The 142,298-nt window shown below is 47.1% G+C and overlaps 1 pseudogene; it reads right to left on the bottom strand.

Moving 5' to 3' along the window:
* Positions 1-79,086: 79,086 nt before the first annotated feature.
* Positions 79,087-82,802, bottom strand: LOC148141493 (uncharacterized; annotated as a pseudogene).
* Positions 82,803-142,298: the final 59,496 nt, after the last annotated feature.

The following is a 142,298-nucleotide window of genomic DNA, read 5'->3' as shown; positions in this document are numbered from 1 at the left end:
GAGTGCTACACTGTCAGAGGGTCAGAACTGAGGGAGTGCGGCACTGTCAGTGGGACAGTACTGTGGAAGAGCTGCATTGTCGGAGGGTCTGTACAGAAGGAGTGCTGCACTGTCAGCGGGTCTGTACGGAGGGAGAGCTGCACTGTCGTTGGGTTGTACTGAGGGAGTGCTGCACTGTCAGAGGGTCTGTACTGTGGGAGAGCTGCATTGTTGTACGGTCAGGACTGAGGGAGCACCATGGTGTCAGAGGGTCAGTACTGAGTGAGAGCTGCACTGTCAGAGGGTCAGTACTGAGGGAGAGCTGCACTGTCAGAGGTTCAATACTGAGGGCGTGCTGCACTGTCAGACGGTCAGTACAGAGAGAGTGCTACACTATCAGAGGGTCAGTACTGTGGAGAGCTGCATTGTCAGAAGGTCTGTTCAGAAGGGGTGCTACACTGACAGAGGGTCTGTACTGAGGGAGTGCTGCACTGTCAGTGGGTCAGTACTGAAGTAGTGCTGCACTGTCAGAGGTCAGTACTGAGGGAGTGCAGCAGTATCAGAGGGTCAGTACTGAGGGAGTGCGACACTGTCAGAGGGTCAGTACTGAGGGAGTGCAGCACTGTCAGTGGGACAAATCTGTGGAAGAGCTGCATTGTCGGAGGGTCTGTACAGAAGGAGTGCTGCACTGTCAGCGGGTCTGTACAGAGGGAGAGCTGCACTTTCTAAGGTCAGTACTGAGGGAGTGCTGCACTGTCAGAGGGTCTGTACTGTGGGAGAGCTGCATTGTTGTCGGGTCAGTACTGAGGGAGCACCATGGTGTCAGAGGGTCAGTACTGAGTGAGAGCTGCACTGTCAGAGGGTCAGTACTGAGTGAGAGCTGAACTGTCAGAGGGTCAGAACTGAGGGAGAGCTGCACTGTCAGAGGGTTAGTACTGAGGGAGAGCTGCACTGTCAGAGGGTCAATACTGAGGGCGTGCTGCACTGTCAGACGGTCAGTACAGAGAGAGTGCTACACTATCAGAGGGTCAGTACTGTGGGAGAGCTGCATTGTCAGAAGGTCTGTACAGAAGGATTGCTACACTGACACAGGGTCTGTACTGAGGGAGTGCTGCACTGTCAGATGGTCAGTACTGAGGGAGTGCTGCACTGTCGGAGGGGCAGTACTGAGGGAGCGCCGCACTGTGAGAGGGTCTGTACTGTGGGAGACCTGCATTGTTGGAGGGTCAGTACTGAGGGAGCGCCGCATTGTGAGAAGGTCAGTAATGAGTGAGAGCTTCACTGTCAGATTGTCAGTACTGAGGGAGTGCCGCACTGTCCGAGGTTCACTACTCAGGGATAGCTGTACTGTGAGAGGGTCAGTACTGAGGGAGTGCTGCACTGTCAGAGGGTCAGGACTGACGGAGTGCTGCACTGTCAGAGGGTCAGAACGGTGGGAGAGCTGCACTGTCAGAGGGTCAATTCTGAGGGAGTGCTGCACTGTCATGGGTTCAGTACTGAGGGAGCGCCGCACTGTGAGAGTGTCAGTAGTCAGGGATTGCTACCCTGTGAGAGGGTCAGTACTGAGGGAGTGCTGTAGTGTCAGAGGATCAGTACTGAGGGAGTCCTGCACTGTCTGAGTGTCAGTACTGTGGGAGAGCTGCATGACGGTGCGTCTGTACAGAAGAAATGCTGCACTGTCAGAGGGTCTGTATGGAGGGAATGCTGCACTGTTAGAGGGTCAGTACTGTGGGAGAGCTGCACTATCAGAGGGTCAGTACTGAGGGAGTGCTGCACTGTCAGAGGGTCAGTACTGTGGGAGAGCTGCACTGTCAGGGTCAGTACTGAGGGAGTGTCGCACTGTCAGAGGGTCCGTTCTGAGGGCGTGCTGGACTGTCAGAGGGTCAGTACTGAGGGAATGCTGGACTGTCAGAGGGACAGTTTGAGGGAGGTCTGCACTGTCAGAGAGTCAGCACTGCGGGTGTGTCGCACTGTCGGAGGGTCAGTACTGTGGAAATGCTGCACTGTCAGAGGGTCATTACTGAGGGAGTGCTGCACTGTGAGAAGGTCAGGACTGAGGGATTGCTGCACTGTCAGAGGGTCGGTACTGAGGGAATGCTGCACTGTGAGAGGGTCAGTACTGAGGGAGTGCTGCACTGTTAGAGGGTCATTACTGAGGGAGTGCTGCACTGTGAGAAGGTCAGTACTGAGGGAGTGCTGTCCTGTCAGAGGGTCAGTACTCAGGGATTGCTACACTGTGACAGGGTCAGTACTGTGGGAGTGCTGCACTGTCACAGGGTCAGTACTGAGGGAGATGTGCATTGTCGGAGGGTCTGTACAGAAGGAATGCTGCACTGTCAGAGGGTCTGTACGGATGGAGTGCTGCACTGTCAGAGGGTCGGTACTGAGGGAGTGCTGCACTGTCAGAGGGTCTGTACGGAGGGAATGCTGCACTGTCAGAGGGTCAGTACTGAGGGAGTGCTGCACTATCAGAGGGTCTGAACTGTGGGAGAGCTGCATGGTTGGAGGGTCAGTACTGAGGGAGCACCACGCTGTCAGAGAGTCAGTACTGTGGGAGAGCTGCGGTGTCAGAGAGTCAGTACTGAAGGAGAGCTGCATTGTCAGAGGGTCAGTACTGAGGGAGTGCTGCACTGAGAGGGTCAGTACTGAGGGAGTGTCGCACTGTCAGAGAGTCCGTTCTGAGGGCTTGCTGGACTGTCAGAGGGTTAGTTTGAGGGAGAGCTGCACTGTCAGAGAGTCAGCACTGCGGGTGTGCTGTACCTTCGGAGGGTCAGTACTGTGGTAATGCTGCATTGTCAGAGGGTCATTACTGTGGGATTGCTACACTGTGAGAGGGTCAGTACTGAGGGAGTGATGCACTGTCAGAGGATCATTACTGAGGGAGTGCTGCGCTGTCAGGAGGTCAGTCATGGGGGATTGCCGCAATGTCAGAGGGTCAATCTGGGTGCACTGCTGCACTGTGAGAAGGTCAGTACTGAGGGAGCGTTGCACTGTCAGAGGGTCAGAACTGAGGGAGTGCTGCACTGTCAGCGCATCAGTCTGGGGGATACCTGCATTGTAAAAGAGTCAGTACTGAGTGAGTGCCACACTATCAGATGGTCTGAATGGCCGACTTTCTGCTCCCAAGTCTTGTGGTCTACGAGGAATATCTAGAATTGTTCAGTACATTTCTGCCTCTGCTTCCTACATACCCTGCTCAGTAATGATTCCCACGTCCAGATTCCAGAGACTGTGTTCAAACAGTCTTCATTTGGTTACCACCCTCTTTTCCCAGGGATCGAGTTTTCGTTTCGCGTGACTGACCTGCCAGCTCAAAGGGATATTTTCATTCTGCAGGGCTGAGGTTTATTCCTCAGCTTCCGTGTTCTCATCCCAAGTGAATCCCACTGCCCACACTCAGCACAGTCGTGTGTTCCTTATTTCTGAGCTGCCCAATGCTAAGCCACATCCAGAATGATATCCTACTCTCCTCCAAATCGTATCGCAAGCTAATTGCCTGGGAGCGAGGAGTGCTAAGAGAGGAAATAAAAATCTGAAAGGACTTTACAGTGACATTAAGGGTGAATTGATAATGAGAGAAAGAGTAGGTTGTGGAACACGGTGAGAATTTGTGCATGGACCCAGAGGCTACAGTGAATGGATGCATTTTGTCAGCACTCATTGGGACAGGATTGATATGAAATCGTGAAGATGCTCTGTGATACAATTAAATGAATTAGCATATATAGAGAGAGATGGTTCTGAGTGGTCTGGCCTTCTTACAACCCAATAAATCTCCAAAGACGGTGGAAATGTATCTCGTTTACCGATTGAGGTGATGGAGGAAGTAGCAGGGACACTTGCAAACATTTTCAAATCCCCTCTGGCCACAGGAGAGATGTCTTCGGACTGACCATGTGGTACTGTTATTCAAGAAGGAGCATGGGATATACCAGGCAGGTACAGGCCAGTCAGGCTAATACCGTGGGTGGGACGTCTGTTGGAAGCAATTTTGGGAGATAGAACTAATCAGCATTTAAAGAGACTGGAGTTCATGAAGAACAGTCAGAATGGTTGTGTTAAGGGGAGCTCAGGTCTGACCAATGGGATTGCACTTTTTAAGGAGGTGACCGGGTGTGTAAATAAGGGCAATACTTTCCTGTCGCCTGCTTGGAGGTCAGTAAGGCTTTTATCAGGACCCATACTGGAAACTGCTAGTGAACATAAAAACTCAAGATCCAAGGAATTTGGCGCAGAATGCTGAGTGGCAGGAAGCAGACAGTGATGGCCCAGTTAGAAATCTCTGTTCACGTCTCACTGTTGGGGTCTTGCTGATGTGGTTGATAGAAAAGATTTCGATTTGAATGGTGGAGGGTTAATCATTGGGTTCATGAATGATATGAAGATTGGTGGGGTGATAAATACTGAGGATGATAGCCTTAGGTTACAGAAGGATGCAGATGGCCTTGTCATATGGACCGATCAGTGGCAACGGGCGAGGTGCCTGAAGACTGGAGGGTGATTAATGATGTGCCATTATTGAAGTAAGGCTGCAAGGAACAGCCATTGAGCGATGGAGCTGTGAGCCTGATGGCAGTGGTGGCTAAGCTGTTGGAGGGCATTCTGAGAGACAATTTACATGCATTTGGAAAAGCAAGAATTGATCAGGGATGGTCAGCTTGGCTTTGTTTGTGGAAATGATGTGTCCAGCTTGATAGAGCTTTTGAAGGGATGACCAAGGAGACAGATGAGAAGGTTTCACATTTGAGATTGCTTAGTAAAAGGTTAGATGAGATGGCATCCAAGGAGAGAGGACAGCACGGTGCCTCAGTGGTTTGATTCTAACTCCCGGTGACTGTCTGTGTGGAGTTTACACATTCTCTCTGTATCTGTGCGGGTTTCCTCCGGGTGCTCCAGTTTCCTCCCACCGCCAAATGATGCCATGGGAAATGCAGCATTACAGGGATAGAGTAGAGGATGTGAGTCTGGGTGGGATGCTGTTCAGACAGTCAGTGTGGAGCCAATGGACGGAATGGCTTGCTTCTACACGGTAGGAATTCTAAAATTAATCCAGAGAGACCAGGAATGTTCTGGGGAACTGGGCTCCAATCTAGGACAGGGGTGGATGTGGGTCCTTACAGTCTGAAGGGGTTTGAACGCAATCTGAGGGGGGAGCTGGGCTGCATTCTGAAATGTTGAGGATGTGAATGATTTGTGGAGCTAGTGCCTAAGGGGCTTTGGGTGTTAAACACAACAAAGTGATGCTTTCTTCGGTATTGAGGGAACACTTTCTGAGGTATTCAGGGAGAACTATCTGAGGTATTGAGGAAGCACTTTCTGAGGTATTGAGGGAGCACTTTCTGAGGTACCGAGGGAGCACTTTCCGAGGTATTGAGGGAGCACTATCTGAGGAATTCATGGAGCACTATCTGAGGCATTGAGGAAGCACTTTCTGAGGTGTAGAGGGAGCACTGTCTGAGGTACTGAGGGATCAGTTACTGAGGCACTGAGGGAGCACATTCTGAGGTATTGAGGGAGTATTTTCTGAGGTACTGAGGGATCACTTTCTGAGGTATTGAGGGATCACTTTCTGAGGTACTGAGGAAGCACTATCTGAAGTACTGAGGAAGCACTATCAGAGGTATTCAGGGAGCACTGTCTGAGGTTCAGAGGGATCACTTTCTGAGATTTCGAGGGAGCACTTTCTTCGATATGGAGGAAACACTTTCTCAACTTTTGAGGGAGCACTTTCTGAGGTACTGAGGGATCACTTTCTGACATACTGAGGAAGCACTATCTGAGGTACTGAGGGAGACATATCTGAGATATTGGGGCACTGTCTGAGGTACTGAGGGATCACTTTCTGAGATTTTGAGGTAGCACTATCTGAGGTACTGAAGGAGCACGTTCTGAGATATTGAGGGAGCACTTTCAGAGGTATTGAGGGAGCACTTTCAGAGGTAGTGAGGGAGAACTATCTGAAAAATTGTGGGAGCATTTCTGAGGAATTGGGGGAGCACTATCTGAGGTACTGAGGGAGCACTTTCTGAGATATTGAGGAAGCACTTTCAGAGGTATTGAGGGAGCACTATCTGAGGTAGTGAGGGAGAACTATCTGAAAAATTGTGGGAGCACTTTCTGAGGTATTGGAGGAGCACTATCTGAGGTACTGAGGTAGAACTATATGAGGTACTGAGGGAGCACTATCTGAAGTATTGAGGGAGAACTATCTGAAATATTGAGGGAGCACTTTCTGAGGTATTGTGGGGGCACCTTCAGAGGCATTGAGGGAGCACTTTCTGAGGTACTGAGGGAGCACTTTCTGAGGTACTGATGTAGCACATTCTGTGGTATTGTGGGAGCAATTTCTGAGGTATTGAGGGAGTACTATCTGAGGTATTGAGGGAGAATTATCTGAAATATTGAGGGAGCACTTTCTGAGGTATTGAGGGAGCCCTTTCTGAGGTATTGAGGGAGCACTTTCTGAGGTATTGAGGGAGCATTTTCTGAGGTACTGAGGGAGCACTTTCTGAGGTATTGAGGGAGCACTTTCTGAGGTACTGAGGGAGCACTATCTGAGATAGTGAGGGAGAACTATCTGAAAAATTGTGGGAGCACTTTCTGAGGTATTGGGGAGCACTGTCTGAGGTATTGAGGGAGAACTATATGAGGTACTGAGGGAGCACTATCTGAAGTATTGAGGGATCACGATCTGAAGTATTGAGTGAGCACTATCCGAGGTATTGAGGGAGAACTATCTGAGGTATTGGGGGAGCACTATCTGAGGTACTGAGGCAGAACTATATGAGGTAATGAGGGAGCACTATCTGAAGTATTGAGGGAGCACTATCTGAAGTATTGAGTGAGCACTATCTGAGGTATTGAGGGAGAACTATCTGAAGTATTGAGTGAGCAATATCTGAGGTGCTGAGGGAACACTTTCTGAGGTACTGAGGGAGCACTTTCTGAGCTATTGAGAGAGCACTTTCATATATTGAATGAGCACTGTCCGCGGTACTGAGGGACCAGTTTCTAAGGTACTGTGGGAGCACTTTCTGACGTCCTGAGGAAGCACTCTCAGAGGAACTGAGGAGGAAGTATCCGAGGTACTGTGTGAGCATTTTCTGAGGCATTGAGGGAGCACTGTCTTAGATATTGAGGCAGCACTTTCTGAGTTATTGAGGCAGCACTGTCTGAGGTACTGAGGGATCACTTTCAGACATACTGAGGAAACACTATTTGAGGTATTGAGGGAGCATTATCTGAGGTATTGAGGGAGCACCTTCTGAGAAATTGAGAGAGCACTATCTGAGGTATTGACGGAGCACTTTCTGATGTACTGAGGAAGAACTATCTGAGGTATTGAGGGAGCACTTTCTGAGGTACTGAGGGAGCACTTTCTGAGGTATTGAGGGAGCACTATCTGAGGAATTTAGGGAGCATTATCTGAGGTACTGTGAGAGAACTATCTGAGCTATTGAGGGAGCATTTCTGAGGTATTGAGGAAGCACATTCTGTGGTATTGAGGGAGCAATTCCTGAGGTATTGAGGGAGCACATTCTGTGGTATTGAGGGAGCACTTTTTGAGGTATTGAGGGAGCACATTCTGTGGTATTGAGAGAGCACTTTCTGAGGTATTGAGGGAGAACTATCTGAGGTATTGAGGAAGAAGTACCTGAAAAATTGTGGGAGCACTTTCTGAGGTATTGGGGGAGCACAATCTGAGGTACTGAGGGAGAACTATCTGAGGTAATGAGGGAGCACTTTCTGAGGTACTGAGCGAGCATTTTCTGATGTATTGAGGGAGCATTTCTGAGGTACTGAGAGAGCACTTTCTGAGGTATTGAGGGAGCACTATCTGAGGAAATAAGGGCGCATTATCTGAGGTACTGTGAGAGAACTCGGAGCTATTGTGGGAACACTTTCTGAGGTATTGAGGGAGCACTGTCTGAGGTATTGAGGGAGAGCTATATGAAATATTGAGGGAGCACTTTCTGAGGTATTGAGGGAGCACTATCTGAGGTACTGAGGGAGAACTATATGAGATATTGAGGGAGAACTATCTGAGGTATTGAGGGAGAACTATATGAGATATTGACAGAGAACTACCTGAGGTATTGAGGGAGGACTTTCTGATGTATTGAGGTAGAAATATCTGAGGTATTGCGGGAGCACTTTCAGAGGCATTGAGGGAGCACTTTCTGAGGTACTGAGGCCGCACTTTCTGAGGTATTGAGGGAGCATGTTATGAGGTTCTGTGGGAGCACTTACTGAGGTTTTGAGGAAGCACGGTCTGAGGTATTGACGGAGCACTTTCTGAGGTACTGAGGGGGCACTTTCTTACGTACTGAGGGAGCACTTTCTGAGGCATTGAGGGAGCACTTTCTGAGGGATTGAGGGAGCACTTTCTGAGGTATTGAGGGAGCACTGTCTGAGGTAGTGAGGGAGCACTTTCGGAGGTACTGAGGGAGCACATTCTGAGGTATTGTCTGAGAAATATCTGAGGCATTGAGGGAGCACTTTCTAAGGTACTGAGGGAGCACTTTCTGAGGCATTGAGGGAGCATTTTCGGAGGTATTGAGGGAGCCCTTTCTGAGGTACTGAGGGAGCACTATCTGAGGTACTAAGGGAGCAGTTTCTGAAATATTGAGGGAGCACTTTCTGAGGTACTGAGGAAGAACTCTCTGAGGTATTGAGGGAGCACTATCTGAGGAATTAAGGGAGCATTATCTGAGGTAATGTGAGAGAACTATCTGAGCTATTGAGGGAGCACTTTCTGAGGTATTGAGGAAGCACTTTCTGTGTTATTGAGGAAGCACATTCTGTGGGATTGAGGAGAACTATCTGAGGTACTGAGGAAGCACATTCTGTGGTATTGTGGGAGCACTTTCTGAGGTATTGATGGAGCGCTATCTGAGATATTGAGGGAGAACTATCTGAAATATTGAGGGAGCACTTTCTGAGGTATTGAGGGAGCACTATCTGAGGTACATGAGAGAACACATTCTGAGGTACTGAGGGAACACTTTCTGAGGCAATGAGGGAGCACTGTCTGAGGTACTGAGGGATCACTTTCTGACATACTGAGGGAGCACTATCTGAAGTATTGAGGGAGCATTATCGGAGGTATTGATGGAGCACTTTCTGAGATATTGAGGGAGCCCTTTCTCAGGTACTGAGGGAGCACAATCTGAGGTACTGACAGAGCATTTTCTGAAATATTGAGTGAGCACTTTCTGAGGTACTGAGGAAGAACTATCTGAGGTATTGAGGGAGCACCTTCTGAGGTATTGAGGGAGCCCTGCCTGAGGTACTGAGGGAGCACTATCTGAGATATTGAGGGAGCACTTTCTGAGGTATTGAGGTAGCATTTCTGAGATATTGAGGGAGTACATTCTGAAGTACTGAGGGAGAACTATCTGAGGTATTGAGGGAGCACCTTCTGAGGTATTGAGGGAGCACTTTCTGATGTATTGAGGGAGCACTTTCTGAGGTACTGAGGGAGCACTTCCTGAGGTATTGAGGGAGCACTATCTGAGGAATTAAGGGAGCATTATCTGAGGTACTGTGAGAGAACTATCGGAGCTATTGAGGGAGCACTTTCTGAGGTATTGAGGTAGCACTGTCTGAGGTATTGAGGGAGAACTATCTGAAATATTGAGGGAGCACTTTCTGATGTATTGAGGGCGCACTGTCTGAGGTATTGAGGGAGAACTATCTGAAATATTGAGGGAGAACTTTCTGAGGTATTGAGGGAGCACTCTCTGAGGGACTGAGGGAGTACTATTTGAGATATTGAGGGAGAACTATCTGAGGTATGAAGGGAGAACTATATGAGATATTGACGGAGAACTATCTGAGGTATTGAGGGAGGACTTTCTGATGTATTGAGGGAGGAATATCTGAGGTATTGCGGGAGCACTTTCAGAGGCATTGAGGGAGCACTCTCTGAGGTACTGAGGCAGCACTTTCTGAGGTATTGAGGGAGCATGTTCTGACGTACTGAGGGAGCACATTCTGAGGTATTGTGTCAGAAATATCTGAGGCATTGAGGGAGCACTTTCTGAGGTACTGAGGGAGCACTTTCTGAGGCATTGAGGGAGCATTTTCTGAGGTATTGAGGGAGAACGTTCTGAGGTACATGAGAGAACACATTCTGAGGTACTGAAGGAACACTTTCTGAGGCATTGAGGGAGCACTGTCTGAGGTACTGAGGGATCACTTTCTGACATACTGAGGGAGCACAATCTGAGGTATTGAGGAAGCATTATCGGAGGAATTGAGGGAGCACTTTCTGAGATATTGAGGGAGCCCTTTCTGAGGTACTGAGGGAGCACTATCTGAGGTACTGAAGGAGCATTTTCTGAAATATTGAGGGAGCACTTTCTGAGGTACTGAGGAAGAACTATCTGAGATGTTGAGGGAGCACTATCTGAGGAATTAAGGGAGAACTATCTGAGGTATTGAGGAAGCACATTCTGTGGTATTGAGGGTCACTTTCTGAGGTATTGAGGAAGCACATTCTGTGGTATTGTGGGAGCACTTTCTGAGGTATTGAAGGAGCGCTATCTGAGGTATTGAGGGAGAACTATCTGAAATATTGAGGGAGCACTTTCTGAGGTATTGAGGGAGAACTATCTGAGGTATTGAGGAAGCACATTCTGTGGTATTGTGGGAGCACTTTCTGAGGTATTGAAGGAGCGCTCTCTGAGGTATTGAGGGAGAACTATCTGAAATATTGAGGGAGCACTTTCTGAGGTATTGAGGGAGCACTTTCTGAGGTACTGAGGGAGAACTATATGAGATATTGAGGGAGAACTATCTGAGGTACTGAGGGATCACTTTCTGAGATATTGAGGGAGCACTTTCAGAGGTATTGAGGAGCACTATCTGAGGTAGTGAGGGAGAAGTATCTGAAAAATTGTGGGATCACTTTCTGAGGTATTGGGGAGCACTATCTGAGGTACTGAGGCAGAACTATATGAGGTACTGAGGGAGCACTATCTGAAGTATTGAGGGAGCACAATCTGAAGTATTGAGTGAGCACTATCTGATGTATTGAGGGAGAACTACCTGAGGTTTTGAGGGAGCACATTCTGAGGTATTGTGTGAGAAATATCTGACGCCTTGAGGGAGCACTTTCTGAGGTCCTGAGGGAGCAGTTTCTGAGGTATTGAGGGAGCACTTTCTGAGGAACTGAGAGAACACTTTCTGAGGTACTGAGGGAACACTTTCTGAGGTATTGAGGGAGCACTGTCTGAGGTACTGAGGGATCACCTTCTGACATACTGAGGAAGCACTATCTGAGGTATTGAGGGAGCATTATCGGAGGTATTGAGGGAGCACTTTCTGAGATATTGAGGGAGCCCTTTCTCAGGTACTGAGGGAGCCCTATCTGAGGTACTGAGGAAGCACTTTCTGAACTATTGAGTGAGCACTTTCGGAGGTACTGGGGAAGAATTATCTGAGGTATTGAGGGAGCACCTTCTGAGGTATTGAGGGAGCACTGCCTGAGGTACTGAGGGAGCACTATCTGAGATATTGAGGTAGCACTTTCTGTGGTATTGAGGGAGCACTTTCTGAGATATTGAGGGAGCACTTTCTGATGTACTGAGGGAGAACTATCTGCGGTATTGAGGGAGCACTTTCTGAGGTAATGAGGGAGCACTTTCTGATGTACTGAGGGAGCACGTTCTGAGGTACTGAGGGAGCACTTTCTGAGGTATTGAGGGAGCACTATCTGAGGAATTAAGGGAGCATTATCTGAGGTACTGTGAGAGAACTATCGGAGCTATTGAGGGAGCACTTTCTGCGGTATTGTGGGAGCACTTTCTAAGGTATTGAGGGAGCACTGTCTGAGGTATTGATGGAGAACTATCTGAAATATTGAGGGAGCACTTTCTGAGGTATTGTGGGAGCACTATCTGAGGTACTGAGGGAGAACTATATGAGATATTGAGGGAGAACTATCTGAGGTATTGAGGGAGAACTATATGTGATATTGACGGAGAACTATCTGAGGTATTGGGGGAGGAATTTCTGTTGTATTGAGGGAGAAATATCTGAGGTATTGCGCGAGCACTTTCTGAGGCATTGAGGGAGCACTTTCTGAGGTACTGAGGCAGCACTTTCTGAGGTATTGAGGGAGTATGTTCTGAGGTACTGAGGGAGCACTTACTGAGGTTTTGAGGGAGCACTGTCTGAGGCATTGAGGGAGCACTTTCTGAGGTACTGAGGGGGCACTTTCTGACGTATGAGGGAGCACTTTCTGAGGCATTGAGGGAGCATTTTCTGAGGTATTGAGGGAGCACTTTCTGAGGTACTGAGGGAGCACTTTCTGAGGTATTGAGGAGCACTTTCTGACGTACTGAGGGAGCACATTCTGAGGTATTGTGTGAGAAATATCTGAGGCATTGAGGGAGCACTTTCTAAGGTACTGACGGAGCACTTCCTGAGGCATTCAGGGAGCATTTTCTGAGGTATTGATGGAGCACTTTCTGAGGTACTGAGAGAACACATTCTGAAGTACTGAGTGAACGCTTTCTGAGGCATTGAGGGAGCACTGTCTGAGGTACTGAGGGATCACTTTCTGACATAGTGAGGGAGCACTATCTGAGGTATTGAGGAAGCATTATCGGAGGTATTGGGGGAGCACTTTCTGAGATATTGAGGGAGCCCTTTCTGAGGTACTGAGGGAGCACTATCTGAGGTACTAAGGGAGCAGTTTCTGAAATATTGAGGGAGCACTTTCTGAGGTACTGAGGAAGAACTATCTGAGGTATTGAGGGAGCACTGTCTGACGAATTAAGGGAGCATTATCTGAGGTACTGTGAGAGAACTATCTGAGCTATTGAGGGAGCACTTTCTGAGGCATTGAGGAAGCACATTCTGTGGTATTGAGGGAGCACTTTCTGTGGTATTGAGGAAGCACATTCTGTGGTATTGAGGGAGAACTATCTGAGGTACTGTGGAAGCACATTCTGTGGTATTGTGGGAGCACTTTCTGAGGTATTGAGGGAGCACTTTCTGAGGTATTGAGAGAGCACTTTCTGAGGTACATGAGAGAACACATTCTGAGGTACTGAGGGAACACTTTCTGAGGTATTGAGGGAGCACTGTCTGAGGTACTGAGGGATCACGTTCTGACATACTGAGAAATCACTATCTGAGGTATTGAGGGAGCATTATCGGAGGTATTGAGGGAGCACTTTCTGAGATATTGAGGGAGTCCTTTCTGAGGTACTGAGGGAGCACAATCAGAGGTACTGAGGGAGCACTTTCTGAAATATTGAGTGAGCACTTTCTGAGGTACTGAGGAAGAACTATCTGATGTATTGTGGGAGCACTTTCTGAGGTATTTTGGGAGCACTGCCTGAGGTACTGAGGGAGCACAATATGAGATATTGAGGGAGCACTTTCTGAGATATTGAGGGAGCACTTTCTGAGATATTGAGGGAGCACTTTCTGAAGTACTGAGGGAGAACTATCTGAGGTATTGAGGGAGCACTTTCTGAGGGACTGCGGGAGCACTTTCTGATGTATTGAGGGAGCACTTTCTGAGGTACTGAGGGAGCACTTCCGGAGTTATTGTGGGAGCACTATCTGAGGAATTAAGGGAGCATTATCTGAGGTACTGTGTGAGAACTATCGGAGCTATTGAGGGAGCACTTTCTGAGGTATTGAGGTTGCACATTCTGTGGTATTGTGGGAACACTTTCTGAGGTATTGAGGGAGAACTGTCTGAGGTATTGAGGGAGAACGATCTGAAATATTGAGGGAGCTCTTTCTGAGGTATTGAGGGAGCACTATTTGAGGTACTGAGGGAGTACTATATGAGATATTGAGGGAGAACTATCTGAGGTATTGAGGGAGAACTATATGAGATATTGACGGAGAACAATCTGAGGTATTGAGGGAGGACTTTCTGATGTATTGAGGGAGAGATATCTGAGGTATTGCGGGAGCACCTTCAGAGGCATTGAGGCAGCACTTTCGGAGGTACATAGGCAGCACTTTCTGAGGTATTGAGGGAGCATGTTCTGAGGTACTGAGGGAGCACTTACTGAGGTTTTGAGGGAGCACTTTCTGAGGTACTGAGGGGGCACTTTCTGACATACTGAGGGGGCACTTTCTGAGGCATTGAGGGAGCATTTTCTGAAGTATTGAGGGAGCACTTTCTGAGGTACTGAGGGGGCACTTTCTGACGTACTGAGGGAGCACTTTCTGAGGCATTGAGGGAGCATTTTCTGAGGTATTGCGGGAGCACTTTCTGAGGTACTGAGGGAGCACTTTCTGACGTACTGAGGGAGCTCATTCTGAGGTATTGTGTGAGAAATATCTGAGGCATTGAGGGAGCACTTTATGAGGTACAGAGGGAGCACTTTCTGAGGCATTGAGGGAGCATTTTCTGAGGTATTGAGGGAGAACTTTCTGAGGTACATGAGAGAACACATTCTGAGGTACTGAGGGAACACTTTCTGAGGCATTGAGGGAGCACTGTCTGAGGTACTGAGGGATCACTTTCTGACATACTGAGGGAGCACTATCTGGGGTATTGAGGAAGCATTATCGGAGGAATTGAGGGAGCACTTTCTGAGATATTGAGGGAGTCCTTTCTGAGGTACTGAAGGAGCACTATCTGAGGTACTGAGGGAGCAGTTTCTGAAATATTGAGCGAGCACTTTCTGAGGTACTGAGGAAGAACTATCTGAAATGTTGAGGGAGCACTATCTGAGGAATTAAGGGAGCATTATCTGAGGTACTGTGAGAGATCTATCTGAGCTATTGAGGGAGCACTTTCTGAGGTATTAAGGAAGCACATTATGTGGTATTGAGGGTCACTTTCTGAGGTATTGAGGAAGCACATTCTGTGATATTGAGGGTCACTTTCTGAGGTATTGAGGGAGAGCTATCTGAGGTATTGAGGAAGCCATTCTGTGGTATTGTGGGAGCGCTTTCTGAGGAATTGAAGGAGCGCTATCTGAGGTATTGAGGGAGAACTATCTGAAATATTGAGGGAGCACTTTCTGAGGTATTGAGGGAGCACTTTCTGAGGTACTGAGGGAGAACTTTATGAGATATTGAGGGAGAACTATCTGAGGTACTGAGGGATCACTTTCTGAGATATTGAGGGAGCACTTTCAGAGGTATTGAGGAGCACTATCTGAGGTAGTGAGGGAGAAGTATCTGAAAAATTGTGGGAGCACTTTCTGAGGTATTGGGGGAGCACTATCTGAGGTACTGAGGGAGAACTATATGAGGTACTGAGGGAGCACTATCTGAAGTATTGAGGGAGCACTATCTGAAGTATTGAGTGAGCATTATCTGAGGTATTGAGGGAGAACTACCTGAGGTTTTGAGGGAGCACATTCTGAGTTATTGTGTGAGAAATATCTGACGCCTTGAGTGAACACTTTCTGAGGTCCTGAGGGAGCTGTTTCTGAGGCATTGGGGGAGCATTTTCTGAGGTATTGAGGGAGCACTTTCTGAGGAACTGAGAGAACACTTTCTGATGTACTGAGGGAACACTTTCTGAGGTATTGAGGGAGCAGTGTCTGAGGTATTGAAGGAGCGCTATCTGAGGTATTGAGGGAGAACTATCTGAAATATTGAGGGAGCACTTTCTGAGGTATTGAGGGAGAACTATCTGAGGTATTGAGGAAGCACATTCTGTGGTATTGCGGGAGCACTTTCTGAGGTATTGAAGGAGCGCTATCTGAGGTATTGAGGGAGAACTATCTGAAATATTGAGGGAGCACTTTCTGAGATATTGAGGGAGAACTATCTGAGGTATTGAGGAAGCACATTCTGTGGAATTGTGGGAGCACTTTCTGAGGTATTGAAGGAGCGCTATCTGAGGTATTGAGGGAGAACTATCTGAAATATTGAGGGAGCACTGTCTGAGGTATTGACGGAGCACCTTCTGAGGTACTGAGGGAGAACTATATCAGATATTGACGGAGAACTATCTGAGGTACTGAGGGATCACTTTCTGAGATATTGAGGGAGCACTTTCAGAGGTATTGAGGAGCACTATCTGAGGTAGTGAGGGAGAAGTATCTGAAAAATTTTGGGAGCACTTTCTGAGGTATTGGGGAGCACTATCTGAGGTACTGAGGCAGAACTATATGAGGTATTGAGGGAGAACTATCTGAAATATTGAGGGAGCACTTTCTGAGATATTGAGGGAGAACTATCTGAGGTATTGAGGAAGCACATTCTGTGGAATTGTGGGAGCACTTTCTGAGGTATTGAAGGAGCGCTATCTGAGGTATTGAGGGAGAACTATCTGAAATATTGAGGGAGCACTGTCTGAGGTATTGACGGAGCACTTTCTGAGGTACTGAGGGAGAACTATATCAGATATTGACGGAGAACTATCTGAGGTACTGAGGGATCACTTTCTGAGATATTGAGGGAGCACTTTCAGAGGTATTGAGGAGCACTATCTGAGGTAGTGAGGGAGAAATATCTGAAAAATTGTGGGAGCACTTTCTGAGGTATTGGGGAGCACTATCTGAGGTACTGAGGCAGAACTATATGAGGTACTGAGGGAGCACTATCTGAAGTATTGAGGGAGCACAATCTGAAGTATTGAGTGAGCACTATCTGAGGTATTGAGGGAGAACTACCTGAGGTTTTGAGGGAGCACATTCTGAGGTATTGTGTGAGAAATATCTGACGCCTTGAGGGAGCACTTTCTGAGGTCCTGAGGGAGCAGTTTCTGAGACATTGGGGGTGCATTTTCTGAGGTATTGAGGGAGCACTTTCTGAGGAACTGAGAGCACACTTTCTGAGGTACTGAGGGAACACTTTCTGAGGTATTGAGGGAGCACTGTCTGAGGTACTGAGGGATCACCTTCTGACATACAGAGGAAGCACTATCTGAGGTATTGAGGGAGCATTATCGGAGGTATTGAGGGAGCACTTTCTGAGATATTGAGGGAGCCCTTTCTCAGGTACTGAGGGAGCACTATCTGAGGTACTGAGGAAGCACTTTCTGAACTATTGAGTGAGCACTTTCGGAGGTACTGGGGAAGAATTATCTGAGGTCTTGAGGGAGCACCTTCTGAGGTATTGAGGGAGCACTGCCTGAGGTACTGAGGGAGCACTATCTGAGATATTGAGGTAGCACTTTCTGATGTACTGAGGGAGAACTATCTGCGGTATTGAGGGAGCACTTTCTGAAGTAATGAGGGAGCACTTTCTGATGTACTGAGGGAGCACTTTCTGAGGTACTGAGGGAGCACTTTCTGAGGTAATGAGGGAGCACTTTCTGATGTACTGAGGGAGCACTTTCTGAAGTACTGAGGGAGCACTTTCTGAGGTATTGAGGGAGCACTATCTGAGGAATTAAGGGAGCATTATCTGAGGTACTGTGAGAGAACTATCGGAGCTATTGAGGGAGCACTTTCTGCGGTATTGTGGGAGCACTTTCTAAGGTATTGAGGGAGCACTGTCTGAGGTATTGATGGAGAACTATCTGAAATATTGAGGGAGCACTTTCTGAGGTATTGTGGGAGCACTATCTGAGGTACTGAGGGAGAACTATATGAGATATTGAGGGAGAACTATCTGAGGTATTGAGGGAGAACTATATGAGATATTGACGGAGAACTATCTGAGGTATTGGGGGAGGACTTTCTGTTGTATTGAGGGAGAAATATCTGAGGTATTGCGCGAGCACTTTCAGAGGCATTGAGGGAGCACTTACTGAGGTACTGAGGCAGCACTTTCTGAGGTATTGAGGGAGCATGTTCTGAGGTACTGAGGGAGCACTTACTGAGGTTTTGAGGGAGCACTGTCTGAGGTATTGACGGAGCACTTTCTGAGGTACTGAGGGGGCACTTTCTGACGTATGAGGGAGCAATTTCTGAGGCATTGAGGGAGCATTTTCTGAGGTACTGAGGGATCACTTTCTGAGATATTGAGGTAGCACTTTCAGAGGTATTGAGGAGCACTATCTGAGGTAGTGAGGGAGAAGTATCTGAAAAATTGTGGGAGCACTTTCTGAGGTATTGGGGGAGCACTATCTGAGGTACTGAGGGAGAACTATATGAGGTACTGAGGGAGCACTATCTGAAGTATTGAGGGAGCACTATCTGAAGTATTGAGTGAGCATTATCTGAGGTATTGAGGGAGAACTACCTGAGGTTTTGAGGGAGCACATTCTGAGTTATTGTGTGAGAAATATCTGACGCCTTGAGGGAACACTTTCTGAGGTCCTGAGGGAGCGGTTTGTGAGGCATTGGGGGAGCATTTTCTGAGGTATTGAGGGAGCACTTTCTGAGGAACTGAGAAAACACTTTCTGAGGTACTGAGGGAACACTTTCTGAGGTATTGAGGGAGCACTGTCTGAGGTACTGAGGGATCACCTTCTGACATACTGAGGAAGCACTATCTGAGGTATTGAGGGAGCACTATCTGAGGAATTAAGGGAGCACTTTCTGAGATATTGAGGGAGCCCTTTCTCAGGTACTGAGGGAGCCCTATCTGAGGTACTGAGGGAGCACTTTCTGAAATATTGAGTGAGCACTTTCTGAGGTACTGGGGAAGAATTATCTGAGGTATTGAGGGAGCATCTTCTGAGGTATTGAGGGAGCACTGCCTGAGGTACTGAGGGAGGATTATCTGAGATATTGAGGAAGCACTTTCTGAGATATTGAGGGAGCACTTTCTGAGATATTGAGGGAGCACATTCTGAGGTACTGAGGGAGAACTATTTGAGGTACTGAGGGAGCACTTTCTGAGGTATTGAGGGTGCACTTTCTGATGTATTGAGGGAGCACTTTGTAAGGTATTGAGGGAGCACTGTCTGAGGTATTGAGGGAGAACTTTCTAAGGTATTGAGGGAGCACTGTCTGAGGTATTGAGGGAGAACTATCTGAAATATTGAGGGAGCACTTTCTGAGGTATTGTGGGAGCACTTTCTAAGGTATTGAGGGAGCACTGTCTGAGGTATTGAGGGAGAACTATCTGAAATATTGAGGAAGCGCTTTCTGAGGTATTGATGGAGCACTATCTGAGGTACTGAGTGAGAACTGTATGAGATATTGAGGGAGAACTATCTGAGGTATTGAGGGAGAACTATATGAGATATTGACGGAGAACTATCTGAGGTATTGGGGGAGGACTTTCTGATGTATTGAGGGAGAAATATCTGAGGTATTGCGGGAGCACTTTCAGAGGCGTTGAGGGAGCACTTTCTGAGGTACTGAGGCTGCACTTTCTGAGGTGTTGAGGCAGCATGTTCTGAGGTACTGAGGGAGCACTTACTGAGGTATTGTGTGAGAAATATCTGAGGCATTGAGGGAGCACTTTCTGAGGTACTGAGGGAGAACTATCTGAAATATTGAGGGAGCACTTTCTGAGGTATTGAGGGAGCACTTTCTGAGGTACATGAGAGAACACATTCTGAGGTCCTGAGGGAACACTTTCTGAGGCATTGTGGGAGCACTGTCTGAGGTACTGAGGGATCACTTTCTGACATACTGAGGGAGCACTATCTGAGGTATTGAGGAAGCATTATCGGAGGAATTGAAGGAGCACTTTCTGAGATATTGAGGGAGCCCATTCTGAGGGATTGAGGGAGCACTGTCTGAGGTCCTGAGGGAGCAGTTTCTGAAATATTGAGGGAGCACTTTCTGAGGTACTGAGAAAGAACTATCTGGGATGTTGAGTGAGCGCTATCTGAGGAATTAAGGGAGCATTATCTGAGGTACTGTGAGAGAACTATCTGAGCTATTGCGGGAGCACTTTCTGAGGTATTGAGGAAGCACATTCTGTGATATTGAGGGTCACTTTCTGAGGTATTGAGGGAGCACTTTCTGAGGTACTGAGGGAGAACTTTATGAGGTATTGAGGGAGAACTATCTGAGGTACTGAGGGATCACTTTCTGAGATATTGAGGGAGCACTTTCAGAGGTATTGAGGGAGAACTATCTGAAAAATTGTGGGAGCACTTTCTGAGGTATTGGGGGAGCACTATCTGAGGTACTGAGGGAGAACTATATGAGGTACTGAGGGAGCACTATCTGAAGTATTGAGGGAGCACTATCTGAAGTATTGAGTGAGCATTATCTGAGGTATTGAGGGAGAGCTACCTGAGGTTTTGAGGGAGCACATTCTGAGTTATTGTGTGAGAAATATCTGACGCCTTGAGGGAACACTTTCTGAGGTCCTGAGGGAGCAGTTTCTGAGGCATTGGGGGAGCATTTTCTGAGGTATTGAGGGAGCACTATCTGAGGAACTGAGAGAACACTTTCTGAGGTACTGAGGGAACACTTTCTGAGGTATTGAGGGAGCACTGTCTGAGGTATTGAAGGAGCGCTATCTGAGGTATTGAGGGAGAACTATCTGAAATATTGAGGGAGCACTTTCTGAGGTATTGAGGGAGAACTATCTGAGGTATTGAGGAAGCACATTCTGTGGTATAGTGGGAGCACTTTCTGAGGTATTGAAGGAGCGCTATCTGAGGTATTGAGGGAGAACTATCTGAAATATTGAGGGAGCACTTTCTGAGGTATTGAGGGAGCACTATCTGAGGTACTGAGGGAGAACTATACGAGATATTGAGGGAGAACTATCTGAGGTACTGAGGGATCACTTTCTGAGATATTGAGGGAGCACTTTCAGAGGTATTGAGGAGCACTATCTGAGGTAGTGAGGGAGAAGTATCTGAAAAATTGTGGGAGCACTTTCTGAGGTATTGGGGGAGCACTATCTGAGGTACTGAGGGAGAACTATATGAGGTACTGAGGGAGCACTATCTGAAGTATTGAGGGAGCACAATCTGAAGTATTGAGTGAGCACTATCTGAGGTATTGAGGGAGAACTGCCTGAGGTTTTGAGGGCGCACATTCTGAGGTATCGTGTGAGAAATATCTGACGCCTTGAGGGAGCACTTTCTGAGGTCCTGAGGGAGCAGTTTCTGAGGCATTGGGGGAGCATTTTCTGAAGTATTCAGGGAGCACTTCTGAGGATCTGAGAGAACACTTTCTGAGGTACTGAGGGAACACTTTCTGTGGTATTGAAGGAGCACTGTCTGAGGTACAGAGGGAGCACTATCTGAGATATTGAGGTAGCACTTTCTGTGGTATTGAGGGAGCACTTTCTGATATATTGAGGGAGCACTTTCTGAGGGACTGAGTGAGAACTATCTGAGGTATTGAGGGAGCACTTTCTGAGGTACTGAGGGAGCACTTTCTGATGTATTGAGGGAGCACTTTCTGAGGTACTGAGGGAGCACTTTCTGAGGTATTGAGGGAGCACTATCTGAGGAATTCAGGGAGCATTATCTGAGGTACTGTGAGAGAACTATCGTCGCTATTGAGGGAGCACTTTCTGAGATATTGAGGGAGCACGTTCTGAGGTACTGAGGGAGAACTATCTGAGGTATTGAGGGAGCACTTTCTGAGGTATTGAGGGAGCACTTTCTGATGTATTGAGGGAGCACTTTCTGAGGTACTGAGGGAGCACTTTCTGAGGTATTGAGGGAGCACTATCTGAGGAATTAAGGGAGCATTATCTGAGGTACTGTGAGAGAACTATCTGAGCTATTGAGGGAGCACTTTCGGAGGTATTTTGGGAGCACTTTCTAAGGTATTGAGGGAGCACTGTCTGAGGTATTGAGGGAGAACTATCTGAAATATTGAGGGAGAACTATCTGAAATATTGAGGGAGCACTTTCTGAGGTATTGAGAGGGCACTATCTGAGGTATTGAGGGAGAACTATATGAGATATTGAAGGAGAACTATCTGAGGTATTTAGGGAGCACTTTCTGATGTATTGAGGGTCAAATATCTGAGGTATTGCGGGAGCACTTTCAGAGGCATTGAGGGGGCACTTTCTGAGGTACTGAGGCAGCACTTTCTGAGGTATTGAGGGAGCACGTTCTGAGGTACTGAGGGACATCTGACTGAGGTTTTGAGGGAGCACTTTCTGATGTGTTGAGGGACAAATATCTGAGGTATTGTGGGTGCACTTTCAGAGGCATTGAGGGGGCACTTTCTGAGGTACTGAGGCAGCACTTTCTGAGGTATTGAGGGAGCACTTACTGAGGTTTTGAGGGAGCATTTTCTGAGGTATTGAGGGAGCACTGTCTGATGTACTGAGGGATCACATTCTAACATACTGAGGGAGCACTATCTGAGGTATTGAGGGAGCATTATCGGAAGTATTGAGGGAGCACTTTCTGAGATATTGAGAGAGCCGTTTCTGAGGTACTCAGGGAGCACTAACTGAGGGACTGAGCGAGCAGTTTCTGAAATATTGTGGGAGCACTTTCTGAGGTACTGAGGAAGAACTATCTGAGGTATTGAGGGAGCACATTCGGAGGTATTTTTGGAGCACTGCCTGAGGTACTGAGGGACCACTATCTGAGATATTGAGGGAGCACTTTCTGAGGTATTGAGGGAGCACTTTCTGAGATATTGAGTGAGCACTTTCTGAGGTATTGAGGGATCACTTTCTGAGGTACTGAGGGAGCACTTTCTGAGGTATTGTGAGAGCACTTTCTGAGGTACTGTGGGAGCACTTTCTGAGGTATTGAGGGAGCTCTATCTGAGGAAATAAGGGAGCATTATCTGAGGTACTGTGGGAGAACTACCTGAGCTATTGAGGTAGCACTTTCTGAAGTATTGAGGTCGCACATTCTGTGGTATTGTGGGAGCACTTTCTGTGGTATTGAGGGAGCACTTTCTGATGTATTGAGGGAGCACTTTCTGAGGTACTGAGGGAGCACTTTCTGAGGTATTGAGGGAGCACTATCTGAGGAATTAAGGGAGCATTATCTGAGGTAATGTGAGAGAACTATCTGAGCTATTGAGGGAGCACTTTCGGAGGTATTGTGGGAGCACTTTCTAAGGTATTGAGGGAGCACTGTCTGAGGTATTAAGGGAGAACTATCTGAAATATTGAGGGAGAACTATCTGAAATATTGAGGGAGCACTTTCTGAGGTATTGAGAGGGCACTATCTGAGGTACTGAGGGAGAACTATATCAATTATTGAGACAGAACTATCTGAGGTATTGAGTGAGAACTATATGAGATATTGAAGGAGAACTATCTGAGGTATTGAGGGAGCACTTTCTGATGTATTGAGGGTCAAATATCTGAGGTATTGCGGGAGCACTTTCAGAGGCATTGAGGGGGCACTTTCTGAGGTACTGAGGCAGCACTTTCTGAGGTATTGAGGGAGCACGTTCTGAGGTACTGAGGGACATCTTACTGAGGTTTTGAGGGAGCACTTTCTGATGTATTGAGGGACAAATATCTGAGATATTGTGGGAGCACTTTCAGAGGCATTGAGGGGGCACTTTCTGAGGTACTGAGGCAGCACTTTCTGAGGTAATGAGGGAGCACTTACTGAGGTTTTGAGGGAGCATTTTCTGAGGTATTGAGGGAGCACTGTCTGAGGTACTGAGGGATCACTTTCTAACATACTGAGGGAGCACTATCTGAGGTACTGAGGGAGCATTATCGGAAGTATTGAGAGAGCACATTCTGAGATATTGAGAGAGCCGTTTCTGAGGTACTGAGGGAGCACTATCTGAGGTACTGAGCGAGCAGTTTCTGAAATATTGAGGGAGCACCTTCTGAGGTACTGAGGAAGAACTATCTGAGGTATTGACGGAGCACGTTCGGAGGTATTTTGGGAGCACTGCCTGAGGTACTGAGGGACCACTATCTGAGATATTGAGGGAGCACTTTCTGAGGTATTGAGGGAGCACATTCTGAGATATTGAGTGATCACTTTCTGAAATACTGAGGGAGAACTATCTGAGGTATTGAAGGAGCACTTTCTGAGGTATTGAGGGAGCACTTTCTGAGGAACTGAGGGAGCACTTTCTGAGGTATTGTGAGAGCACTTTCTGAGGTACTGTGCGAGCACTTTCTGAAGTATTGAGGGAGCACTATCTGTGGAAATAAGGGAGCATTATGTGAGGTACTGTGGGAGAACTATCTGAGCTATTGAGGTAGCACTTTCTGAAGGATTGAGGTAGCACATTCTGTGGTATTGTGGGAGCACTTTCTGTGGTATTGAGGGAGCACTATCTGAGGTATTGAGGGAGGACTATCTGAAATATTGAGGGAGCACTTTCTGAGGTATTGAGGGAGCACTAACTGAGGTACTGAGGGAAAAATATATGAGATATTGAGGGAGAACTATCTGAGGTATTGAGGGAGACCTTTCTGATGTATTGAGGGAGAAATATCTGAGGTATTGAGAGATCACTTTCTGAGGTATTGAGGGAGCACTTTCAGAGGCAGTGAGGGAGCACTTTCTGAGGTAATGAGGAAGCACTTTCGGAGGTACTGAGGCAACACTTTCTGAGGTATTGGAGGAGCACTGTCTGAGGTACTGAGGGAGCACTTACTGAGGTTTTGAGGGAGCACTGTCTGAGGTACTGAGGGAGCACTTTCTGAGTTACTGAGGGAGCACTTTCTGTGGTACTGAGGAAGCAATATCTGAGGTACTGAGGGAGAACTATCTGAGGTATTGAGGGAGCACTTTCTGAGGTACTGAGGGAGCACTGTCTGAGGTACTGAGGGAGCACTTTCGGAGGTACTGAGGGAGAACTATCTGAGGAATTGAGGGAGCACTTTCTGAGGTATTGAGGGAGCACTTTCTGAGGTACAGAGGGAGCACTTTGTGAGACATTGAGGGAGCACTTTCAGAGGTACTGAGGGAGCACTATCTGATGTAGTGAGGGAGAAGTATCTGAAAAATTGTGGGAGCACTTTCTGAGGTTCTGGGGGAGCACTATCTGAGGTACTGAGGCTGAACTATATGAGGTACTGAGGTAGCACTAACTGAAGTATTGAGGGAGCACTATCTGAAGTATTGAGTGAGCACTATCTGAGGTATTGAGGGAGAACTTTCTGATGTATTGAGGGAGAAATATCTGAGGTATTAAGGGAGCCCTTTCTGAGGTATTGAGGGAGCACCTTCTGAGGTACTGAGGGAGCACTTTGTGTGATATTGAGGGAGTACTTCCAGAGGTATTGAGGGAGCACTATCTGAGGTAGTGAGTGAGAAGTATCTGAAAAATTGTGGGAGCACTTTCTGAGGTATTGGGGGAGCACTATCTGAGGTACTGAGGGAGCACTATCTGCAGTATTGAGGGAGCACTATCTGAAGTATTGAGTGAGCACTATCTGAGGTATTGAGGGAGAACTGCCTGAGGTTTTGAGGGAGCACATTCTGAGGTATTGTGTGAGAAATATCTGACGCTTTGAGGGAGCACTTTCTGAGGTCCTGAGGGAGCAGTTTCTGAGGCATTGGGGAGCATTTTCTGAGGTATTGAGGGAGCACTTTCTGAGGAACTGAGAGAACACTTTCTGAGGTACTGAGGGAACACTTTCTGAGGTATTGAGGGAGCACTGTCTGAGGTACTGAGGGATCACCTTCTGACATACTGAGGAAGCACTATCTGAGGTATTGAGGGAGCATTATCGGAGCTATTGAGGGAGCACTTTCTGAAGTATTGAGGTAGCACATTCTGTGGTATTGTGGGAGCACTATCTGAGGTATTGAGGGAGATCTATCTGAAATATTGAGGGAGCACTTTCTGAGGTATTGAGGGAGCACTATCTGAGGTACTGAGGGAAAAATATATGAGATATTGAGGGAGAACTATCTCAGGTATTGAGGGAGAACTATATGAGATATTGAAGGAAAAGTATCTGAGGTATTGAGGGAGTCCTTTCTGATGTATTGAGGGAGAACTATCTGAGGTATTGAGGGAGCACTTTCTGAGGTATTGAGGGAGCACTTTCTGAGGTACTGAGGGAGCACTTTCGGAGGTACTGAGGGAGAACTATCTGAGGGATTGAGGGAGCACTTTCTGAGGTATTGAGTGAGCACTTTCTGAGGTACAGAGCGAGCACTTTGTGAAACATTGAGGGAGCACTTCCAGAGGTACTGAGGGAGCACTGTCTGATGTAGAGAGGGAGAACTATCTGAAAAATTGTGGGAGCACTTTCTGAGGTTCTTGGGGAGCACTATCTGAGGTACTGAGGCTGAACTATATGAGGGACTGAGGTAGCACTATCTGAAGTATTGAGGGAGCACTATCTGAAGTATTGAGTGAGCACTATCTGAGGTATTGAGGAGAACTTTCTGATGTATTGAGGGAGAAATATCTGAGGTATTGAGGGAGCCCTTTCTGAGGTATTGAGGGCGCATTTTCTGAGGTACTGAGGGAGCACTTTGTGAGATATTGAGGGAGTACTTCCAGAGGTATTGAGGGAGCACTATCTGAGGTAGTGAGGGAGAAGTATCTGAAAAATTGTGAGAGCACTTTCTGAGGTATTGGGGGAGCACTATCTGAGGTACTGAGGGAGAATTATATGAGGTACTGAAGGAGCACTATCTGAAGTATTGAGTGAGCACTATCTGAGGAATTGAGGGAGAACTGTCTGAGGTATTGAGGGAGCACTTTCTGAGATATTGAGTGAGAAATATCTGAGGTACTGAGGGATCACTTTCTGACATACTGAGGAAGCAATATCTGAGGTATTGTTTGCGCATTATCAGAGGTATTGAGGGAGCACTTTCTTAGATATTGAGGGAGCACTTTCTGAGGTATTGAGGGAGCACTATCTGAGGTACTGAGGGGGCACTTTCTGAGATATTGAGGGAGCATGTTCTGAGGTCTGAGGGTGCACCATGTGAGATATTGAGGGAGCACTTACAGAGGTATTGAGGAAGCACTATCTGAGGTACTGAGGGAGAACTATCCGAGGTACTGTTAGAGCATTTTCTGAGATATTGAGGGAACACTTTCTTAGATATTGAGGGAGCACTTTCTGAGGTATTGAGGGAGCACTGTCTGAGGTACTGAGGGATCACTTTCTGACAAACTGAGGAAGCACTATCTGAGGTACTGAGGGAGCACTTTCTGAGATATTGAGGGAGCACGTTCTGAGGTACTAAGGGAGCACCATGTGAGATATTGAGGGAGCACTTACAGAGGTATTGGGGGAGCACTGTCTGAGGTACTGAGGGAGAACTATATGAGGTCCTGTGAGAGCACTATCTGAAGTATTGAGTGAGCACAATCTGAGGTACTGAGAGAGCATTATCGGAGGTATTGAGGGAGCACTTTCTGAGGTACTGAGGGAGCAGTTTCTGAGATATTGAGGGAGCACTTCCAGAGGTATAGAGGGAGCACTATCTGAGGTAGTGAGGGAGAACTATCTGAAAAATTGTGGGAGCACTTTCTGAGGTATTGGGGGATCACTATCTGAGGTACTGAGGGAGAACTGTATGATGTACTGAGGTAGCACTATCTGAAGCATTGAGGGAGCACTATCTGAAGTATTGACTGAGCACTATCTGAGGTATTGAGGGAGAAATGTCTGAGGTATTGAGGGAGCACTTTCTGAGGTATTGAGTGAGAAATATCTGAGGTTTTGAGGGAGCACTTTCTGAGGTATTGTGGGGGCACCTTCAGAGGCATTGAGGGAGCACTGTCTGAGGTACTGAGGGAGCACTTTCTGAGGTACTGAGGGAGCACATTCTGAGGCATTGAGGAAGCACTGTCTAAGGTACTGAGGGAACACTTTCTGAGGTATTGAGGGAGCATTCTCTGAGGTATTGAGGGAGCACTTACTGCGGTATTGAGGGAGCACTTTCTGAGGTATTGAGGGAGCACTGTCCGAGGCACTGAGGGACCAGTTTCTAATGTACTGAGGGAGCACTTTCTGACGTACTGAGGAAGCACTATCAGAGGTACTGAGGGAGAACTATCCGAGGAACTGTGTGAGCATTTCCTGAGATATTGAGGAAGCACTTTCTTAGATATCGAGGGAGCACTGTCTGAGGTATTGAGGGAGCACTGTTTAAGCTACTGAGGGATCACTTTCTGACAGACTGAGGAAGCACTATCTGAGGTATTGAGGAAGAAATATCTGAGGTATTGAGGGAGCACTTTCTTAGATATAGAGGGAGCCCTTTCTAAGGTACTGAGGGAGCACTATCTGCGGTACTGAGGGAGCACTTTCTGAGATATTGAGGGAGCACGTTCTGAGGTACTGTGGGAGCACCATGTGAGATATTGAGGGAGCACTTACAGAGGAATTGTGGGAGCACTATCTGAGGTAGTGAGGGAGAACTATCTGAAAAACTGTGGGAGCACTTTCTGAGGTATTGGGGGAGCACTATCTGAGGTACTGAGGGAGAACTATATGAGGTCCTGTGGGAGCACTATCTGAAGTATTGAGTGTGGAATATCTGAGGTACTGAGGGAGCATTATCGGAGGTATTGATGGAGCACTGTCTGAGATATTGAGGGAGCCCTTTCTGAGGTACTGAGGGAGCACTTTCTGAGATATTGAGGGAGCACTTGCTGAGGTACTGAGGAAGAACTATCTGAGGTATTGAGGGAGCACTTTCTGAGGTACTGAGGGAGAACTATCTGAGGTATTGAGGGAGTACTTTCTGAGGTATTGAGGGAGCACTTTGTGAGATATTGAGGGAGCACTTTCAGAGGTATTGAGGGAGCACTATCTGAGGTAGTGAGGGAGAACGATCTGAGAAATTGTGGGAGCACTTTCTGAGGTATTGGGGGAGCACTATCTGAGGTACTGAGGTAGAACTATATGAGGTACTGAGGGAGCACTATCTGAAGTATTGAGGGAGCACTATCTGAGATATTGAGGGAGCCCTTTCTGAGGTACTGAGGGAGCACTATCTGAGGTACTGAGGGAGCAGTTTCTGAAATATTGAGGGAGCACTTTCTGAGGTATTGAGGAAGAAATATCTGAGGTATTGAGGGAGCACTTTCTTAGATATTGAGGGAGCCCTTTCTAAGGTACTGAGGGAGCACTATCTGCGGTACTGAGGGAGCACTTTCTGAGATATTGAGGGAGCACGTTCTGAGGTACTGTGGGAGCACCATGTGAGATATTGAGGGAGCACTTACAGAGGAATTGTGGGAGCACTATCTGAGGTAGTGAGGGAGAACTATCTGAAAAACTGTGGGAGCACTTTCTGAGGTATTGGGGGAGCACTATCTGAGGTACTGAGGGAGAACTATATGAGGTCCTGTGGGAGCACTATCTGAAGTATTGAGTGTGGAATATCTGAGGTACTGAGGGAGCATTATCGGAGGTATTGAGGGAGCACTGTCTGAGATATTGAGGGAGCCCTTTCTGAGGTACTGAGGGAGCACTTTCTGAGATATTGAGGGAGCACTTGCTGAGGTACTGAGGAAGAACTATCTGAGGTATTGAGGGAGCACTTTCTGAGGTACTGAGGGAGAACTATCTGAGGTATTGAGGGAGCACTTTCTGAGGTATTGAGGGAGCACATTGTGAGATATTGAGGGAGCACTTACAGAGGTATTGAGGGAGCACTATCTGAGGTAGTGAGGGAGAACGATCTGAGAAATTGTGGGAGCACTTTCAGAGGTATTGGGGGAGCACTACCTGAGGTACTGAGGGAGAACTATATGAGGTACTGAGGGAGCACTATCTGAAGTATTGAGGGAGCACTATCTGAGATATTGAGGGAGACCTTTCTGAGGTACTGAGGGAGCACTATCTGAGGTACTCAGGGAGCAGTTTCTGAAATATTGAGGGAGCACTTTCTGAGGTACTGAGGAAGAACTATCTGAGGTATTGAGGGAGCACTTTCTGAGGTATTGAGGGAGCACTGCCTGAGGTACTGAGGGAGCACCAGCTGAGATATTGAGGGAGCACTTTCTGAGGTATTGAGGGAGCACTTTCTGATATATTCAGGGAGCACTTTCAGAGGCATTGAGGGAGCACTTTCTGAGGTACTGAGGAAGCACTTTCTGAGGTACTGAGGGAGCACTTTCTGAGGTATTGAGGGAGCACTATCTGAGGAATTAAGGGAGCATTATCTGAGGTACTGTGAGAGAACTATCTGAGCTATTGGGAGAGAACTTTCTGAAGTATTGAAGGAGAACTATCTGAGGCATTGAGGGAGAACTTTCTGATGTATTGAGTGAGATATGTCTGAGGTACTGAGGGAACACTTTCTGAGGTACTGAGAGAGCACTTTCGAGGTATTGGAGGAGCACTGTCTGAGGTACTGAGGGAGCACTTTCTGAGGTATTGAGGGAGCACTTTCTGAGGTACTGAGTCAGCACTTTCTGAGGTATTGTGGGAGCACTTTCTGAGGTACTGAGGGAGCACTTTCTGAGGTATTGAGGGAGCACTATCTGAGGAATTAAGGTAGCATTATCTGAGGTACTGTGAGAGAACTATCTGAGCTATTGGGAGAGAACTTTCTGAAGTATTGAGGTAGCACATTTTGTGGTATTGTGGGAGCACATTCTGAGGTATTGAGGGAGCACTATCTGAGGTATTGAGGGAGAACTATCTGAAATATTGAGGGAGCACTTTCTGAGGTATTGAGGGAGCACTATCTGAGGTACTGAGGGAGAACTATATGAGATATTGAGTGAGAACTATCTGAGGTATTGAGGAAGAACTATATGAGATATTGAAGGAGAACTATCTGAGGTATTGAGGGAAAACTTTCTTATGTATTGAGGGAGAAATATCTGAGGTATTGAGGGAGCACTTTCTGAGGTATTGAGGGAGCACTTTCAGAGGCATTGAGGGAGCACTTTCTGAGGTACTGAGGAAGCACTTTCTGTGGTACTGAGGGAACACTTTTTGAGGTACTGAGAGAGCACCTTCTGAAGTATTGGAGGAGCACTGTCTGAGGTACTGAGGGAGGAGTTACTGAGGTTTTGAAGGAGCACAGTCTGAGGTACTGAGGGAGCACTTTCTGTGTTACTGAGGGAGCACTTTCTGTGTTACTGAGGGAGCACTTTCTGAGGTACTGAGGAAGCACTATCTGAGGTACTGACAGAGAACTATCTGAGGTATTGAGGTAGCTCTTTCTGAGGTATTGAGGGAGCACTTTCTGAGGTCTTGAGGGAGCACTGTCTAGGAACTGAGGGAGCATTTTCTGAGGTACTGAGGGAGAACTATCTGTGGAATTGAGGGAGCACTTTCTGAGGTATTGAGGGAGCACGTTTTGAGGTACTGAGGGAGCACTTTGTGAGATATTGAGGGAGCACTTCCAGAGGTATTGAGGGAGCTGTATCTGAGGTAGTGAGGGAGAACTATCTGAAAAATTGTGGGAGCACTTTCTGAGGTATTGGGGGAGCACTATCTGAGGTACTGAGGGAGATCTATATGAGGTACTGAGGGAGCAATATCTGAAGTATTGCGGGAGCACTATCTGAAGTATTGAGTGAGCACTATCTGAGGTATTGAGGAAGAACTATCTAAGGTATTGAGGGAGCACTTTCTGAGGTATTGTGGGGGCACCTTCAGAGGCATTGAGGGAGCACTTTCTGAGGCATTGAGGGAGCACTGTCTGAGGTACTGAGGGAATTCTTTCAGTGGTACAGAGGGAACACTTTCGGAGGTATTGGTGAGCACTGCCTGAGGTACTGAGGGCGCACATTCTGAGGTACTGAGGGACCACTACCTGAGGTATTGGGGGAGCACTGTCTGAGGTACTGAGGGAGCACTATCTGAGATATTGAGGGAGGACTTTCTGGTGTATTGAGGGAGCACTTTCTGAGGTATTGAGGGAGAACTATCTGAGGCATTGAGGGAGCACTTTCTGAGGTATTGATGGAGCACTTTCTGAGGTACTGAGGGAGCACTTTGTGAGATATTGAGAGAGCTCTTTCAGAGGTATTGAGGGAGCACTATCTGAGGTAGTGAGGGAGAACTATGTGAAAAATTGTGGGAGCACTTTCTGATGTGTTGGGGTAGCACTGTCTGAGGTACCGAGGTAGAACTATATGAGGTACTGAGGGAGCACTGTCTGAAGTATTGAGGGAGCACTATCTGAAGTATTGAGTGAGCACTATCTGAGGTATTGAGGGAGAACTATCTGAGGTAATGAGGGAGCACTTGCTGAGGTATTGAGTGAGAAATATCTGAGGTATTGCGGCAGCACTTTCTGAGGTATTGTGTGGGCACCTTCAGAGGCATTGAGGGAGCACTTTCTGAGGCATTGAGGGAACACATTCTGAGGTACTGAGGGAGCACTGTCTGAGGTTCTGGGGGAGCACTTTCTGAGGTGTTGAGGGAGCACTGTCTGCGGTACTGAGGGACCAGTTTCTAAGGTACTGAGGGAGCACTTTCTGACGTACTGAGGAAGCACAATCAGAGGTACTGAGGGAGAACTATCCGAGGTACTTTGTGAGCACTTTCTGAGGTATGGAGGGAGCACTGTCTGAGGTACTGAGGGATCACGTTCTGACATACTGACGAATCACTATCTGAGGTATTGAGGGAGCATTATCGGAGGTATTGAGGGAGCACTTTCTTAGATATTGATGGAGCCCTTTCTGAGGTGCTGAGGGAGAACTATCTGAGGTACTGAGGGAGCACATTCTGAGATATTGAGGGAGCACTTTCTGAGGTACTGAGGGAGCACTTTGTGAGATATTGAGGGAGCAATTTCTGAGGTCCTGATGGAGCACTTACTGAGGTTTTGAGGGAGCACTGTCTGAGGTACTGAGGGAGAACTATCTGAGTTACTGAGGGAGCAGATTCTGAGATATTGAGGGAGCACTTTCTGAGGTACTGAGGGAGCACTTTGTGAGATATTGAAGGAGAACAATCTGAGGTATTGAGGGAGAACTTTCTGATGTATTGAGGGAGAAATATCTGAGGTATTGAGAGAGCACTTTCAGAAGCATTGATGGAGCACTTTCTGAGGTACTGAGGAAGCACTTTCTGAGGTACTGAGGGAACACTTTCTGAGGTACTGAGAGAGCACTTTCTGAGGTATTGGAGGAGCACTGTCTGAGGTACTGAGGGAGCACTTACTGAGGTTTTGAGAGAGCATTGTCTGAGGTACTGAGGGAGAACTATCTGAGGTACTGAGGGAGCAGAGTCTGAGATATTGAGGGAGCACTTTCTGAGGTACTGAGGGAGCACTTTGTGAGATATTGAAGGAGAACAATCTGAGGTATTGAGGGAGAACTTTCTGATGTATTGAGGGAGAAATATCTGAGGTATTGAGAGAGCACTTTCAGAAGCATTGATGGAGCACTTTCTGAGGTACTGAGGAAGCACTTTCTGAGGTACTGAGGGAACACTTTCTGAGGTACTGAGAGAGCACTTTCTGAGGTATTGGAGGAGCACTGTCTGAGGTACTGAGGGAGCACTTACTGAGGTTTTGAGAGAGCATTGTCTGAGGTACTGAGGGAGAACTATCTGAGGTACTGAGGGTGCAGATTCTGAGATATTGAGGGAGCACTTTCTGAGGTACTGAGGGAGCACGTTGTGAGATATTGAGGGAGCAATTTCTGAGGTCCTGAGGGAGCACTTTCTGAGCACTCTGGGGGCACACCTTCTGAGGCATTGAGGGACCATTTTCTGAGGTATTGACGGAGCACTTTCTGAGGTACTGAGAGAACACTTTCTGAGATACTGAGGGAACACTTTCTGAGACATTGAGGTTGCACTGTCTGAGGTTCTGAGGGAATTCTTTCGGAGGTATTGAGGGAGCACTTTCTGAGGTATTGAGGGAGCACTGTCTGAGGTACTGAGTGATCACGTTCTGACATACTGAGAAATCACTATCTGAGGTATTGAGGGAGCATTGTCGGAGGTATTGAGGGAGCACTTTCTTAGATATTGATGGAGCCCTTTCTGAGGTACTGAGGGAGAACTATCTGAGGTACTGAGGGAGCACTTTCTGAGATATTGAGGGAGCACTTTCTGAGGTACTGAGGGAGCACTTTGTGAGATATTGAGGCAACAATTTCTGAGGTCCTGATGGAGCACTTTCTGAAGACTCTGGGGGCGCACTTTCTGAGGCATTGAGGGAGTATTTTCTGAGGTATTGAGGGAGCACTTTCTGAGGTACTGAGATAACACTTTCTGAGGTCCTGAGGGAGCACTTTCTGAGGACTCTGGGGGCGCACTTTCTGAGGCATTGAGGGAGAATTTTCTGAGGTATTGAGGGAGCACTTTCTGAGGTACTGAGATAACACTTTCTGAGGTACTGAGGGAACACTTTCTGAGACATTGAGGGTGCACTGTCTGAGGATCTGAGGGAACACTTTCGGAGGTATTAAGGGAGCAATTTCTGAGGTATTGAGGGAGCACTGTCCGCGGTACTGAGGGACCAGTTTCGAAGGAACTGAAGGAGCACTTTCTGACGTACTGAGGAAGCACTATCTGAGGTACTGAGGGAGAACTATCCGAGGTACTGTGTGAGCATATTCTGAGATATTGAGGGAGCACTTTCTGAGATATTGAGGGAGCACTTTCTGACGTATTGAGGGAGCACTGTCTGAGGTACTGAGGGAACACTTTCTGACATACTGAGGAAGCACTATCTGAGGTATTGAGGGAGCACTTTCTGAGGTATTGAGCGAGCACTATCTGAGGTACTGAGTGAGCACTTTCTAGGATATTGAGGGAGCACATTCTGAGGTATTGAGGGAGCACTATCTGTGTAATTAAGGGAGCATTATCTGAGGTACTGCGAGAGAAATATCTGAGCTATTGTGGGAGCACTTTCTGAGGTATTGAAGTAGCACATTCTGTGGTATTGTGGGAGCACTTTCTGAGGTATTGAGGGAGCACTATCTGAGGTATTGAGGGAGCACTTTCTGAGGTATTGAGCGAGCACTATCTGAGGTACTGAGTGAGCACTTTCTAAGATATTGAGGGAGCACATTCTGTGGTATTGAGGGAGCACTATCTGTGTAATTAAGGGAGCATTATCTGAGGTACTGCGAGAGAAATATCTGAGCTATTGTGGGAACACTTTCTGAGGTATTGAAGTAGCACATTCTGTGGTATTGTGGGAGCACTTTCTGAGGTATTGAGGGAGCACTATCTGAGGTATTGAGGGAGAACTACCTGAAATAGTGAGGGAGCACTTTCTGAGGTATTGAGGGAGCACTATCTAATCTACTGAGGGAGAACAATATGAGATATTGAGTGAGAACTATCTGAGGTATTCAGGGAGAACTATATGAGATATTGAAGGAGAACTATCTGAGGAATTGAGGGAGCACTTTCTGCTGTATTGAGGGAGAAATATCTGAGGTATAGAGAGAGCACTTTCAGAGGCATTGAGGGAGCACTTTCTGAGCTACTGAGGGAGCACTTTCTGAGGTACTGTGGGAGCACTTTCTGAGGTACTGAGGGAGCACTTTCTGAGGTATTGAGGGAGCACTTTCTGAGGTACTGAGTGAACACTACCTGAGGTTTTGAGGGAGCACAGTCTGAGGTATTGAGGGAGAACTTTCTGAGGTACTGAGGGAGCCTTTTCTGAGGTATTGTGGGAGCACTTTCTGAGGTACTGAGGGAGCACTTTCTGAGGTATTGAGGGAGCACTTACTGAGGTACTGAGGGAGCACTTTCTGAGGTATTGTGGGAGCACTTTCTGAAGTACTGAGGGAGCACTTACTGAGGTATTGAGGGAGCACTATCTGAGAAATTAAGGGAGCATTATCTGAGGTACTGTGAGAGAACTATCTGAGCTATTGAGGGAGCACTTTCTGAAGTATTGAGGGAGCACATTCTGTGGTATTGTGGGAGTACTTTCTGAGGTATTGAGGGAGCACTATTTGAGGTATTGAGGGAGGACTATCTGAAATATTGAGGGAGAACTATATGAGATAATGAGGGAGAACTATCTAAAGTATTGAGGGAGAACTATAGGAGATATTGAAGGAGAACTATCTGAGGTATTGAGGGAGAAAGTTCTGATGTATTGAGGGAGAAATATCTGAGGTATTGAGAGAGCACTTTCAGAGGCATTGAGGGAGCACTTTCTGAGGTACTGACGAAGCACTTTCTGAGGTACTGAGGAAGCACAATCAGAGGTACTGTGGGAGAACTATCCGAGGTACTGTGTGAGCACTTTCTGAGGTATGGAGGGAGCACTGTCTGAGGTACTGAGGGATCACATTCTGACATACTGAGAAATCACTATCTGAGGTATTGAGGGAGCATTATCGGAGGTATTGAGGGAGCACTTTCTTAGATATTGATGGAGCCCTTTCTGAGTTGCTGAGGGAGAACTATCTGAGGTACTGAGGGAGCAGATTCTGAGATATTGAGGGAGCACTTTCTGAGGTACTGAGGGAGTACTTTGTGAGATATTGAGGGAGCAATTTCTGAGGTCCTGAGGGAGCACTTTCTGAGGACTCTGGGGGCACACCTTCTGAGGCATTGAGGGACCATTTTCTGAGGTATTGACGGAGCACTTTCTGAGGTACTGAGAGAACACTTTCTGAGATACTGGGGGAACACTTTCTGAGACATTGAGGTTGCACTGTCTGAGGTTCTGAGGGAATTCTTTCGGAGGTATTGAGGGAGCACTTTCTGTGGTATTGAGGGAGCACTGTCTGAGGTACTGAGTGATCACGTTCTGACATACTGAGAAATCACTATCTGAGGTATTGAGGGAGCATTATCGGAGGTATTGAGGGAGCACTTTCTTAGATATTAATGGAGCCCTTTCTGAGGTACTGAGGGAGAACTATCTGAGGTACTGAGGGAGCACTTTCTGAGATATTGAGGGTGCACTTTCTGAGGTACTGAGGGAGCACTTTGTGAGATATTGAGGCAACAATTTCTGAGGTCCTGAGGGAGCACTTTCTGAGTATTCTGGGGGCGCACTTTCTGAGGCATTGATGGAGAATTTTCTGAGGTATTGAGGGAGCACTTTCTGAGGTACTGAGATAACACTTTCTGAGGTCCTGAGGGAGCACTTTCTGAGCACTCTGGGGGCACACCTTCTGAGGCATTGAGGGACCATTTTCTGAGGTATTGACGGAGCACTTTCTGAGGTCCTGAGAGAACACTTTCTGAGATACTGAGGGAACACTTTCTGAGACATTGAGGTTGCACTGTCTGAGGTTCTGAGGGAATTCTTTCGGAGGTATTGAGGGAGCACTTTCTGAGGTATTGAGGGAGCACTGTCTGAGGTACTGAGTGATCACGTTCTGACATACTGAGAAATCACTATCTGAGGTATTGAGGGAGCATTGTCGGAGGTATTGAGGGAGCACTTTCTTAGATATTGATGGAGCCCTTTCTGAGGTACTGAGGGAGAACTATCTGAGGTACTGAGGGAGCACTTTCTGAGATATTGAGGGAGCACTTTCTGAGGTACTGAGGGAGCACTTTGTGAGATATTGAGGCAACAATTTCTGAGGTCCTGATGGAGCACTTTCTGAAGACTCTGGGGGCGCACTTTCTGAGGCATTGAGGGAGTATTTTCTGAGGTATTGAGGGAGCACTTTCTGAGGTACTGAGATAACACTTTCTGAGGTCCTGAGGGAGCACTTTCTGAGGACTCTGGGGGCGCACTTTCTGAGGCATTGAGGGAGAATTTTCTGAGGTATTGTGGGAGCACTTTCTGAGGTACTGAGATAACACTTTCTGAGGTACTGAGGGAACACTTTCTGAGACATTGAGGGTGCACTGTCTGAGGATCTGAGGGAACACTTTCGGAGGTATTAAGGGAGCAATTTCTGAGGTATTGAGGGAGCACTGTCCGCGGTACTGAGGGACCAGTTTCGAAGGAACTGAAGGAGCACTTTCTGACGTACTGAGGAAGCACTATCTGAGGTACTGAGGGAGAACTATCCGAGGTACTGTGTGAGCATATTCTGAGATATTGAGGGAGCACTTTCTGAGATATTGAGGGAGCACTTTCTGACGTATTGAGGGAGCACTGTCTGAGGTACTGAGGGAACACTTTCTGACATACTGAGGAAGCACTATCTGAGGTATTGAGGGAGCACTTTCTGAGGTATTGAGCGAGCACTATCTGAGGTACTGAGTGAGCACTTTCTAGGATATTGAGGGAGCACATTCTGAGGTATTGAGGGAGCACTATCTGTGTAATTAAGGGAGCATTATCTGAGGTACTGCGAGAGAAATATCTGAGCTATTGTGGGAGCACTTTCTGAGGTATTGAAGTAGCACATTCTGTGGTATTGTGGGAGCACTTTCTGAGGTATTGAGGGAGCACTATCTGAGGTATTGAGGGAGCACTTTCTGAGGTATTGAGCGAGCACTATCTGAGGTACTGAGTGAGCACTTTCTAAGATATTGAGGGAGCACATTCTGTGGTATTGAGGGAGCACTATCTGTGTAATTAAGGGAGCATTATCTGAGGTACTGCGAGAGAAATATCTGAGCTATTGTGGGAACACTTTCTGAGGTATTGAAGTAGCACATTCTGTGGTATTGTGGGAGCACTTTCTGAGGTATTGAGGGAGCACTATCTGAGGTATTGAGGGAGAACTACCTGAAATAGTGAGGGAGCACTTTCTGAGGTATTGAGGGAGCACTATCTAATCTACTGAGGGAGAACAATATGAGATATTGAGTGAGAACTATCTGAGGTATTCAGGGAGAACTATATGAGATATTGAAGGAGAACTATCTGAGGAATTGAGGGAGCACTTTCTGCTGTATTGAGGGAGAAATATCTGAGGTATAGAGAGAGCACTTTCAGAGGCATTGAGGGAGCACTTTCTGAGCTACTGAGGGAGCACTTTCTGAGGTACTGTGGGAGCACTTTCTGAGGTACTGAGGGAGCACTTTCTGAGGTATTGAGGGAGCACTTTCTGAGGTACTGAGTGAACACTACCTGAGGTTTTGAGGGAGCACAGTCTGAGGTATTGAGGGAGAACTTTCTGAGGTACTGAGGGAGCCTTTTCTGAGGTATTGTGGGAGCACTTTCTGAGGTACTGAGGGAGCACTTTCTGAGGTATTGAGGGAGCACTTACTGAGGTACTGAGGGAGCACTTTCTGAGGTATTGTGGGAGCACTTTCTGAAGTACTGAGGGAGCACTTACTGAGGTATTGAGGGAGCACAATCTGAGAAATTAAGGGAGCATTATCTGAGGTACTGTGAGAGAACTATCTGAGCTATTGAGGGAGCACTTTCTGAAGTATTGAGGGAGCACATTCTGTGGTATTGTGGGAGTACTTTCTGAGGTATTGAGGGAGCACTATTTGAGGTATTGAGGGAGGACTATCTGAAATATTGAGGGAGAACTATATGAGATAATGAGGGAGAACTATCTAAAGTATTGAGGGAGAACTATAGGAGATATTGAAGGAGAACTATCTGAGGTATTGAGGGAGAAAGTTCTGATGTATTGAGGGAGAAATATCTGAGGTATTGAGAGAGCACTTTCAGAGGCATTGAGGGAGCACTTTCTGAGGTACTGACGAAGCACTTTCTGAGGTACTGAGGAAGCACAATCAGAGGTACTGTGGGAGAACTATCCGAGGTACTGTGTGAGCACTTTCTGAGGTATGGAGGGAGCACTGTCTGAGGTACTGAGGGATCACATTCTGACATACTGAGAAATCACTATCTGAGGTATTGAGGGAGCATTATCGGAGGTATTGAGGGAGCACTTACTTAGATATTGATGGAGCCCTTTCTGAGTTGCTGAGGGAGAACTATCTGAGGTACTGAGGGAGCAGATTCTGAGATATTGAGGGAGCACTTTCTGAGGTACTGAGGGAGCACTTTGTGAGATATTGAGGGAGCAATTTCTGAGGTCCTGAGGGAGCACCTTCTGAGGACTCTGGGGGCACACCTTCTGAGGCATTGAGGGACCATTTTCTGAGGTATTGACGGAGCACTTTCTGAGGTACTGAGAGAACACTTTCTGAGATACTGGGGGAACACTTTCTGAGACATTGAGGTTGCACTGTCTGAGGTTCTGAGGGAATTCTTTCGGAGGTATTGAGGGAGCACTTTCTGTGGTATTGAGGGAGCACTGTCTGAGGTACTGAGTGATCACGTTCTGACATACTGAGAAATCACTATCTGAGGTATTGAGGGAGCATTATCGGAGGTATTGAGGGAGCACTTTCTTAGATATTGATGGAGCCCTTTCTGAGGTACTGAGGGAGAACTATCTGAGGTACTGAGGGAGCACTTTCTGAGATATTGAGGGTGCACTTTCTGAGGTACTGAGGGAGCACTTTGTGAGATATTGAGGCAACAATTTCTGAGGTCCTGAGGGAGCACTTTCTGAGTATTCTGGGGGCGCACTTTCTGAGGCATTGATGGAGAATTTTCTGAGGTATTGAGGGAGCACTTTCTGAGGTACTGAGATAACACTTTCTGAGGTCCTGAGGGAGCACTTTCTGAGGACTCTGGGGGCGCACTTTCTGAGGCATTGAGGGAGAATTTTCTGAGGTATTGAGGGAGCACTTTCTGAGGTACTGAGATAACACTTTCTGAGGTACTGAGGGAACACTTTCTGAGACATTGAGGGTACACTGTCTGAGGATCTGAGGGAACACTTTCGGAGGTATTAAGGGAGCAATTTCTGAGGTATTGAGGGAGCACTGTCCGCGGTACTGAGGGATCAGTTTCTCAGGTACTGAAGGAGCACTTTCAGACGTACTGAGGAAGCACTATCTGAGGTACTGAGGGAGAACTATCCGAGGTACTATGTGAGCATTTTCTGAGATATTGAGGGAGCACTTTCTGAGATATTGAGGGAGCACTTTCTGACGTATTGAGGGAGCACTGTCTGAGGTACTGAGGGATCACTTTCTGACATACTGAGGAAGCACTATCTGAGGTATTGAGGGAGCACTTTCTGAGGTATTGAGCGAGCACTATCTGAGGTACTGAGAGAGCACTTTCTGAGATATTGAGGGAGCACTTTCTGAGGTATTGAGGGAGCACTATCTGTGTAATTAAGGGAGCATTATCTGAGGTACTGCGAGAGAAATATCTGAGCTCTTGTGGGAGCACTTTCTGAGGTATTGAGGTAGCACATTCTGTGGTATTGTGGGAGCACTTTCTGAGGTATTGAGGGAGCACTATCTGAGGTATTGAGGGAGAACTATCTGAAATAGTGAGGGAGCACTTTCTGAGGTATTGAGGGAGCACTATCTGATGTACTGAGGGAGAACAATATGAGATATTGAGTGAGAACTATCTGAGTTATTGAGGGAGAACTATATGAGATATTGAAGGAGAACTGTCTGAGGAATTGATGGAGCACTTTCTGCTGTATTGAGGGAGAAATATCTGAGGTTTTGAGAGAGCACTTTCAGAGGCATTGAGGGAGCACTTTCTGAGGTACTGAGGGAGCACTTTCTGAGGTATTGAGGGAGCACTTTCTGAGATACTGAGGGAGCACTTTCGTGGTATTGTGGGAGCAATTTCTGAGGTACTGTGGGAGCACTTTCTGAGGTACTGAGGGAGCACTTTCTGAGGTATTGAGGGAGCACTTTCTGAGGTACTGAGGGAACACTAACTGAGGTTTTGAGGGAGCACAGTCTGAGGTATTGAGGGAGAACTTTCTGAGGTACTGAGGGAGCCCTTTCTGAGGTATTGTGGGAGCACTTTCTGAGTTACTGAGGGAGCACAGTCTGAGGTATTGAGGGAGCACTTACTGAGGTACTGAGGGAGCACTTTCTGAGGTATTGTGGGAGAACCTTCTGAAGTACTAAGGGAGCACTTTCTGAGGTATTGAGGGAGCACTATCTGAGAAATTAAGGGAGCATTATCTGAGGTACTGTGAGAGAACTATCTGAGCTACTGAGGGAGCACTTTCTGAAGTATTGAGGCAGCACATTCTGTGGTATTGTGGGAGCACTTTCTGAGGTATTGAGGGAGCACTATTTGAGGTATTGAGGGAGGACTATCTGAAATATTGAGGGAGAACTATATGAGATAATGAGGGAGAACTATCTAAAGTATTGAGGGAGAACTATAGGAGATATTGAAGGAGAACTATCTGAGGTATTGAGGGAGAACTCTCTGATGTATTGAGGGAGAAATATCTGAGGTATTGAGAGAGCACTTTCAGAGGCATTGAGGGAGCACTTTCTGAGGTACTGAGGAAGCACTTTCTGAGGTACTGAGGGAACACTTTCTGAGGTACTGAGAGAGCACTTTCTGAGGTATTGGAGGAGCACTGTCTGAGGTACTGAGGGAGCACTTACTGAGGTTTTGAGGGAGCACTGTCTGAGGTACTGAGGGAGCACTTTCTGAGTTACTGAGGGAGCACTTTCTGAGGTACTGAGGAAGCACTTTCTGAGGTACTGAGGAAGCACAATCAGAGGTACTGTGGGAGAACTATCCGAGGTACTGTGTGAGCACTTTCTGAGGTATGGAGGGAGCACTGTCTGAGGTACTGAGGGATCACATTCTGACATACTGAGAAATCACTATCTGAGGTATTGAGGGAGCATTATCGGAGGTATTGAGGGAGCACTTTCTTAGATATTGATGGAGCCCTTTCTGAGTTGCTGAGGGAGAACTATCTGAGGTACTGAGGGAGCAGATTCTGAGATATTGAGGGAGCACTTTCTGAGGTACTGAGGGAGCACTTTGTGAGATATTGAGGGAGCAATTTCTGAGCTCCTGAGGGAGCACTTTCTGAGGACTCTGGGGGCACACCTTCTGAGGCATTGAGGGACCATTTTCTGAGGTATTGACGGAGCACTTTCTGAGGTACTGAGAGAACACTTTCTGAGATACTGAGGGAACACTTTCTGAGACATTGAGGTTGCACTGTCTGAGGTTCTGAGGGAATTCTTTCGGAGGTATTGAGGGAGCACTTTCTGTGGTATTGAGGGAGCACTGTCTGAGGTACTGAGTGATCACGTTCTGACATACTGAGAAATCACTATCTGAGGTATTGAGGGAGCATTATCGGAGGTATTGAGGGAGCACTTTCTTAGATATTGATGGAGCCCTTTCTGAGGTACTGAGGGAGAACTATCTGAGGTACTGAGGGAGCACTTTCTGAGATATTGAGGGTGCACTTTCTGAGGTACTGAGGGAGCACTTTGTGAGATATTGAGGCAACAATTTCTGAGGTCCTGAGGGAGCACTTTCTGAGTATTCTGGGGGCGCACTTTCTGAGGCATTGATGGAGAATTTTCTGAGGTATTGAGGGAGCACTTTCTGAGGTACTGAGATAACACTTTCTGAGGTCCTGAGGGAGCACTTTCTGAGGACTCTGGTTGCGCACTTTCTGAGGCATTGAGGGAGAATTTTCTGAGGTATTGAGGGAGCACTTTCTGAGGTACTGAGATAACACTTTCTGAGGTACTGAGGGAACACTTTCTGAGACATTGAGGGTACACTGTCTGAGGATCTGAGGGAACACTTTCGGAGGTATTAAGGGAGCAATTTCTGAGGTATTGAGGGAGCACTGTCCGCGGTACTGAGGGATCAGTTTCTCAGGTACTGAAGGAGCACTTTCAGACGTACTGAGGAAGCACTATCTGAGGTACTGAGGGAGAACTATCCGAGGTACTATGTGAGCATTTTCTGAGATATTGAGGGAGCACTTTCTGAGATATTGAGGGAGCACTTTCTGACGTATTGAGGGAGAACTATCTGAGGAATTGAGGGAGCACTTTCTGAGGTATTGAGGGAGCACTTTTTGAGGTACTGAGGGAGCACTTTGTGTGATATTGAGGGAGCACTTCCAGAGGTATTGAGGGAGCAGTATCTGAGGTAGTGAGGGAGAACTACCCTAAAAATTGTGGGAGCACTTTCTGAGCTTTTGGGGGAGCACTATCTGAGGTACTGCGGGAGCAATATCTGAAGTATTGAGGTAGCACTATCTGAAGTATTGAGGGAGCACTATCTGAGGTATTGAGGGAGAACTATCTAAGGCTTTGAGGCAGCACTTTCTGAGGTACTGAGGGAGCACTTTCTGAGGCATTGAGGGAGCACTGTCTGAGGTACTGAGGGAACTCTTCCAGAGGTACTGAGGGAACACTTTCGGAAGTATTGGGGAGCACTGCCTGAGGTACTGAGGGCGCACTTTCTGAGATACTGAGGGAGCACTATCTGAGGTATTGGGGGAGCACTGTCTGAGGTACTGAGGGCGCACTTTCTGAGGTATTGAGGGAGCACTTTCTGAGGTATTGAGGGAGCACTTTCTGAGGTATTGAGGGAGACATTTCTGAGGTACTGAGGGAGCCCTTTCTGAGGTATTGTGGGAGCACTTTCTGAGGTATTGAGGGAGCACTTTCTGAGGTACTGAGGGGACACTTACTGATGTTTTGAGGGAGCACAGTCTGAGGTATTGAGGGAGCAGTTTCTGAGGTACTGAGGGAGCACTTTCTGAGGTATTGTGGGAGCACTTTCTGAAGTACTGAGGGAGCACTTTCTGAGGTATTGAGGGAGCACTATCTGGGAAATTAAGGGAGCATTATCTGAGGTACTGTGAGAGAACTATCTGAGCTATTGAGGGAGCACTTTCTGAAGTACTGAGGTAGCTCATTCTGTGGTATTGTGGGAGGACTTTCTGAGGTATTGTGGGAGCACTATCTGAGGTATTGAGGGAGAACTATCTGAAATATTGAGGGAGAACTATATGAGATGAGGGAGAACTATCTGAAGTATTGAGGGAGAACTTTCTGATGTATTGAGGGAGCACTTTCAGAGGCATTGAGGGAGCACTTTCTGAGGTACTGAGGAAGCACTTTCTGAGGTACTGAGGGAACACTTTCTGAGGTACTAAGAGAGCACGTTCGGAGGGATTGAAGGAGCACTGTCTGAGGTACTGAGGGAGCACTTACTGAGGTTTTGAGGGAGCAGTGTCTGAGGTACTGAGGGAGCACGTTCTGAGGTACTGAGGAAGCACTATCTGACGTACTGAGGGAGAACTATCTGAGGTATGGAGGTAGCTCTTTCTGAGGTATTGAGGGAGCACATTCTAAGGTATTGAGGGAGCACTGTCTGAGGTACTGAGGGAGCACTTTCTGACGTACTGAGGGAGAACTATCTTAGGAATTTAGGGAGCACTTTATGAGGTATTGAGGGAGCACTGTCTGCGGTACTGAGAGACTAGTTTCTAAGGTACTGAGGGAGCACTTTCTGTGGTTTGGAGGGAGCACTGTCTGAGATATGAGGGATCACGTTCTGACATACTGAGAAATCACTATCTGAGGTATTGAGGGAGCATTATCGTAGGTATTGAGGGAGCACTTTGTGAGATATTGAGGGAGCACTTTCTGAGGTCCTGAGGGAGCACTTTCTGAGGACTCTGGGGGCGCACTTTCTGAGGCATTGAGGGACCATTTTCTGAGGTATTGAGGGAGCACTTTCTGAGGTACTGAGAGAACACTTTCTGAGATACTGAGGGAACACTTTCTGAGACATTGAGGTTGCACTGGCTGAGGTTCTGAGGGAATTCTTTCGGAGGTATTGAGGGAGCACTTTCTGAGGTATTGAGGGAGCATTATCGGAGGTATTGAGGGAGCACTTTCTTAGATATTGATGGAGCCCTTTCTGAGGTACTGAGGGAGAACTATCTGAGGTACTGAGGGAGCACTTTCTGAGATATTGAAGGAGCACTTTCTGACGTACTGAGGGAACACTTTGTGAGATATTGAGGCAACAATTTCTGAGGTCCTGAGGGAGCACTTTCTGAGGACTCTGGGGGCACACTTTCTGAGGCATTGAAGGAGCATTTTCTGAGGTATTCAGGGAGCACTTTCTGAGGTACTGAGATAACACTTTCTGAGGTACTGAGGTAACACTTTCTGAGACATTGAGGGTGCACAGTCTGAGGATCTGAGGGAACACTTTTGGAGGTATTGTGGGAGGACTTTCTGAGGTATTGAGAGAGCACTGTCCGCGGTACTGAGGGACCAGTTTCTAAGGTACTCAAGGAGCACTTTCTGACGTACTGAGGAAGCACTATCAGAGGTACTGAGGGAGAACTATCCGAGGTACTGTGTGAGCATTTTTTGTGATATTGAGGGAGCACCTTCTTGGATATTGAGGGAGCACTTTCTGACGTATTGAGGGAGCACTGTCTGAGGTACTGAGGGATCACTTTCTGACATACTGAGGAAGCACTTTCTGAGGTATTGAGGGAGCACTTTCTGAGGTATTGAGCGAGCACTGACTGAGGTACTGAGTGAGCACTTTCTGAGATATTGAGGGAGCACATTCTGAGGTATTGAGGGAGCACTATCTGTGTAATTCAGGGAGCATTATCTGAGGTACTCTGAGCGAACTATCTGAGCTATTGTGGGAGCACTTTCTGAGGTATTGAGGTCGCACATTCTGTGGTATTGTGGGAGCACTTTCTGAGGTATTGAGGGAGCACTATCTGAGGTATTGAGGGAGAACTGTCTGAAATATTGAGGGAGCACTTTCTGAGGTATTGAGGGAGCACTATCTGAGGTATTGAAGGAGAACTATCTGAGGAATTGAGGGAGCACTTTCTGCTGTATTGAGGGAGAAGTATCTGAGGTATTGAGAGAGCACTTTCTGAGGCATTGAGGTCGCACTTTCTGAGCTACTGAGGGAGCACTTTCTGAGGTATTGAGGGAGCTCTTTCTGAGGTACTGAGGGAGCACTTTCTTAGGTATTGTGGGAGCAATTTCTGAGGTACTGTGGGAGCAATTTCTGAGGTACTGAGGGAGCACTTTCTGAGGTATTGAGGGAGCACTTTCTGAGGTACTGAGGGAACACTAACTGAGGTTTTGAGGGAGTACATTCTGAGGTATTGAGGGAGAACATTCTGAGGTACAGAGGGAGCCCTTTCTGAGGTATTGTGGGAGCACTTTCTGAGGTACTGAGGGAGCACTTTCTGAGGTATTGAGGGAGCACCTTCTGAGGTACTGAGGGAACACTTACTGAGGTTTTGAGGGAGCACAGTCTGAGGTATTGAGGGAGCACTTACTGAGGTACTGAGGGAGCACTTTCTGAGGTATTGTGGGAGCACTTTCTGAAGTACTGAGGGAGCACTTTCTGAGGTGTTGAGGGAGCACTATCTGAGAAATTAAGGGAGCATTATCTGAGGTACTGTGAGAGAACTATCTGAGCTATTGAGGGAGCACTTTCTGTAGTATTGAGGTAGCACATTCTGTGGTATTCTGGGAGCACTTTCTGAGGTATTGAGGGAGAACTATCTGAAATATTGAGGCAGAACTATATGAGATATTGAAGGAGAACTATCTGAGGTATTGAGGGAGACCTATATGAGATATTGAAGGAGAACTATCTGAGGTATTGAGGGAGAACTTTCTGATGTATTGAGGGAGAAATATCTGAGGTATTGAGGGAGCACTTTCTGAGGTATTGAGGGAGCACTTTCATAGGCATTGAGGGAGCACTTTCTGAGGTACTGAGGAAGCACTTTCTGTGGTACTGAGGGAACTCTTTCTGAGGTACTGAGAGAGCACTTTCTGAGGTTTTGGAGGAGCACTGTCTGAGGTGCTGAGGGAGCACTTACTGAGGTTTTGAGGGAGCACTGTCTGAAGTACTGAGGGAGCACTTTCTGAGTTACTGAGGGAGCACTTTCTGAGGTACTGAGGAAGCACTATCTGAGGTACTGAGGGACAACTATCTGAGGTATTTAGGTTGCTCTTTCTGAGGTATTGAGGGAGCACATTCTGAGGTATTGAGGGAGCACTGTCTGAGGTACTGAGGGCGCACTTTCTGAGGCATTGAGGGAGCAATTTCTGAGGTATTGAGGGAGCACTTTCTGAGGTATTGAGGGAGCACTGTCTGCGGTACTGAGGGATCTCTTTCAGAGGTACTGAGGGAACACGTTCGGAGGTATTGGGGAGCACTGTCTGAGGTACTGAGGGCGCACGTTCTGAGGTTCTGAGGGAGCACTATCTGAGGTATTGGGGGAGCACTTTCTGAGGTATTTAGGGAGCACTTTCTGAGGTATTGAGGGAGCACTGTCCGAGGGATTGAGGAACCAGTTTCTAAGGTACTAAGGGATCACTTTCTGACGTACTGAGGAAGCACTATCAGAGGTACTGAGGGAGAAATATCCGAGGTACTGTGTGAGCATTTTCTGAGATGTTGAGGGAGCACTTTCTGAGATATTGAGGGAGCACTTTCTGAGGTACTGAGGGATCACTTTCTGACATACTGAGGAAGCACTATCTGAGGTATTGAGGGAGCATTATCGGAGGTATTAAGGGAGCACTTTCTTAGATATAATGAGGGAGCCCTTTCTGAGGTACTGAGGGAGCACTTTGTGAGATATTGAGGGAGCACATTCTGAGGTATTGAAGGAGCACTATCTGAGGTAGTGAGGGAGAACTATATGAAAAATTGTGGGAGCACTTTCTGAGGTATTGGGGAGCAGTATCTGAGGTACTTAGGGAGAACTATATGCGGTATTGAGGGAGCACTATCTGAAGTATTGAGGGAGCACTATCTGAAGTATTGAGTGAGCACTATCTGAGGTATTGAGGGAAAGCTATCTGAGGTTTTGAGGGAGCACATTCTGAGGTATTGAGTGAGAAATATCTGAGGCATTGAGGGAGCACTTTCTGAGGTACTTAGGGAGCACTTTCTGAGGCATTGAGGGAGCATTTTCTGAGGTATTGAGGGAGCACTTTCTGAGGTACTGAGAGAACACTTTCTGAGATACTGAGGGATCACTTTCTGAGGTATTGAGGGAGCACTGTCTGAGGTTCTGAGGGACCACTTTCGGAATGACTGAGGGAGCACTTTCCTCGGTATTGAGGGAGCACTGTCCGCGGTACTGAGGGACCAGTTTCTAAGGTACTGAGCGAGCACTTTCTGACATACTGAGGAAGCACTGTCTGAGGTATTGAGGGAGCACTATTTGAGGTATTGAGTGGGCGGCACGGTGGCACAGTGGTTAGCACTGCTGCCTTACTGCGTCAGAGATCCGGGTTCAATTCCCGACTCAGGTGACTGCGTGGGTTTCCTCCGGCTGCTCCGGTTTCCTCCCACTGTCCAAAGATGTGCAAGTCAGGTGAATTGGCCGCGCTAAATTGTCCATGGTGTTAGGTTAATGGGTAAATGTAGGGGTATGGGTGGGTTGCGCTTCGGCAGGTCGGTGTGGACTTGTTGGGCCGAAGGACCTGTTTCCACACTGTAAATAATCTAATCTAATCTAATCTAATCACTTTCTGAGGTACTGAGAAATCACTTTCTGAGATATTGAGGGAGCACTTTGTGAGATATTCAGAGAGCTCTTTCAGAGGTATTGAGGGAGCACTATCTGAGGTAGTGAGGGAGAACTATCTGAAAAATTGTGGGAGCACTTTCTGCTGTATTGGTGTAGCACTATCTGAGGTACTCAGGGAGAACTACATGAGGTACTGAGGGAGCACTATCTGAAATATTGAGGGAGCACTATCTGAAGTATTGAGTGAGCACTATCTGAGGTATTGAGGGAGAACTATCTGAGGTATTGAGGGAGCACTTGCTGAGGTATTGAGTGAGAAATATCTGAGGTATTGCGGCAGCACTTTCTGAGGTATTGTGTGGGCAACTTCAGAGGCATTGAGGGAGCACTTTCTGAGTCATTGAGGGAACAATTTCTGAGGTACTGAGGGAGCACATTCGGAGGTACTGACGGAGCACTCTCTGAGGTATTGAGGGAGCACTTTGTGAGATATTGTGGGAGCACTTTCTGAGGTATTGAGGGAGCACTGTCCGAGGTACTGAGGGACCAGTTTCTAAGGTGCTGAGGGAGCACTTTCTGACGTACTGAGGAAGCACGATCAGAGGTACTGAGGATAGAACTATCCGAAGTACTGTGTGAGCATTTTCTGAGATATTGAGGGAGCACTTTCTTAGATATTGAGGGAGCACTTTCCGAGGTATTGAGGGAGCACTGTCTGAGGTACTGAGGGATCACTTCCTGACATACTGAGGAATCACTATCTGAGGTATTGAGGGAGAACTATCTGATGTACTGAGGGAGCACTTTCTGAGATATTGAGGGAGCACTTTCTGAGGTACTGAGGTAACACTTTGTGAGATATTGAGGGAGCAATTTCTGAGGTCCTGAGGGAGCACTTTCTGAGGTACTGAGGGAGCACTTTCTGAGACATTGAGAGAGCATTTTCTGAGGTATTGAGGGAGCACTTTCTGAGGTACTGAGAGAACACTTTCTGAGATACTGAGGGAACACTTTCTGAGACATTGAGGGTGCACTGTCTGAGTTTCTGAGGGAACACGTTCGGAGGTATTGAGGGAGCACTTTCTGAGGTATTGAGGGAGCACTGTCCGCGGTACTGAGGGACCAGTTTCTAAGGTACTGAGGGAGCACTTTCTGACGTACTGAGGAAGCATTATCAGAGGTACTGAGGGAGAAATATCGGAGGTACTGTGTTCGCATTTTCTGAGATATTGAGGGAGCACTTTCTTAGATATTGAGGGAGCACTTTCTGACGTATTGAGGGAGCACATTCTGAGGTACTAAGGTTCCCTTTCTGTGATATTGTGGGAGCACTTTCTGAGTTACTGTGGGAGCACTTTCTGAGGTACTGACGGGGCACTTTCTGAGTTACTGAGGGAGCACTTTCTGAGTTACTGAGGGAGCACTTTCTGAGGTACTGAGAGAGCACTTTCTGAGGTACTGAAGGCGCACTTTCTGAGGTATTGAGGGAGCACTTTCAGAGGTACTGAGGGAGCACTTTCTGAGGTATTGAGGGAGCACTGTCTGAGGAATTAAGGGAGCATTATCTGAGGTACTGTGAGAGATCTATCTGAGCTATTGTGGGAGCACTTTCTGAGGTATTTAGGGAGCACATTCTGTGGTATTGTGGGAGCACTTTCTGAGGTATTGAGGGAGCATTATCTGAGGTATTGAGGGAGAACTATCTGAAATATTGAGGGAGCACTTTCTGAGGTATTGCGGGAGCACTATCTGAGGTACTGAGGGAGAACTATATGAGATATTGAGTGAGAACTAGCTGAGGTATTGAGGGAGATCTATATGAGATATTGAAGGAGAACTATCTGAGGAATTGAGGGAGCACTTTCTGATGTATGGAGGGAGAAATATCTGAGCTATTGAGAGAGCACTTTCAGAGGCATTGAGGGAGCACTTTCAGAGGTACTGAGGGAGCACTTTCTGAGGTATTGAGGGAGCACTTTCTGAGGTACTGAGGGAACACTTACTGAGGTTTTGAGGGAGCACAGTCTGAGGTATTGAGGGAGCACTGTCTGAGGTACTGAGGTAGCACTTTCTGAGGTACTGACGGAGCACTTTCTGACGTAGTGAGGAAGCACAATCTGAGGTATTGAGGGAGAACTATCTGAGGTATTGAGGGTGCACTTTCTGAGGTATTGAGGGAGCACTTTCTGAGGTAGTGAGGCAACACTTTGTGAGATATTGAGGGAGCACTTTCAGAGGTATTGAGGGAGCACTATCTGAGGTAGTGAGGGAGAACTATCTTAAAAATTGTGGGAGCACTTTCTGAGGTATTGGGGGAGAACTATCTGAGGTACTGAGGGAGAACTATACGAGGTACTGAGGCAGCACTATCTGAGGAATTGAGGGAGCACTGTCTGAAGTATAGAGTGAGCACTATCTGAGGTATTGAGGCAGAACTATCTGAGGTATTGAGGGAGCACTGTCTGAGGTTCTGAGGGAGCACTTTCTGAGGTATTGATGGAGCACTTTCCGAGGTATTGAGGGACCAGTTTCTAAGGTACTGAGGGAGCACTTTCTGACGTACTGAGGAAGCACTATCAGAGGTACTGAGGGAGAATTATCCGAGGTCCTGTGTGAGCACTTTCTGAGATATTGAGGGAGCACTTTCGTAGATATTGAGGGAGCACTTTCTGAGGTATTGAGGGAGCACTGTCTGAGGTACTGAGGGAGCATTATCGGAGCTATTGAGGGAGCACTTTCTGTGATATTGAGCGAGCCCTTTCTGAGGTACTGAGGAAGAACTATCTGAGGTATCGAGGGAGCCCTTTCTGAGGTACTGAGGAAGAACTATCTGAGGTACTGAGGGAGCACTTTCTGAGATTTTGAGGGAGTACTTTCTGAGGTCCTGAGGGAGCACTTTCTGAGGTACTGAGGGAGCACTTTCAGCGGTATTGAGGGAACACTACCTGAGGTACTGAGGGATCACTTTCTGATGTATTGAGCGAGCACTATCTGAGGTACTCAAGGAAGATCTATCTGACGTATTGAGTGACAACAATCTGGTGTATTCAGGGAGAACTATCTGAGGTACTGAGGGAGCACTATCTGGTTGTACAGAGTGCATAGGATGGAAAGGAACAGAAGCAATTTCCTGATCATTTCGTCAGGGTCCCCGAGGCGCTCTGGTGTCGTAATTTGAAATGGAAGCCACTCTCCATTTCAAAAGATTCAGATCATTTTAAACAATCAGTGAACAATAACAGCAGAATGCATCTGAAACATGGTTTGGGGGAAAACCTTCATCAATCTATTGTTACTTGTTGCTTGGAGACATTTTAGAAAAGCAGGCACCTAAAAAGACTAATGATGTCGATGCAAGAGTTGGTGCACAGGAAGATCCAACAAGTCATCTGTAGCTGCTGTCTGTCCCCCTGGAGCAGTCATCATGCGAGATCAGGGTTCAGTCCTCGGAGATATCATTTCTCCAGCAATACCTCAACCAGGTCTTTACAGCTGTGTGTGTGTGTGAGAGAGAGGGAGAGATAGAGAGAGAGAGAGAGAGAGAGAGAGAGAGAGAGAGAGAGAGAGAGAGAGAGACTGCCCGTGTTTGTGTGTGTGAAAGAGTGGATGCATGTGTATCTCTGTGTGTCTGTATATGTGTGCATGAGAGAGAAAGTGCATGTTCATGTGAGAGTGTGTGGCTGTGTGTGTGTTTGAGGGTGTGTGTGACTCTGTGTGCATGTGTGTGAGTAAGGGTGTCTGTGAGAGAGTGTGTATGTGAGTGAGAGAGAGTGTGTCTGTATGTATGTGTGTGAGAGTGTGTCTGTGTGTGAGAGAATGTGTCGGTGTGTCTATGTGTGTGTGTCTGTGTGTCTATGTGTGTATGTGTCTGTGTGTGTATGACAGTGTGTCTTATGTGAGAAATAGTGTGTATGTGTGTGAGAGAGAGTGTGTGTCTGTGTGCGTGTGTGTGAGAGAGTGAGTGTGTCTGTGTGTGAGAGAGAGTGTGTGTGTCAGTGTCTGTGAGAGAGAGTGTGGGTGTCCGTGTGTGTGTGTGTGAGAGAGTGTGTCTCTGCATATTTGAGGGAGCGTGTGTATGTCTGTGTGAGAGAGAGTGTAACTGTGTGTTTTTGTGTGTGTGAGAGAGAGCGTCTGTGTGTGAGAGAGTGTGTGTCAGTGTGTGTGTGTGAGAGAGAGTGTGTGTCCATGTGTGTGTGTGAGAGAGAGTGTGTGTCCATGTGTGTGTGTGAGAGAGAGTGTGTCTATGTGTGTTGAGGGAGCGTGTGTCTGCGTGTGAATGTGTGTGTGAGAGAGAGTAACTGTGCGTTTATGTGTGTGTGTGAGAGTGTATCTGTGTGTGTTTGAGGGAGCGTGTGTCTGCGTGTCTGTCTGTGTGTATGTGTGTGAGAGAGAATGTCTGTGTGTGTGAGAGACAGAGAGTGTGTGTGTGTGTGTGAGAGAGTGTCTGTGAGTGTATGAGAGACAGAGAGTGTGTGTGTGTGAGAGAGTGAGTGTCTGTGTGCGTGAGAGTGAGTGGGTGTGTGAGAGAATGAGAGTGTGTGTGTGAGAGTGTGTGTGTAAATGAAAGAGTGTGTGTATGTGAGAGAGAGTGTGTCTTTGAGAGAGACTGTGTGTCTGTGTGTGCGTGAGAGAGAGTGTCTGTGTGTGTGAGAGAGAGAGTGTGTCTGTGTGAGAGAGAGTGTGTCTGCGAGTATGTGTGAGAGAGTGTGCCCGTATGTGTATTTGAGGGAGCGTATGTCTCTGCGTGTATGTGTGTGAGAGATATAGTGTGTGCTTGTTTGTGAGAGTGTGTCTGTATTTGTGTTTGATGGAGCTTGTGTGTGAGAGAGCCTGTGTGTGGCGGGGTCCTTTGTGTATGTGTGTGTGAGAGTGTGTATTTGATGGAGTGTGTGAGTGTGTGCATGTAAACTAGCCAATCTTATCAGGTGCCCATGAATATAAAATCCAGCTGCTGTTTCAGGTGAATTGGTCCTTGTGTCTCCAAAGACACAAAGGCAGCAAGAGTGAATTAACTGGGGGAAAGAGTGTGCTGTTCATTCCAGTGGGGATTCATCCAGTAAACCTTCCCCACACACTAACATCCTTCTGGCAAAGCAGTGACTAGTCCTGCACACAATGCCCCAGGTACAAACCAATGTAATGTCACCGTAGTCTTACCAGAGCATGGGGCAGCTCCTCATTACAGAGCGGTGTCTGGTGGGGATTTAAACAGAGGGTCAGCATGGCCCAAGCTGAGGGGAGAGGTTGGGAAGGAGAGTCCTTCAGGGTCACCCCAGCTGGTGTGGGAAATGAACACACGCTATTGGTTTTAGTCTGTATAATAAACCACTGACCAGTCAACTGATCTAACCGACCTCACTCCAGGGGCATGCCCTGTATAACCCAATCATAGCCAGCCTGCAACTTATTAGGAGCTAGGAGCAAGGCCATTCGGCCCCACCCTAACCCAGAAGCGAGAGCACGGGAAGCTGATCAAGGAAACAAGCCCCTCCCATGTGGCCTTCTGAAATGGAGCTGGAGGACATGGCAGACCTGGCCTGCTGTTTGCTTCCCCGAGACTGGCCTGCTCCACCTTACAGTGAGAGACTGAGGGGAACCTCAAGGAGATTTCACTTCTCACTGAGAGGCTGCAACTCCAATCCAAATCAGGCTGGTTCCCTCCGAGACTCACGGAAAAGGGCAGCACTCTACAGATCAGTCCCTTGTGTAGTAAAAACCTCCAGTGTTGGGGCCAAGAGCTGGAGGTCGTGTTAAGAACATAAGACCATCCGAAATAGGAATAGGAGGAGACCATTCAGCCCCGCGAGCCTGCTCTACTATTTAATAGGATCGTGAATGATTTAGCATTTGATTTGGGAGCTGAAACCCAGACAGTACAGAGACAGAGAATCAAATTATTCTGCTGCACGGAATCATCAGACAGGAGCTGGAACCAGAGAGAGCGAACACACACAGACACACACATTGTGGGATTCAGGCTGTCTGTGGGAATTTTACCACAAGATGCGAGCTCTACACTGAGGAGAGACAAAGGCGCAAAATGCCAGAGAGGGCAGCTGCACAGTCTGATCCTACCGATCTCACTGCTTCCCACTCCCATGAGAGCTCTTATGTATATTTCTGTGTTCCCAGCTGTCTCTCCCACATCTTTCCTTCAATCCCTATCTCACAACATCCTTCATATCTCTGCCCTGTTGACATTTCCCTGCAGATTCCCTTCCTACAACACTCTGCCCCTTTGACACCCCATCATGTTTTTCAGGAATGCTTAATCATTCAATCTTCCACAAAACCAACAACTTGCTCATCTCTCCCTGCATCTTTCTCCCAGCTCTGTGGGATCTTGCCTTTCTTGTCTGTTAATCATTCTCGTTGCATCGCAGCAGCTCCCCTCCCCCACTCCACTCTCTCAGCTCTATGCTGCTGCTGCAACTCCTCTCTCTCTCTCTCTGTCCTATATCTCTCCCTGGGTTTTCTCTCTTGCTGTCTATTTGACCTTCACTCCCTGTCTTTGCCTCTCCTTTTTCACCTTGTATCGGTCTGACATTGTATTTCTCTTCCTGGGTTCTTACTCTCTCTCTCTCCCTTTCTCTCTCTGTCTTTCTCCTGCTCTTTTTCAGTTATTCTCACTTTCTCTCCCACCCTCTGCCTGTCCGTCTTTCTCTTATTCTCTCCCTCCCTCTCACTGTCTGTCTATCCATCTCTCTTTCTCTCTTGTAGTTTCTCTCCCTCTGTCTCCCTAGACCCCTGTCCCAGTGACTGGGGAAGGGACGTTGGGATGAGTTTGTCTCTGGGTCGCTGGATGCTGTACAGTTAATGCGGGGGAATCAACCTTTTCCTGGTCTCTCCCGAATGTTATGTCGACTGTGGGGAGGGGGTTAGTGTAAGGGACATAAAAGCACTTTTCTCATTGAGACTGAAATTAAGAAAAAGAGAAGGGGAGGGTGACAAAAAGAGAAAGCGAGACATGGAGAGAGTGGGGATAGAGAAATTGAGGAGAGAGAGAGATGGGCAGTGAGAAACAGGGAGAGGAAGAAGGACACATATGGAGGGAGAAGGACAGTGTGTGTGGCTAGGGAATGGTTGCAGAGTGGGATCTTTCTGTGCATGACAGCATTCAGTCAAAAGGTGTGTTAGTCTCTGCACCATGTCCTCCAGCCCAGGAGCTGTGGGTCTACATGGGCTGGGGGAGATTGGGAGACAAGGAAGGAGTTGGACAGCCAGAGATGGGGGACTGTTTGATGGGGTTTTGGGGTTGGTGGAGAAAGGAGGGGCTGCTGTGAGAGACAGAGAGATTGACAGAGGGACAGTGTGAGAAACAAAGCTCACTCACTTCAATAATTGCAGTCCGAGATGAAAATCTGACTCAGCAGTGTCCTTTATTTTACACTTGCAAGTGGGTGTAATGTCCACAAGGCAGGGTCAAAAACACATCAAATTCAACAAACTCTCGAAATTTATATAATTTGGATCCCTACATATTTTTTCTTATTTCATTGATCCCCCCCCCCCCCCCCCACAATTTACATCATTCACTTCCCTAAGACTGATCCCACCATTCCTGCTTATCCGGCCTTGTCTGTGATAGAATGCTCTTCTCTGGCCTCATGAGGTCGTTTGACGTCATTCCACTGCAGGTCATCGTTAGGCATATTCTTTCCATCTGGGCCTCTCCGGAGGCCACTCTGACCTTTATGACCTCTTTAATTAGGGTTTGTTCCTGTGTCTCCGTACAAGTGGGAAACAGATGTTTTTACCTACTGTTATACAAGCCGAGGTCATCCCCTTACAACTTCTTATCTATTTGCCCATACATCTACCATTGTTTTGCAATCACGTTTCATGCTAACATACCATTTTTAACTGATACGAAAACAATTATATATTTCCTTTACATAGTTTCCATTCTTGTTGACTCAGCTCTTGGTTAAAACAATTACACACTGATGTGAGTTCATTTACTCTGTATCAAAAATTATAATTTCAGAATTGCAGATCTGCAGAAGAAACATTAGTTTACCTATATCCCACAGACAGCATGAGATGCAAAGTCTGAGACAGGATGGAGAAGAGGTGTTCAAAGTTTGTGAGAAGATTTGTAGCTCGGGTGCTCTTTGTTGTGGTTCTGTTCGCCGAGCTGGGAATTTGTGTTACAGACGTTTCGTCCCCTGTCTAGGTGACATCCTCAGAGCTTGGGAGCCTCCTGTGAAGCGCTTCTGTGATCTTTCCGCTGGCATTTATAGTGGTTTGTCTCTACCGCTTCCGGTTGTCAGTTCCAGCTGTCCGCTGCAATGGCCGGTATATTGGGTCCAGGTTGATGTGTTTAACAAACACACCGACCTGGACCCAATATACCAGCCACTGCAGCGGACTGCTGGAACTGACAACCGGAAGCGGCAGAGGCAAACCACTATAAATGCCAGAGGAAAGATCACAGAAGCGCTTCACAGGAGGCTCCCAAGCTCTGAGGATGTCACCTAGATAGGGGACGAAACGTCTGTAACACAAATTCCCAGCTCGGCGAACAGAACCATAACACGGAGAAGAGGTCTCCACAGAAAGGATAGTCAGTGAGGCCATTCAGGGGACAATTCTCAGGATCCTGAACCAGGACCAGGATCATTTAATGTGTGTGGGGGGGGGGGGGGGGGGTGGAATGGGCAGAAAGGACTCCATCTGTGATACAAGCCTTCTATAATTTTGGGACTGGGATCTTGCTGTGCATTAAAACAGCCACAGGCCAGTCAGTCAACCCAGACTCATTTACCTGCGTGAGAAAGTGAGTACTGCAGGTGTTGGAGAGTCAGAGTTACAAAGTGTGGAGCTGGGGAAGCCCAGCAGGTCAGCCAGGAGAGTCGATGGTTCAGGCCTGACCTGCTGTGCTTTTCCAGCTCCACACTTTTCCACTCAACTCCCTCTGTCCCAGAGAGTGGGGCTCACAGCAACGTTAGGGGGGGGGGCAGCAAAATATTTGAAGGGGGCATATTTGGTGAAGTAATTATTTGGGAGGGAAGATATTTGGGAAAGGCGATAAAATTGGGAGGACAATGATAATGAAGGGCATAGTATTTTTGAGGGTTTACAAAATTGGGTGAGATCTTTCAGGTCTGAAATAGCAAAAAACAGAAAGGGAGGGTGAGAAAAGAGACAGAGATGGAAAGAGTGGGGATGGAGAAGGGAGATGGGAGAAAGATGGGCAGAGACAGACAGGGAGAGGGAGAGTGTGAGAGAAAGAGTGTGTGTGTGTGACAGAGAGACAGGCAGAAGGACAGAGAGGGAGAGAGGGGGAAGTCAGACTAAGACTGAGGAGTTAAAACATGGACAGACTGAAGGGGTGACACTTGTTATCCCTGTTGGTTTCAACTCTCTCTCTCAATAGATTTTCACATTCCCTCTCTCCCATGCCCCTGGGTTTTGCTTCAGCCTCTCTCTCTCTCTCTCTCTGGTTCTGCTTCTGGGTCTGCGAGACTGTTTTCTCTCGCCCTCTCTCTCTCTCTCTGGATGGTCAGATGGTCTCTGTCTCTTGCCATACTGGTCTCCTCAGAAGGCCTCCAGAGATTCAGGCAATCAGTCTGCAGATAAACCCTGTTTTTGTTCATTTCTGGATGGTTTTCAGGAACTTTCTATCGTTCTGGCCAACTAGGAGAATCCGTCAATAGTTTGAAGCATTGCCAATCATTTGCATGGCGTGTTGCTGTTAGTGGATTTGTGTAGCAGGACCCGGTGCCTTCCTGTCTGGGCCCTCATTTGTTTGGTAGATACGTCTGTCCAGAATAACTGTTGCTTTGTACATTATGCTGTGTTTGTGCTGTGCCTGTTGTGTGGGTTTTGTGATTTGGGAGATTTCCTTGGCCAGTAAACCTTGGCTCTCTATCTGTGATTTAGCCAGGAAGTTGTGACATCTCCCCAACTCATCCACTTGAATGGAACGAAAAGAAGCTTATACAATAAATTACAAACCTAATTTTAAAAGTTGGTTCTGCTTGTTGTCAGAGTAGCCAGCTGTCTGTGCAAAAGCCATTGTGTACGTTTTCCAATCTGATGGTCTTATAGCTTCGCTTGGAGGTCGCCACTGATGATGCTACCCAGCCAGGTAACGAAACGTCTGGATATCAAACCTATCAGGGAGCAAACCTACACCCTAAGTCTTACAGCTGATAAGTGATATCATAAAATCTTGACAGAACAGAATCAGACCGTTCGGCCCATTGAGTCCACAATGACCCTCTGAAGAGAATCCATCTCAGACCCACTCCCCGAATGATATCCCTGAAACCCTGCACTTCCTATGGCTATTCCAGCTAGCCCGAATATCCCTTGACACAATGGGCAATTTAACATGGCCAATCTGTCGTAATGGCAACTATGGGCAGGAAATCAATACTGGCCAAGCCAGGAACACTCAAACACTGCAAATGAATGAAACTAAGGTGATCACCCAGGGAGTTCCATCTACCTTCCAGCCCCTGAGGGTGTGTCCAGCCATTATTCACCATGATCGTACCCATCTGTTGCAGCCTGCAATCCTAACCATCTGTATCCCGAGATATATCAAGGTGAGTGCGGTTAGGACCACAGCCGATGTGAGAGGAGCCGAATTCTTGGATAACAGATTATGGGAATGCCATGGTATGACCTATTCCTTCCCATTTACGTAAGTATGGTCCCTGGCAATGTTCCCTCTATCTCCACATTAAGTGGGAGGTAATCATGGTAGCCCATCCAAATACCTTTTTTCTACAACTCCGATAATTTGGACTTCATCCTAACTTCGGTCACTTGGGTTTAGTGGAATCCCTCATACCAAGCCCAGCTGTCCCACCGAGCGTGTCCTTACAGCTGTTATTAACCCAGCCCTTGGTGAGCTGCTGTCACTGACAGTGAGAGACGTTGGTGTGGGTATTCTCCTGGAACAAATATTTATGCTGTTTGTCACTAACCCGGGATGGGACTTCCCTTGGCTGGCCTGCCTGAGCTCCTCCCTCAGCTGTTCCACCATCCCGTTACTGCACAGGGTGTGGTTTTACTGCTCACCGTCATCTCTGATTGGGCCGTGGATGATCTGGTTAATCGTGTTGGCGTGACCCTCCAGTCTGGTCACTAAGTGATGGTTAGCCTGATTCTCCACGAGCTGTCTCATGGTCTTCTCTGGGTTTTCTGTGTTCAGTCTTTCTCAGGCTCATTAGAGAGTTGTTGGGTCAGGATCCTGAGTTTATTCTCCAAATTAGCCAAGTCAGCGTACTGACCGGTAACACTCCTGCCCTATATACCATGGCTACATCATTAAGGAGTTCCCTTTTCTTTTGTCTGTTAATTACTTTTCTGGGTTCTGGGTTTTCCCTCAAATTTCCCTGTCCTTTGTCCCATTAACCTGTGGGTCAGTTGGGAACATGATTATTTTAATGGGGAAGGACACCACTCTGATTACTGTATCCCTGATACATTCATTATGATTAGTGCCCGTTTGTGATAAATGTTTGCGAACAAGGAATTCCCTGTGAGTTTAATGACTAGTCCATTGTGAGAGCCTGGTATGTGTGGGACAAGCTGGGGGAGGAGCCTTCCCTCCTGTTCTCAGCCCGTTTTTAATTTTGTTTCTGAGGAATTCTCCCTGTTGGGCTTCCTGGGATATTGCTGTCCGAAAATGACCCCTAGTCCAAGCAGGGTGCTTGGTATCCTACTACAATGCACCCATTCTCGGGCAAACCCTACCAATCGCTACTGATCACTGAGCTCCTGTAACACAATGTGGAAATCCTAAAGTCTAATTCGTCTTCAGCAATTATTTAGCAGAGAGCCCAAGCCTCACTACGGGCGCGATTGAGGGGTCGAATCCCAGGTGTCCCTCCTCCTTTCTGAGACATGGGAGACAAAGGGTCGGGCCCAGTTTCTCATCGCTTAGAGAGGTGCAGGCCATAGCCCCAAAACTCCAGACAAATTGGACCCAGAGTCTCTGGGTGAAGCTGACGGGGGGAGTGGAGGGGCATTCTCCTGGTTGTTGTTCTGCAGTTACGTAGCGCCTCTGCAGGATATGCCTTATCCTGCCCTCGAGCAGTGAAGATCGCTGCCTTCATCTCATCATGGATGCCCCTCCCTAGCTGTTGGCCCTCAGGGAGGGCTGAATGGCCTGCTGGACTAAGGCACATGGCGATTCATTTGGTTTGCTCCTCAGCGTCCAGTCCGGGTATAACAGACTGTCGGTCAATCTCATCCAAACATGTATCTGGGTCAGAGATGGGATCTTTTTGGTGCTGCCCACCAGCTGGGTGCCTGGACTGGCTGTTGTGTACAGAGTGAGACCATCAGCTGTCTGACACTGGGTAGCCAGAGGGTTCATGGAATCTGAGTTCGGCTCTGGGTCAGGGCTGGGGGCAAAAGGTGCAGTTACCTGGGAGCAAGGCAGTGGGAGTCCCCATCTGTGAGCGGGTGTGGGATGTGTCAGTGTGGGGAGCTGTCATTATCTCCCTGGGGAGGTAGAACACCAAAGACACACATTATCCATTCTGGGAGGAGCCCTGGTTCCCTCAGGATTGTATTTGCTCCTGGCACCTTCTACTAGGGCCTGATGTGTGTTGCTCAGTATTGCAGGTGTACAGGACCCATGCAACTGCTTGGAGCTCATACACTGTCCTTCCAGATTGTCAATGTAACCTGAGGCTGCCTCCCCATCCCCAGAGACCCCCCTTTCACTGGATTGGGCTCTTCCCATTTGTAACTGGAGTACTCCCATGTGGGTGATATTTTCCTGCAACGTTCTGTCCTGCTCATTGTGTCAGAGACCTAGCTCTGTCACAGCCTGTCGGTTTCCCTGGGGTGACTGGATCCCAGCTGCCTTATCCCAGCCGGGGGTCCTCCAGGCTATCGGCAGTGGAGTGAGCTTTCCAGCTTCCTTCCCCAGTCCTCTGTGGGCTTCTCACCATAGCTCCTGTGCCAGGAATCCTTCGGTGCAAGGCCAGGCTGGCTTCCTGCCAAATTCTGCAGGACACTTTCACATTTGTACCGGTTCGTGTTCGTGTTGATTTGGATGCTTCTGTATTATGGACACCTGGGAATATTCATTGAGTCATAGAGTTCTACAGTATGGAGACAGGTTCTTTGGCCCAAACTGGTCCATCCACACTAACCCCGTTTCCCTGCACTTGGCCCATATCCTTCCAATACGTTCCTCTCCATGTATTTGTCCAAGTGCATTTTAAATGTTATTAAATGTATCCTCCTCGACCACTTGCACTGGTAGTTCATTCCGTATGTGTACCACCCTCTGGAGAAAAGCATTGTCCCTCAGGTTCCCTTTTAATCTTCCCCTTTCACCTTAAACTGATGCCCTTTCATCCTTGATTCCCCAAGCCTTGGATGAAGACTGAGTGCATTCACCCTACCCATGCCTCCCATGATCTTATACACCTCTATAAGGACACCCCTCAGTCTCCTACACACGAAAGAAAATGCACTAGCTTGTCCAACTTCTCTCTATAACCGTCTCGTTGAGTTCTGGCAACATCCTGTAAATTCCTTCTGCACTCTTCCCAGTTTAATAGTATCCTTCCTACAGCAAGGTGGTAAAACTGAACATAATATTCCAAGTGCGGCCTCACCAACATCCTGCACAACTATAACAGAACTTCCCAACTTCGATATTCCATGCCCTGACTAATGAAGGGCCCAGTGTGCCTAAAGCCTTCTTCACTGCCCTATCTCCCTGTGACTCCACTCTCAGAGAACCGTGTACCTGGAATCCAAGGGCGCTCTGTCCCACTACACTGCTTCAGGCCCTACCATTCACCATGAAACACTTGTCTTGATTTAACTTTCCAAAATGCTCGATCTCGCCCTTGTCTATTTTAAACTCCATTTGCCATTTCTCAGCCCAATTCCCCAGCTGGTCAAGGCCCTGTTGCAATTGCTGAGAACCTCCCTCACTTATTTTAGTGGAATCTGCAAACTTACTAATCATGCCTTAAACATCCGCGTCCAAATCATTGATCAAGATAACAAACAGTAATGGGCCTGGCACTGACCAGCTCAGCGGCACAGTGACTCAGTGGTTAGCACTGCTGCCTCACAGGTGGGTCTGGGTACAATTCCCACCTCACAGGATCGTCTGTGTGGGTTTGATCCTGTTAGGGTTAGATTTCCTACAGTATGGAAACAGGCCATTTGACCCAACAAGTCCACACCGACCTGTCGAAGAGTAACCCACCCAGAGCCATTCTCCCTGCTCAATATTTACCCAGGACAAATGCACCTGGCACTATGGGCAATTTAGCCTGGCCAATTCATCTGACCTGTACATTTTTGGAATGGGGAGGAAACCAGAGCACCCAGAGGAAACCCACGCAGACAGAGGGAGAATGTGCAAACTCCACACAGTCACCCGAGGCTGGGGTCGAACCCGGGTCCCTTGCGCTGTGAGGCAGCAGTGCCAACCACTGAGCTACCATGCCACACCAATTGAGTTTGTACGTTCTCCCTGTGTCTGAATGGGTTTCGTCTGGGTGCACCGGTTTCCGCCCACAATCCAAAGATCTGCAGGTCAAGTAAATTGGCAATGCTAAATTGCCGAAAATGTTCATGGATGTGTAAGTAAGTTACATTAGTCAGGGGTAAATGTAGAGTAATAAAGTAGGGGAATGGGTTTGAGTGAAATAATCTTCAGAGGGCCAGTGGTTTGTTGGGCCGAAGGGCCTTTTTCCACTGAGGAGGGATTCTATGATTCTATGACCGCTGAGACACACCACTAGTCACAGGCCTCCAGTCTGACTGTTACCCTCTGCTTCCTACCATCAAGCCAATTGTGTACTCAGCTTGCCAACGCCCCCTGGATTCCATGCAATCTAACCTTCCAGAGCAAGGTACCATGTGGAACCTTAGCAAAGGCCTTCCTAAAATCTGTAGAGTCTAAAGGTACTGGCCTGCCCTCGTCAAACATCCTGATCACTTCAATAAAGAACGCTGACAAATTTGTGAGGCATGGTCTCCCATGCACAAGGCAATGCTGACTACTCCCAATCAAATGTTGTATTTCCAAATGCATGTCTATCTAATCTCTGAACATCTTCTCAAGTAACTTACTTCCCACGGATCTTTGGTTTACTGATCTATTGTTCCCAGGTTGATGTTTGCAGCCCGTCTTGAATAAGGTTGCAACATATGCTGCCCTCCAGTCTTCCGGGACCTCACCCGTGGCTAACAATGAGGCAAAAAATCAGCAGGGATCCTACAAGTACTTCCCTGGCCTCTTGAGGTGCGGTTGGATATGTTTGGTCAGGTCCAGCAGATTTATCTACCTTCATACATTCTAATGCATTCAACACATCCTCTCCTGTGATATGGTCTGACCCCAAGAGATCATCACTAACTTTCCCAAGTTCCCAAACCTTCATGTCCTTCTCCAAGGTCAACACAGAGGAGATATAACTCCTGTGATTCTGCACACACATGTCCACTTTGGTCCTTGAAGGGTCCTATTTTCTCTCTAGTTATTCTTTTTTCCTTGGGAGGGGGAGATTGCTGTGTTGGGTAGGGATCAGTCAGGAAGGGGGTGATTGCAGTACTGGGTAGGGATCAGTCAGGGAGGGGGTCGGTGCAGTGTTGGGCAGGGAATAGTCAGGGAGGGGGAGATTACAGTGTGGGTTAGGGATCAGTCAGGGAGGGAGTGGGTGCAGTGTTGGGTAGGGATCAATCAGGGAGGGGGAGATTACAGTGTGGGGTAGGGATCAGTCAGGGAGGGAGTGGGTGCAGTGTTGGGTAGGGATCAGTCAGGGAGGGGGTAATTACAGTGTTGAGTAGGGATCAGTCAGGGAGGGGGTGATTGCTGTGTTGGGTAGGGATCAGTCAGGGAGGGGGAGATTGCAGTGTTGGGTAGGGATCAGTCAGGGAGGGGGAGATTGCAGTGTTGTGTAGGGATCAGTCAGGGAGGGGGTGAGTGCAGTGTTGGGTCGGGATCAGTCAGGGAGGGGGTGAGTGCAGTGTTGGGGAGGGATCAGTCAGGGAGGGAGTGGGTGCAGTGTTGGGTAGGGATCAGTCAGGGAGGGGGTGAGTGCAGTGTTGTGTAGGGATCAGTCAGGGAGGGGGTGATTGCAGTGTTGTGTAGGGATCAGTCAGGGAGGGGGTGATTGCAGTGTTGGGTAGGGATCAGGCAGGGAGGGGGTGATTGCAGTGTTGGGTAGGGATCAGTCAGGGAGGGGGTGAGTGCAGTGTTGGGTAGGGATCAGTCAGGGAGGGGGTGAGTGCAGTGTTGTGTAGGGATCAGTCAGGGAGGGGGAGATTGCAGTGTTGTGTAGGGATCAGTCAGGGAGGGGCAGATTGCAGTGTTGTGTAGGGATCAGTCAGGGAGTGGCAGATTGCAGTGTTGGGTAGGGATCAGTCAGGGTGGTGGAGATTGCAGTGTTGTGTAGGGATCAGTCAGGGAGGGGGAGATTGCAGTGTTGGGTAGGGATCAGTCAGGGAGGGGGTGATTGCAGTGTTGGGTAGGGATCAGTCAGGGGGAGGGGTGATTGCAGTGTTGGGTAGGGATCAGTCAGGGAGGGGGTGATTGCAGTGTTGGGTAGGGATCAGTCAGGGGGAGGGGTGACTGCAGTGTTGAGTAGGGATCAGTCAGGGGGAGGGGTGACTGCAGTGTCGGTGAATCTGGTTTTTGGTGACACTACAGATGGATGTACAGTCTGTATCTGGAACTCTAACCAACGAATCCACATTGTTCCAAATTCAATGTATGTTGGCTGCAAGTTAGAAAGTGCTGTTTGAATTTAAGCACAGCAACCCCTGCCTTCTGAGAGATGAGTTGTTCCAAAATAGATACAAGATCCAATTACTTGAGGTTTGGCTGCTGTTTTGACCACAATTCCGATTTACCCAATTAGTTTAAGTTGTGCCCAGGATACCAGAAACCAATGGCATTTGGTTTGATTGTTTTGACACCTTGAAACTGATTATAAGAGTTTATTGAGTCGTGGGTGTTATATAAACCCGGTATTTTGAAAGTATGAGGGAGAGCAACTGCCATCGAATAGCGAGCAACTGATGCCGAGCCCGAGAGCTAAATTGCCATCTCGCATCTTCCTCTCAAAGAAATTAGAAAACAATTTCAACCAAAGTACCTTTTCATGTACTACTTTCTCACATTAAAAAAAAAGAAACAAGACGGTCCAGCGAGATCAGCAGATAGAGGATTGAATTCAGAGGAACCTGTTTGGTCTTGAGATTAAGTTAATGCAATGCTTAAAAAAGTGTCCAGTTTAATAATTGGAACAGTGTACTTTTGTGCAGTTGGCGTCAGATACTAAGTAGGTAAAAGAAGGGGACTTGGATTTGTGAACATTTGTTGTTTAGTGTTCACTATTAGAGTTAAGAAAATAATTATAATTTTCTTAATATATTGGAATTTTAGAGTTGTCTGTCCCTATTATTTTAACAGATTACAGAGTGAACCAAGACTATCTGGATGTTTGGTTTAATTAACAGAGAGGTTCGACCTCTGCACCGTAATCAATGGCAGGAAATTTCTGACGAGACTGCAATGGATCAGCAACCCAAAAAAACGGGAAGCTTGATGCTGAAAAATCGAGGCCAGCCATTTGTTTGGTGAGTGGGTTCTAATAATATCATGTAATCACCTGCCACGATTTCTCACTTCAAAACAACTCACAGATAGCTATTTGGGACATTAGTATAGGGTTGGTTGACATGGAATATTTACAGATTAACTAGTCTGTTTAACTGTATCAGTACCCGCTGAAGAAATTGATTTTTGATGGACACTTAGAGGGTGCCAAGCTGATAGGACTTACCCACTTTCCTAGACAATTCCTTTGGATTATGCTAAAATGGGGAATCTGCCGGTTCCCAGATCAACCCTGCCTCTACACTGGGATAAGGACTCTCTGTCGGATGTGATGGAATATGCTCCACTTGTCTGTATGAATGCAGCTCCAATAAACACTCAAGAAACTTGACACCAACCAGGACAAAGCACCCCACCCATAAATATCCACCCCCTCCACCGAAGATGCTCAGTAGCAGCAGTGTGTACCACCTACAAATGCAGTGCAGATATTCACCAAAGATCCTCAGACAGCTCCTGACAAACCCACAGCCATTTCCATTTAGGACAATGGCAACAAATACATGGGAACACCACCTTATGCAAAATGCCTTCCAAGCTTCTCACCATCTTGAAGTGGAAGTATATCCCTGTGTCAAATTCCTGGAATTCCTTCCCTAACAACGTTATGGGTTGACCTACATGGACAATAGCGGTTCAAGAAGGCAGTTCACCACCAACTTCTCAAGGGGCAACTAGGGATGGGTAACAAATGCTGGGCCTGGGCAGTGATGCCAACATCCCATGAATGAATTTGAAAAATTGTTTAATGTCTGGAACAACAGGACCCTCCTGTGGCTTCACTGAGGAAGTTTATTTATTCATTATGCAATTTGTGTAAGTCGTTGCTTTGCTGTGTTAGTGATCTTCACTCTGAACCGAGATAATGTTGCTGCATAAATAAACTTGTTTGTGCACCAACTTCGGGTCTGCAGCATATAACCAAGTTTTGGGAAGTTATGCAGGAAAAGCGAGTAATCTTCAGGATGGACTCCTTGAATAACAGAAACTTAAAATATAGATGAACAACAGGAGGATGAAGCTCCAAGACATGGTGAGGAGCAAAATCACAGACTTCCTCCTGCTCTCCATCTCTGGGTCTCTGTGCTGTAGGTACTGCACACAATCCAGTTTTGTTGCCCACCATCATGATTGCTGGGACACCCTGTGCAGTATCTGCAGGAACAGGATGAGGGAGGAGTTCAGACAGGCCAACCAAGGGAAAGCCCCGCAGCAAATTTGTGACAAACAGTGTAAACATTTGTTCCAGGAAAAGACACACCCCAATATCTCTCACTGTCAGTTGAAATTACATTTCCTATAATATGGAAACAGGCTCTACAGCCAAAACGTCCACACTGGCCCTCTGAAAAGGAACCCACTCAGACTCATTTCCTACCCTATATTTACCCCTGACAAAGCACCTACCACTGTGGGCAATTTCGCATGGCCAATTCACCTAACCTGCACATCTTTGGCCTGTGGGTGGAAACCCATGCAGACACGGGGAGAATGTGCAAACTCCACACAGACAGTCACCCAAGGCTGGAAATGAAGCCATGTCCCTGGTGCTGTGAGGCAGCTATGCTGACCACTGAGCCACCATCCACCCCAATTACAGCAGCTCGCCAAGGTCTGGTTTAATGGCAACTGCAAGGGCACTCTCAGTGCTAGGGCTTCCAATTATCCCAAGTGACGAAGTTAGGATGATGTCCAAATATCGGAATTATATTAAAAAAATGTGTTTAGATGGCTTATCATATCTTCCTCCCACATAATGTGGAAATAGAAGGGACATTGGCAGGGACCACTCTTAAGCAAATGTGAAGGAACAGGCCATTTGATCACATGCCCATAGCCTGTCATCCATGAATTCGGCTCCTCTCACATCAAGCTGTGGTCCTAACTGCACTCACCATGATATATCTCGGGATACTGGTGGTTACGATTGCAGTTTGGAAAAGGCACATATCCCCACACATAGGTATGATCCTGATGAATACAGACCAGGGGCTATAAGGTGGATGGAACCTCTAGGGTTATCACTTTAATCTTATCCATTGATGGGATGTGGGCATCACTGGCTGGGCCAGTGTTTATTATTCGTCCCGAGTTGCCCTTTGGGAAGGATGAAGAATGACAATAAGAGTTTGTTCAATAATACCTCCATTGTTGGAAGCCCATCTTGTTCACTGAATTCCCTTCCTCCAGGAAAGCCCTTCATGTACCTCTGGAACCTGGGCCATTAGGGATGGGGAATAAATGCTGACGTCAGCAGTAATGCATACATTCAGTGTGTAAGAAGAATCACATTTCCACCAGTGAGTGAAATGCTCTTGTTTAAAGAGGCCAGCTCCTACTCTAGAGAACAGAAGACCAGCTCTGAGATATATTTTCACACGTGGAATAAACTGGCTCGATGCAGCATTGGTTGAAATCATTTGTGATCTTGTGATGGGGCTCACAGTATTTGTTTGGGCACCATTATTGCTGGGAGATTCCAGGTTCTGATTTTTTGTTATTTCATTATGATATACTGAACAGCAACGCTCCTTCGTAATTGGGATTAAACTTGTTATTGTATTAGTTTGTTCATTGCCAGAGTTTTGACACAAAGTTGAGCAATGTTGTCGTGTCAGTCTCCCAAAGGAGTTTTCAGACAGTATAAGGTAGCATCTCTGGGAATGCATCAGCCCAGTATTTCAAACAAGGAGCTTGTCAGCTGCCTGAAGGGACAGATCACCCTCACATGGCAAAATGCATCCACCACCTCAGCAGGTGGAGAAGGTGTTCTACACCATCCTTGCTTTTATTGGCGTTCCTGGACATTTTGGACTTACTTTAATCTGCTGCTGATCTGCTCTCTGGTTTTACCTTTTGAACAACAACGTCGCCATCTCATTGACTGGTCAGCCATATCCAGACCCCAGAACAGTGATAACAATCCAGTGAGCAGCATTCATGATACAATTTTCCATTGACAGAGACTCCCAAAGTCACTGTTGCTGGAGAATTTCCTGACTTTAGTATTCTGTCATCTGTTCTGGTTTCGTATGTTCTGAAGGTATGAAGGGAGATCATGCAACTTAGTTCTGAAGAAGGGTCTCCGGACTTGAAATATTTACTCTACTTTCTCTCTCACAGATGCTTGCCAGACCTGCTGAACAATTTCTGTTTTTTTTTAATATACAAATGAAGCCTGTGTTCGCAAGAATCTTGAAGGTTAAGGGTTGATCTGAGTGAAGTCCTCCAAGACATTAACACAAAAAGATAAATGATTTCCATTGGCTGGCAATTCTCTAATGAGGAGGCACAGTCTGAGAATGAGAGGCAGAGCGTTCAGGAGGAATGTAAGGAAGCACTTCTACACACAATGGATGGGAGAGGTTTGGAACTCTCTTCCACAAACGAGAGTGGATACTGGAACTGTTAGTCAGTTTAAATGAGAAAGTTTTTTAAAACAAGTAACTGAATGATACATGTGTTTTGATTTGTGAAGCTGCATCCATCTCCCATGCCCCCCAGAAATGTTCTCGTTCTCACAGTCTCTGGTTAGAGAATTCAAGTCTTGACAGATTGCCCTCCTGGTCTCTGTACGTTGAGGTGTTTGTCAGGTACAGATGTGTAGATTTAGAGTGCAAATATCACCACAGTGCAAACACTCCCTTGTTGTCACTAAGGGAGCCCTGAATGTCTGTTATACCGCACTTAGTCATAGAGATGTACAGCATGGAAACAAACCCTTCGGTCCAAATCGTTCATGCCAACTAGATATCCTAACCTAATCTAGTCTCTTTTGCCAGCACTTTGCCCGTATCCCTCTTTGCTTTACTATTCATATACCCGTCCAGATGCCTTTTCAATGCTATAATTCTACCAATCTCCACCACTTCCTCTGGGAGCTCATTCCAGACACACACAATCATCTATGTGAAAATGTTGTCTCCTTAGGTCTATTTTATATCTTTCCCTCTTACTCTAAGCCTATGCCCTCCAATTTAGGACTCTCTCACCCCAGGGAAAAGACTTCGTCCGATCCATGCCCCTCGTGATTTTATGAAACTTGAGAAGCCTCCAACGCTCCAGGGAAAACAGCCCCAGCTTATTTCAGCCTCTCCCTATAGCACAAATCCTCCACCCTGACAATATCTTTGTAAATCTTTTCTGAACCCTTTCAAGATTCACAACATTCTTCGTTCGGAAGGAGACCAGAATTGCACGTGGCCTAACCAATGTCCTGTACATCCACAACATCACCTCCTAATTCCAATACTCAATCTTCTGACCAATAAACGAAAGCATACCAAATGTCTTCTTCACTATACTATCTGCCTGCAACTCTACTTACAAAAAACTATGAACTTGCTCTCCAATGTCTCTTTGTTCAGCAACACACCCTTACCAGTAAGTGGATATTACATGCTCTGATTTGCTTTTCCAAAATGTAGCACCTCGTATTTATCTAAATTAAACTCCAACTGCCACTGCTCGGCCTATTGGCCCATCTGATAAAGATCCCATTGTACTCTGAGGTAACCTTCTTCACTGTCCATTGCACCTTCAATTTTGTTGCCACCTGCAAACTTACTAACTATACCTCCTACGTTTGCATCCAAATCATTTATATAAATGACGAAAAGCAGTGGACTCAACACCGATCGTTGTAGCACATCACTGGGCATAGGCATCCAGTCTGAAAAGCAACCTTACACCACCACCTCTTGCCTTCGAGCTAATTCAAATGGCTAATTCGCCCTGTATTCCAAATGATCTAAGCTTGCTAAGCAGTATCCAATGGGAAACCTTGTGAAACACCTTACTGAAGTCCAGACAGATCCCGTTCACCGCTCTGCCCTCATCAATCCTCTTTGTTACTTCTTCAAAAAAAATCAGTCGAGTTCGTGTGTCATGATTTCCCACACACAAAACTTTTTCTACTTTCAAATTAATCGAACTTTGGTCACTGGCCCAAAAGTGCTCCCCCACTGACACCTCAGTCACCTGTCCTCAGTCTGTTTCCATTGTGATAGGCTGCTTCATTGCTGTGAATTTGAATTAAAATTAGAAAAATCTTGACTGATTGGACGCTGCTTCTCGATCAGGTAGCTCGTGGGGCAGGATCACAGGACACCGAATTTATAATAATAAGCTAGTAAAGCTAGTGTGCTTCCAAATAAACCCGTTGGACTATAACCAGGTGTTGCGTGATTTTTAACTTTGGCCAGTCCAACACTGACACATCTAAGTCCTCATAGAATCCCTACAGTGTGGAAACAGGCCGTTCGGCCCAATAAGTACACACCAAGTGAATTTGATTGATTCATTCAATGATTTCAGTGAAGGGACATTTCAGCACCTTCTTCAGTTGCTGCCTGAACTTTGTCAGGGTCATGGCAAAAATGCCATGCAGCAACTGAGAAACTGCATCATGAATCCCAGTTCCAGCACAATTCATGTTGATACGTAGACCAATAGCCCATCACAAATATTTGGCTCCATTTGAATACATTGTTAACACTAACAGTAACAAGGTGGATTTACTTCAGTTTTGCATTTCGGTGTCCCTGTGATATTCTCCACTGGTCTCCTGTGGGCTCTGCTGGTCATTAACATGTGTCTGATGATGAAAACATTGAGCAGCAGAATCAGGGGAAATTGGAAAGTCGGGTTAGAATGTGGTGGAGGAACTCAATTATGATCCAGACTGAAGAGTAATAAACACCGATTGTTACATCACAAAGCCAGGGGGTGTTATCCAGCCAATACCGAGCTGGGAGCATAAAATACCAGAAGATGTTCTTTAAACAGCTCAGCACAGTCGCTGTTCCCAGAACGGTTTTCTAAATGCAATATTTAATTTTCAGCTTCAGGCAACAAATGGCCACAAATCAATCGAAAGTGAAAGTGATGGCAACCAGACAGGACCGTCCGAGCGATATAAAGCAATATAGCAAATATATTATACATGGGGATGCCCCACAGGAAACTGTGGTGTTCTCAATAATCAATCAGAATGTGTCTCAATATCAGGTTGAGGATAACGACCAGTCGACCTGCCACTACCATGGCCACCAGGTAATGGGTATCACATGGAGACAATCCACAATCTTTAACAAGCAGCATGAAGGTCATCACTGCATTAACTGTGAAGAAGGCAAGCAAGCAAATTATACATCAAATTGGAGGAAAGGTTGCAGTACTTTAATGGTGAGTACTGCTGCCTCACAGTGCCAGGGACATGGTCTTGATTCCAGTCTGGGTCAACAGTCTGTGTGGAGCTTGCACATTCTCCCTGTGTCTGAATGGGTTTCCATTCTGTAGCCCAGTCCAAAAATGTGCAGGTTAGATGTTTGGCCAAGGTACATTTGCCGAAGAGTGACCAGGATTGTGCAGGTTATTTGGATTAGATCTGTGAAATGCAGGGATAGGGTGGCGGTATTGGGCCTAGGGTCAGTACAGACTTGAGGAGCAACATGGCTTCTTCTGCACAGTAAGGATTCTATTCTGTAATTCTATGTCTCACAGCGCTCTGAGAAAAGGAGAAAAATCTCTTCATCTCTGTAACCAATCAAAGTTGCCTTATTTCAGATAAAAAAAAAAACAAGTGGACTCTAGCTCTTGTCACAAATCTAGTGTTTCTTGCAAGGAGTCACCCATGAAGGAAGCGTTGCTGCAGCTGTTCCCAGTTTTACTGAGATCATAGCTGGAGGACTGTATGAGGCTTTTTTGATCTCCTTACCTCAGAAAGAATTTAATTCCATGAGAAGGTGTATGGACATAGCTCACTCAGTTGTTTCCTGGGACGACGAATTCATCCTATGTAGAAATGCTGTGCAGTTTGGATGTATAATCTTTGAAATTCAGCAGAAATAGACATGATCATATTGAGACATAACTGACCCTGAGCGTGGATGCTGAGAGGATGGCTCCCCATGTGCGGGTGTGTCGAACAAGGGGAACTGTAGAATGTTTGAAAATGTGGCCTCTTCCATTTCAGACTGAGATAAGGGTGTATCTGATAACGAGTTGCCCAAAGAGCAGTGAAGACTGAATTTGATAGATATTTGATCAACTAGAGAGCCAGTGCTTATGTGGGTCAGGTTTGAGGGGGTTGAATGGTCTACGTCTGTTCTTATTTGTTGTGCATCATGTCACAAATAGGAGGTGATTGGTGTAAGGACAATCACTTTAAATGTAAGGGTGCTCCCATTTTAGATTGAGATGAGGATGCTCCTTTGTCCTGAGGGCTATGCTACCTGTGGCATTCTCATCTGCAGGGAGCAGTGAAGATATTCAAGGCTGATCTCAGTAGCTCCTTGATGTTCAAGCAATCCCATGTTTTTTGGGGGACAGAGATGGACAGGGAGTTCAGCCACAGTCAGATCAGCGCTGATCTGTCTGAATGGTGTAGCAGGGACCGAATGGCCAACTGGTACTACTACCTCCCGTGTAATGTCACACAACACGTCCCTCAGTGAATTCCTCAAGGCTATTACTGAGGCACAGGAATACACAATTCAGCCCCTCTAACGAGTTGCATAGGAACTTGCATTCAGCACTTACAGCTTACTGCACAGTGTACCAAGGAGGTGAATGCAACTCTTTTTAACAGATCTTGAGGAAAGAGAGAAGAAAGAACAAAGAACAGCACAGCACAGGAACATGCCCTTCGGCCCACTAAGACTGTGCTCACACTTGATGCCTTTCCAAATGAAAAACCTTTTATCTTTTCATGGCCTATATCGCTTGATTCCCTACCAATTCAAGAAGTTGCTATTGAATCCACCTCCACCATTACCTTAGGAAGCACATTCCAGGCGCTTATCAACATGTGTGTAAAAAAACTGTCTCACATCCCCTTTAAACTTTCCCTTCTTATGTTAAAACTATGTCCCCTTGTAATTGAGATTAGTATCCTGGGAAACAGGCTCTGACTATCCATTCTGTCTATGCCTCTCAGAATTTTTTCAACTTCTTTCAAGTCCCCCCGTCATTCATCAGTGTTCAAGTGAAAACACAAGTTTGTCAAATCTCTCCTCATTGCCAATACCTTCCAAACCAGCCAACATCCTGGTAAACCAAAGTCTCCACGTCTTCGTGGTAGTGTGGTGATCAGAAATATACACAACATTCACACAAAGTACACAAGACTCGACAGGAATTATGTTGATTCCATAATTCTCAGCCCTGAATTGAATGGTGTGTTTGGTGATTCTAGTGGACAACAAAGAGGCAGAGACATTTGTCAGAGTCTGGAATCATGATGTCATATTTGGAAAGGATGGTAGATATCCTTCCCCAAAAGGGCCTGAATGAACCGGAATTTCTACAACAACGGATTGTTGCTATTACTGACAGTAATTGAATTCAAAAACCACCAGCTGTTCTTCTGGGGGCGGAGGGTGTGTGTGTGTGTGTGTGTGGGGGGGGGGGGGGGGGGAGGCAGAAGGAGGTGGTGAAGTGAGGGTATTTGAACCCACAGTCGAAGCCTGGGGTAAAAGCCTGGGGCTCTGATTGCAAGTGTAGTGATATTACCAAAATCCCACTGACTCTCCTGAAGTCAGCACCTTTCAGGGAGAACACTCAACATTTCTGGTCAAATTATTTGTGGCTGGAAGAGAATAGGAACAGTTGAATCTGGATATAACAAAGGTGCAGATGATGGTTTATTCAGCAGCTAGACTGAGACAAAATGGGAGACTTGAGATATTGCGGAGTTAGTCGTGAACAGGATTGGTGCTGGAGAGAATATGGAATTAGCTATTAGCTAAGATCCGAAGTGCTTGTTGGAGTTATAAGCAGTTTGATTCCACTTCAGATATTGGTATTAAAATTGTTTGGTAAGGAATTGAGTTTGTGGACAGAATTCATGGCAACGGCTTCCTTTTTTTCAGTATTTAAATTTTGGGTCAGTAAGTTAGTTCAACAAGGTTCTCATTGAATTCATAGTCAGATAGAAAGACTTACTAGAAATAATAGTGAGGAGAGGATAGAAATCAGCTTGAACCAGCAAAGCAGACTTAAGATCCACTCAATCTTGAGGAAGATTGTAACGACCCAAATATAAACATTCCAGTCTATTGTTCTCATATCCTGGTCCATTGTTGGAACATTCCAGTGTATTGTTCTCAGACTCTGATCTCTTCTCTCCCTCACTCTTGAACGGTTGATCCTGGTTATTGCTGAAGGTGAAGTTCCGACTGAGACAATGTGATAACATTGTAAGACCCCTTATTAATAGGATGTAAACCTGTTAGTGAAATAATTTGATGCATGGAGACTGACATTAACGACAATCACTGAACGAGCAGGTTCACTTAACCCCATTCAAACCAATTTGTTTTATACCGTGGTAAATTAATACATTTGCTCAGTCTGGATGGGATGTCTGAGTGTTTCTGAGGTTTGGACACAACAGCAAAGTGATTATGCTTAACTATTTAATGTTCCATAAATATGTAAGTGTGGTCAGAGGACTGAAGAGCTTTCAATTACCACGTCGCTACATAAGAGAAGAGACAAACCCTGTAATAAAGAACAGCCAATATAATATAACTAAAATATTGAGGATACTTCCAGAGGCTACCATTTGGGGAGAATAATGTGTTCCTCAGAATCATTGGATTTACAAGAAGCAACTAGAATAGAGATGCAAATGGAAAACACATGTATGGACAAGAAAGGTCAGTTTATTAAGCTAGTGTCAGAGCAGGTCAATGAAGATGGTGCTGTAGATTTTACCAACTAAAATACAATCAAGGATCATTTAATAGACAATTTCAGAAAGCTGAGTTAGAAGAAGAGTGTAAATATCCCACAACAATGGCTGACAAAGATAGTTCCACATGGTATCAGATGTAAAGAAAAAACATGCATTTCTCTTGAGCTCAGTTAAAATGATTGACTCATTCACTAAACATCTCCACTTCCCCAGCTGTATCTCCTCTTTAAGATGGTCCTCCAAATCTACTTGTTTAACATTTTTAACGTGACAATTCCTTCCAAGTCTGAGTATCAACAAGGTTTAATTTGCTGTCATAAGATTGTTGGTGTGTATCTTGTTGCCTCGAACGACTGCGATCCTGTGGCACTGAGAGATTGTAGTATTGTGGGTGAGATCAATTATTCCAGTCATAGTGCTGTGTCAGGATAATTTGTTGCAGCAGCATGATGTCAAATGGCCAGGGTATTTGCGATTTATTCCTAATGTTTATATCGGTGTAATAATGACGCATACTTACTGTTGTGGAAATAAATTCGACTCGTCTCAAATGTTAGCAAGAGCAAATAAAAAGCTTTACTGAAACCTCTACAGGGGTAAATACACTTGGCAAAATGCTGCATGGAGGGGCTGAACAGCTTTCACATATGCCTTTTAAACATTTCACTTTTTCTAATCACACGCTCAAGGATAAGAATTGGGAACATTAGGCTGTTGATATGAAGTTTATGTTTTCCCTGACTCTTGCTGAGTTTGACTGTTTTGCATGCCCTGCAAGGCCAAGTGGTCTGCTTGCAGAATCCAGCAAAGTCATGTCGTCTACTTAAAATTTTCGCAAAGTGTTAGTTTTAGCCGAGTGTTAGATTTAGCAAATGTTTCAGATTTCACAGTAAATGTTAATTTTGTTAATTTTCCATTACATTCCCCCCCCCCCCCCTCTTTTGCCATTTTATGACAACAAGGGCATAAAAAGAGCCAGATTTTAAAAAACGTACAGAGCCAGATAGCTATACATCGGCGATCTTAACAGCTATCTGTGTTGTGAGGAGCATTTGAAACGGTCCCAGCCACCTCTCCACCTTCCAGTTTTTCCTCCTGAAGTCTTTCACCACTATCCAGTCTCCAGGTTCTAGATCGTGCAGCTTCCCTTCTACGAGTTGGGATAGTGCTGCTTTTACTTGATTCTGTGTTTGAGACAAAAGTGTAGAGAGTTTTATACAGTAACACAACATCTCATCCTCACAGTGGTCTGTTATCTGTCTTACCTTAGGTCTTGGGCCAATCCCTGTGTTGGATGGTGTACCAAACAAAATCTCAAACTGGCTAAGATTAGCTCTTCCTCTCCTCCTCGAACTCATATACATCAGCACAATGAGGAGTGCCTTTGTTCATGTCACCCCTAGTTTCTCACAATATTTTGTCAATTTATTTTTTAGGGTAGCATTTTCTCTTTCCACTGCCCCACCACTAGCTGGGTGGTAGGCACAGTGTTGGCTCATATTTATTCCTAAATAATCACTGATCTGCTGTAAGGCATTATTGGCCAATGGTGTCCCATTGTCGCTACTAAGCCTTTCAGGGATGCCCCATCTTGGAATTATCTCAGTTGGCAAAGCTTTGGCTACTGCACTGGCATCCTGTTTAGACGTGGGGAACGCTTCCAACCATTTGGAAAACATATCCACTATTACCAGACAATATCTTTTCCCTTCACTGGGCGTAGTTCAATGAAATCCATCTGTAAATGTTCAAAAGGTTTTTGGGGTTGGGGGTGTACTGCCTGACTCATCTGTATTCCCCTCCCCACATTAATAGTAGCACAGATAACACAAGGCTCACAATATTTCTGGGAGTAATGAGTAAATCCCAAAGTGTACCTGTGTACCAAAATACTGTCGTACGTCCCCCCTTTTGACACATGGTCCTTACCGTGTGTCAGTTTGGCATAGAATGGAAATAATGCTGGTGGTAGACAGGGTTTACCATTGGAGCCACACCATACTCCTTCCCTCACACTGCATCCTGCTTTCGTCCACTCACGCTTTTCTCCCAGTGTGGCCTGTGACTGTAACTCCCGTACATCTGTTGTTTGGGTACAAATTTTTATCATACACATGTTAATCTACTCAGATGGTGGCTGCTGGGCTGCCGCTTTTGCTGTTAAGTCTGCCCTTGCATTGCCTTGGGAAATAAGATCATTATTTTCTCTGTGAGCTTCACACTTACACACAGCGATTGATTTAGACAACAGGACCCGCTTCCAGGAGGTCGGAAATCAGGTCGCGGTGTGTGATGGGCTTTCCGTGGAGATCAAGAAGCCCCTTTGTTTTCACAGGGTTTCAAAATCATGTACAACCCCGAATGCATATCTGCTATCAGTGTAAATATTCACTGTACTTCCCTCAGCCAATTTACAGGCTTCAGTCAAGGCAATCAGCTCCGCTGCTGGGGCTGACAGACGAGAAGGGAGTGATCCCACTTTTACTACCTCTTAGATAGTCACTACAGCATACCCAACACAATTCTGGCCTGTCTCCTTGCTCCTGAATGCTGACCCATGCACAAAACTTCCATATCTGGATTCTGAAATGGTGAATCCTGCAAATCTGGTTCTGTGGCTGCAAATGTCATTAGTTACAGCAACACAGTCCATGTGGGTCTCCATCTCCTTCTGTGGGGAGAAGGTTAGCAGGGTTAAGGACGTTACATCGCTTTATTTTAATGTTTGGCATCTCCAATAACACAGTATTGTATCGGATCCAACGTTCTGCTGACATGTGCGGTCTTTTTCTCGGAAAGTAGTAAGGATACTGCTCGTGGGACCAGAAGGGTTAATTCATCGTAGCCGCCTATATCCCTGGTTGCTACAACAGCCTTTTCAGCTGCAGCCACAGGTCACAGGCATTGAGGCAATCCTGCTGCTACAGGGTCTAGTTTAGCTGAAAAATATGCTACCGACCTGAAACTTCCCCCATGATCCTGCATCAGCACAGATGTCATGCAGTCATGCTTCTCATCTACCGTATGTACAAAAGGCTTGTTTGGGTTCAGAATTCCCAGCGTAGGTGTAGTTTGGAGCACCCTTTTAAATTCAACAAAGGCACTCTCGGCTTCTGGGGCCCACTGTAATGGTCTATGGTTCTGCAACCCTTTGCCATGGGCTATGTCACTTAGGGGCGCCTCAAGGGTTGCGTAATGTGCGATAAACATCCTACAGTAGGAGCACATGCCCAAAAAGGAGAGCAATTGTCTCTTCGTATGAGGCTTTGGAATTTGCTGGATTGCTTGAACTCTGTCTGGACCAATAGCCTTCCCTTATTCAGATATTAGGTGACCTAAGAACTTCACCTGTTGTTGCACAAATTGTAGCTTTGCGATAGTGGCTTTGTGCCCTTCCAGCGCTAGATGGCAGAGCAACGCAAGGGTCTCCTTCCACATTGTTCCTTTGTTGGTGCCGATATCAAGCAATCATCTACATACTGCAGAAACACTGACCCCAGGGTTTGAACAAGAGTCTCCAGCCTCCTGCGCAGCGCTCCATTACATATGGTGGGGGACTCACAGTAACCTGACGTGAAGGTATATCATTACCCTTTGAATGAAAAAACGAACCACAATTGATTATCTGGGTGCACCGGTATGCTAAAGAAGGCATTTGCTAAATACACAACAGAGAACCATTTCCTGTCCGGTGGAATTTGAACCAGTACAGGGGTTGGGAACATTTGGGGCATGTGGAACAACAGCGTTATTTCTGCCTGCAGGTCTTGAACAAATCTCCATTCCTCCGGTTCACCAGGAATGTTTGCCTTTTTGACTGGATAAATGGGGGTTCTCACCGGTGAGTTTTCACAGGGGATTATCACTCCAGCCTTTAGGAGGAATTCAAAGACTGGAGTAATTCTTTTTATGGCCTCGGGTTTTAACAGGTATTGTGCTCTGCAAGGACGATACTCAGACTTCGGGGTTATCCGTATGGGTTGAAATCTTCGAGGAGAAAGTGAGGTCTGCAGATGCTGGAGATCAAAGTTGAAACTTTATTGCTGGAACAGCACAGCAGGTCAGGCAGCATCCAGGGAACAGGAGATTCGACGTTTCGGGCACAGGCCCTTCTTCAGGAATCTGAAGAAGGGCCTGTGCCCGAAACGTCGAATCTCCTGTTCCCTGGATGCTGCCTGACCTGCTGTGCTGTTCCAGCAATAAAGTTTCAACTTATCCGTATGGGTTAACAGCCCCGTATGAGCCCTACAATATGATTGTCCTTTGTCCAAAACTCAGTCGGGACCATTTTTAATTTTGGGTCCGTGACTTCTAACTTAGGGAAACGTTAGGCTACACTCCTTGGCTTCTCAGGGCTAGCGGGGGTTACCTGGACTGTCCTATCTGCCTGAGTTAGCCAGCTTAGTTTCTTCTTATATGTCCGCATATCTGTATTTAACCAGATACCCACTTCGTCCCTCGAGCCCCAACCTTTTGTTCTTTGTGCCTTTAGCACCCATGCTCCCAAATCCTGCCAACTGTTACTGGACACCTTCGCCAGTGACACGTCAGAGCAGAGCCTTCCACATCAAAAAGCTAGGGTCTAGTTGACCGTCACAGATACTTTGGATAAGTTCATACTGACCGCACATCTGTGATTCCTCCAATAAAATTCACACCATAACAGCTAATCTGGTTTAACCAATCTCCTGAACCAATCCTTCTCATATGGTTCGTCAGGGCCATCACGGTGTATGTGTGCTGTGCAGTGCACCATGTCTCCAGCAAGAAAATCGGTGTTAGTAGGATTAACATGGTTGCTTGCTTCCAGGGTGAGTGAATGGCTCACTGACCGTATCGCTCTCTGGCTTAATCGCCACTTATACACATACATCAGGGGTCGTGGGTCATATTTTACAGTCTGCAATCTTCCTTTGAATTACCTGCAACCCCGTCGGAGTACTGACCAAATCCAACCCCAGTGTCCCTATGAAATCCCAACACATCAGATTTAAAGGACAAAATTCCGATAACAAGAAGGAAAATTGGAATGTTTCCCTGTTACTAGTTTTGCATAGTAGAGGTGCAGAAAATCTCTCCCGCATCATGACTCCTGATGCATCCATTGTGTTCAGGAACCTTTCACTCATCACTCATTTTTATTTGTGTCGATTGTCTAAACTGGCTTAATTTAAGGACTGAGTATGTTGCCCCTGTAGCTACCAAAAAGGTAACTGATGTACCTTCCACATATAACATAGAGGTGGGCATCGAATGATATGCATCATTGTGATATTGGACATACTGTCCACAATTCGAAATCTCAGTGCTGAACATTGAGGTGTGATATGTCGCAGTGCGCGAAAGGTTAGTAGAAGAGATTAGCATAAGTGAATCTTCATTGTCAAGTGTAAGGGAAAGAGGCTTACCTGTACCTTGTGGGCTGTACACCTCCACCTCAGCCTTCCCCTGACAGTCACCCTGCTGTCCCGCCTCCAAAACCGAGTGAGGCTGTCTGTGTGGGCACTGCCTCATCCAGTGGTCCATTGCTCTGCAAACAAAGCACCCGCCAGATCTACCTCTATCAGCGCCTTTTTTGCGACCTCTTCCTCTTCCGCGACCTCCCCCTCTGCCTCTCTCTCTTCCTGCAGCACCTCCCTCCAACAGCTGGGTGACCATTTGCATCAGAGTAAGCTGAGCTTTATGCGTTTGCTGTTCCATCTTTAGTTTCCGCTTATCCTTCTCTTGGGTAAGCAATATTTCAGCATGTATCGCATGTTGTTCTATCAAATTCAGCTTTCCCGTGTCCCCGGTAATACATGTGTCTTTTACCTTTTTCGCTATTTCTTCCTTCATTCCATTGATGAAGCTGTTCCTCAGATGTGCCTCATACAGTGTAATTTCTGCCGTCGTTATGTCCTCATGTCGTCTCAGTGCACTGTGGGCATTATGGACTTCAGTGAGGTGCGTAAGGTACTGGGACACTCTCTCACAATCCCATTGTTTTCACATTGCTGTTTTGGTCATATCCATTCGCACTGGGAATGCCTCCCTACAGGCGGTTGCCAGCACTGCAACAAAAGCATTAAAGTCTCCCTTCTCTTCCCCTTGCGGGTTGGCTGCTCTGGCATGGACGTTTGCAGCTGGCCAGATATACTTGTGTTTGGTGACATTGGCACCTGGTTTTCATCCCAGGAGACGTCTCATCTCATGTGACATGGGACAGAACTCAGTCCAGAACTTTGCCTCTTCTTATTAGCTCCAACCTCGCGTGGGTCAGGCAACTGCCCACAGGCACTTCCAGATCCTTCATGGTCCATGGCTGGTGGGCCAACACTGGGTGCCCTTCTGGACCTGCAACGTCAACCATTTGGGCTTGCAGAACGACCTGGTTCGATGATCGTGCTCCAGTACCCCCACGGACTCATCATCCATCGGGGGGTGATCACGGACAGGCCTTGGATGCCTTTCCATCTTGGAGTGGTCGTCCTTCTTTTGGCTTTCTTGCTTCGGTCTGTTGCGGGTATGGTGTGCTATCGGTGATCCAGCAGGCCCTGAGGCGGTGGCCGCTGACGTGGAACTTTCACCAGGCAGATCTCGTAGGGGGGCGGCAGGTCTCGGAGGGCAGTCATCAAGGTCAGGGTCTGAAACAGATTTAAGACACTGTACAGCTTCGTTAGGTTGTTTCCCGCATGTGCACTGGTGTTTGTACGTGTATTTGGTCTGTTCTTTACTTGAGATTTCCTTTCTCTGATATCAGCCTCAGCCTTCCACGTACAAGAAGCACTCCAATTCATAGGTTCGATCTTTCCGTCCCTTTTCTCCTTCTCTCTCTCCTCCTACCTCAACCTTAATATTTCCAGCTGTCTTTTACTAAAACTTTTTGGTTGACCATTCCAAATTTTGTGTGGACTCTCCCTTTGTTTGCTCTTGCCAGAACCCATTTTTAGTGTAACTGGAAAAGTATTCAGCACTCTCTCTCTCTCTCTCTCTCTCTCTCTCTCTCTCTCGCTCTCTCTCTCTCTCTCTCTCTCTCTCTCTCTGTCTCTCTCTCTCTCTCTCTCTCTCTCTGTCTCTCTCTCTCTCTCTGTCTCTCGCTCTAGTGGTACAGTTATCTATTCCCTTTTGACTTGCTTTTACCTCTGGAGGTCCCCCCTCACACTGGGCACGTCCGCCTCAAGGCCTTGGTTTTCGTAAACCAAGAAACCACGTACCTGGGACGTCTTAGGCGAGTCCAACTCAGCCAGTGGTGGTTCCAAGTCTAAAACCAGCCTTAAACTTGCTGTCTCTTAAACAATCTTGAGACAGCAATCCCCTTCCCTTGGGGTTTTACTCTAATACCACGTGAGAGTTCACTGAACCCTTTTCCTGTTGTATTTATTCTCTTAAAATGACTCTCTATGTAGGATTACGTAAACCACGACTATTACCCAACCTTAATTGATTTGAAATCCCGGCGCTAGGGCAATCCACAGATTTCCAGTCCTCTCATGCAAAAGGTCCAATTCAGCGCTCGAGATGAAGTGAAAGACCTTCAAGGTGCTGGCACCTGCGCTTCCTGGGAATCTTCAGAATCTCATCCAGTCGCGGGGTCTTGGGACGAGCCCCCAAGTTTACTGTCATAGAAATTAAATTGACTTGACTCAATAATTAGCAAGATGAAAACAAGGGTCTTTATTAAACATTTTACAAGATTGACCCATTACACTAAGTCAGATGCCTCAATGCAATGAGTTCCCAAACATTTACACAGACACCTGCCTTATAGCGTTCCTTATCACACTCTCAAGGGCAGAGACTGGGGAAACTCAAGTTGTTATCCTCTCATCCCCTGGTGCTGGACATAACAGTTATTCAGCTTTCGCTGAGTTCGACTATCGCAAGGGCGAGTTGAATGCTTACAGAAATCAAACAGAGATAGCTAACTGCAACCCTTCATCAAAGCATCGTTTACAAAGCTCAGCACAGTATTGATTTAAACAAAGCATTCTCTTTAAACTTTATAGTAAATGGATAATTAATTTCACAGTATATGGATAATTAATTTCACAGTAAATGGATAATTTTCTATTATAGTCACAGTGTGTTCAGAGAGTCAGAGTGTGTCACAATGTGTCTCAGAGAGTTTCCCAGTGGGTCAGAAAGAGGCAGGGAATGTCATAGCGTGTCAGAGAGTGTCGCCGTGTGTCAGAGAATGTCACAATGTGTCTCAAAGACAGTCAGAGAGTGTCAAAGTGTATCAGAGAGTTGCACAGTATGTCCCAGACAGTGTCGGAGAGTGTCACAGTGGGACTCAGAGAGTGTCAGAGAGTGTCACAGTGTGTTACAGAGAGTGTCACAGTGTGTCTCAAAGACAGTCAGAGAGTGTCACAGTGTGTTACAGAGAGTGTCAAAGAGGGTCAGACAGTGTAACAGTGTGTCTCAGGGAGTGTTAGAGAGATTCAGGGAGTGTCACAGTGTGTCACAGTCTGATAGAGAGTGTCACAGTATGTCTCAGAGAGCATCAGAGATTACCAGAGTGTCTTAGAGAGGGATACCGCGTGTCTCTGAGAGTGTCAGAAAGTGTCACAGTGTCTTAGAGAGTGTCATAGTATGTCAGAGATGGTCATAGTGTGTCACATAGAGGCAGAGAGTGTCACAATGTGTCAGAGAGTGTCACAGTGTGTCTCACAGAGTGTCAGAAAGTGTCAAGTGTCTCAGTGGATGTCACAGTGTGTCAGGGATTGTCACAGTGTGTCAGAGAGAGAGTCAGAGAGTGCTTCATACAGGATCAATCAGTATCACAGTGTGTCACAGTCTGTCAGAGAGTGTCACAGTACGTTTTAGAGAATGTCAGAGAGAGTCTGAGAGTGCCACAGTGTGTTTCAGAGAGTGTCAGAGAGAGTCAAAATGTGTCACGGTGTGTCACAGTCTATCAGAGAGTGTCATAGTACGTTTCAGAGAGTGTCAGAGAGAGCCACAGTGTGTCTCAGAGAGTATCACAGTGCATCAGAGATTGTCACAGTGTCTCACGGTCGGTCAGAGAGTGTCACAGTGAGTCTCAGACAGTGTCAGTGAGAATCAGATAGTGTCACAGTCTGCCAGAGAGTGTCACAGTGTGTCTCAGAGATTTTCAGAGTGTCTCAGTGTTTCAGAGTCTGTCAGAGAGAGTCAGTGTGTCTCAGAGAGTGTCAGAGAGAGTCAGAGAATGTCACAGTATGCCTCTGAGAGTATCAGAGTGAGTCAGAGAGTGTCATAACGTGTAACAGTCTGTCAGGGAGTGTTACATCATGCCTCAGAGAGTGTCAGAAAGTGTCACAGTTTGTCACAATCTGTCAGAGTGTCACAGTGTGTTGTGCTGTGCCTCAGAGAGAGTCAGAGAGTGTCACAGTCTGTCTCAGAGAGGGTCCGAGAGAGTCTCACAGAGTCAGATAGAGTCAGAAAGTGTCACAGTGTGTCTCAGAGAGTGTCACAGTGTGTCACAGCCTGTCAAAGAGTGTCACAGTCTGCCTCAGAGATGTCAGAGAAAGACAGAGAGTGTCACAGTTTGTCACAGTCTGTCAGAGAGTGTCACAGTGTGTTACAGAGTGTGTCAGAGAATGCCAGAGAGTGTCACAGTCAGTCTCAAAGCGGGTCAGAGTGTGTCACAGTGTGTAACAACCTGTCAAAGAGTGTCATAGTATGTCTCAGAGAGTGTCAGAGAGAGTCAGAGAGTGTTACAGTGTGTCTCAGAGCGTGTCACAGTGTATTTCAGAGAATTAGAGAGTGTCAGAGAGTGTCACAGTGTGTCATACTGTGTCTCAGAGAGTGTCAGAGAGTGTCAGTGTTTGTCTCAGAGAATGTCACAGTCTGTCAGAGAGTGTTACAGAGTGACTCAGAGAGTGCCAGAGAGGGTCAGCAATTGTCTCAGGGAGGGGCACAGTCTGTCCGAGAGTGTTACAGTGTGTCTCAGAGAGTGACAGAGTGATTCAGAGAGTGTCATAGTGTGACTCAGAGAGTGTCAGAGAGTGACAGTGTCTCTGAGAATGTCACCGTGTGACAGAGAGTGTCGTAGTGTGTCACAGTGTGTTTCAGAGTGTGTCAGGGAGAGTCTGAGAATGTCATAATGTGTCATACTATATCTCAGAGAGTGTCAGAGAGTCAGAGAGTGTCTCACTCTGTATCAGAGAGTGTCAGAGAGAGTCAGAAAGTGTCACAGTTTGTCTCAGAGAGTGTCACAGTGTCCCACAGAATGTCACATTCAGAGAGAGTCAGAAAGTGTCACAGTGTGTCGCAGAGTGAGTCAGAGAGTGTCACAGTGTTTCACAATCTGTCAGAGAGAGTTACAGTGTGTGTTAGAGAGTGTGAGAGAGAGTCAGAAAATGTCACAGTGTGTCACACTGTGTCTCAGAGAGTGACCGAGTGTCTCAGAGAGAGGCAGGGAGTGTCACAGTGTGTCTCAGAGAGTGTCACAGTGTGTCTCTGAGGGTCGGAGAGAGACAGACAGAATGTGTCACAGTACATCTCAGAGAGGGTCACAGTGTCTCAGAGAATGTCACCGTGTGTCAGAGAGTGTCACAGTCGATCAGAGAGTGTCACAGTGTGTCTCAGAGATTGTCACAGTGTGTTTCAGAGAGTGTCAGAGAGAGTCAGAGAGTGTCACAGTGTGTCTCATAAAGTGTTGAAGTGAGTCAAACAGTGTCATAGTGTGTCTCAGAGTGTCAGAGAGAGTCAGAGACTGTCACAGTATGTCTCAGAGAATCAGAGAGTGTCACAGTCTGTCACAGTCTGTCAGGGATTGTCACAGTGTGCCTCAGAGCGTGTCAGAGAAAGTCAGAGAATGTCACAGTGTGTCATAGACTGTCAGAAAGTGTCACAGTTTGTCTCAGAGCATCGGAAAGAGTCAGAATTTGTCGCAGTGTGTCTCAGCGAGTGTCACAGTATGTCACAGTCTGTCAGAGAAAGTTACAGTGTATTTCAGACTGTATCAGAGAGAGTCAGAAAGTGTCACAGTGTGTCATACTGTGTCTCCGAGACTGTCAGAGAGTGTCACAGTCCGTGAGAGAGTGTTGCAGTGTGTCTCAGAGATTGACAGAAGAAGTCAGAGTGTCACATTGTGCTTCAGTGTCAGAGAGCGTCACAGTCTGTCTCAGAGAGTGTCAGAGAGAGACAGAAAGTGTCACAGTGTGTCTCAGAGAGTGTCACAGTGTCTCACAGGATGTCACAGTGTGCCAGATAGCATCGCACTCGGGCAGAGAGTGTCACAGTCTGTCAGAGAGTGTGACAGTGTGTTTGAGAGAGTGTCAGAGAGAGTCAGAAGTGTCACAGTGTGTCTAAGTGAGTGTCAGAGTATGTCGCAGTATGTCACAGTCTATCAGAGATTGTCACAGTGTGTTTCAGAACGAGTCGGAGAGTGTTACACTGTATCTCAGAGAGGGTCAGAGAGGGCCAGAGAGTGTCACAGTGTGTCTCAGAGAGTGTCACAGGGTGTCTCAGAGGGTCAGAGAGTGCCAGAAAGTGTCACCGTTTGTCTCAGAGACTCACATTGTGTCACAGTCTGTCAGAGAAGGTTACAGTATATTTCAGTGTGAGTCAGAGAGTGTCAGAGAGTGTCAGCATTTGTCTCAGAGAGGGTCACAGTCTGTCAGAGGGTGTTACTGTGTGTCTCAGAGAGAGTCAAAAGTGTCACAGTGTGTCTCCGAGAGTGTCACAGTGTCTCAGAGAATGTCACCATGTGTCAGAGAGTTTCACAGTGTGTCAGAGTGTCATAGTGTGTCAGAGTGTGTCATAGTGTGTCAGGGAGAGTCAGAGAGTGCCGCAATCTGTCTCAGAGAGTGTCAGAGAGTCCACAGTGTGTCTCGGAGAGTGTCACAGTGTGTCAACGAGTGTCACAGTGTGTCTCAGAGAGAGTCAGGGAGTGTCACAGTGTGCCTCAGAGAGAGTCAGATAGAGTCAGAGTGTCTCACAGTGTGTCACAGTCTGTCAGAGAGTGTCACAGGGTGTCTCAGTGTGTCAGAGAGAGTCACAGAGTGTCACACCATGTCTAAGAGAGTGTCACAGTCTGTCTCAGAGCGGGTCAGAGTGTGCCACAGTCTGTCAGAGAGTGTCACAGTGTTCCTCAGAGTGTCAGAGAAAGCCAGAGAATGTCACAATGTGTCATAGTCTGTCGGAGAGAGTCAGAGAGTGTCACAGTGTTCCTCAGAGCGTGTCAGAGAAAGTCAGAGAGTGTCACAGTGTGTTAGAGAAGGTTATAGTGTATTTCCAAGTGTGTCAGAGAGAGTCTGAGAGTGTCACAGTGAGTCATACTGTGGCTCAGAGAGTGTCAGCATTTGTCTCAGAGAATGTCACAGTCTGTGAGAGAGTGCTACTGTCTGTCGCAGAGAGGATCAGAGTGTGTCACAGAGAGTGACAGAATGAGTCATAAAGTGTCACCATGTGTCACAATCTGTAAGAGAAGTTTACAGTGTATTTCTGAGGTGGTCAGAAAGAGTCAGACATTGTCATACTGTGTCTCAGAGAGTTTCAGAGACGGTCATCATTTGTCTCCGAGAGGGTCACTATCTGTGAGAGAGTGTCACAGTGTGTCTCAGAGAGTGACAGAAATGGTCAGAGAGTGTCACAGTGTGTCTAAGAGAGTGTCTGAGAAAATCAGAGAGTGTCACAGTTTGTCACAGTCTGTCAGAAATTGTTACAGTGTGTTTCAGAGAGTGTCAGAGAGCGTCAGAGAGCATCACAGTGTATCGTACTGTGCCTCAGAAGGAGTCAGAGGGTGTCACAGTCTGTCTCAGAGAGTGTCAGAGATTGTCTCGGAGAGAGTCACAGTCTGTCAGAGAGTTTTACACTGTGTCTCAGAGAGAGACAAAAAGAGTGAGTGAGTGTCTCAGTGAGTGTCACAGCGTGTCTCAGTGAGTGTCAGAAAAAGTCAGAGAATGTCACAGTGTGACATCGTCTGTCAGAGAGTGTCATAGTGTGTCTCAGAGAGTGTCAGAGAGAGTCAGATTGTGTCACAGTCTGACTCAGAGAGTGTCAGACCGGGTCAGAGAGTGTCACAGTGTATCTCAGGGATGGTCACAGTGTGTCAAAAAATGTCATCGTGTATCAGAGAGTGTCACACTCTGTCAGAGAATGTCATAGTGTTTCTCAGAGAGCGTCAGAGAGTCTCATAGTGTGTCTCAGAGTATCAGAGAGAGTCAGAGAGTGTCACAGTCTGTTACAGTCTGTCAGAGAGTGTCACAATGTGCCTCAGAGAGAGTCAGAGAATGTCAGACAATGTCACAGTGTTTCATAATCTGTCAGAGAGTGTCATAGTGTGTCATAGTGTGTCTCAGAGAGTGTCCGAGAGTGTTACAGTGTGTCTCAGAGAGTGTCAGACAGTGTCACAATCTGTCAGGGAGTGTCACAGTGTGTCTCAGAGAGTCTCACAGTGTGTCTCAGAGTGTCAGAGAGAGTCACAGTGTGTCTCAGGGAGAGTCAGAGAGTGTCACAGTGTGTCTCAGAGAGTGTGAGAGAGAGTCAAAAAATGTCACAATGTGTCTCAGAGAGTGACCGAGTTTCTCAGAGAGACAGATAGTCAGAGAATGTCACAGTTGGACATAGTCTGTCAGAGAGTGTCATAGTGTGTCTCACAGTGTGTCAGAGATAGTCAGAGAAGGTCACAGTGTATTCCAGAGTGTCAGAGAGAGACACTAGGGTCACCATGTGTCTCAGAGTGTCAGCGAGAGTCAGAGAGCGTCACAGTGTGTCTCAGAGAGTGTGAGAGAGAGTCAAAAAATGCCACAATGTGTCTCAGAGAGTGACTGAGTGTCTCAGAGAGAGACAGATAGTCAGAGCATGTCACAGTGGGACATAGTCTGTCAGAGAGTGTCATAGTGTGTCTCACAGTGTGTCAGAGATAGTCAGAAAGGGTCACAGTATGTATCAGAGAGTGTCACAGTGTGTTGCAGTCTGTCAGAAAAGATTGCAGGGTATTTCAGAGTATGTCAGGTAGAGTCAGAGAGTGTCACAGTGAGTCGTACTCTGTCTCCGAGAGTGTCAGAGAGAGTCAGTGTTTGTCTCAGAGAGGGTCACAGTCTGTGAGAGAGTGTCATAGTGTGTCCCAGAGAGAGACAGAATGAGTCAGAGAGTGTCACAGTGTGTCTCAGAAAGTGTCCGAGAAATTCAGTGTGTCACAGTCTGTCAGAGAGTGGCACACTGTGTTTCAGAGAGTGTCAGAGTGTCACAGTGTGTTTCCGAGAGAGTCAGAGAGTGACACAATATGTCTCAGAGAGTGTCCGATAGGATCAGAGTGTCATATTGTGTCTCAAAGTGTCAAGAGAGTCACAGAGAGCGTCACAGTGTGCCTCAGAGAGAGTCAGAGAGTGTCACAGTGTGTCTCAGAGTGTGTCCGATAGGTTCAGAGAGTGTCATAATGCGTCTCAAAGTGTCAGACAGAGTCAGAGAGTGTCACAGTGTGCCTCAGAGAGAGTCAGGGAGTGTCACAGTCTGTCAGAGAGTGTCACAGTGTGTCTCAGAGAGTGTCACAGTGTGTCGTGCTGTGCCTCAGAGAGTGTCAGAGAGAGTAAGAGAGAGAGAGACACACAGTCAGACTCAGAGAGGGTCAGAGAGTGGCACTGTGTGTCTCAGAGAATGTCACAGTATGTGTTAGAGAGTCATAGAGAGTCAGAAATTGTAACAGTGTGGCTCAGAAGGTGTCAGAGAGTGACACAGTGTGTCACAGTCTGTCAGAGCGAGTCACAGTGTGCCTCAGAGTCTGTCAGAGAGTGTCATAGTCTGTTAGAGAGTGTCACAGTGTGTTTCAAAGAGAGTCAGAGAGTGTCACACTGTGTTTCAGAGAGTGTCAGATAGGATCAGAGACTGTCACAGTGCGTCTCAAAGTATCATAGAAGTCAGCAAGTGTCACAGTGTGTCTAGGAGAGTGCCAGAGAGAGTCAGAGAGTGTTGCAGTGTGTCTAATGGAGTCTCAAAGAGTCATAGAGTCACAGTCTGCCAGAGAGTGTCACAGTGAGTCTCAGTGAGTATCACAGTGTGTCTCAGAGAGTCAGAGAGAGTCACAGTCTGTCTTTGAGGGTGTCACAGTGTGCCATAGAGAGTGTCAGAGACTGTCACAGTGTGTTTAAGAGAGTGTCAGAGAGAGTCACAGTGTGTCTAAGAGAGAGTCACAGTGTGTCTCAGAGAGAGTCACAGAGTGTCTCAGAGAGTCAGAGTCAGAACGTGTCACAGTCTGTCTCAGAGAGTGACACAGTGTGTCAGAGTCTGTCAGAAAAGGTTACATGTATTTCAGAGTGTGTCAGAGAGAGTCAGAGAGTGTCACAGTGAGTCCTACTGTGTCTCAGAGAGTGTAAGAGTGGGTCAGTATTTGTCTCTGAGAGGGTCACAGTCTGTGAGAGAGTGTTATAGTGTGTCTCAGAGAGTGACAGAATGACTCTGAAAGTGTCACAGAGTGTCTCAGAGAGGGTCAGAGAGAGTCAGAGAATGTCACAGTTTGTCACAATCTGTCAGAGAGGGTCACAGTGTGTCACAGTCTGTCAGAGAGTGTCATAATGTGCCTCAGAGAGAGTCACAGTGTGTCTCAGAGAGAGTCAGAGAGTGTCACAGTTTGTCGCAGGGAGTCAGAGAGAGACAGAAACGGTCACGGTGTGTCTCAGAAAGTGTCACAGTGTCTCAGAAAATGTCACCTAGTGTCAGAGAGTGTCACTGTCCGTCAGAGAGTGTCATCGTGTGTCACAGAAAGTGTCACAGTCTGTCAGAGAGCGTTACCGTGTTTCTCAGAAAGTGTGGGAGAGTCTCACAGTGTATCTCAGAGGGTCAGAGAGAGTCACAGTGTGTCTCAGAGAGAGTCAGAGAGTGTCACAGTGTGTCTCAGGGAGTGTGAGAGAGAGTCAAAAAATGTCACAGTGTGTCTCAGAGAGTGACCGAGTGTCTCAGAGAGTCAGAGAGAGACAGCAAGTGTCACAGTGTGTCTCACAGAGTGTCAGAGAGGGACAGAGAGTGTCACAGTGTTTTCCAGAGTGTCAAAGAGAGTCACAGAGTGTCACAGTGTGTCTACAAAAGTGTCAGAGAGAGTCATAGAGTGTCACAGACTGTCAAAGAGTGTCACAGTGTGTCTCAGAGAGTGTCAGAGATGGTCAGAGATTGTCTCGGAGAGGTTCACAGTCTGTGAGAGAGTGTCACAGTGTGTCTAAGAGAGTGTCATAGTGAGTCAGAGAGTGTCGTAGTGTGTCATACTGTGCCTCAGAGAGTGTCACAGAGAGTCAGACTGTATCACAGTGTATCTCAGAGAGTCAGAAAGTGTCACAGGCTGTCTTTGAGAGTGACACCGTGGGTCACGCTCTGTCAGAGAAGGCTACAGTATATTTTAGAGTGAGTCAGAGGGAGTTAGAAAATGTCACAGTCTGTCTTTGAGAGTGACACAGTGTGTCACAGTCTGACAGAGAGTGTCACAGTGTGTCTCAGATAGGATCAGAGGGTGTCACAGTGCGTCTCAAATTGTCAGAGGGAGTCAGAGAGTGTCCCAGTGTGTCTCAGGGAGTGTCAGAGAGTGTCACAGTGTGTCACAGTCTGTCAGAGCGTGTCACAGTGTGTTTCAGAGAGAGTCAGAGAGTTCACAGTGTGTCTCAGAGGGTGTCAGATAGGATCAGGGAGTGTCACAGAATGACTCAGAGAGTGTCAGATAGGATCATAGAGTGTCACAGTGCATCTCAAAATGTCACAGTGTGTCAAAGTCTGTCAAAGAGTGTGACACTGTGTCTCAGAGCATGTCAGATAAGATCATACAGTGTCACAGACGTCTCAGAGAGTGTCTCAGTCTGTCTAAGAGAGTCTCAGAGAGAGTCAGTGTGTCACAATCTGTCAGAGAGTGTCACATTGCATCCCAGAGAGTGTCACAGTGTGTCACAGTCTGTCAGAGAGTGTCACAGTGTGTTTCAGAGAGTGTCAGAGAGTGTCACAGTGTGTCTCAAATTGTCAGAGTGGGTCCCGGTGTGTCGCAGAGAGTGTCAAAGTGTGCCAAAGTCTGTCACAGTTTGTCAGAGCGTGTCACAGTGTGTTTCAAAGAATGTCAGAGAGTGTCACAGTGTGTGTTATAGAGTGCAGAGTGTGTCACAGTGTGTCACTTTCTGTCAGAGAGTGTCACAGTGCATCTCAAATTGTCAGAGAGGGTCCCAGTGTGCCTCAGAGAGTGTCACAGTGTGTCACAGTTTCTCAGAGAGTGTCACAGTGTGTTTCAGAGAGAGTCAGAGAGTGTCACAGCATGTCAGAGAGTGTCATAGTGTGTCTCAGAGAGTGTCAGAAAGTGTCACAGTGTGTCAGCGTCTGTAAGAGCGTATCACAGTGTGCCTCAGAGAGAGTCAGAGAGTGTCACAGTGTGTCTAAGATAGTATCAGAGAGAGAGTGTCAGAGTGTCACAGTCTGTCTCAGAGAGTGTCACAGAGTCTCAGAAAATGTCACCCAGTGTCAGAGAGTGTCACAGTAGGTCAGAGAGTGTCATCGTGTGTCACAGTGTGTCACAGTCTGTCAGAGCGTGTCACAGTGTGTGTCAGAGAGAGTCAGAGAGTATCACAGCGTGTCTCAGCGAGTGTCACAGTGTGTTTCAGAGAGAGTCACAGAGTTCACAGTGTGTCTCAGAGAGTGTCAGATAGGATCAGAGACTGTCACAGTGTGACTTAGAGAGTGTCAGATAGGACCATAGAGTGTCACAGTGCAGCTCAAAGTGTCACAGTGTGTCCCAGTCTGTCAGAGAGTGTGACACTGTGTCTCAAAGCGTGTCAGATAAGATCAGACAGTGTCACAGTGCGTCTCAGAGAGTGTCTCAGTGTGTCTAAGAGAGTCTCAGAGAGAGTCAGAGTGTCACAGTTTGTCAGAGAGTGTCACATTGTGTCTCAGAGAGTGTCACAGTGTGTCACAGTCTGTCAGAGAGTGTCACATTGTGTCTCAGACAGTGTCACAGTGTGTCACAGTCTGTCAAAGAGTGTCACAGTATGTTTCAGAGAGTGTCAGAGAGTGTCACAGTGTGTCTCAAATTGTCAGAGTGGGTCCCGGTGTGTCGCAGAGAGTGTCAGAGTGTGTCACAGTCTGTCACAGTTTGACAGAGCATATCACAGTGTGTTTCAAAGAATGTCAGAGAGTGTCACAGTGTGTGTTATAGAGTGCAGAATGTGTCACAGTGTGTCACTTTCTGTCAGAGAGTGTCACAGTGTGTGTTATAGAGTGCAGAGTGTGTCACAGTGTGTCACTTTCTGTCAGAGAGTGTCACAGTGTGTGTTATAGGGTGCAGAGTGTGTCACAGTGTGTCACTTTCTGTCAGAGAGTGTCACAGTGTGTGTTATAGAGTGCAGAGTGTGTCACAGTGTGTCACTTTCTGTCAGAGAGTGTCACAGTGCATCTCAAATTGTCAGAGAGGGTCCCAGTGTGCCTCAGAGAGTGTCACAGTGTGTCACAGTTTCTCAGAGAGTGTCACAGTGTGTTTCAGAGAGAGTCAGAGAGTGTCACAGCGTGTCAGAGCGTGTCATAATGTGTCTCAGAGAGTGTCAGAAAGTGTCACAGTGTGTCAGCGTCTGTAAGAGCATATCACAGTGTGCCTCAGAGAGAGTCAGAGTGTCACAGTGTGTCTAAGATAGTATCAGAGAGAGAGTGTCAGAGTGCCACAGTGTGTCTCAGAGAGTGTCACCGAGTCTCAGAAAATGTCACCCAGTGTCAGAGAGTGTCACAGTAGGTCAGAGAGTGTCATCGTGTGTCACAGTGTGTCACAGTCTGTCACAGTCTGTCAGAGTGTTACAGTGTTTCTCAGAATGTGAGAGAGAGTGTCACAGTATATTTCAGAGTGTCAGAGAGAGTCACAGTTTGTCTCAGAGAGAGTCAGAGAGTGTCACAGTGTGTCTCAAAGAGTGTGAGAGACAGAGTCATAAATGTCACAGTGTGTCTCAGAGAGTGTCAGAGAGGGACAGAGAGTGTCACAGTGTTTTCCAGAATGTCAGAGAGAGTCACAGAGTGTCACAGTGTGTCTCAGAGAGTCAGAGAGAGTCAGAAAGTGTCACAGTGTGTCTCAGAGAGTGTCAAAGCATGTCACAGTGAGTCTCAGAGTGTGTCACAGTGTGTCTCAGAGAGTGTCACAGTGTGTCTCAGAGAGTCAGAGAGTCAGAAGTGGCACAGTGTGTCTCAGAGAGTGTCAGACCGTGTCACAGTGAGTCACAGTCTGTCAGAAAGTGTCACAGTGTGTTTCAGAGAGAGTCAGACCGTGTCACAGTTTGTCTAAGTAAATGTCAGAGAGTCGGAGAGTGTCCCAGACTCTCAGAGAGTGTCACAGTGTGTCTCAGGGAGTGTCAGTGTGAGTCAGAGCGTGTCGTAGTGTGTCATACTGTGCCTCTGACAGTGTCCGAGATAGTCAGACTGTAACACAGTGTGTCTCAGAGTGTGTCACAGTCTGTCTCAGGGAGAGTCATACTGGGTCACAGTCTGTCAGAGAAGGTTACAGTATATTTCAGAGTGAGTCAGACGGAGTCAGAAAATGTCACAGTCTGTCTTTGAAGTGTCACAGTCTTCCAGAGAGTGTCATAGTGTGTCTCAGAGAGTGTCAGATAGGATCAGAGAGGGTCCCAGTGCTTCTCAAATTGTCAGAGAGTGTCCCAGTATGTCTCAGCGAGTGTCAAGAGTGTGTCACAGTGCGTCACAGTCCGTCAGAGCGTGTCACAGTGTGTGTGTGTTAGAGAGAGTCAGAGAGTGTCACAGTGTGTCTCAGAGAGTGTCAGATAGGCTCAGAGAGTGGCCCAGGGCATCTCAAAGTGTGAGAGTCAGAGAGTGACACAGTGTATCTCAGAGATGGTCAGATAGGATCAGAGACTGTCACAGTGTGTCTCAAAGTGTCACAGTGTGTCACAGTCTGTCAGAGAGTGTGACAGTGTGTCTCAGAACTTGTCAGATAAGATCAGACAGTGTCACAGTGCGTCTCAGAGAGTGTATCAGTGTGTCTAAGAGAGCCTCAGAGAGAGTCAGAGTTTCACAGCCTGTCAGAGAGTGTCACATTGTGTCTCAGAGAGTGTCACAGTGTGTCATAGTCTGTCATAGTGTGTTTCAGAGAGAGTCAGAGAGTGTCACAGTGTGTCACAGTCTGTCAGAGAGTGTCACAGTGTGTCTCAAATTGTTGGAGTGTGTCCTGTTGTGTCACAGAGAGTGTCAGAGTGTGTCACAATCTGTCAAAGAGTGTCACAGTGTGTTTCAAAGAAGGTCAGAGAGTGTCCCAGTGTGTCTTATAGAGTGTCAGAGTGTGTCACAGCGTGTCACTTTCTGTCAGAGTGTGTCACAGTGCATCTCAAATTGTCACAGAGGGTCCCTGTGTGCCTCGGAAAGTCTCAGAGAGTGTCACAGTGTGTCTAGTTTCACAGAGAGTGTCACAGTGTGTTTCAGAGAGAGTCAGAGAGTGTCGCAGTATGTCTCAGAGAGTGTCACAGTGTGTTTCAGAGAGAGTCAGAGAGTGTCGCAGTGTGTCTCAGAGAGTGTTAGATAGGATCAGAGAGTGTTATAGTGCATCTCAAAGTGTCAGAGAGTGTCACAGTGTGTCTAAGAGAGTGTCAGAGAGAGTCAGTCAGTGTCACAGTATGTGTACGAGTCCCAGAGAGAGTCAGGGAGTGTCACAGTCTGTCTCAGAGACTGTCACAGTGTGGCTCAGAGTGCCAGAGAGAGTCAGAAAGCGTCACAGTCTGTCTCAGAGAGTGTCACAGCTTGGCTCAGAGTGCCAGAGAGAGTCTGAAAGTGTCACAGTCTGTCTCAGAGAGTGTCACAGTGTGACACAATCCGTCAGAAAATCTTACAGTATATTGCAGAGTGTCTCAGAGAGAGTCAGAAAGTGTCAGAGTGTGTCATACTTTGTCTCAAAGAGTGTCCGCGAGTGTCAGCATTTGGCTCAGAGAGTCACAATTTGTGAGAGAGTGTCACAGTGTGTCACAGAGATGTCAGAGTGAGTCAGAGAGTGTCACAGTATGTTATACTTTGGCTCAGAGTGTGTCATAGAGAGTCAGACTGTATGAGATTCTCTGACACTCTGAGACACACTGTGTCTCAGAGAGTGTCAGATAGGATCAGAGAGTTTCACAGTGCATCTCAAAATGTCAGAGAGTGTCACAGTGTGTCACAGTCTGTCAGAGAGTGTCACAGTGTGTCTCAGAGAGTGTCAGATAAGATCAGAGTGCGTCACAGTCCGTCTCAGAGAGAGTCTCAGTGTGTCAGAGTCAGATAGAGAGTGTCACAGTGTGTTTCAGAGAATGTCACAGTGTGTCACAGTCTATCAGAGAGAGTCATATTGTGTCTCAGAGTGTCAGAGTCTGATAGAGAATGTCACAGTGCTTTTCAGAGAGTGTCAGATATCAGAGTGGTTCCCAGTGTGTCGCAGACAGTGTCACAGTGCGTCACAGTCTGTCAGAGAGTGTCACAGTGTGTCTCAGAGAGTGTCACATAGTGTTTGAGAGAGTGTCAGATAGTGTCACAGTGTGTCTCAGTGTCAGAGAGTGTCAGAGAGAGGTGCAGTGTGTCAGAGAGTGTCACAGTGTGCCTCAAGGAGTGTCAGAGAGTCAGAGAGTGTCACAGTGTGTCTAAGAGATGATGACAGTGTGTCTCAGAGAGTCAGAGAGAGTCAGAAAGTGTCACAGGGTGTCTCAGAGAGTGTCACATAGTGTTTGAGAGAGTGTCAGATAGTGTCACAGTGTGTCTCAGAGTGTCAGAGAGAGGTTCAGTGTGTCAGAGAGTGTCACAATGTGCCCCAGAGAGTGTCAGAGAGAGTCAGAGAGTGTAACAGTGTGTCCAAGTGATGATGACAGTGTGTCTCAGAGAGTCAGAGAGAGTCAGAAAGTGTCACAGTGTGTCTAAGAGAGTGTCACACTGTGTCTCAGAGAGTGTCAGATAGGATCAGAGAGTTTCACAATGCGTCTCAAAATATCAGAGAGTGTCACACTGTGTCATAGTCTCTCAGAGAGTGTCACAGTGTGTCTCAGAGAGTGTCAAATAAGATCAGAGTGTATCACAGTCCGTCTCAGAGAGAGTCTCAGAGTGTCACAGTTTGTCAGAGTGTCATATTGTGCCTCAGAGAGTCAGAGTCTGATAGAGAGTGTCACAGTGTGTTTCAGAGAGTGGCACAGTGTGTCACAGTCTGTCAGAGAGTGTCATATTTTGTCTCAGAGTGTCAGAGTCTGATAGACAGTGTCACAGTGCTTTTCAGAGAGTGTCAGATTGTCAGAGTGGTTCCCGGAGTGTCGCAAACAGTGTCAGAGAGTGTCACAGTGTGTCACAGTCTGTCTCAGAGACTGTCATAGTGTGTCGCAGAGAGTCAGAGAGAGTCAGAAAGTGTCACAGTCTGTCTCAGAGAGTGTCACAGTGTGTCACAGTGTGTCACAGTCTGTCAGAGAGAGTCAGAAGGTGTGCCTCAGAGAGTCTGAGAGAGAGTCAGAAAGTCCCAGTCTGTCTTTGAGAGTGTCTCAGTGTGTCACAGTTTTCCAGAGAGTGTCACAGAGGGTCGCAGTGTGTCTCAGAGAGTGTCAGATAGGATCAGAGAGCGTCATAGTGCGTCTCAGGGAGAGTCAGAGAGTGTCAGAGAGTGTCACAGTGTGTCTAAGAGAGTGTCAAGGAGAGTCAGAGCCTGTTTCAGTGTGTCACAGTCTGTCAAAGAGTATCAGAGTATGCCTCAGAGAGAGTCAGTGTCACAGTGTGTGTACGAGTCCCAGAGAGAGTCGGAGAGTGTCACAGTCTGTCTCAGAGAGTGTCACAGTGTGGCTCAGAGTGCCAGAGCGTGTCAGAAAGTGTCACAGTCTGTCTCAGAGAGTGTCACAGTGTGTCACAGTCTCTCAGAGAGTGTCAAAGTGTGTCTCAGAGAGTGTCAGATAAGATCAGAGTGTGCCACAGTACGTCTCAGAGAGAGTCTCAGTGTGTCACTCTGTCAGAGAGTGTGATATTGTGCCTCAGAGAGTCAGAGTCTGATAGAGAGTGTCACAGTGTGTTTCAGAGAGTGTCACAGTTTGTCACAGTCTGTCAGAGAGTGTCATAATGTGTCTCAGAGTGTCAGAGTCTGATAGACAGTGTCACAGTGCTTTTCAGAGAGTGTCAGATTGTCGGAGTGGTTCCCAGAGTGTCGCAGACAGTGTCAGATAGTGTCACAGTGTGTCACAGTCTCTCAGAGAGTGTCACAGTGCTTTTCAGAGAGTATCACAGTGTGTCTCAAATTGTCAGAGAGGGTCGCAGTGTGTTTCAAAGGATGTCAGAGAGTGTCACAGTGTGTCTTAGAGAGTGTCAGAGAGAGTCAGAAAGTGTCACAGTGTGTCTCAGAGAGTGTCACATAGTGTTGAGAGAGTGTCAGATAGTGTCACAGCGTGTCACAGAGTGTCAGAGAGTGTCAGAGAGAGGTTCAGTGTGTCAGAGAGTGTCACAGTGTGTCTTAGAGAGTGTCAGAGAGAGTCAGAGAGTGTCACAGTGTGTCTAAGAGATGATGACAGTGTGTCCCAGAGAGTCAGAGAGAATCAGAAAGTGTCACAGTTTGTCTCAGAGAATGTCAGATAGGATCAGAGAGTTTCACAGAGGGTCGCAAAATGTCAGAGAGTGTCACAGTGTGTCTAAGAGAGTGTCAAGGAGAGTCAGAGCCTGTTTCAGTGTGTCACAGTCTGTCAAAGAGTATCAGAGTGTGCCTCAGAGAGAGTCAGTGTCACAGTGTGTGTACGAGTCCCAGAGAGAGTCAGAGAGTGTCACAGTCTGTCTCAGAGAATGTCACAGTGTGGCTCAGAGTGCCAGAGCGTGTCAGAAAGTGTCACAGTCTGTCTCAGAGAGTGTCACAGTGTGTCACAGTCTCTCAGAGTGTGTCACAGTCCGTCTCAGAGAGAGTCTCTGTGTGTCACTCTGTCAGAGAGTGTGATATTGTGCCTCAGAGAGTCAGAGTCTGATAGAGAATGTCACAGTGTGTTTCAGAGAGTGTCACAGTTTGTCACAGTCTGTCAGAGAGTGTCATAATGTGTCTCAGAGTGTCAGAGTCTGATAGACAGTGTCACAGTGCTTTTCAGAGAGTGTCAGATTGTCGGAGTGGTTCCCAGAGTGTCGCAGACAGTGTCAGAGAGTGTCACAGTGTGTCACAGTCTCTCAGAGAGTGTCACAGTGCTTTTCAGAGAGTATCACAGTGTGTCTCAAATTGTCAGAGGGGGTCGCAGTGTGTTTCAAAGGATGTCAGAGAGTGTCACAGTGTGTCTTAGAGAGTGTCAGAGAGAGTCAGAAAGTGTCACAGTGTGTCTCAGAGAGTGTCACAGTGTGTCACAGTCTCTCAGAGAGTGTCAAAGTGTGTCTCAGAGAGTGTCAGATAAGATCAGAGTGTGCCACAGTCCGTCTCAGAGAGAGTATCAGTGTGTCACTCTGTCAGAGAGTGTGATATTGTGCCTCAGAGAGTCAGAGTCTGATAGAGAGTGTCACAGTGTGTTTCAGAGAGTGGCACAGTGTGTCACAGTCTGTCAGAGAGTGTCATATTTTGTCTCAGAGTGTCAGAGTCTGATAGACAGTGTCACAGTGCTTTTCAGAGAGTGTCAGATTGTCAGAGTGGTTCCCGGAGTGTCGCAAACAGTGTCAGAGAGTGTCACAGTGTGTCACAGTCTGTCTCAGAGACTGTCATAGTGTGTTGCAGAGAGTCAGAGAGAGTCAGAAAGTGTCACAGTCTGTCTCAGAGAGTGTCACAGTGTGTCACAGTGTGTCACAGTCTGTCAGAGAGAGTCAGAAGGTGTGCCTCAGAGAGTCTGAGAGAGAGTCAGAAAGTCCCAGTCTGTCTTTGAGAGTGTCTCAGTGTGTCACAGTTTTCCAGAGAGTGTCACAGAGGGTCGCAGTGTGTCTCAGAGAGTGTCAGATAGGATCAGAGAGCGTCATAGTGCGTCTCAGGGAGAGTCAGAGAGTGTCAGAGAGTGTCACAGTGTGTCTAAGAGAGTGTCAAGGAGAGTCAGAGCCTGTTTCAGTGTGTCACAGTCTGTCAAAGAGTATCAGAGTATGCCTCAGAGAGAGTCAGTGTCACAGTGTGTGTACGAGTCCCAGAGAGAGTCAGAGAGTGTCACAGTCTGTCTCAGAGAGTGTCACAGTGTGGCTCAGAGTGCCAGAGCGTGTCAGAAAGTGTCACAGTCTGTCTCAGAGAGTGTCACAGTGTGTCACAGTCTCTCAGAGAGTGTCAAAGTGTGTCTCAGAGAGTGTCAGATAAGATCAGAGTGTGCCACAGTACGTCTCAGAGAGAGTCTCAGTGTGTCACTCTGTCAGAGAGTGTGATATTGTGCCTCAGAGAGTCAGAGTCTGATAGAGAGTGTCACAGTGTGTTTCAGAGAGTGTCACAGTTTGTCACAGTCTGTCAGAGAGTGTCATAATGTGTCTCAGAGTGTCAGAGTCTGATAGACAGTGTCACAGTGCTTTTCAGAGAGTGTCAGATTGTCGGAGTGGTTCCCAGAGTGTCGCAGACAGTGTCAGATAGTGTCACAGTGTGTCACAGTCTCTCAGAGAGTGTCACAGTGCTTTTCAGAGAGTATCACAGTGTGTCTCAAATTGTCAGAGAGGGTCGCAGTGTGTTTCAAAGGATGTCAGAGAGTGTCACAGTGTGTCTTAGAGAGTGTCAGAGAGAGTCAGAAAGTGTCACAGTGTGTCTCAGAGAGTGTCACATAGTGTTGAGAGAGTGTCAGATAGTGTCACAGCGTGTCACAGAGTGTCAGAGAGTGTCAGAGAGAGGTTCAGTGTGTCAGAGAGTGTCACAGTGTGTCTTAGAGAGTGTCAGAGAGAGTCAGAGAGTGTCACAGTGTGTCTAAGAGATGATGACAGTGTGTCCCAGAGAGTCAGAGAGAATCAGAAAGTGTCACAGTTTGTCTCAGAGAATGTCAGATAGGATCAGAGAGTTTCACAGAGGGTCGCAAAATGTCAGAGAGTGTCACAGTGTGTCTAAGAGAGTGTCAAGGAGAGTCAGAGCCTGTTTCAGTGTGTCACAGTCTGTCAAAGAGTATCAGAGTGTGCCTCAGAGAGAGTCAGTGTCACAGTGTGTGTACGAGTCCCAGAGAGAGTCAGAGAGTGTCACAGTCTGTCTCAGAGAATGTCACAGTGTGGCTCAGAGTGCCAGAGCGTGTCAGAAAGTGTCACAGTCTGTCTCAGAGAGTGTCACAGTGTGTCACAGTCTCTCAGAGTGTGTCACAGTCCGTCTCAGAGAGAGTCTCTGTGTGTCACTCTGTCAGAGAGTGTGATATTGTGCCTCAGAGAGTCAGAGTCTGATAGAGAATGTCACAGTGTGTTTCAGAGAGTGTCACAGTTTGTCACAGTCTGTCAGAGAGTGTCATAATGTGTCTCAGAGTGTCAGAGTCTGATAGACAGTGTCACAGTGCTTTTCAGAGAGTGTCAGATTGTCGGAGTGGTTCCCAGAGTGTCGCAGACAGTGTCAGAGAGTGTCACAGTGTGTCACAGTCTCTCAGAGAGTGTCACAGTGCTTTTCAGAGAGTATCACAGTGTGTCTCAAATTGTCAGAGGGGGTCGCAGTGTGTTTCAAAGGATGTCAGAGAGTGTCACAGTGTGTCTTAGAGAGTGTCAGAGAGAGTCAGAAAGTGTCACAGTGTGTCTCAGAGAGTGTCACAGTGTGTCACAGTCTCTCAGAGAGTGTCAAAGTGTGTCTCAGAGAGTGTCAGATAAGATCAGAGTGTGCCACAGTCCGTCTCAGAGAGAGTATCAGTGTGTCACTCTGTCAGAGAGTGTGATATTGTGCCTCAGAGAGTCAGAGTCTGATAGAGAGTGTCACAGTGTGTTTCAGAGAGTGGCACAGTGTGTCACAGTCTGTCAGAGAGTGTCATATTTTGTCTCAGAGTGTCAGAGTCTGATAGACAGTGTCACAGTGCTTTTCAGAGAGTGTCAGATTGTCAGAGTGGTTCCCGGAGTGTCGCAAACAGTGTCAGAGAGTGTCACAGTGTGTCACAGTCTGTCTCAGAGACTGTCATAGTGTGTCGCAGAGAGTCAGAGAGAGTCAGAAAGTGTCACAGTCTGTCTCAGAGAGTGTCACAGTGTGTCACAGTGTGTCACAGTCTGTCAGAGAGAGTCAGAAGGTGTGCCTCAGAGAGTCTGAGAGAGAGTCAGAAAGTCCCAGTCTGTCTTTGAGAGTGTCTCAGTGTGTCACAGTTTTCCAGAGAGTGTCACAGAGGGTCGCAGTGTGTCTCAGAGAGTGTCAGATAGGATCAGAGAGCGTCATAGTGCGTCTCAGGGAGAGTCAGAGAGTGTCAGAGAGTGTCACAGTGTGTCTAAGAGAGTGTCAAGGAGAGTCAGAGCCTGTTTCAGTGTGTCACAGTCTGTCAAAGAGTATCAGAGTATGCCTCAGAGAGAGTCAGTGTCACAGTGTGTGTACGAGTCCCAGAGAGAGTCAGAGAGTGTCACAGTCTGTCTCAGAGAGTGTCACAGTGTGGCTCAGAGTGCCAGAGCGTGTCAGAAAGTGTCACAGTCTGTCTCAGAGAGTGTCACAGTGTGTCACAGTCTCTCAGAGAGTGTCAAAGTGTGTCTCAGAGAGTGTCAGATAAGATCAGAGTGTGCCACAGTACGTCTCAGAGAGAGTCTCAGTGTGTCACTCTGTCAGAGAGTGTGATATTGTGCCTCAGAGAGTCAGAGTCTGATAGAGAGTGTCACAGTGTGTTTCAGAGAGTGTCACAGTTTGTCACAGTCTGTCAGAGAGTGTCATAATGTGTCTCAGAGTGTCAGAGTCTGATAGACAGTGTCACAGTGCTTTTCAGAGAGTGTCAGATTGTCGGAGTGGTTCCCAGAGTGTCGCAGACAGTGTCAGATAGTGTCACAGTGTGTCACAGTCTCTCAGAGAGTGTCACAGTGCTTTTCAGAGAGTATCACAGTGTGTCTCAAATTGTCAGAGAGGGTCGCAGTGTGTTTCAAAGGATGTCAGAGAGTGTCACAGTGTGTCTTAGAGAGTGTCAGAGAGAGTCAGAAAGTGTCACAGTGTGTCTCAGAGAGTGTCACATAGTGTTGAGAGAGTGTCAGATAGTGTCACAGCGTGTCACAGAGTGTCAGAGAGTGTCAGAGAGAGGTTCAGTGTGTCAGAGAGTGTCACAGTGTGTCTTAGAGAGTGTCAGAGAGAGTCAGAGAGTGTCACAGTGTGTCTAAGAGATGATGACAGTGTGTCCCAGAGAGTCAGAGAGAATCAGAAAGTGTCACAGTTTGTCTCAGAGAATGTCAGATAGGATCAGAGAGTTTCACAGAGGGTCGCAAAATGTCAGAGAGTGTCACAGTGTGTCTAAGAGAGTGTCAAGGAGAGTCAGAGCCTGTTTCAGTGTGTCACAGTCTGTCAAAGAGTATCAGAGTGTGCCTCAGAGAGAGTCAGTGTCACAGTGTGTGTACGAGTCCCAGAGAGAGTCAGAGAGTGTCACAGTCTGTCTCAGAGAATGTCACAGTGTGGCTCAGAGTGCCAGAGCGTGTCAGAAAGTGTCACAGTCTGTCTCAGAGAGTGTCACAGTGTGTCACAGTCTCTCAGAGTGTGTCACAGTCCGTCTCAGAGAGAGTCTCTGTGTGTCACTCTGTCAGAGAGTGTGATATTGTGCCTCAGAGAGTCAGAGTCTGATAGAGAATGTCACAGTGTGTTTCAGAGAGTGTCACAGTTTGTCACAGTCTGTCAGAGAGTGTCATAATGTGTCTCAGAGTGTCAGAGTCTGATAGACAGTGTCACAGTGCTTTTCAGAGAGTGTCAGATTGTCGGAGTGGTTCCCAGAGTGTCGCAGACAGTGTCAGAGAGTGTCACAGTGTGTCACAGTCTCTCAGAGAGTGTCACAGTGCTTTTCAGAGAGTATCACAGTGTGTCTCAAATTGTCAGAGGGGGTCGCAGTGTGTTTCAAAGGATGTCAGAGAGTGTCACAGTGTGTCTTAGAGAGTGTCAGAGAGAGTCAGAAAGTGTCACAGTGTGTCTCAGAGAGTGTCACAGTGTGTCACAGTCTCTCAGAGAGTGTCAAAGTGTGTCTCAGAGAGTGTCAGATAAGATCAGAGTGTGCCACAGTCCGTCTCAGAGAGAGTATCAGTGTGTCACTCTGTCAGAGAGTGTGATATTGTGCCTCAGAGAGTCAGAGTCTGATAGAGAGTGTCACAGTGTGTTTCAGAGAGTGTCACAGTTTGTCACAGTCTGTCAGAGAGTGTCATAATGTGTCTCAGAGTGTCAGAGTCTGATAGACAGTGTCACAGTGCTTTTCAGAGAGTGTCAGATTGTCGGAGTGGTTCCCAGAGTGTGGCAGACAGTGTCAGATAGTGTCACAGTGTGTCACAGTCTCTCAGAGAGTGTCACAGTGCTTTTCAGAGAGTATCACAGTGTGTCTCAAATTGTCAGAGAGGGTCGCAGTGTGTTTCAAAGGATGTCAGAGAGTGTCACAGTGTGTCTTAGAGAGTGTCAGAGAGAGTCAGAAAGTGTCACAGTGTGTCTCAGAGAGTGTCACATAGTGTTGAGAGAGTGTCAGATAGTGTCACAGCGTGTCACAGAGTGTCAGAGAGTGTCAGAGAGAGGTTCAGTGTGTCAGAGAGTGTCACAGTGTGTCTTAGAGAGTGTCAGAGAGAGTCAGAGAGTGTCACAGTGTGTCTAAGAGATGATGACAGTGTGTCCCAGAGAGTCAGAGAGAATCAGAAAGTGTCACAGTTTGTCTCAGAGAATGTCAGATAGGATCAGAGAGTTTCACAGAGGGTCGCAAAATGTCAGAGAGTGTCACAGTGTGTCTAAGAGAGTGTCAAGGAGAGTCAGAGCCTGTTTCAGTGTGTCACAGTCTGTCAAAGAGTATCAGAGTGTGCCTCAGAGAGAGTCAGTGTCACAGTGTGTGTACGAGTCCCAGAGAGAGTCAGAGAGTGTCACAGTCTGTCTCAGAGAATGTCACAGTGTGGCTCAGAGTGCCAGAGCGTGTCAGAAAGTGTCACAGTCTGTCTCAGAGAGTGTCACAGTGTGTCACAGTCTCTCAGAGTGTGTCACAGTCCGTCTCAGAGAGAGTCTCTGTGTGTCACTCTGTCAGAGAGTGTGATATTGTGCCTCAGAGAGTCAGAGTCTGATAGAGAATGTCACAGTGTGTTTCAGAGAGTGTCACAGTTTGTCACAGTCTGTCAGGGAGTGTCATAATGTGTCTCAGAGTGTCAGAGTCTGATAGACAGTGTCACAGTGCTTTTCAGAGAGTGTCAGATTGTCGGAGTGGTTCCCAGAGTGTCGCAGACAGTGTCAGAGAGTGTCACAGTGTGTCACAGTCTCTCAGAGAGTGTCACAGTGCTTTTCAGAGAGTATCACAGTGTGTCTCAAATTGTCAGAGGGGGTCGCAGTGTGTTTCAAAGGATGTCAGAGAGTGTCACAGTGTGTCTTAGAGAGTGTCAGAGAGAGTCAGAAAGTGTCACAGTGTGTCTCAGATAGTGTCACATAGTGTTGAGAGAGTGTCAGATAGTGTCACAGCGTGTCACAGAGTGTCAGAGAGTGTCGGAGAGAGGTTCAGTGTGTCAGAGAGAGTCACAGTGTGTCTTAGAGAATATCAGAGAGAGTCAGAGAGTGTCACAGTGTGTCTAAGAGATGATGACAGTGTGTCCCAGAGAGTCAGAGAGAATCAGAAAGTGTCACAGTTTGTCTCAGAGAATGTCAGATAGGATCAGAGAGTTTCACAGTGCGTCTCAAAATGTCAGAGAGTGTCACAGTGTGTCACAGTCTCTCAGAGAGTGTCATATTGTGCCTCAGAGAGTCAGAGTCTGATAGAGAGTGTCACAGTGTGTCACAGTCTGTCAGAGAGTGTTATAATGTGTCTCAGAGTGTCAGAGTCTGATAAACAGTGTCACAGTGCTTTTCACAGAGTGTCAGATTGTCAGAGTGGTTCCCAGAGTGTCGCAGACAGTGTCAGAGAGTCACAGTGTGTCACAGTCTGTCAGAGAGTGTCACAGTGTGTCTTAGAGAGTGTCAGAGAGATTCAGAAAGTGTCACAGTGTGTCTCAGAGAGTGTCAGATAGTGTTTAGGAGAGTGTCAGATAGTGTCACAGTGTGTCTCAGAGTGTCAGTGAGAGGTTCAGTGTGTCAGAGAGTGTCACACTGTGCCTCAGAGAGTGTCAGAGAGAGTCAGAGAGTGTCACAGTGTGTCTAAGAGATGATGACATTGTGTCTCAGAGAGTCAGAAAGAGTCAGAAAGTGTCACAGTGTGTCTCAGAGAGTGTCAGATAGTGTTTGGGAGAGTGTCAAATAGTGTCACAGTGTGTCTCAGAGTGTCAGAGAGAGGTTCAGTGTGTCAGAGAGTGTCACACTGTGCCTCAGAGAGTGTCAGAGAGAGTCAGAAAGTGTCACAGTGTGTCTCAGAGAGTGTCAGATAGTGTTTGGGAGAGTGTCAGATAGTGTCACAGTGTGTCTCAGAGTGTCAGAGAGAGGTTCAGTGTGTCAGAGAGTGTCACACTGTGCCTCAGAGAGTGTCAGAGAGAGTCAGAGAGTGTCACAGTGTGTCTAAGAGATGATGACAGTGTGTCTCAGAGAGTCAGAAAGAGTCAGAAAGTGTCACAGTTTGTCTCAGAGAGTGTCACACTGTGTCTCAGAGAGTGTCAGATAGGATCAGAGAGTTTCACAGTGCGTCTCAAAATGTCAGAGAGTGTCACAGTGTGTCACAGTCTCTCAGAGAGTGTCACAGTGTGTCTCAGAGAGTGTCAGATAAGATCAGAGTGTGTCACAGTCTGTCTCAGAAAGAGTCTCAGAGTGTCACAGTTTGTCAGAGTGTCATATTGTGCCTCAGAGAGTCAGAGTCTGATAGAGAGTGTCACAGTGTGTTTCAGAGAGTGTCACAGTGTGTCACAGTCTGTCAGAGAGTGTCATATTGTGTCTCAGAGTGTTAGAGTCTGATAGACAGTGTCACAGTGCTTTTCAGAGAGTGTCAGATTGTCAGAGTGGTTCCCAGAGTGTCGCAAACAGTGTCAGAGAGTGTCTCAGTGTGTCACAGTCAGTCAGAGAGTGTCACAGTGCTTTTCAGAGAGTGTCACAGTGTCACAGTGTGTCTCAGATTGTCAGAGTGTGTCACAGTGTGTTTCAAAGAATTTCAGAGAGTGTCACAGTGTGTCTTAGAGAGTGTCAGAGAGAGTCAGAAAGTGTCACAGTGTGTCTCAGAGAGTGTCACATCGTGTTTGAGAGAGTGTCAGATAGTGTCACAGTGTGTCTCAGAGTGTCAGAGAGTTTCAGAGAGAGGTTCAGTGTGTCAGAGAGTGTCACAGTGTGCCTCAGAGAGGGTCAGAGAGTGTCACAGTGTGTCTAAGAGATGATGACAGTGTGTCTCAGAGAGTCAGAGTGAGTCAGAAAGTCTCACAGTTTGTCTCAGAGAATGTCACAGTGTGTCTCAGAGAGTGCCAGAGAGTGTCACAGTGTGTCTCAGCGTGTGTCAGAGATTGCCACAGAGCGTTTCAGAGAAAAATCAGAGAGTGTCACAATGTGTCTCAGAGATTCAGGGAGAGTCATAAAGTGTCACAATCTGTCAACGAGTGTCACAGTGTGTTTCAGAGAAAGTCAGATAAGATCAGAGAGTGTCACAGTGCATCTCAAAATGTCAGAGAGAGAGTCAGAGAGTGTTACAGTGTGTCTAAGAGAGTGTCAGACAGAGTCAGAGAGAGTCAGATCCTGTTTCAGTGTGTCACAGTCTGTCAAAGAGTATCAGAGTGTGCCTCAGAGAGAGTCAGTATCACAGTGTGTGTACGAGTCCCAGAGAGAGTCAGAGAGTGTCACAGTCTGTCTCAGAGAGTGTCACAGTGTGGCTCAGAGTGCCAGAGCGTGTCAGAAAGTGTCACAGTGTGTCTCAGAGAGTGTCACAGTGTGGCTCAGAGAGTGGCCCAGGGCATCTCAAAGTGTGAGAGTCAGAGAGTGACACAGTGTATCTCAGAGATGGTCAGATAGGATCAGAGACTGTCACAGTGTGTCTCAAAGTGTCACAGTGTGTCACAGTCTGTCAGAGAGTGTGACAGTGTGTCTCAGAACTTGTCAGATAAGATCAGACAGTGTCACAGTGCGTCTCAGAGAGTGTATCAGTGTGTCTAAGAGAGCCTCAGAGAGAGTCAGAGTGTCACAGCCTGTCAGAGAGTGTCACATTGTGTCTCAGAGAGTGTCACAGTGTGTCACAGTCTGTCATAGTGTGTTTCAGAGAGAGTCAGAGAGTGTCACAGTGTGTCACAGTCTGTCAGAGAGTGTCACAGTGTGTCTCAAATTGTTAGAGTGTGTCCTGTTGTGTCACAGAGAGTGTCAGAGTGTGTAACAATCTGTCAAAGAGTGTCACAGTGTGTTTCAAAGAAGGTCAGAGAGTGTCCCAGTGTGTCTTATAGAGTGTCAGAGTGTGTCACAGCGTGTCACTTTCTGTCAGAGTGTGTCACAGTGCATCTCAAATTGTCACAGAGGGTCCCTGTGTGCCTCGGAAAGTCTCAGAGAGTGTCACAGTGTGTCTAGTTTCACAGAGAGTGTCACAGTGTGTTTCAGAGAGAGTCAGAGAGTGTTGCAGTGTGTCTCAGAGAGTGTTAGATAGGGTCAGAGAGTGTCACAGTGCATCTCAAAGTGTCAGAGAGTGTCACAGTGTGTCTAAGAGAGTGTCAGAGAGAGTCAGTCAGTGTCACAGTATGTGTACGAGTCCCAGAGAGAGTCAGGGAGTGTCACAGTCTGTCTCAGAGACTGTCACAGTGTGGCTCAGAGTGCTAGAGAGAGTCAGAAAGCGTCACAGTCTGTCTCAGAGAGTGTCACAGTGTGGCTCAGAGTGCCAGAGAGAGTCTGAAAGTGTCACAGTCTGTCTCAGAGAGTGTCACAGTGTGACACAATCTGTCAGAAAATCTTACAGTATATTGCAGAGTGTCTCAGAGAGAGTCAGAAAGTGTCAGAGTGTGTCATACTTTGTCTCAGAGAGTGTCTGCGAGTGTCAGCATTTGGCTCAGAGAGTGTCACAATTTGTGAGAGAGTGTCACAGTGTGTCACAGAGATGTCAGAGTGAGTCAGAGAGTGTCACAGTATGTTATACTTTGGCTCAGAGTGTGTCATAGAGAGTCAGACTGTATGAGATTCTCTGACACTCTGAAACACACTGTGTCTCAGAGAGTGTCAGATAGGATCAGAGAGTTTCACAGTGCGTCTCAAAATGTCAGAGAGTGTCACAGTGTGTCACAGTCTGTCAGAGAGTGTCACAGTGTGTCTCAGAGAGTGTCAGATAAGATCAGAGTGCGTCACAGTCCGTCTCAGAGAGAGTCTCAGTGTGTCAGAGTCAGATAGAGAGTGTCACAGTGTGTTTCAGAGAATGTCACAGTGTGTCACAGTCTATCAGAGAGAGTCATATTGTGTCTCAGAGTGTCAGAGTCTGATAGAGAGTGTCACAGTGCTTTTCAGAGAGTGTCAGATATCAGAGTGGTTCCCAGTGTGTCGCAGACAGTGTCACAGTGCGTCACAGTCTGTCAGAGAGTTTCACAGTGTGTCTCAGAGAGTGTCACATAGTGTTTGAGAGAGTGTCAGATAGTGTCACAGTGTGTCTCAGAGTGTCAGAGAGTGTCAGAGAGAGGTTCAGTGTGTCAGAGAGTGTCACAATGTGCCCCAGAGAGTGTCAGAGAGAGTCAGAGAGTGTAACAGTGTGTCCAAGTGATGATGACAGTGTGTCTCAGAGAGTCAAGGAGAGTCAGAAAGTGTCACAGTGTGTCTAAGAGAGTGTCACACTGTGTCTCAGAGAGTGTAAGATAGGATCAGAGAGTTTCACAATGCGTCTCAAAATATCAGAGAGTGTCACACTGTGTCACAGTCTCTCAGAGAGTGTCACAGTGTGTCTCAGAGAGTGTCAAATAAGATCAGAGTGTATCACAGTCCGTCTCAGAGAGAGTCTCAGAGTGTCACAGTTTGTCAGAGAGTGTCATATTGTGCCTCAGAGAGTCAGAGTCTGATAGAGAGTGTCACAGTGTGTTTCAGAGAGTATCACAGTTTGTCACAGTCTGTCAGAGAGTGTCATATTTTGTCTCAGAGTGTCAGAGTCTGATAGACAGTGTCACAGTGCTTTTCAGAAAGTGTCAGATTGTCAGAGTGGTACCCGGAGTGTCGCAAACAGTGTCAGAGAGTGTCACAGTGTGTCACAGTCTGTCTCAGAGAGTGTCACAGTGTGTCGCAGAGAGTCAGAGAGAGTCAGAAAGTGTCACAGTCTGTCTCAGAGAGTGTCACAGTGTGTCACAGTGTGTCACAGTCTGTCAGAGAGAGTCTGAAAGTGTGCCTCAGAGAGTCTCAGAGAGAGTCAGAAAGTCTCAGTCTGTCTTTGAGAGTGTCTCAGTGTGTCACAGTTTTCCAGAGAGTGTCACAGAGGGTCGCAGTGTGTCTCAGAGAGTGTGAGATAGGATCAGAGAGCGTCATAGTGCGTCTCAGGGAGAGTCAGAGAGTGTCAGAGAGTGTCACAGTGTGTCTAAGAGAGTGTCAGAGAGAGTCAGAGCCTGTTTCAGTGTGTCACAGTCTGTCAAAGAGTATCAGAGTGTGCCTCAGAGAGAGTCAGTTTCACAGTGTGTGTACGAGTCCCAGAGAGAGTCAGAGAGTGTCACAGTCTGTCTCAGAGAGTGTCACAGTGTGGCTCAGAGTGCCAGAGCGTGTCAGAAAGTGTCACAGTCTGTCTCAGAGAGTGTCACAGTGTGGCTCAGAGTGCCAGAGAGAGTCAGAAAGTGTCACAATTTTTCTCAGAGAGTGTCACAGTGTGACGCAATCTGTCAGAGAATCTTACAGTGCATTGCAAAGTGTCTCAGAGTGTCAGAAAGTGACAGAGTGTGTCATACTTTGTCTCAGAGAGTGTCCGCAAGTGTCAGCATTTCGATCAGAGAGTGTCACAATCTGTGAGAGAGTGTCACAGTGTGTCGCAGAGATGTCAGAGTGAGTCAGAGAGTGTCACAGTATGTTAAACTTTGGCTCAGAGAGTGTCATAGAGAGTCAGACTGTATGAGATTCTCTGACACTCAGTGTCAGATAGGATCAGAGAGTCTCACAGTGCGTCTCAAAATGTCAGAGAGTGTCACAGTGTGTCACAGTCTCTCAGAGAGTGTCAAAGTGTGTCTCAGAGAGTGTCAGATAAGGTCAGAGTGTGTCACAGTCCGTCTCAGAGAGAGTCTCAGTGTGTCACTCTGTCAGAGAGTGTGATATTGTGCCTCAGAGAGTCAGAGTCTGATAGAGAGTGTCACAGTGTGTTTCAGAGAGTGTCACAGTGTGTCACAGTCTGTCAGAGAGTGTCATAATGTGTCTCAGAGTGTCAGAGTCTGATAGACAGTGTCACAGTGCTTTTCAGAGAGTGTCAGATTGTCGGAGTGGTTCCCAGAGTGTCGCAGACAGTGTCAGAGAGTGTCACAGTGTGTCACAGTCTCTCAGAGAGTGTCACAGTGCTATTCAGAGAGTGTCACAGTGTGTCTCAAATTGTCAGAGAGGGTCGCAGTGTGTTTCAAAGGATGTCAGAGAGTGTCACAGTGTGTCTTAGAGAGTGTCAGAGAGAGTCAGAAAGTGTCACAGTGTGTCTCAGAGAGTGTCACATAGTGTTGAGAGAGTGTCAGATAGTGTCACAGCGTGTCACAGAGTGTCAGAGAGTGTCAGAGAGAGGTTCAGTGTGTCAGAGAGTGTCACAGTGTGTCTTAGAGAATGTCAGAGAGAGTCAGAGAGTGTCACAGTGTGTCTAAGAGATGATGACAGTGTGTCCCAGAGAGTCAGAGAGAATCAGAAAGTGTCACAGTTTGTCTCAGAGAGTGTCACACTGTGTCTCAGAGAATGTCAGATAGGATCAGAGAGTTTCACAGTGCGTCTCAAAATGTCAGAGAGTGTCACAGTGTGTCACAGTCTCTCGGAGAGTGTCAAAGTGTGTCTCAGAGAGTGTCAGATAAGATCAAAGTGTGTCACAGTCCGTCTCAGAGAGAGTGTCAGTGTGTCACTCTGTCAGAGAGTGTCGTATTGTGCCTCAGAGAGTCAGAGTCTGATAGAGAGTGTCACAGTGTGTCACAGTCTGTCAGAGAGTGTCATAATGTGTCTCAGAGTGTCAGAGTCTGATAAACAGTGTCACAGTGCTTTTCAGAGAGTGTCAGATTGTCAGAGTGGTTCCCAGAGTGTCGCAGACAGTGTCAGAGAGTCACAGTGTGTCACAGTCTGTCAGAGAGTGTCACAGTGTGTCTTAGAGAGTGTCAGAGCGATTCAGAAAGTGTCACAGTGTGTCTCAGAGAGTGTCAGAGAGTGTTTGGGAGAGTGTCAGATAGTGTCACAGTGTGTCTCAGAGTGTCAGAGAGAGGTTTAGTGTGTCAGAGAGTGTCACACTGTGCCTCAGAGAGTGTCAGAGAGAGTCAGAGAGTGTCACAGTGTGTCTAAGAGATGATGACATTGTGTCTCAGAGAGTCAGAAAGAGTCAGAAAGTGTCACAGTTTGTCTCAGAGAGTGTCACACTGTGTCTCAGAGAGTGTCAGATAGGATCAGAGAGTTTCACAGTGCGTCTCAAAATGTCAGAGAGTGTCACAGTGTGTCACAGTCTCTCAGAGAGTGTCACAGTGTGTCTCAGAGAGTGTCAGATAAGATCAGAGTGTGTCACAGTCTGTCTCAGAAAGAGTCTCAGTGTGTCACAGTCTGTCAGATAGTGTGATATTGTGCCTCAGAGAGTCAGAGTCTGATAGAGAGTGTCACAGTGTGTTTCAGAGAGTGTCACAGTGTGTCACAGTCTGTCAGAGAGTGTCATATTTTGTCTCAATGTGTCAGAGTCTGATAGACAGTGTCACAGTGCTTTTCAGAGAGTGTCAGATTGTCAGAGTGGTTCCCGGAGTGTCGCAAACAGTGTCAGAGAGTGTCACAGTGTGTCACAGTCTGTCTCAGAGAGTGTCACAGTGTGTCGCAGAGAGTCAGAGAGAGTCAGAATGTGTCACAGTCTGTCTCAGAGAGTGTCACAGTGTGTCACAGTGTGTCACAGTCTGTCAGAGAGAGTCTGAAAGTGTGCCTCAGAGAGTCTCAGAGAGAGTCAGAAAGTCTCAGTCTGTCTTTGAGAGTGTCTCAGTGTGTCACAGTTTTCCAGAGAGTGTCACAGAGGGTCGCAGTGTGTCTCAGAGAGTGTGAGATAGGATCAGAGAGCGTCATAGTGCGTCTCAGGGAGAGTCAGAGAGTGTCAGAGAGTGTCACAGTGTGTCTAAGAGAGTGTCAGAGAGAGTCAGAGCCTGTTTCAGTGTGTCACAGTCTGTCAAAGATAATCAGAGTGTGCCTCAGAGAGAGTCAGTGTCACAGTGTGTGTACGAGTCCCAGAGAGAGTCAGAGAGTGTCACAGTCTGTCTCAGAGAGTGTCACAGTGTGGCTCAGAGTGCCAGAGCGTGTCAGAAAGTGTCACAGTCTGTCTCAGAGAGTGTCACAGTGTGGCTCAGAGTGCCAGAGAGAGTCAGAAAGTGTCACAATTCTTCTCAGAGAGTGTCACAGTGTGACGCAATCTGTCAGAGAATCTTACAGTGCATTGCAAAGTGTCTCAGAGTGTCAGAAAGTGACAGAGTGTGTCATACTTTGTCTCAGAGAGTGTCCGCAAGTGTCAGCATTTCGATCAGAGAGTGTCACAATCTGTGAGAGAGTGTCACAGTGTGTCGCAGAGATGTCAGAGTGAGTCAGAGAGTGTCACAGTATGTTAAACTTTGGCTCAGAGAGTGTCATAGAGAGTCAGACTGTATGAGATTCTCTGACACTCAGTGTCAGATAGGATCAGAGAGTCTCACAGTGCGTCTCAAAATGTCAGAGAGTGTCACAGTGTGTCACAGTCTCTCAGAGAGTGTCAAAGTGTGTCTCAGAGAGTGTCAGATAAGGTCAGAGTGTGTCACAGTCCGTCTCAGAGAGAGTCTCAGTGTGTCACTCTGTCAGAGAGTGTGATATTGTGCCTCAGAGAGTCAGAGTCTGATAGAGAGTGTCACAGTGTGTTTCAGAGAGTGTCACAGTGTGTCACAGTCTGTCAGAGAGTGTCATAATGTGTCTCAGAGTGTCAGAGTCTGATAGACAGTGTCACAGTGCTTTTCAGAGAGTGTCGGATTGTCGGAGTGGTTCCCAGAGTGTCGCAGACAGTGTCAGAGAGTGTCACAGTGTGTCACAGTCTCTCAGAGAGTGTCACAGTGCTTTTCAGAGAGTGTCACAGTGTGTCTCAAATTGTCAGAGAGGGTCGCAGTGTGTTTCAAAGGATGTCAGAGAGTGTCACAGTGTGTCTTAGAGAGTGTCAGAGAGAGTCAGAAAGTGTCACAGTGTGTCTCAGAGAGTGTCACATAGTGTTGAGAGAGTGTCAGATAGTGTCACAGCGTGTCACAGAGTGTCAGAGAGTGTCAGAGAGAGGTTCAGTGTGTCAGAGAGTGTCACAGTGTGTCTTAGAGAATGTCAGAGAGAGTCAGAGAGTGTCACAGTGTGTCTAAGAGATGATGACAGTGTGTCCCAGAGAGTCAGAGAGAATCAGAAAGTGTCACAGTTTGTCTCAGAGAGTGTCACACTGTGTCTCAGAGAATGTCAGATAGGATCAGAGAGTTTCACAGTGCGTCTCAAAATGTCAGAGAGTGTCACAGTGTGTCACAGTCTCTCAGAGAGTGTCAAAGTGTGTCTCAGAGAGTGTCAGATAAGATCAAAGTGTGTCACAGTCCGTCTCAGAGAGAGTGTCAGTGTGTCACTCTGTCAGAGAGTGTCATATTGTGCCTCAGAGAGTCAGAGTCTGATAGAGAGTGTCACAGTGTGTCACAGTCTGTCAGAGAGTGTCATAATGTGTCTCAGAGTGTCAGAGTCTGATAAACAGTGTCACAGTGCTTTTCAGAGAGTGTCAGATTGTCAGAGTGGTTCCCAGAGTGTCGCAGACAGTGTCAGAGAGTCACAGTGTGTCACAGTCTGTCAGAGAGTGTCACAGTGTGTCTTAGAGAGTGTCAGAGAGATTCAGAAAGTGTCACAGTGTGTCTCAGAGAGTGTCAGATAGTGTTTGGGAGAGTGTCAGATAGTGTCACAGTGTGTCTCAGAGTGTCAGAGAGAGGTTCAGTGTGTCAGAGAGTGTCACACTGTGCCTCAGAGAGTGTCAGAGAGAGTCAGAGAGTGTCACAGTGTGTCTAAGAGATGATGACATTGTGTCTCAGAGAGTCAGAAAGAGTCAGAAAGTGTCACAGTTTGTCTCAGAGAGTGTCACACTGTGTCTCAGAGAGTGTCAGATAGGATCAGAGAGTTTCACAGTGCGTCTCAAAATGTCAGAGAGTGTCACAGTGTGTCACAGTCTCTCAGAGAGTGTCACAGTGTGTCTCAGAGAGTGTCAGATAAGATCAGAGTGTGTCACAGTCTGTCTCAGAAAGAGTCTCAGTGTGTCACAGTCTATCAGAGAGTGTGATATTGTGCCTCAGAGAGTCAGAGTCTGATAGAGAGTGTCACAGTGTGTTTCAGAGAGTGTCACAGTGTGTCACAGTCTGTCAGAGAGTGTCATATTTTGTCTCAGAGTGTCAGAGTCGGATAGACAGTGTCACAGTGCTTTTCAGAGAGTGTCAGATTGTCAGAGTGGTTCCCGGAGTGTCGCAAACAGTGTCAGAGAGTGTCACAGTGTGTCACAGTCTGTCTCAGAGAGTGTCACAGTGTGTCGCAGAGAGTCAGAGAGAGTCCGAAAGTGTCACAGTCTGTCTCAGAGAGTGTCACAGTGTGTCACAGTGTGTCACAGTCTGTCAGAGAGAGTCAGAAAGTGTGCCTCAGAGAGTCTCAGAGAGAGTCAGAAAGTCTCAGTCTGTCTTTGAGAGTGTCTCAGTGTGTCACAGTTTTCCAGAGAGTGTCACAGAGTGTCGCAGTGTGTCTCAGAGAGTGTGAGATAGGATCAGAGAGCGTCATAGTGCGTCTCAGGGAGAGTCAGAGAGTGTCAGAGAGTGTCACAGTGTGTCTAAGAGAGTGTCAGAGAGAGTCCGAGCCTGTTTCAGTGTGTCACAGTCTGTCAAAGATAATCAGAGTGTGCCTCAGAGAGAGTCAGTGTCACAGTGTGTGTACGAGTCCCAGAGAGAGTCAGAGAGTGTCACAGTCTGTCTCAGAGAGTGTCACAGTGTGGCTCAGAGTGCCAGAGCGTGTCAGAAAGTGTCACAGTCTGTCTCAGAGAGTGTCACAGTGTGGCTCAGAGTGCCAGAGAGAGTCAGAAAGTGTCACAATTTTTCTCAGGGAGTGTCACAGTGTGGCTCAGAGTGCCAGAGAGAGTCAGAAAGTGTCACAATTTTTCTCAGAGAGTGTCACAGTGTGACGCAATCTGTCAGAGAATCTTACAGTGCATTGCAAAGTGTCTCAGAGTGTCAGAAAGTGACAGAGTGTGTCATACTTTGTCTCAGAGAGTGTCCGCAAGTGTCAGCATTTCGATCAGAGAGTGTCACAATCTGTGAGAGAGTGTCACAGTGTGTCGCAGAGATGTCAGAGTGAGTCAGAGAGTGTCGCAGTATGTTAAACTTTGGCTCAGAGAGTGTCATAGAGAGTCAGACTGTATGAGATTCTCTGACACTCTGTGTCAGATAGGATCAGAGAGTCTCACAGTGCGTCTCAAAATGTCAGAGAGTGTCACAGTGTGTCACAGTCTCTCAGAGAGTGTCAAAGTGTGTCTCAGAGAGTGTCAGATAAGATCAGAGTGTGTCACAGTCCGTCTCAGAGAGAGTCTCAGTGTGTCACTCTGTCAGAGAGTGTGATATTGTGCCTCAGAGAGTCAGAGTCTGATAGAGAGTGTCACAGTGTGTTTCAGAGAGTGTCACAGTGTGTCACAGTCTGTCAGAGAGTGTCATAATGTGTCTCAGAGTGTCAGAGTCTGATAGACAGTGTCACAGTGCTTTTCAGAGAGTGTCAGATTGTCGGAGTGGTTCCCAGAGTGTCGCAGACAGTGTCAGAGAGTGTCACAGTGTGTCACAGTCTCTCAGAGAGTGTCACAGTGCTTTTCAGAGAGTGTCACAGTGTGTCTCAAATTGTCAGAGAGGGTCGCAGTGTGTTTCAAAGGATGTCAGAGAGTGTCACAGTGTGTCTTAGAGAGTGTCAGAGAGAGTCAGAAAGTGTCACAGTGTGTCTCAGAGAGTGTCACATAGTGTTGAGAGAGTGTCAGATAGTGTCACAGCGTGTCACAGAGTGTCAGAGAGTGTCAGAGAGAGGTTCAGTGTGTCAGAGAGTGTCACAGTGTGTCTTAGAGAATGTCAGAGAGAGTCAGAGAGTGTCACAGTGTGTCTAAGAGATGATGACAGTGTGTCCCAGAGAGTCAGAGAGAATCAGAAAGTGTCACAGTTTGTCTCAGAGAGTGTCACACTGTATCTCAGAGAATGTCAGATAGGATCAGAGAGTTTCACAGTGCGTCTCAAAATGTCAGAGAGTGTCACAGTGTGTCACAGTCTCTCAGAGAGTGTCAAAGTGTGTCTCAGAGAGTGTCAGATAAGATCAAAGTGTGTCACAGTCCGTCTCAGAGAGAGTGTCAGTGTGTCACTCTGTCAGAGAGTGTCATATTGTGCCTCAGAGAGTCAGAGTCTGATAGAGAGTGTCACAGTGTGTCACAGTCTGTCAGAGAGTGTCATAATGTGTCTCAGAGTGTCAGAGTCTGATAAACAGTGTCACAGTGCTTTTCAGAGAGTGTCAGATTGTCAGAGTGGTTCCCAGAGTGTCGCAGACAGTGTCAGAGAGTCACAGTGTGTCACAGTCTGTCAGAGAGTGTCACAGTGTGTCTTAGAGAGTGTCAGAGAGATTCAGAAAGTGTCACGGTGTGTCTCAGAGAGTGTCAGATAGTGTTTGGGAGAGTGTCAGATAGTGTCACAGTGTGTCTCAGAGTGTCAGAGAGAGGTTCAGTGTGTCAGAGAGTGTCACACTGTGCCTCAGAGAGTGTCAGAGAGAGTCAGAGAGTGTCACAGTGTGTCTAAGAGATGATGACATTGTGTCTCAGAGAGTCAGAAAGAGTCAGAAAGTGTCACAGTTTGTCTCAGAGAGTGTCACACTGTGTCTCAGAGAGTGTCAGATAGGATCAGAGAGTTTCACAGTGCGTCTCAAAATGTCAGAGAGTGTCACAGTGTGTCACAGTCTCTCAGAGAGTGTCACAGTGTGTCTCAGAGAGTGTCAGATAAGATCAGAGTGTGTCACAGTCTGTCTCAGAAAGAGTCTCAGTGTGTCACAGTCTGTCAGAGAGTGTGATATTGTGCCTCAGAGAGTCAGAGTCTGATAGAGAGTGTCACAGTGTGTTTCAGAGAGTGTCACAGTGTGTCACAGTCTGTCAGAGAGTGTCATATTTTGTCTCAGAGTGTCAGAGTCGGATAGACAGTGTCACAGTGCTTTTCAGAGAGTGTCAGATTGTCAGAGTGGTTCCCAGAGTGTCGCAGACAGTGTCAGAGAGTCACAGTGTGTCACAGTCTGTCAGAGAGTGTCACAGTGTGTCTTAGAGAGTGTCAGAGAGATTCAGAAAGTGTCACAGTGTGTCTCAGAGAGTGTCAGATAGTGTTTGGGAGAGTGTCAGATAGTGTCACAGTGTGTCTCAGAGTGTCAGAGAGAGGTTCAGTGTGTCAGAGAGTGTCACACTGTGCCTCAGAGAGTGTCAGAGAGAGTCAGAGAGTGTCACAGTGTGTCTAAGAGATGATGACATTGTGTCTCAGAGAGTCAGAAAGAGTCAGAAAGTGTCACAGTTTGTCTCAGAGAGTGTCACACTGTGTCTCAGAGAGTGTCAGATAGGATCAGAGAGTTTCACAGTGCGTCTCAAAATGTCAGAGAGTGTCACAGTGTGTCACAGTCTCTCAGAGAGTGTCACAGTGTGTCTCAGAGAGTGTCAGATAAGATCAGAGTGTGTCACAGTCTGTCTCAGAAAGAGTCTCAGTGTGTCACAGTCTGTCAGAGAGTGTGATATTGTGCCTCAGAGAGTCAGAGTCTGATAGAGAGTGTCACAGTGTGTTTCAGAGAGTGTCACAGTGTGTCACAGTCTGTCAGAGAGTGTCATATTTTGTCTCAGAGTGTCAGAGTCGGATAGACAGTGTCACAGTGCTTTTCAGAGAGTGTCAGATTGTCAGAGTGGTTCCCGGAGTGTCGCAAACAGTGTCAGAGAGTGTCACAGTGTGTCACAGTCTGTCTCAGAGAGTGTCACAGTGTGTCGCAGAGAGTCAGAGAGAGTCAGAAAGTGTCACAGTCTGTCTCAGAGAGTGTCACAGTGTGTCACAGTGTGTCACAGTGTGTCACAGTCTGTCAGAGAGAGTCAGAAAGTGTGCCTCAGAGAGTCTCAGAGAGAGTCAGAAAGTCTCAGTCTGTCTTTGAGAGTGTCTCAGTGTGTCACAGTTTTCCAGAGAGTGTCACAGAGGGTCGCACTGTGTCTCAGAGAGTGTGAGATAGGATCAGAGAGCGTCATAGTGCGTCTCAGGGAGAGTCAGAGAGTGTCAGAGAGTGTCACAGTGTGTCTAAGAGAGTGTCAGAGAGAGTCAGAGCCTGTTTCAGTGTGTCACAGTCTGTCAAAGATAATCAGAGTGTGCCTCAGAGAGAGTCAGTGTCACAGTGTGTGTACGAGTCCCAGAGAGAGTCAGAGAGTGTCACAGTCTGTCTCAGAGAGTGTCACAGTGTGGCTCAGAGTGCCAGAGCGTGTCAGAAAGTGTCACAGTCTGTCTCAGAGAGTGTCACAGTGTGGCTCAGAGTGATAGAGAGAGTCAGAAAGTGTCACAATTTTTCTCAGAGAGTGTCACAGTGTGACGCAATCTGTCAGAGAATCTTACAGTGCATTGCAAAGTGTCTCAGAGTGTCAGAAAGTGACAGAGTGTGTCATACTTTGTCTCAGAGAGTGTCCGCAAGTGTCAGCATTTCGATCAGAGAGTGTCACAATCTGTGAGAGAGTGTCACAGTGTGTCGCAGAGATGTCAGAGTGAGTCAGAGAGTGTCACAGTATGTTAAACTTTGGCTCAGAGAGTGTCATAGAGAGTCAGACTGTATGAGATTCTCTGACACTCAGTGTCAGATAGGATCAGAGAGTCTCACAGTGCGTCTCAAAATGTCAGAGAGTGTCACAGTGTGTCACAGTCTCTCAGAGAGTGTCAAAGTGTGTCTCAGAGAGTGTCAGATAAGATCAGAGTGTGTCACAGTCCGTCTCAGAGAGAGTCTCAGTGTGTCACTCTGTCAGAGAGTGTGATATTGTGCCTCAGAGAGTCAGAGTCTGATAGAGAGTGTCACAGTGTGTTTCAGAGAGTGTCACAGTGTGTCACAGTCTGTCAGAGAGTGTCATAATGTGTCTCAGAGTGTCAGAGTCTGATAGACAGTGTCACAGTGCTTTTCAGAGAGTGTCAGATTGTCGGAGTGGTTCCCAGAGTGTCGCAGACAGTGTCAGAGAGTGTCACAGTGTGTCACAGTCTCTCAGAGAGTGTCACAGTGCTTTTCAGAGAGTGTCACAGTGTGTCTCAAATTGTCAGAGAGGGTCGCAGTGTGTTTCAAAGGATGTCAGAGAGTGTCACAGTGTGTCTTAGAGAGTGTCAGAGAGAGTCAGAAAGTGTCACAGTGTGTCTCAGAGAGTGTCACATAGTGTTGAGAGAGTGTCAGATAGTGTCACAGCGTGTCACAGAGTGTCAGAGAGTGTCAGAGAGAGGTTCAGTGTGTCAGAGAGTGTCACAGTGTGTCTTAGAGAATGTCAGAGAGAGTCAGAGAGTGTCACAGTGTGTCTAAGAGATGATGACAGTGTGTCCCAGAGAGTCAGAGAGAATCAGAAAGTGTCACAGTTTGTCTCAGAGAGTGTCACACTGTGTCTCAGAGAATGTCAGATAGGATCAGAGAGTTTCACAGTGCGTCTCAAAATGTCAGAGAGTGTCACAGTGTGTCACAGTCTCTCAGAGAGTGTCAAAGTGTGTCTCAGAGAGTGTCAGATAAGATCAAAGTGTGTCACAGTCCGTCTCAGAGAGAGTGTCAGTGTGTCACTCTGTCAGAGAGTGTCATATTGTGCCTCAGAGAGTCAGAGTCTGATAGAGAGTGTCACAGTGTGTCACAGTCTGTCAGAGAGTGTCATAATGTGTCTCAGAGTGTCAGAGTCTGATAAACAGTGTCACAGTGCTTTTCAGAGAGTGTCAGATTGTCAGAGTGGTTCCCAGAGTGTCGCAGACAGTGTCAGAGAGTCACAGTGTGTCACAGTCTGTCGGGGAGTGTCACAGTGTGTCTTAGAGAGTGTCAGAGAGATTCAGAAAGTGTCACAGTGTGTCTCAGAGTGTCAGAGAGAGGTTCAGTGTGTCAGAGAGTGTCACACTGTGCCTCAGAGAGTGTCAGAGAGAGTCAGAGAGTGTCACAGTGTGTCTAAGAGATGATGACATTGTGTCTCAGAGAGTCAGAAAGAGTCAGAAAGTGTCACAGTTTGTCTCAGAGAGTGTCACACTGTGTCTCAGAGAGTGTCAGATAGGATCAGAGAGTTTCACAGTGCGTCTCAAAATGTCAGAGAGTGTCACAGTGTGTCACAGTCTCTCAGAGAGTGTCAAAGTGTGTCTCAGAGAGTGTCAGATAAGATCAGAGTGTGTCACAGTCCGTCTCAGAGAGAGTCTCAGTGTGTCACTCTGTCAGAGAGTGTGATATTGTGCCTCAGAGAGTCAGAGTCTGATAGAGAGTGTCACAGTGTGTTTCAGAGAGTGTCACAGTGTGTCACAGTCTGTCAGAGAGTGTCATAATGTGTCTCAGAGTGTCAGAGTCTGATAGACAGTGTCACAGTGCTTTTCAGAGAGTGTCAGATTGTCGGAGTGGTTCCCAGAGTGTCGCAGACAGTGTAAGAGAGTGTCACAGTGTGTCACAGTCTCTCAGAGAGTGTCACAGTGCTTTTCAGAGAGTGTCACAGTGTGTCTCAAATTGTCAGAGAGGGTCGCAGTGTGTTTCAAAGGATGTCAGAGAGTGTCACAGTGTGTCTTAGAGAGTGTCAGAGAGAGTCAGAAAGTGTCACAGTGTGTCTCAGAGAGTGTCACATAGTGTTGAGAGAGTGTCAGATAGTGTCACAGCGTGTCACAGAGTGTCAGAGAGTGTCAGAGAGAGGTTCAGTGTGTCAGAGAGTGTCACAGTGTGTCTTAGAGAATGTCAGAGAGAGTCAGAGAGTGTCACAGTGTGTCTAAGAGATGATGACAGTGTGTCCCAGAGAGTCAGAGAGAATCAGAAAGTGTCACAGTTTGTCTCAGAGAGTGTCACACTGTGTCTCAGAGAATGTCAGATAGGATCAGAGAGTTTCACAGTGCGTCTCAAAATGTCAGAGAGTGTCACAGTGTGTCACAGTCTCTCAGAGAGTGTCAAAGTGTGTCTCAGAGAGTGTCAGATAAGATCAAAGTGTGTCACAGTCCGTCTCAGAGAGAGTGTCAGTGTGTCAGTCTGTCAGAGAGTGTCATATTGTGCCTCAGAGAGTCAGAGTCTGATAGAGAGTGTCACAGTGTGTCACAGTCTGTCAGAGAGTGTCATAATGCGTCTCAGAGTGTCAGAGTCTGATAAACAGTGTCACAGTGCTTTTCAGAGAGTTTCAGATTGTCAGAGTGGTTCCCAGAGTGTCGCAGACAGTGTCAGAGAGTCACAGTGTGTCACAGTCTGTCAGAGAGTGTCACAGTGTGTCTTAGAGAGTGTCAGAGAGATTCAGAAAGTGTCACAGTGTGTCTCAGAGAGTGTCAGATAGTGTTTGGGAGAGTGTCAGATAGTGTCTCAGAGTGTCAGAGAGAGGTTCAGTGTGTCAGAGAGTGTCACACTGTGCCTCAGAGAGTGTCAGAGAGAGTCAGAGAGTGTCACAGTGTGTCTAAGAGATGATGACATTGTGTCTCAGAGAGTCAGAAAGAGTCAGAAAGTGTCACAGTTTGTCTCAGAGAGTGTCACACTGTGTCTCAGAGAGTGTCAGATAGGATCAGAGAGTTTCACAGTGCGTCTCAAAATGTCAGAGAGTGTCACAGTGTGTCACAGTCTCTCAGAGAGTGTCACAGTGTGTCTCAGAGAGTGTCAGATAAGATCAGAGTGTGTCACAGTCTGTCTCAGAAAGAGTCTCAGTGTGTCACAGTCTGTCAGAGAGTGTGATATTGTGCCTCAGAGAGTCAGAGTCTGATAGAGAGTGTCACAGTGTGTTTCAGAGAGTGTCACAGTGTGTCACAGTCTGTCAGAGAGTGTCATATTTTGTCTCAGAGAGTCAGAGTCTGATAGACAGTGTCACAGTGCTTTTCAGAGAGTGTCAGATTGTCAGAGTGGTTCTCGGAGTGTCGCAAACAGTGTCAGAGAGTATCACAGTGTGTCACAGTCTGCCTCAGAGAGTGTCACAGTGTGTCGCAGAGAGTCAGAGAGAGTCAGAAAGTGTCACAGTCTGTCTCAGAGAGTGTCACAGTGTGTCACAGTGTGTCACAGTCTGTCAGAGAGAGTCAGAAAGTATGCCTCAGAGAGTCTCAGAGAGAGTCAGAAAGTCTCAGTCTGTCTTTGAGAGTGTCTCAGTGTGTCACAGTTTTCCAGAGAGTGTCACAGAGGGTCGCAGTGTGTCTCAGAGAGTGTGAGATAGGATCAGAGAGCGTCATAGTGCGTCTCAGGGAGAGTCAGAGAGTGTCAGAGAGTGTCACAGTGTGTCACAGTCTGTCAGAGAGTGTCACAGTGCTTTTCAGAGAGTGCCACAGTGTCACAGTGTGTCTCAGATTGTCAGAGTGTGTCACAGTGTGTTTCAAAGAATGTCAGAGAGTGTCACAGTGTGTCTTAGAGAGTGTCAGAGAGAGTCAGAGAGAGGCTCAGTGTGTCAGAGAGTGTCACAGTGTGCCTCAGAGAGGGTCAGAGAGTGTCACAGCGTGTCGAAGAGATGATGACAGTGTGTCTCAGAGAGTCAGAGTGAGTCAGAAAGTGTCACAGTTTGTCTCAGAGAATGTCACAGTGTGTCTCAGAGAGTGCCAGAGAGTGTCACAGTGTGTCTCAGCGTGTGTCAGAGATTGCCACAGAGCGTTTCAGAGAAAAATCAGAGAGTGTCACATCGTGTTTGAGAGAGTGTCAGATAGTGTCACAGTGTGTCTCAGAGTGTCAGAGAGTGTCAGAGAGAGGCTCAGTGTGTCAGAGAGTGTCACAGTGTGCCTCAGAGAGGGTCAGAGAGTGTCACAGCGTGTCGAAGAGATGATGACAGTGTGTCTCAGAGAGTCAGAGTGAGTCAGAAAGTGTCACAGTTTGTCTCAGAGAATGTCACAGTGTGTCTCAGAGAGTGCCAGAGAGTGTCACAGTGTGTCTCAGCGTGTGTCAGAGATTGCCACAGAGCGTTTCAGAGAAAAATCAGAGAGTGTCACAATGTGTCTCAGAGATTCAGGGAGAGTCATAAAGTGTCACAATCTGTCAACGAGTGTCACAGTGTGTTTCAGAGAAAGTCAGATAAGATCAGAGAGTGTCACAGTGCATCTCAAAATGTCAGAGAGAGAGTCAGAGAGTGTTACAGTGTGTCTAAGAGAGTGTCAGAGAGAGTCAGAGAGTTTCACAGTGTGCCTTAGAGAGTGTCACAGTTTGTCATACTGTGCCTCAGAGAGTGTCAGAGAGAGTCAGTGTATGTCACAGTGTGTCTCAGAGAGAGTCAGAGAGTGTCACAGTGTGTCTCAGAGAGCGGTAGTGTGTCACAGTCTCTCAAAGAGTGTAACAGTGTGTTTCAGAGAAAGTCAGAAAGTGTCACAGTGTGTCTAAGAGTGCCAGAGCGAGTCACATAGTGTTTCAGTGTGTTACAGTCTGTCAGAGAGTGTCACAGTGTGCCTCGGAGATAGTCAGAGAGTGTCACAGTGTGTCACAGTCAGTGTCACAGTGTGCCTCAGAGAGTCAGGGAGAGTCAGAAAGTGTCACAGTCTGTCTCAGAGAGTGTCACAGTGTGTCACCGTCTGTCAGAGAGTGTCACAGTGTGTCACGTCTGTTAGAGAGTGTCACAGAATGTTTCAGATGTGCTAGAAAGTGTCACAGTATGCCACAGAGAGTGTCACAGTGGGTTGGAGAGTGTCAGCGAGTGTCACAGTGTGCCTCAGAGAGTCAGAGAGCGTCTGAAAGAGTCACAATTTGTCTCAGAGAGTGTCACATTGTGACAGTCTGCCAGAGAATGTTACATTAAATTTCAGACTATGTCAGAGAGAGTCAGAAAGTGTCACAGTGTGTCATACTGTCTCAGAGAGTGTCAGAGAATGTCAGCATTTGGCTCAGAGAGTGTCACAATCTGTGAGAGAGGGTCACAGTGTGTCGCAGAGATGTCAGAGTGAGTCAGAGAGTGTCAGAGCATGCTATACTTTGGCTCAGAGAGTGTCATAGAGAGTCAGACTGTATGAGATTCTCTGACACTCTGAGACACACAGAGTGTCAGGAGGGATCAGAGAGTTTCACAGTGCGTCTCAAAATGTCAGAGAGTGTCACAGTGTGTCACAGGCTGTCAGAGAGTGTCACAGTGTGTCTCAGAGAGTGTCAGATAAGATCAGAGTGTGTCACAGTCCGTCTCAGAGAGAGTCTCAGTGTGTCACTCTGTCAGAGAGTGTCATATTGTGCCTCAGAGTGTCAGAGTCTGATAGAGAGTGTCACAGTGTGTTTCAGAGAGTGTCACAGTGTGTCACAGTGCTTTTCAGAGAGTGTCAGATTGTCAGAGTGGTTCCCAGTGTGTCGCAGACAGTGTCAGAGAGTGTCACAGTGTGTCACAGTCTGTCAGAGAGTGTCACAGTGTTTATCAGAGAGTGTCACAGTGTCACAGTGTGTCTCCGATTGTCAGAGCGGGTCCCAGTGTGTTTCAAAGAATGTCAGAGAGTGTCACAGTGTGTCTTAGAGAGTGTCAGAGAGAGTCAGAAAGTGTCACAGTGTGTCTCAGAGAGTGTCACATAGTGTTTGAGAGAGTGTCAGATAGTGTCACAGTGAGTCTCAGAGTGTCAGAGAGTGTCAGAGAGAGGTTAAGTGTGTCAGAGAGTGTCACAGTGTGTCTAAGAGATGATGACAGTGTGTCTCAGAGAGTCAGAGTGAGTCAGAAAGTGTCACAGTTTGTCTCAGAGAGTGTCACAGTTTGTCTCAGAGAGTGTCACAGTGTGTATGAGAGAGTGCCAGAGAGTTTCACAGTGTGTCTCAGAGTGTCAGAGAGTGTCAGAGAGAGGGTCAGTGTGTCAGAGAGTGTCACAGTGTGCCTTAGAGAGTGTCAGAGAGAGTCAGAGAGTGACACAGTGTGACTAAGAGAGGATGACAGTGTGTCTCAGAGAGTCAGAAAGTGTCACAGTTTGTCTCAGAAAGTGTCACAGTTTGTCTCAGAGAGTGTCACAGTGCGTATGAGAGAGTGCCAGAGAGTGTCACAGTGTGTCTCAGAGAGTGTCAGAGAGTCAGAGAGTGACACAGTGTGTCTAAGAGATGATGACAGTGTGGCTCAGAGAGTCAGAGAGAGTCAGAAAGTGTCACAGTTTGTCTCAGAGAGTGTCACAGTGTGTCTCAGAGAGTGTTATAGTGTGTATGAGAGAGTGCCAGAGAGTGTCACAGTGTGTCTCAGCGTGTGTCAGAGAGTGCCACAGTGTGTCACAGTGTGTCTAAGAGAGGATGACAGTGTGTCTCACAGAGTGAGAGAGAGTCAGAGAGTGTCACAATTTGTCTCAGAGAGTGTCACATTGTGACAGTCTGTCAGAGAATGTTACATTGTATTTCGGAGTGTGTCAGAGAGAGTCGGAAAGTGTCACAGTGTGTCATCTTGTGTCTCAGAGAATGTCAGAGAGTGTCAGTATTTGGCTCAGAGAGTGTCACTCTGTCAGAGAATGTTACGTTGTATTTCAGAGTTTGTCAGAGAGAGACAGGAAGTGTCACAGTGTGGTCATACTGTGTCTCAGAGAGTGTCATAGATAGTCAGACTGTATCTCAGTGTGTCTCAGAGAGTGTCAGAGAGTGTCAGAAAGTGTCACAGTGTGTCATACTGTGTCTCAGAGAGTGTCATAGAAAGTCAAACTGTATCACAGTGTGTCTCAGAGTGTCAGAGAGTGTCACAGTGTGTCTCAGAGAGTGTCAGAGAGAGTCAGAGTGTTAGAGAGAGTCAGTGAGTGTCACAGTGTGTCTCAGAGAGAGAGTCAGGGAATGTCACAGTGTGTTTCAGAGAGTCGGAGAGAATCAGAAAGTGTCACAATCTGTCTCAGAGAGAGCCAGATACGAGCAGAGAGTGTCACAGTGTGTTTGAGAAAGTGCCAGAGAGTGTTCCAGTGTGACTCAGCATGTATCAGAGAGTGTCACAGAGAGTTTCAGAGAGTCAGAGAGAGTCTGAAAGAGTCACAATTTCACTCAGAGAGTGTCACATTGTGACAGTCTGTCAGAAAATGTCACAATGTATTTCAGCGTGTCACAGAGTGCCACAGAGAGTTTCAGAGAGAGTCAGAGATGTCACAGTGTGTCTCAGAGATTCAGGGAGAGTCAGAAAGTGTCACAATCTGACAGCGAGTGTCACAGTGTGTTTCAGAGAGAGTCAGAGAGTGTCATAGTGTGTCTCAGAGAGTGTCAGATAGGGTCAGAGAGTGTCACAGTGCATCTCAAAGTGTCAGAGAAAGACAGAAAGTGTCATGGTGTGTCTGAAAGAATGTCGGAGAGAGTCAGCGAATTTCACAGTGTGTCTGAGAGTTTCAGAAAGAGTCAGAGAGTGTCATAGTGTATCTCAGAGAGTGTCAGAGAGTGTCAGCATTTGGCTCATAGAGTGTCACAGTCTATGAGAGAGTGTTATAGTGTATCTCAGAGAGTGTCAGAGCGGGTCAGAGAGTGTCAGAGTGTGTCTCAGTGAATCGGAGAGAGACAGAAAGTGTCACAGTGTGTCTCAGAGAGAGTCACAGTTTCTCAGAAAATGTCACCGTATGACAGAAAGTGTCACAGTCGTTCAGAGAGTGTCATAGTGTGTCACAGAAATTGTCACAATTTGTCAGAGCGTGACACAGTGTATCTCAGAGAGTGACAGAGAGAGTCAGAGAGTGTCAGAGTGTGTCTAACAGAGTCAGAGAATGTCACAGTTTGTCACAACCTGTCAGAGAGTGCCACAGTGTGCCTCAGAGGGTATCAGAGAGAATCTGAGAGTGTCACAGTCTGTCTCCGATAGTGTCACAGTCTGTCTCCGAGAGTGACACAGTGTGTCTCAGAGAGTGTCACAGTGTGTCTCAGAGAGTCAGAGGGAGTGTGAAAGTGTCACAGTGTGTCTCAGAGAGTCAGAGAGAGTTAGAACGTGTCACAGTCTGTCTTAGAGAGCGTCACAGTGTGTCACAGTCTGTCAGAGAAGGTTACAGTATATTTCAGAGAGAGTCAGAGAGAGTCAGAAAGTGTCACAGTCTGTCTTTGAGAATGCCTCAGTTTGTCACAGTCTGTCAGAGAGTGTCACAGTGTGCCTCAGAGAGTGTCTGAGAGAGCCAGAAAATGTCACAGTCTGTCTTTGAGAGTGTCTCAATGTGTCACAGTCTGTCAGAGAGTATCATAGTGTGCCTTAGAGAGTGTCAGAAAGAGTCATAGAATGTCACAGTGTGTTTAAGAGAGTGTCAGAGAGTGTCACAGTGTGTCTAAGCGAGTGTCTCAGTGTGTCTCAGAGAGCCAGAGAGAGTCAGAAAGTGTCACAGTATTTCTCAGAGAGTGTCACTGTGAGACACAATCTGTCAGAGAATCTTACAGTGCATTGCAGAGTGTCTCAGAGAGAGTCAGAAAGTGCCACAGTGTGTCATACTGTGTCTCAGAGAGTGTCAGAGATTGTCAGCATTTGGCTCAGAGAGTGTCACAGTCTGTCAGAGAGTGTCACAGTGTGTCTCAGAGAGTGTCAGATAGGATCAGAGAGTGTCGCAGTGCGTCACAGAGAGTGTTAGATAGGAACAGTGCGTGTCACAGTGTGTCTAAGAGAGTGTCAGTGAGTGTCAGAGAATGTCACAGTCTGTCAGAGAGTGTCACAGTGTGCCTCAGAGAGTGTCCGATAGGATCAGAGATTTTCACAGTGTGTGTCAGAGACACAGGGAAAGTCAGAAAGTGGCACAGTCTGTCTCTGAGAGTGTCACAGTGTGTCACAGTCTATCAGAGAGCGTCACAGAGTGTTTCAGAGAGAGTCAGAGAGTGTCACATCGTGTCACAGTCTGTCAGAGAATGTCACAGTGTGTCTCAGAGATTCAGGGAGAGTCAGAAAGTGTAATAGTCTGTCTCAGAGAGTGTCACAGTGTGTCACAGCGTGTCAGAGAGTGTCACAGTGTGTGTCAGAGAGTGTCAGCATTTGGCTCAGAGAGTGTCACAGTCTGTCAGAAAGTGTAACAATCTGTCTCTGAGAGTGTTACAGTGTGTCTCAGACAGTGTCACAGTGTGTTTCACAGAGTGTCAGAGAATGTCACATTGTGTCACAGTCTATCAGAGAGTGTCACAGTGTGTTTCAGAGAATGTCAGAGAGCGTCAAAGTGTGTATCAGAGAGTGTCACAGTATGTCACAGTCTCTCAGAGAGTGTTTCAGTGTGTCACAGTCTGTCAAAGAGTGTTATAGTGTGCCTCAAAGAGAATCAGAGAGTGCCACAGTGTGTTTCAGTATATCACAGTCTGTCAGAGAGTGTCACAGTGCGCCTCAGAGAGAGTCAGAGAGTGTCACAGTGTGTCTCAGTGAGTGTCACAGTGTGTCTCAGTGAGTCAGACAGAGTCAGAAAGTGTCACAGTCTGTCTCAGAGAGTGTCAGATAGGATCAGAGAGTGTCACAATGTGTAGGAGAAAGTGCCAGAGAATGTAACAGTGTGTCTCAGCGCGTGTCCGAGAGTGTCACAGAGACTTTCAGAGAGAGTCAGAGAGTGTCACAGTGTGTCTCAGAGACTGTCACAATCTGTCTCTGAGAGTGTCACAGTTTGTCTCAGAGAGTGTCACATTGTGACAATCTGTCAGAAAATGTTATGTTGTATTTCAGAGTGTGTCAGAGAGATTCAGAAAGTGTCACAGTGTGTCCTAATGTGTCTCAGAGAGTGTCAGAGAGTGTCAGCATTTGGCTCTCAGAGGGTCACAGTCTGTGAGAGAGTGTCACAGTATGTCTCAGAGAGTGTCAGAGTGAGTCAGAGAGTGTCACAGTATGTCACACTGTGCCTCCGAGAGTGCCAGAGAGAGTCAGACTGTATCACAGTGTGTCTCAGAGAGTGTCAGAGATTGTCACAGTGTGTAACAGAGACAGTCAGAGAATGTCAGAGAGTGTCACAGACTGTCTCAGAGAGTGTCAGAATGGGTCAGAGAGTGTCACAGTGTGTCTCAGGGAGTCAGAGAGAGACAGAACGTGTCACAGTGTGTCTCAGAGAGTGTCACAGTATGTCACAGTCCCTCAGAGAGTGGCACAGTGTGTCTCAGAGAGTGTCACAGTGTGTTTCAGAGAGAGTCAGAGAGTGTCACAGTGCGTCTCAGCGACTGTCAGAGTGTGTCAGAGTGTGTCACAGTCCCTCAGAGAGTGGCACAGTGTGTCTCAGAGAGTGTCGCAGTGTGTGTGAGAGCGTGTTAGAGAGTGTCACAGAGTGTCACAGAGAGTCAGAGAGTGTCACAGTGTGTTTGAAAGAGTGTCAGAGAGTGTCACAGTGTGTCCCAGAGAGTGTCAGATAGTGTCACAGTGGGTCAGAGAGTGTCAGAGTGTGTCACAGTGTGTCTCAGAGAGTGTCACAGTCTGCCACAGTCTCTCAGAAAGTGTTTCAGTCTGTCACAGTCTGTCAGAGAGTGTCACAGTGCGCCTCAGAGCGCGTCAGAGAGTGTCACAGTGTGTCTCAGTGCGTGTCACGGTGTGTCTCAGAGAGTCAGAGAGAGTTGGAAAGTGTCAGATTGTCTCAGTGAGTGTCACAGTGTGTCTCAGAGAGTCAGAGAGAGAGAGTGCCAGAAAGTGTCATAATCTGTCAGAGAGTGTCAAAGTGTGTCACCGTCTGTCAGAGAGTGTCACAGAGTGTTTCAGATGTGCTAGAAAGTGTCACAGTATGCCACAGAGAGTGTCAGAGAGTGTCACAGTGTGTCTCAGAGAGTGTCACAGTGTGCTGGAGAGTGTCAGTGAGTGTCACAGTGTGTCTCAGTGAGTGTCACAGTGTGTTGGAGAGTGTTTGAGAGTGTCACAGTGTGTTTCAGTGAGTGTCAGAGAGTGTCAGAAAGTGTCGGTTTGTCTCAATGAGTGTCACAGTGTGTCTCAGTGAGTGTACCAGTGTGTCTCAGAGAGTCAGAGAGAGAGTCAGAAAGTGTCAGATTGTTTCAGTGAGTGTCCCAGTGTGTCTCAGAGAGAGAGATTCAGAAAGTGTCATAACCTGTCTTCAAGAGTGTCTCAGTGTGACACAGTCTGTCAGAGAGTGTCACAGTCTGCCTCAGAGAGTGTCAGAGCGTGTGACAGTGTGTCGCAGTGTGTCTAAGAGAGGATGACAGTGTGCCTCAGAGAGTCAGAAAGAGTCACAATTTGTCTCAGAGAGTGTCACAATGTGACAGTCTGTCAGAGAATGTTACATTGTATTTCGGAGTGTGTCAGAGAGAGTCAGGAAGTGTCACAGTATGTCATGCTGTGTCTCAGAGAGTGCAGAGAGTGTCAGCATTTGACTCAGAGAGGGTCACTCCCTGTCAGAGAATGTTACATTGTATTTCAGCGTGTGTCAGAGAGAGACAGGAAGTGTCACAGTGAGTCATGCTGTGTCGCAGAGAGTGTCATAGAAAGTCAGACTGTGTCACAGTGCGTCTCAGAGAGTGTCAGAGTGAGTCACAGAGTGTCAGAGAGAGTCAGTGAGTGTCACAGTGTGTCTCAGAGAGAGTCAGGGAATGTCACAGTGTGTTTCAGAGAATGTCAGAGTGTGTCACAGTGTGTCTCAGAGAGTGTCAGAGAGTGTCACAGTGTGTCTCAGAGAGTGTCAGATAGTGTCAGAGTGTCACAGTGCGTCTCAAAGTGTCAGAGAAAGTCAGAAAGTGTCATGATGCGTCTGAAAGAGAGTCAGTGAGAGTCAGAGAGTGCCACAGTGTATCTGAGAGTTTCAGACAGAGTCAGAGAGTGTCAGATTGTGTCTCAGAGAGTGTCACAGTGTGTCAGAGAGTGTCATAGTGTGTCTCAGAGAGTGTCAGAGAGTGTCAGCATTTGGTTCAGAGAGTGTCACAGTCTGTGAGAGAGTGTTACAGTTTGTCTCAGAGAGTGTCAGAGCGGGTCAGAGAGTGTCAAAGTGTGCCTCAGTGAATCAGAGAGAGAGACAAAAAGTGTCACAGTGTGTCTCAGAGAGAGTCACAGTGTCTCAGAAAATGTCACCGTATGTCAGAAAGTGTCACAGTCGTTCAGAGAGTGTCATAGTGTGTCACAGAAATTGTCACAGTTTGTCAGAGCGTGACACAGTGTATCTCAGAGAGTGACAGAGAGAGTCAAAGAGTGTTACAGTGTGTCTGAGTGAGTATCAGAGACAGTCAGAGAGTTTCACAGTGTGCCTTAGAGAGTGTCAGAGTTTGTCATACTGAGCCTCAGAGAGTGTCAGAGAGAGTCAGTGTGTGTCACTGTGTGTCTCAGAGAGCGGTAGTGTGTCACAGTCTCTCAGAGAGTGTAACAGTGTGTTTCAGAGAGAGTCAGAGAGTGTCACAGTGTGTCTCAGAGTGCCAGAGAGAGTCACATAGTGTTTCAGTGTGTTACAGTCTGTCAGAGAGTGTCACAGTGTGCCTCGGAGATAGTCAGAGAGTGTCACAGTGTGTCTCAGTCAGTGTCACAGTGTGTCTCAGAGAGTCAGGGAGAGTCTGAGAGTGTCACAGTCTGTCTCAGAGAGTGTCACAGTGTGTCACCGTCTGTCAGAGAGTGTCAGTGTGTCACCGTCTGTCAGAGAGTGTCACAGAGTGTTTCAGATGTGCTAGAAAGTGTCACAGTGTGTCACCGTCTGTCAGAGAGTGTCACAGTGTGTCACCGTCTGTCAGAGAGTGTCACAGAGTGTTTCAGATGTGCTAGAAAGTGTCACAGTATGCCACAGAGAGTGTCAGAGAGTGTCACAGTGTGCCTCAGAGAGTGTCAGGGAGTGTCACAGTGTGTCACGGTGTGTCTAAGAGAGGATGACAGTGTGTCTCAGAGAGTCAGAGAGAGTCAGAGAGTATCACAATTTGTCTCAGAGAGTGTCATATTGTGACAGTCGGTCAGAGAATGTTACATTGAATTTCAGAGTGTGTCAGAGAGAGTCAGAAAGTGTCACAGTGTGTCATATTGTGTCTCAGAGAGTGTCAGAGAGTGTCAGCATTTGGCTCAGAGAGTGTCACTCTCTGTCAGAGAATGTTACGTTGTATTTCAGAGTGTGTCAGAGAGAGTCAGGAAGTGTCACAGTGTTGTCATGCTGTTTCTCAGAGAGTGTCATAGAAAGTCAAACTGTATCTCAGTGTGTCTCAGAGAGTGTCAGAGAGTGTCACAGTGTGTCTCAGAGAGTGTCAGGGAATGTCACAGTGTGTTTCAGAGAGTCAGAGAGAATACGAAAGTGTCACAATCTGTCTCAGAGAGAGCCAGATACGAGCAGAGAGTGTCACAGTGTGTTTGAGAAAGTGCCAGAGAGTGTCGCAGTGTGTTTGAGAAAGTGCCAGAGAGTGGTCCAATGTGACTCAGCATGTATCAGAGAGTGTCACAGAGAATTTCAGAGAGAGTCAGAGATGTCACAGTGTGTCTCAGAGATTCAGGGAGAGTCAGAACGTGTCACAATCTGTCAGCGAGTGTCACAGTGTGTCTCAGAGAGAGTCAGAGAGTGTCACAGTGTGTCTCATAGAGTGTCAGATAGGGTCAGAGAGTGTCACAGTGCGTCTCAAAGTGTGAGAGAAAGTCAGAGAGTGTCATGGTGTGTCTGAAAGAGTGTCAGAGAGAGTCAGAGAGTGTCAGATTGTGTCTCAGACAGTGTCAGATAGTGTCAGGATTTGGCTCATAGAGTGTCACAGTGTGTCTCAGAGAGTGTCAGAGCGGGTCAGAGAGTGCCACAGTGTGTCTCAGTGAATCAGAGAGAGACAGAAAGTGTCACAGTGTGTCTCAGAGAGAGTCACAGTGTCTCAGAAAATGTCACCGTATGTCAGAAAGTGTCACAGTCGTTCAGAGAGTGTCATAGTGTGTCACAGAAATTGTCACAGTTTGTCAGAGCGTGACACAGTGTATCTCAGAGAGTGACAGAGAGAGTCAGAGAGTGTCAGAGTGTGTCTAACTGAGTGTCAGAGAATGTCACAGTTTGTCACAACCTGTCAGAGAGTGTCACAGTGTGTTGTGCTGTGCCTCAGAGGGTATCAGAGAGAGTCTGAGAGTGTCACAGTCTGTTTCCGAGAGTGTCACAGTGTGTCTCAGATAGTGACACAGTGTGTCTCCTGACACTATCTGACACTCTCTGAGACACAATCTGACACTCTCTGACTCTCTCGGACACTCTTTCAGACACACCATGACACTCTCTGACTTTCTCTCACACTTTGAGACGCACTGTGACACTCTCTGACCCTATCTGACACTGTCTGAGACACACTATGACACTCTCTGAACTTCTCTGAGACACACTGTGACACTCGCTGACAGATTGTGACACTTTCTGACTCTCCCTGAATCTCTGAGACACACTGTGTCTCAGAGAGTCAGCAAGTAACACAGTCTGCCTTTAAGGGTGTCACAGTGTGTCACAGTCTGTCAGAGAGTGTCATAGTGCTATTCAGAGAGTGTCACAGTGTGTTTCAGAGAGACTCAGAGAGTGTCACTGTGTGTCTCAGCGACTATCAGAGTGTGTCAGAGTGTGTCACAGTCCCTCAGAGAGTGTCGCAGTGTGTCTCAGAGAGTGTTGCAATGTGTTTGAGAGCGTGTCAGAGAGTGTCACAGTGTGTCTCAGAGTGCCAGAGAGAGTCACATAGTGTTCCAGTGTGTTACAGTCTGTCAGAGAGTGTCACAGTGTGCCTCGGAGATAGTCAGAGAGTGTCACAGTGTGCCTCAGAGAGTCAGGGAGAGTCAGGAAGTGTCACAGTCTGTCTCAGAGAGTGTCAGGGAATGTCACAGTGTGTTTCAGAGAGTCAGAGAGAATACGAAAGTGTCACAATCTGTCTCAGAGAGAGCCAGATACGAGCAGAGAGTGTCACAGTGTGTTTGAGAAAGTGCCAGAGAGTGTCGCAGTGTGTTTGAGAAAGTGCCAGAGAGTGGTCCAATGTGACTCAGCATGTATCAGAGAGTGTCACAGAGAATTTCAGAGAGAGTCAGAGATGTCACAGTGTGTCTCAGAGATTCAGGGAGAGTCAGAACGTGTCACAATCTGTCAGCGAGTGTCACAGTGTGTCTCAGAGAGAGTCAGAGAGTGTCACAGTGTGTCTCATAGAGTGTCAGATAGGGTCAGAGAGTGTCACAGTGCGTCTCAAAGTGTGAGAGAAAGTCAGAGAGTGTCATGGTGTGTCTGAAAGAGTGTCAGAGAGAGTCAGAGAGTGTCAGATTGTGTCTCAGACAGTGTCAGATAGTGTCAGGATTTGGCTCATAGAGTGTCACAGTGTGTCTCAGAGAGTGTCAGAGCGGGTCAGAGAGTGCCACAGTGTGTCTCAGTGAATCAGAGAGAGACAGAAAGTGTCACAGTGTGTCTCAGAGAGAGTCACAGTGTCTCAGAAAATGTCACCGTATGTCAGAAAGTGTCACAGTCGTTCAGAGAGTGTCATAGTGTGTCACAGAAATTGTCACAGTTTGTCAGAGCGTGACACAGTGTATCTCAGAGAGTGACAGAGAGAGTCAGAGAGTGTCAGAGTGTGTCTAACTGAGTGTCAGAGAATGTCACAGTTTGTCACAACCTGTCAGAGAGTGTCACAGTGTGTTGTGCTGTGCCTCAGAGGGTATCAGAGAGAGTCTGAGAGTGTCACAGTCTGTTTCCGAGAGTGTCACAGTGTGTCTCAGATAGTGACACAGTGTGTCTCCTGACACTATCTGACACTCTCTGAGACACAATCTGACACTCTCTGACTCTCTCGGACACTCTTTCAGACACACCATGACACTCTCTGACTTTCTCTCACACTTTGAGACGCACTGTGACACTCTCTGACCCTATCTGACACTGTCCGAGACACATTATGACACTCTCTGAACTTCTCTGAGACACACTGTGACACTCGCTGACAGATTGTGACACTTTCTGACTCTCCCTGAATCTCTGAGACACACTGTGTCTCAGAGAGTCAGCAAGTAACACAGTCTGCCTTTAAGGGTGTCACAGTGTGTCACAGTCTGTCAGAGAGTGTCATAGTGCTATTCAGAGAGTGTCACAGTGTGTTTCAGAGAGACTCAGAGAGTGTCACTGTGTGTCTCAGCGACTATCAGAGTGTGTCAGAGTGTGTCACAGTCCCTCAGAGAGTGTCGCAGTGTGTCTCAGAGAGTGTTGCAATGTGTTTGAGAGCGTGTCAGAGAGTGTCACAGTGTGTCTCAGAGTGCCAGAGAGAGTCACATAGTATTCCAGTGTGTTACAGTCTGTCAGAGAGTGTCACAGTGTGCCTCGGAGATAGTCAGAGAGTGTCACAGTGTGCCTCAGAGAGTCAGGGAGAGTCAGGAAGTGTCACAGTCTGTCTCAGAGAGTGTCACAGTGTGTCACTGTCTGTCTCAGAGAGTGTCACAGTGTGTCACCGTCTGTCGTAGAGTTTTTTTTAGATTCGATTAGATTACTTACAGTGTGGAAACATGCCCTTCGGCCCAACAAGTCCACACCGACCCGTTGACGCGCAACCCACCCATTCCCCTACATTGACCCTTACCTAACACTATGGGCAATTTTTGCATGGCCAATTCACCTGACCTGCACACCTTTGGTCTGTGGGAGGAAACCGGACCACCCAGACAAAACCCACGCAGACACGGGGAGAACGTGCAAACTCCACACCGTCAGTCGCCTGAGAGAGTCTGGGAATGTCACAGTGTGTTTCAGAGAATGTCAGAGTGTGTCGCAGTGTATCTCAGAGAGTGTCACAGTCTCTCAGAGAGTGTTTCAGTGTGTCACAGTCTGTCAGAGTGTCACAGAGAGACAGAGAGTGTCACAGTGTGTCTCAGAGAGTGTCAGAGTGAGTCAGAGAGTGTCACAGTATGTCATACTGTGCCTCTGTGAGTGTCAGAGAGAGTCAGACTGTATCACAGTGTGTAACAGAGAGAGTCAGAGAATGTCAGTGAGTGTCACAATCTGTCTCAGAGAGTGTCAGAACGGGTCAGAGAGTGTCACAGTGTGTGTCAGGGAGTCAGAGAGAGACAGAACGTGTCACAGTGTGTCTCAGAAAGTGTCACAATATGTCACAGTCTGTCAGAGAGTGTGACATTGTGTCTCTGTGAGTGTCACAGTGTGTCTCAGAGAGTCAGAAAGTGACACAGTCTGCCTTTGAGGGTGTCACAGTGTGTCACAGTCTGTCAGAGAGTGTCATAGTGCTATTCAGAGAGTGTCAGAGAGTGTTTCAGAGAGATTCAGAGAGTGTCACTGTGCGTCTCAGCGACTATCAGAGTGTGTCAGAGTCCCTCAGAGAGTGTCGCAGTGTGTCTCAGAGAGTGTCACAGTGTGTCACCGTCTGTCAGAGAGTGTCACAGTCTGTCAGAGTGTTTTATTTTAGATTCGATTAGATTACTTACGGTGTGGAAACAGGCCTTTCGGCCCAACAAGTCCACACTGACCCATTGAAGCGCAACCCACCCACTCCCCTACATTGACCCCTTACCTAACACTATGGGCAATTTAGCATGGCCAATTCACCTGACCTGCACATCTTTGGACTGTTGGAGGAAACCGGAGCACCCGGAGGAAACCCACGCAGACACGGGGAGAATGTGCAAACTCCACACAGTGAGTCGCATGAGTCGGGAATTGAACCCGGGTCTCTGGCGCTGTGAGGCAGCAGTACTAACCACTGTGCCACCGTGCCGCCCACACAGAGTGTCACAGAGTGTTTCAGATGTGCTAGAAAGTGTCACAGTATGCCACAGAGTGTCAGAGAGTGTCACAGTGTGTCCCAGAGAGTGTCACAGTGGGTTGGAGAGTGTCAGAGAGAGTCACAGTGTGTGTCAGAGAGTGTCACAGTGTGTCACAGTGTGTCTAAGAGAAGATGACAGTGTGTCTCAGAGAGTCAGAGAGAGTCAGAAAGAGTCACAATTTGTCTCAGAGAGTGTCACAGTCTTTCAGAGAGTGTCACAGTCTCTCAGAGAGTCAGAGAGAGTCACAGTGTGTCTCAGCGAGTCAGAGAGTGTCACAGTGTGTCTTAGAGAGTCAGAGAATCAGAAAGTGTCACAATCTGTCTCAGAGAGAGTCAGATACGAGCAGAGAGTGTCACAGTGTGTTTGAGAAAGTGCGAGAGAGTATCACAGTGTGTTTGAGAAAATGCCAGAGAGTGTTCCAGTGCGTCTCAGCGTGTGTCAGAAAGTGTCACAGAGAGTGTCAGAGAGAGTCAGAGAGTGTCACAGTGTACCTCAGCGTGTGTCACAGAGTGCCACAGAGAGTTTCAGAGAGAGTCAGTAAGTGTCACAGTGTGTCTCAGAGAGAGTCAGGGAATGTCACAGTGTGGTTCAGAGAATGTCAGAGTGTGTCGCAGTGTGTCTCAGAGAGTCAGAGAGAATCAGAAAGTGTCACAATCTGTCTCAGAGAGAGTCAGATACGAGCAGAGAGTGTCACAGTGTGTTTGAGAATTGCCAGAGTGTCGCAGTGTGTTTGAGAAAGTGCCAGAGTGTGTTTCAGTGTGTCTCAGCATGTGTCAGAGAGTGTCACAGAGCGTTTCAGAGAGAGTCAGAGAGTGTCACAGTGTATTTCAACGTGTGTCACAGAGTGCCACAGAGAGTTTCAGTGAGAGTCAGAGATGTCACAGTGTGTCTCAGAGATTCAGGGAGTCAGAAAGTGTCACGATCTGACAGCGAGTGTCACAGTGTGTCTCAGAGAGTGTCAAAGCGTGTCACAGTGAGTCTCGGAGAGTGTCACAGTGTGTCTCAGAGAGTGTCATAGTGTGTCTCAGAGAGTCAGAAAGTGGCACAGTGTGTTTCAGAGAGTGTCAGAGCGTTTCACACTGAGTCACAGTCTGTCAGAGAGTGTATAGTGTTTCAGAGAGAGTCAGAGAGTGTCACAGTTTCTCTAAGTAAATGTCAGAGTGAGTCGGGGAGTGTCACAGTCTCTCAGAGAGTGTCACAGTGTGTCTCAGGGAGTGTCATTGTGAGTCAGAGCGTGTCATAGTGTGTCATATTGTGTCTCAGAGAGTGTCAGAGATAGTCAGACTCTATCACAATGTGTCTCAGAGTGTGTCACAGTCTGTCTCAGAGAGGGTCATTGTGAGTCAGAGCGTGTCATAGTGTGTCATATTGTGTCTCAGAGAGTGTCAGAGATAGTCATTGTGTGTCTCAGAGTGTGTCACAGTCTGTCCCAGGGAGTGTCATAGTGGGTCACAATCTGTAAGAGAAGGTTACAGTATATTTCAGAGTGAGTCAGACGGAGTCAGAAAGTGTCACAGTCTGTCTTTGAGAGTGTCACAGTGTGTCACAGTCTGTCAGAGAGTGTCACAATGTGTCTCAGAGAATATCAGATAGGATCAGAGAGTGTCACAGTGCATCTCAAATTGTCAGAGGGAGTCAGAGAGTGTCCCAGTATGTCTCAGCGAGTGTCAGTGTGTCACAGTGTGTCACAGTCTGTCAGAGTGTCACAGTGTGTCTCAGAGAGTGTCAGATAGTGTCACAGTGGGTCAGAGAATGTCAGAGTATGTCACAGTGTGTCTCAGAGAGTGTCACAGTCTGCCACAGTCTCTCAGAGAGTGTTTCAGTCTGTCACAGTCTGTCAGAGAGTGTCGCAGAGCGCCTCAGAGCGCGTCAGACAGTGTCACAGTGTGTCTCAGTGAGTGTCACAGTGTGTCTCAGAGAGTCAGAGAGAGAGAGTGTCAGAAAGTGTCATAATCTGTCAGAGAGTGTCACAGTGTGACACAGTCTGTCAGAGAGTGTCACAGTGTGTCACCGTCTGTCAGAGAGTGTCACAGAGTGTTTCAGATGTGCTAGAAAGTGTCACAGTGTGTCTCAGAGAGTGTCACAGTGGGTTGGAGAGTGTCGGAGAGTGTCACAGTGTGTCTCAGAGAGTGTCACAGTGTGCTGGAGAGTGTCAGTGAGTGTCACAGTGTGTCTCAGTGAGTGTCACAGTGTGTTGGAGAGTGTTCGAGAGTGTCACAGTGTGTTTCAGTGAGTGTCAGAGAGTGTCAGAAAGTGTCAGTTTGTCTCAGTGAGTGTCCCAGTGTGTCTCAGAGAGTCAGAGAGAGAGTCAGAAAGTGTCAGATTGTCTCAGTGAGTGTCACAGTGTGTCTCAGAGAGAGAGAGAGAGTCAGAAAGTGTCATAATCTGTCTTTAAGAGTGTCTCAGTGTGACACAGTCTGTCAGAGAGTGTCACAGTCTGCCTCACAGAGTGTCAGAGCGTGTGACAGTGTGTCGCAATGTGTCTAAGAGAGGATGACAGTGTGCCTCAGAGAGTCAGAAAGAGTCACAATTTGTCACAGAGAGTGTCACATTGTGACAGTCTGTCAGAGAATGTTACATTGTATTTCGGAGTGTGTCAGAGAGAGTCAGGAAGTGTCACAGTATGTCATGCTGTGTCTCAGAGAGTGCAGAGAGTGTCAGCATTTGGCTCAGAGAGGGTCACTCCCTGTCAGAGAATGTTACATTGTATTTCAGCGTGTGTCAGAGAGAGACAGGAAGTGTCACGGTGAGTCATACTGTGTCTCAGAGAGTGTCATAGAAAGTCAGACTGTGTCACAGTGCGTCTCAGAGAGTGTCAGAGTGAGTCACAGAGTGTCAGAGAGAGTCAGTGAGTGTCACAGTGTGTCTCAGAGAGAGTCAGGGAATGTCATAGTGTGTTTCAGAGAATGTCAGAGTGTGTCACAGTGTGTCTCAGAGAGTGTCAGAGAGTGTCACAGTGTGTCTCAGAGAGTGTCAGATAGTGTCAGAGAGTGTCACAGTGCATCTCAAAGTGTCCGAGAAAGTCAGAAAGTGTCATGGTCTGTCTGAAAGAGTGTCAGTGAGAGTCAGAGATTGCCACAGTGTGTCTGAGAGTTTCAGACAGAGTCAGAGAGTGTCAGATTGTGTCTCAGAGAGTGTCACAGTGTGTCAGAGAGAGTCAGGAAGTGTCACAGTATGTCATGCTGTGTCTCAGAGAGTGCAGAGAGTGTCAGCATTTGGCTCAGAGAGGGTCACTCCCTGTCAGAGAATGTTACATTGTATTTCAGCGTGTGTCAGAGAGAGACAGGAAGTGTCACAGTGAGCCATACTGTGTCTGAGAGAGTGTCATAGAAAGTCAGACTGTGTCACAGTGCGTCTCAGAGAGTCAGAGAGAGTTAGAACGTGTCACAGTCTGTCTTAGAGAGTGTCACAGTGTGTCACAGTCTGTCAGAGAAGGTTACAGTATATTTCAGAGAGAGTCAGAGAGAGTGAGAA

The sequence above is a fragment of the Chiloscyllium plagiosum genome, unplaced genomic scaffold, assembly GCF_037043375.1.
Source record: "Chiloscyllium plagiosum isolate Xiang-an unplaced genomic scaffold, Cpla_swu_hap1 HiC_scaffold_33, whole genome shotgun sequence".
Taxonomy (NCBI): domain Eukaryota; kingdom Metazoa; phylum Chordata; class Chondrichthyes; order Orectolobiformes; family Hemiscylliidae; genus Chiloscyllium; species Chiloscyllium plagiosum.
This window is presented reverse-complemented; position numbering and strand designations above follow the sequence as displayed.